The sequence below is a fragment of the Syngnathus acus genome, chromosome 9 (genome assembly GCF_901709675.1).
Source record: "Syngnathus acus chromosome 9, fSynAcu1.2, whole genome shotgun sequence".
NCBI classification, from domain to species: domain Eukaryota; kingdom Metazoa; phylum Chordata; class Actinopteri; order Syngnathiformes; family Syngnathidae; genus Syngnathus; species Syngnathus acus.
The window spans coordinates 16,488,515-16,632,693 of NC_051094.1; the positions used below are offsets into that span (position 1 = coordinate 16,488,515).

Below are 144,179 nucleotides of genomic sequence, written 5' to 3' on the forward strand. Positions count from 1 at the left end.
AAAAGAACGAAGATGGACTTTGCATTCTTTTTCAGATTGAACCAAAATCTACTAAGATGAATTTCCAGAGTCTTCGAATTGGACTTTGTCAAATTTTAAGCTTCGAGGAAGGCAGAAGAGACAGCCGCGGGGGCAGAAAGGAGAAGTCGCCAATTTTACTTTTTAGGCTAGGCTCCTCACGGCCAGACCTTTCCTCTTTTTTAAACAGAATTCGGATTTTGGAACAAAGGAGAGCCGATCACTCGACTTGTTCAACCAAATAGGATTTTAGACCTTTAGTCTCCTCTTTTGTTCTGTGTGGGTGAGTCTTGGTTTTTGTTTTTTCGACTTGTAAGTCTTTTTCTGGCTTATTCATTAAATCTCTTCTTAAGCCTTAATTCGGTTATCGATTATTTCGTATTAACTATGTCGAGCATGGTTTTATATGCGGTAATTACAACTTTAAATTGTCTTTATTTCCCTATCATAGTCATTCTTTAAATCCGTTCAATTCTTTTTAAAGTGAAGACAGCATTACTCCTTAACATCAGGAATTGTCAGATCTGGTTCGAAGTAGTTATCTTGAGTTCAGCTAGAGCGAGGGCGCTCTAGTAAATTAACGAATCCTTGAGGTCTTAACAAAGACATCTAAAAAATATCCGTAACGTAATACCAGCATCAAACAACCGAAGGGAGCCATCATTACGGCGCGGTCATATCGACGACTCGCCTCGAATAGAGTTACTCGGCTCGCGCGTCGGATGACTTAAAAAGGATTGGCGTCGTAAAGAAATTAGATTGATTCTAGTAGAATTAATTTAACTCGGGTGGTCAGCTACGGACGAGTCCCTTCACCCCCGGCTTATTGAACCCGTTACTGGGGAGCCGGTGCCACTATAATAAAGTGCGCGTTTGACATTTTGGCGCCCAACGAGTTGAGGGGGGTTGTGAGTTAAGATTTATTAATAGATGTTTGCTCGCAGCTCCAAAACGAACCTGTGTGGAGGTTTTTCAGTTCTTGCTTCCCAGGAACTGTCATAATTCCGCTCACTGATACAAACACATGTCAGAACGGCCTTGAGTGACATAAAAACAGTCTCTTTAAGGAATAGAGTTTCCTAGAAAAGAACCTTTAAAAGCACGGGAGGATTAGAACTGTTTTGTGTCATAGTAAACGGTGACCGCTACCCCTTAGCACGTTGCTTTAAGGATGAGTAAGGATGATCTCCTTCTTAACTTGTACTTGTGTGAAGTACTAAAAGTAACGTTAATGTTGTTCGCAAAGTGTTCGGCAGAACTTGCGAAAGCTAGAGGGGCCGGTACATGGGCACGTTTTTTGCGTGGCGGTACATTGTAACGCAGGAAGTGCATCCCGCCGTTGAGAGCATCAAATAGCGAGGCAGGAGTTCTCGAATTGGTGTTCTGAGTAGAGGCGACGCAAAAGGCGCCGTTGAGTAACTAAGGGCTGTATCGTTCCTATTCCGAGTGCACACGGGAAGGCTTCGAAAGGAGACAGCTCGAACCTACAACTATTTTTTGGAGGCGGCTTGTGAAGCGAAGCTGGCCTCCAGAGTTTGCTAAATACATAGTAGAGCCGGCATGGGAGCGGCGCCTCGCTGTGTAGTGTGTGCGCTTTTTGAGGAAGGAGTATTAGAGAATGAAGAAAAAAAGAAAAAAGCTAAAGAGGAAGAGCAGAGCAGGCCGTTTGGCCGGTGGGGGCTGAGTGTGCTCGGGGAGAAGATGACATTTGCGCTGCGTTGCTTGTGTGTTTGTATGTTGTCTGTCGGTGTTATGTGTTGTAAGACGAAATTGGCTATAATGGTGCACTGAAGAATTTGCTGGACTGTAGTTTGTCTGGTTTGCACCGCAAAATGGAAGAAAAAAAAAAAAAAGTGGGGGGATTAGTTGTTTACAGGAACTGGTCTAGCCCTAATAGAAATTTTTTTTTTTTTCCTTTTTTAAGACAGAGAGCATTCTGTCTGAAATTGGATGAAGCCAAATTATGAAATAAAGACATTTCAATCTTAAAGTCATGAGAACTAGTTGATTGAGGAAGTGAGTTATCGGAATCTTTGAGAGAGGAAAAAGAGGAAACAGCTGTCTCGAAAAAGGGAACTGTCGACAGCCTTGAGTAAGACCTCTGAGGCCGGCTGACTTAGAAGAAGCTGAACATTTTTGAAGTTTTTCTTTTTTTTCTTTCTTCAAACTTATAAACATTCTTGCTGTGAACAATCAGGAGATTATTGAAAAGTGACTGAAGAAGATTTGCCAGCAAAACATGTTGTGGAGGCAGTCCAATTGCCACAAAAAGAAAGCTATATGCATGTGTCCAGCACACAAACACACACACACAAGACTGATGAGATGTCAAAAGGAAGCGAGTTGCAGACAGGCCCGCAGAAGCAGACACTGCGAAAAGAGACGGAGCAAGAAAGGATGGAGACCTGAAAGCCCATTGGGGCTTCACCCCTAAGAGGAGTTACCGACGTTGGGGAAGAACGCCCGGTGACGCACAGGCAAGAGAAGTTGCTCCCACAATGCTGGAAAGACTGTTTGAGGTTGTGAACAGACACGCAGGGAGCGTGAGAGTCATAACCGACAGCCGTTATGGTGAAGAAGAAGCCCTCATAGACATTCTGACCATTTGGGAAGAATATGACTACGGGGGTGTGAAAGGAAGACCGGATGGGCCCTAGGAGGGGGCCTGCTGGAAGAATGAAGGTTCATCGATACGTCCAAGAAAGGATAATTATAGTTGTAGGAGTTGAGAAATGGGACAAGACCCCTCGCGGAAAGTGGTCCCATATGTGAGTCCGTGAAGAATGTGGTAACGACCGTACATGAAGCCATAGGGCACGGAGGAGCCGTGCCTCCACGGAAGGAGTTGGAGAAGCTGGAGCTCTGGATTTCCGAAAGTGCAATTCGTGCTGCCTTGCATGAACTGTGCAAGGTCGCAGAGGACAGCGAACAGACGGATTGACTTTCAAGCACTGTGCCATGGGGGCCAGTATGTCGCTGGACCCATGTGAGTTGACAGCACAAGAGGTGTGCTTGTGGACTCCTTGTCAAGACATAAAGGGCTGGAAGCTGTGAGAAGAGCCGACGCCGACAGGAATCGTGAGCGTGATCAAGACGCTAGAAGAATAAAATCCAGAGGGTGAGCAGTTGAAACCATTGCCAGCTGACCCGATTCGAACTAAGATGTAACCAAAAGACCCAGATTACAGCTGACAACTTAGCTGTCCCCGCCTTGGTGTGTTTGGCCGCATGCAAAGGTGCGGTTATCATACGAAGAAAACCGAACGGAAAAATGGCCGGTCGGGCCCTGGACCTGCTGAGAAGAGCCACACGGGGCTGTGTCCCTAGGCGATGTGACTCTTTTTATTGGAACAGGGACGACGAAACACCGTGTGAGCATTTGTGAGCATCGTTGTCAAGTGGAAGGAGTCTGAAGTGAAGACCCAGGCCTCCAGGAGGAAGACGACATCGGTGCTTCGGAGGCAACCCACATGACGTGGCGCCAACAGAACGGCGCCCGATGCGTCACATCACATTCACAGTGTGGCCGCTGCTTGACCGTGAGTCCGGTTCACCGGCTGCTGTCTGCTGACTTTTACACCACCCCGCGTACAGGACGCGGCTCGCCTCAAGAGTTGGAGCAGCCCAACAGAGCCCCGGTGGGACTTGTCCGGCCTGCACGTCGGGGCCGCTGTTTTGGACATTGGTCCCTAAATGGGTCCTTCGTTGAGTGTGGAGTACCCTGCGATGAGTGCTTGGAGCGTCCAGCTCCTGGCGGCATCCGTCAAGGTGAGAGTCCTGGCTCAGGCGGCGACATCCCCCCCATTTCACATGCTGGCTCCTCGCTGGGAACTCCGTCTGTGTCTGAAGACGACGTCGGGGCTCGCGATTGGCACGGAGATGAGGCGGACGATGAGGATGACGCCGTGAGTACTGCAACTGGGATTTCGACACCTCCGCTGCTGAGAGTCCTCTCGTTGGAAGCTCAGAGAGACGACGACGACCCTTCTGACCGCTTGTCCCGCCTGATCAACGCCCTTGCAGAGATCGCCAGACAGGGGGATGGGACAACGGCCTGCCCTACATCTACGACCGCTGAGGTTGTGAATATCTCCGATGATGAAATGACTGATTAGCTCATGAAGTGGGTTGGGGACGGGGTGATTTATTACCTGGTTCTCAATCCAGAGGGGCCGTGTCATGTAACATGGAGTGGGGGGGGGGAAACAAATGGTGCAAATTTAGACTGGTAAATTTAGTAGTTTTAACGCACCGGCCAACTTTGCTAATCTTACATTAGATTTGATTTGCAAATGTAAGTGGAGGATAAATTTGTTCGAAGAAGTTTCTCTTCTAGGAGGGGGAGAGTCAAGCACAATGGTACAGCAATGCCTAGTGTGTCCGGTTACCCAAGACTAAACTCAGCAATTATTGAGAGAAGAAAGCAAAAAACAAAAAGGGAAATACTGGAAGAATTTGAATCCCCGGCCCCAACTTCCTCCCCTTTTTTAAATTGTAAACGTCTTCTTAACAGGGCTCCAAAAAGCCTGTCTAGGAAGGCATGGGTGAGTGTCAAAGAGAATTCGATAGAATAAGTCCTGATTCTATAATGTTGAAGGAGTTGGTAAGGACAACTTCCTCCTTTTCAAATTGTAAACGTCTCCTTAACAGGGCTCCTCAAAGCCTGTCTAGGAAGGCATTTGTCAGGGAGTGTCAAAGTGTAATGTTGCAAAGTTTTGTAATAGCGACTTCCATTTTATTTTTGTGTTTTATTTTGGAAGCAAATGTGAGCGATAAACACCTGCCGGCCAGTCCCTCTGCCATGCGGAGGGATTGACCGTTCTATGTTTTAAACTTGTGCGTCTATGTGTTACAGACAAGTACGTGTTTTGAATGCACCCAGGTGCATTCTTAGTAGATTGAATCTGTCGAAATTGGCCTGGACGGTCGGAAGGGCGGTGGTGAGCTGTGGCTTTCCCACATCCCCGCCGTCCTTAAATGGCTTGCCCCTAATGTCAAGCAAGGAGAGCAGGCTGAGTGGAGCGCCTTACATGGGGTGGCTACTCTGACCTGATGACTTCAGTAACGCAACTCGAGACGTCCCATGGCCCACCGAGACCATGGGTTGCCCTCGTTTTGAGACAGAGTGATATCCTGTCGCACCATCTGGCCTCCGGTTCACATGGCTTAGGGCCACCTGGACGGTTCACGATGCTTCACGTCCCGCTGGCAGTGTGGCCGGTGTGTGGCTGTTAGCCTGGCTCATCGTCCTGTGTCCAAAGACTTCTACACCCGAGTAGAGGGACCCGATGCTGCTCCTGTCGTGGCTGTGTGACCCTCCCCTCGGCGCGGAGGACCTTGCCTTGGACATTGGTCCGGTGACGGCTTCTTCTTCAAGCCATCACTGAGGGGGACTTCAACGACGACGTCAACGACAACATCGACAACAATGGCAACGGCAGCAACGACGACATCAGCGTCCGTCACGGCGGCGTGTTCATTCAGGACTGCGTGAAGCGCTTGCTTCGGACCCTGGAGTGGCTTGCGGGATAGGGCTGTCTCAGCCCGCCCGACGAACTACTCCCTGATTCCTCTACTGGAGAAGTTGTGGACATATAATTTTTTGTTTTTCCGAGGACGAGATGCCAGAGAGGCTCCCAACTGTGGTGGGGGTTATGTTGCCTGTCCCAGAATTCGAGGAGGGGGTGTCGAGTGGCATGGTGGTACAGATGGTGTAAAATTAGGTATTGAATTTGGCCCAGGCACATTGGCTATCCCAAAACATGTCGTAGTTCAATATTTCACCAGGAGATGGTGTTAAAGCTTGACATAGGGGTGACCGGATGGAAATTAACAAATCTAATCAATTACATTGTTAGCAATTGGGAGGACACGACCTGTTCAAACACGTAGCAACGCACAATTTTGAAATAAGAGTTTGCTATGCCATAATTTTAAGATGTAACAGCTTGAGCAATATCCATATATGTGTTTAAGTTGGAGGAACCCATTATGGTGTTAAGTACTATTATGTGACAAGATATATGTGATTCATGTTGCAATGTTTTGTCCAACCTGTAATTAACATTGGTGTTCCATCCATACCTGAATGTATTAAGTTGAAGAGGAGACATTAAGGGCTATATACTAAATGCCAGAACGAGCAAAACAGGAAACACCTATTAAGGGTGATTGCTGCTTGAAGCAAGGTTGCCAAGACAACCGAGGGGCACCCACGTATTCCGGTGGGGTAATTCCGGTGAGGTAATTCTGATGAGGTAATGCCGGAACGAGCAAAACAGGAAACACCAATTAAGGGTGATTGCTGCTTGAAGCAAGGTTGCCAGGACAACCGAGGTACACCCACGTATTCCGGTGAGGTAATTCCGATGAGGTAATGCCGGAACGAGCAAAACAGGAAACACCTATTAAGGGTGATTGCTGCTTGAAGTAAGGTTGCCAGGACAACCGAGGTGCACCCACGTATTCCGGTGGGGTAATTCCGATGAGGTAATTCCGATGAGGTAATGCCAGAAGCATATAAATATGAGGCCCGGACACAGAACGGCGCGCTCCTCCTCCCCAGTCGGGGCGGCGCTTCTCCGAAAACACGGCGATGGCCGTGTCGCTGCCCGGACTAAAAGAACGAAGATGGACTTTGCATTCTTTTTCAGATTGAACCAAAATCTACTAAGATGAATTTCCAGAGTCTTCGAATTGGACTTTGTCAAATTTTAAGCTTCGAGGAAGGCAGAAGAGACAGCCGCGGGGGCAGAAAGGAGAAGTCGCCAATTTTACTTTTTAGGCTAGGCTCCTCACGGCCAGACCTTTCCTCTTTTTTTTAAACAGAATTCGGATTTTGGAACAAAGGAGAGCCGATCACTCGACTTGTTCAACCAAATAGGATTTTAGACCTTTAGTCTCCTCTTTTGTTCTGTGTGGGTGAGTCTTGTTTTTTGTTTTTTCGACTTGTAAGTCTTTTTCTGGCTTATTCATTAAATCTCTTCTTAAGCCTTAATTCGGTTATCGATTATTTCGTATTAACTATGTCGAGCATGGTTTTATATGCGGTAATTACAACTTTAAATTGTCTTTATTTCCCTATCATAGTCATTCTTTAAATCCGTTCAATTCTTTTTAAAGTGAAGACAGCTTTAATCCTTAACATCAGGAATTGTCAGATCTGGTTCGAAGTAGTTATCTTGAGTTCAGCTAGAGCGAGGGCGCTCTAGTAAATTAACGAATCCTTGAGGTCTTAACAAAGACATCTAAAAAATATCCGTAACGTAATACCAGCATCAAACAACCGAAGGGAGCCATCATTACGGCGCGGTCATATCGACGACTCGCCTCGAATAGAGTTACTCGGCTCGCGCGTCGGATGACTTAAAAAGGATTGGCGTCGTAAAGAAATTAGATTGATTCTGGTAGAATCAATTTAACTCGGGTGGTCAGCTACGGACGAGTCCCTTCACCCCCGGCTTATTGAACCCGTTACTGGGGAGCCGGTGCCACTATAATAAAGTGCGCGTTTGACACACTCGTCACCACTCGGAGTGTTTGTTTGCTGCTACTGAACGGACACGTGACTTACGCACCATATATCTAGCTAGAAATCACAATTTTGTATCAAAGTAATGAAAGCTTGGTAAACAAAACAAACTTGTCAAATTAGAAAAATGGTCTAGCTGAACAAGGCAGCTACAAAAAGAGTTTAGTTTGCTTAGCCCAACCTTTACAAGTCAGTCCAACCAGATGGGCCACCAGCAGGGCAAAAACAAAGTAATCTATTGCAAACATAAGGACAGCAGGTGGCTATAGAAAACATTGTATAAAATAAACAAAAATACAATAATTAAAGACATACAAAAATAATTCCAAAACTTAATTAATCATCATTAAAAACTACTAAAAACAATAAAAAGCTGTAGCTGTGCGTCGTAGACACCCCCACACTCAATACTGCTCACAAACCCCCACTCCTTGGCACCAGCTCGTTATAATTCCTACAGTAAATGTTAAAACCAAACATTGCCACTACACACAAACATGATAAGCACTATATAAAAACTCAGACAGACCATTTCAAACCTGCAACATGCTGTGTCCATAGCGTGAGCCCAGCATTCAACCTGGAACTCCACGTACACTGGTTATTCCATTTGATTTGATTTGTTTATTTCGGCAAGTACATAGTCAAAACACTTATTACAACTTCATTTCACATTTTGTTTTACATGACGTATCGAAAAGGGAAGTGGGTTGAAGTAATTCTGCTTATCAAGTCCCGTCCCAATTTCAACCAAGAATTTCACTGCCAGACACACAATCTACATTATTACAGTACTACCTATAATACCATCATAGCCAAGAAGAGGAAGAAAAAAAGAAACAGAATTTGATTTGAATACGGCAATGACTAGTTAACTGGAAGTTTGATAACAATTGATAGCAATTTGATTTGAATAGCAGCATTGACAGATTAATTGAGTTATAACATATTTTAACAGGTTGATTTGAATACAACAGTAACAATTTATCAATTCCAAAAGAGTTGGAGTCACAATCTCGCAGGCACCCCGGGCACTGTCCCCAGCAACAGGCGGCACTTGCACCGACCATTGTCGTCTCCCACGCTGGCCTCCTGTTGCTTGACCATTTTCTTATCGAGTTCAGACATCTCTCTCGGCAGTCTGAACTGAACCGTTATCCCATTTAACGCTGAACTATAATCAAAGGCTACAGCGACTCCTTTGGGTGCAACATGCTACTTTTATTTTCTAGTCCACAATTGGTCGCCAATTTTTTTCCCCCCCCACTATGGACCGCACTTCATGCGCACGAGTGTGTAATCGGGGAGAGCAATGTTATAACGCAAAATAAACACGTATCCACTGTTAATGTTGTTTTCAACAATATTAACGAATTATTTTTGAAGGCGTCAGTGACCCATTGGAAGGCCGCTCTCCGTGCGTGGTAATCACCTCTCTCGGCAACTCCACATTTTAAGTGCGTCTTTTGACATTTTTTTTTTTTTCCTTCTTGGGAATAGCCTTTGGTGTTAAATCCTCACTGAGCCCTTTTCTCATTACAAAGAAACTATCAGAATACATCTATTTCTTTTTATTATTATTATTATTATCTTATTATTCTTATTATTTTTATTGGCCATGTTTGAGCATGCCAAACAAGGAATTTGACATCGGTACATCTCAGCCTCTATCCAACATTTAGGTGACTAACAACACTCAGGACATGTGCGAAAATTGATAAATATTCTCAAACATCCCCTGATCTTAAACTCCCAGGAGGGCAAGGAAAAACTCAAAACTCCTACTAGGGGAAATGAGAAACCTTGAGAAGAGACCACAGATCGGAGGATCCCTCTTCCAGGATGACCAGGCTGCAATGGATGCAGAGTGGACACAGTACACATAATATAGACCAGGGGTCACCAACCTCTCATAAACCGAGAGCTACTTCCTGGGTACTGATTAAGGCAAAGGGCTACCAGTTTGACACACACTTCTGAAATAGCCAATTTGCTCAATTTGGCTTTCACTATGTGTTATTATTGTCATTTCCAATTCACATGTAAGTGTGATTTTAACAAGAATAGCAAAAATACAGTCAAACCTTGGTTTTTGACCACAATCCGTTCCAGAAGGCGGTTCGAGAAGCGGTCGAATTCCGAATCTATTTTTCCCATTACAAATAATGGAAAAAAATGTAAACTGTTTCAAGACAAAAAAAAACCGCCTTTTTTAAGCATTTTTTCATTTGCGCATATTTGTCCGATCGCGCAACTGCAGCGCACCGCCGAACGCACAACCGTAGCGCGTCGCCCACCGCGCAACTGCACCACGCTGGTCGCATTATGTGACAGAGCCGTCGCTGAAATTTAGAAAATATTTTTAAAGTCCTAATGTACTTTCCAAAATTTAAGTGGACCTAAGTGCGCAGAGAGCTTAATTTTGTCCGATCGCGCAACAGTAGCGCGTCGCCGACCGCGCAACTGCACCGCGCTGGTCGCATTATTGTGACAGAGCCGTCGCTAAAATTTAGAAAATATTTTAAAAGTCCTGATGTACTTTCCAAAATGTAAGTGGACCTCAGTGCGCAGGGAGCTTAATTTGGTCCGATCGCGCAACCGCAGCGCGCCGGGCGCTCACTGTCGCATTGCTTTAAGAGCGTCTTTGTGTTTTAGGATGGCTTTACTGCTCCCATTTGATTTCTTTGGAGGCATGATTAAGGGTTAATACAATCCTCAAAGTAACGAAAATACAATAACAACGGAGTCAGTCGGCATCTGGGCCGCGCGGTCGGGTTTTCTCGGGTCATCCGGGCTCATCTCGCGAGGTTCGACCTCCGAATTTAGTTCGACAACCGAAGCAAAACAATCTCGAATGTTTTGTTCGAATTCTGATTTGTTCGAGAACCAAGACGTTCGAAAACCAAGGTTTGACTGTAAAAGAAATAGATGCAGCTCACTGACAAGTGCCGCTATTTCAGCTAATTTTAGAACAGTCCTGCGGGCGACTCATGCGGTCCTCACGGGCGACCTGGTGCCCACGGGCACCGTGTTGGTGACCCCTGATATAGACAATTCAAAGATAAAGCGTCGAGAGCAGGATGTTTTGCGCAGCAATGTCTCTGAGACTCTAAGAGTGGTGTGAGTTCATCAGAGTGACAGCCTGGGGGAGGAAGCTGTCTCTGTCTGCTGGTTTTGGCGTACAGTGCTCTGTAATGCCGTCCGGAGGGGAGTAGTTCGGACAGACTGCAAACTGCGTGAGAAAGGGTCTGTAGAGATGTTACTTGCACGTTTCTGGTCCTGGACAGGTACAAGTCCTGGATAGATGGGAGGTTGGTTCCGATTATTTTTTCTGCAGTCTTGATTGTCCGTTGCAGTCTGTGTTTGTCTTGTTTGGTGGCCGATCCAAACCAGACAGTGATGGAGGTGCAGATGATAGACTGGATGATGGCAGTATAGAAGGTCTTCAGCAGCTCCTGTGGCAGGTTCAACTTCCTGAGCTGTCTCAGAAAGTACAGCCTCTGCTGGGCCTTCTTCCAGACAGAGTCTACAGGACTGTCTCAGAAAATTAGAATATTGTGATAAAGTTATTTATTTTCTGTAATGCAATTAAAAAAACAAAAATGTCATACATTCTGGATTCATTACAAATCAACTGAAATATTGCAAGCCTTTTATTATTTTAATATTGCTGATTATGACTTACAGCTTAAGAAAACTCCAAAATCCTATCTCAAAAAATTAGAATATTTCCTCAGACCAAGTAAAAAAAAAGATTTAAAACAGCAAAACAAAATCAAACATTTGAAAATGTCCATTAATGCACTCAGTAGTTGGTTGGGAATCCTTTTTCACGGATTACTGCAACCAATGCGGCATGGCATGGAGGCAATCAGCCTGTGGCATTGCTGAGGTGTTATGGATGCCCAGGATGCTTCAATAGCGGCCTTTAGCTCATTTGCATTGTTGGGTCTGGTGTCTTTCAGCTTCTTCTTCACAATACCCACAAATTCTCTAATGGGGTTCAGGTCAGGGGAATTGGCAGGCCAATCGAGGACAGTAATGCCATGGTCAGTACACCATTTACTGGTGGTTTTGGCACTGTGGGCAGGTGCCAGATCATGCTGGAAAATAAAATCATCATCTCCATAGAGCTTTTCAGCAGACGGAAGCATGTAGTGCTCTAAAATCTGCATTTACTCTGGACTTGATGAAACACCAACACCAGCAGCTGAAATGGCTCCCCAAACCATCGCTGACTGTGGGAACTTCACCCTGGATTTCAAGCAACTTGGATTTTGCTCCTCTCCAACCTTTCTCCAAACTCTGGCGCCTTGACTTCCAAATGAAATACAAAACTTGCTTTTGTCTGAAAAGAGGACTTTGGACCACTCTGCAACTGTCCAGTGCTTCTTTTCCATAGCCCAAGTCAGACGCTTCTTCCGTTGTCTTGAGTTCAGAAGTGGCTTGACCATGGGAATACGGCTATTGTAGGCCATTTCCCGGACACGTTTGTGAACATTGGCTTTTGATACCTGGACTCCAGTTTCAGTCCACTGTCTTTGAAGCTCCCCCAAATTCTGGAAGCGACTCTTCTTCACAAGGCTCTTGGTTGGTCTTCTTCTCTCTTGGTTGTGCAGCGTTTCCTGCCACATTTCCCCCTTCCAATTGCCTTTTTGTGGATGTGCTTTGAAACTGCACTCTGTGAACAGCTTGCTCTTTGAGAAATTTCTCTTTGTGTCTTACCCTCCTGATGGAGGAGGTCAATGATGGTCCTCTGGACAGCAGTCAGATCAGCAGTCTTCCCCATACTTGTCATTTAGTTTACTGAACCAAGCTGAGTGTTTTTCAAGGCTCAGGAAACCCTTGCAGGTGTTTCGAGTTAATCAGACCATTCAAGTGATTAATTGAATACCCTACTAGTATACTTTTTCATGATATTCTAATATTTTGAGATAGGATATTTTAGTTTTCTTAAACTGTATGCCATAATCAGCAATATTAAAATAATAAAAGGCTTGCAATATTTCAGTTGTTTGGTAATGAATCCAGAATGTATGACATTTTTGTTTTTTTAATTGTATTACAGAAAATAAAGAACTTTATAATTTTCTGAGACGGTCCTGTATGTGGCTGGTCCATTTCAGGTTCCGAGAGATTATGGATCCCAGGAACTTGAAGGTGTCTGTGGAGAGAATAGTATTACTGTGGATAGTGAGGGGTTAAAGTGGTGAAGGGTCTCGCCTGAAGTCCACTGTCATCTCCACGGTCTTGAGCGGGTTCAGCTCCAGGTGGTTTTGGCTGCACCAGTGGACCAGTTGCTCCACCTCCTGTCTGTACGCAGTCTCGTCACCGTCCCGGATCAGTCCGATGAGAGTGGCGTTGTCCGCATACTTCAGGAGCTTCACAGAAGAGTCGACTGAGGAGTAATTAGTGTAGAGCAGGGGTGTCAAACTCATTTTTGTCGCGGGCCGCATCGTAGTCATAGTTTCCTTCAGAGGGCCATTATGTCAACCCGAATAAATGTACGAACGCCTCATATCATAAACAGTATAAGCTGCAAAATAAAACTTGTTTTCAAATTAGACGAGTAAAAACTGTTCAAATATTTGAAAAAGATGATTTTTGAAAGTGAAGACAATTTGCAATTTTAGTAATGACATGAATTTGATGCACAATTTGTCCGCGGGCCACATAAAATGATGCGGCGGGCCGTATCTGGCCCCCGGGCCTTGAGTTTGACACCTGTGGTGTAGAGAGAGAAGAGCAGTGGGGAGAGGACGCACACCTGGGGGGCGCCAGTATTGGTGGTCCGGGTGTCAGATGTGATGGTCCCCGGCCTCACACGCTGTCTCTTGTTGGTCAGGAAGCTGGTGATCCACTGACAGGTGGAGGCAGGCACCGCGAGCTGGATGAGCTTCTGGTGGATGATGTCAGGAGCGATGGTGTTGAACGCCGAGCTGAAGTCCACAAACAGGATCCTGGCGTACGTCCCTGGGGTGTCCAGGTGGTGCAGGATGTAGTGCAGTCCCATGTTGACCGCATCGTCCACCGACCGGTTTGCCCGGTAGGCAAACTGCAGGGGGTCGAGCAGGGGGCCTGTGATGTCCTTCAGGTGGCTCAACACTAACCACTAGACTCGAGCAAACAATTCAAAATAAAAACCAGGAGAACTTTTCTAAGAGCCATCTGAATCATCAACCAGAAGTGCAATAACTGTTGATCTTGTGTTCAGTGTTTGTACCTCTGGGGAATGTCCTCCTACATAACGTGCAGTAATAACTTCCTACTCTCACCCATTAATCGTTCTTCTGCACATTTACGTCTTATTTTTGTATTTGCAATTCATTACATTAGCAGTAAAACTTTTTTATATAAAAGTGCCAAGGAGTTACGCTGCACTAAGAAAGAATGAAGGCTATTCAGATTATATTCTATAAATGAAGTTTATTAAAGCAACAGTGAAAAGAGGACAAAGGCTCATTCTTGAACATCTTTTATTTAGTAAAGAAAAAATCCTTTATGCTTTAACAGCAAATTTACGCATTGAGTAGAGGAGATCTTTCCTCTGCTGCTTTTTTGTCCGCAGACTCTCCTCGTGTTTGTTGAGGCGTCGACGCATAGCCCTGGTCTTCTTGGGCCTCAAATCTAGGGGCTTGTACTTCTTGCCCTAGTATCAATAACAGAAGACCGAATACATTAGGAAATGAAAAACAAAAACAAGCAGGCATAAATAAAAATGAAACAAAAAAGGGTATGTAATGTCCCCCCATCCTTGCCCCCAAGTACATTACAATTTGTATGAGTATAAGAAATGTCATACAGGTGAAGAAACATCAGTCATCATTAATTGCCTAAGAAGATTGTAATCAACACGCCCAATTAAAAGACTATTCGGCAGTGGGGAAATTACATCACTTCGATATTCTTACCTATACAGATAGGCATGGCTGATATATTCTAACGCAGGGGTCGAGAACCTATGGCTTGCGAGACAGATGTAGTGGATGTGGCTCGCAAGTAAATCTTTAAAACCATAACGTTAAAAGTTCGTAAGTAGAGGTACCACTGTGTTCGTGCATGTATCTGACTGACATCCCTGCAAAATGATGTAACCCACTAAGTGCACTCTATGAGGAATAGTATGCAAATTCTGACATATCAATGGACTTATTAAACCAAGATAAACTGTCAAACTGGTCATCGGCCCATGCTTCTATACACCACTAACATTATCGAAACAACCAATAGAGTAAAAACAGGCGCGGCACTGAGGGGGAAAAAAAACTATACTTATCAAGAAAGATACAAATTACATTAATTCAAACTAGACTAGAATATGGGTGATTACAGTGCATTTAGACGAGTGGTGTGTAGATTGACATCAATCCTGAAGACTTTTGGTGAGCAACAGTTGGAAATGAATCACTTCAACAATTATCTTTAACACGAGGGGCAATGAGAAACCTCAAGTCCAATGCAAACATGATGGTGCAAACGCTTATTCTCACCTTGTAGAATTTTCGCAGGTTTTCCTTTTGGGTCTGGTTGATGACCGTCAGGACTCTGGCGATCGATTTGCGTACAACGCGGCTGCAAAAGGTAAGTGTAGTGTAAAGCACTTATTTTCTGTTACACCCCCAGAAAGAAGAAAATATTTTACCACCCAACTCTCTTTTGTATTCATAGTATAATTTGTCTATGAAATCGTTTAAAGTACACCTCTGCATAAGATCGGATCCTTATTCACGTTACAGAAAATAAATGGTAAGTGGAAAATAAAATTTTTTCATGCTGCTAAATGCAGTCTCGTGTGGACGGAATGCCAAACAGTAAATGACTTGACATTGAAATGCGTTTGTGTGCATGGGGGACTACACACAAGTAGACTATCATCATCATCAGTCATTACGGTCGACACTGGCTCATTTAGAATATCTTCAAGGAACCTCCGGAGTCAAGTGGCTGATCTGATGGATGCGAAGAATTTTGCACGTCCCGCTTTTCATTTTTAACTCATTCATAATAAATAAAAGGTTAGGAAATGGGTGTTTGTGTCAATTCTTCCCTACCAATTTTATCTCTTACCTGAAGCCTAAAATGTGGCATAAGGTCAAAAACCTTTGGCGTTTTTGAAAAATATGATTAAATCGGTCATTGTTTCCTTACTCATACCAAAACCGGTTATATTGAATACATACTATGCAAGCATTCAAACCAGAACCACATCTAGCCATCTCACCGAGACTTATTTCGCAGAGTACTCACATCTTCGACAGCTTAGAAGCAGCTCCACCGGTTACTTTGGCCACACGGAGCTGTGACAACTCATTCTTTAGGTCATCCAACTGCTTGAGCAGCTCTTCTTTCTTTTTACCACGCAAATCTCTCGCCTTGATCTTAGCCTGTATGAAAGACGGGGAACGGGATAAAAGAAAACTGGTTTATGAGTGGGGGTATAAGGGAGCCTCGTCGAAAAAAATAATGCAGGCGGATAGTGCACCAAAGTGACACCTCAAGTCTCAGTCTTTTGGTAAGCAGTTGTGAATGCATCAGCAGTACATCAGCTCAACAAATATCATCAATGACGAGAGAGCTAAGGGAAGCCTGCAAAATACATTGCCTCGCTTCACGCGCCGTCTTCGGTGACAAGATCGCGTTAATCAAAGTATATAAGACTATAATACTAAAAACAGACCAAAAAAATCGATTGAATTACTAGTTATTCGCGAGAATCAAAACATCAATCACGGCAAATTTTACTTTTGTGCTAGCAAGGCCGTCATTACATTAGCACATAGCACAACTAGTTAGCAGCTAGTCAGTGCTATTGCGGTTTTTAAACTACTGTTTTACTCACTGCCGAGTGTGAATTACTTATCGAAACACAACCATAGAGCGCCCTATGGAGTTTACGCGTTTATATTTGACATCTGTTATGGAGGTAAAATGTGATTAACAATAAATATCACTAATTACAAGAGAGCCGTGCGACACTCACCATATTGCTACTCACAGCGCTGCCAGAAAGGCCGAACGTACCGCGTGTTCAGAAAATGGAGCTTCCGGAGAATATCTTCTTCGTTTCCTCTAAGGGTTCTGCGTGTATGTCATAGAAATAGCGCCACCCTATGAAACTAATAAACAATGATGGTGAGTGGTTGTAAATAATTTTACATAACACAACCATTTGCTGTACTTCCAAAGTAGACAGATGTGGTGAAAATGTGAATTTTACATATTGTATTCGTGTATTTTATATATAGCAGTGGTTGAAGTCTTAGGATTGGAATTGGGGCGTTAGATCACCAAATGATTCCCGAGCGCGGCACCGCTGCTGCTCACTGCTCCCCTCTCCCCCAGGGGATGGATCAAAATCACACGGGGATGGGTTAAATGCAGAGGACAAATTTCACCACACCCAGATGTGTGTGTGACGATCATTGGGACTTTAACTTTTTTTAACTTTAACTTTATTCGTACAAAAATGACTTCGCGAAAACCTGACAAAATTTAGAGGCAGTGGGAATTACACGTTTCTATCAATAAGCCAGCGTGCTGAGTGAGCTTTTATTTTTTTGGAGGAAGCGGGATGGGGGGTTGCCTGCCTGACAGATTTTTGGGGCTGAAAAGTAGGACATGTCCGCGGAAAAGAGGACGTCTGGTCAGTTGGTACCACCACTGGTCACCCTACCAACAAGTGAGTCAAAACACAAGAACTGCAGTCCTGCTGGGTGCAGTCCTGGTGCTAAAGTCCGCAACAACACAATAAATATTTAATAAAAATATTTTGTTTCATTTATTAATCACAATGAATCAAATGAAATAAAAATAAATAAATGAACCATTAAATAATTAAATGTGTCATTAATGAAAGTTTTGTTTATTAAATCAACCAATCAATCAAAGCGTGAATGGGTGAGTGTATGAATAATGCATCTACTGTGAGCGCTCTGAACTTCTATATATCGCGATTAAAATCCACTGTGATTATATTAATAATTCAAGATTGGCCCCCTTTAACCTTTCGCCACATTTCAGGCTTCAAACATAAAAATATGAATTGTATTTTTTTGTGAGGAATCAACAAGTGGGACACAACTGTGAAGTGGAATGAAATTCATTTGATATTTTAAACTTTTTTAACAAATAAAAACTGAAGAGTGGGGCATGCAATATTATTTGCCCCCCTTGCATTAATACTTTGTAACGCCACCTTTTGCTGCCATTACAGCTGTAAGTCGCTTGGGGTACGTCTCTGTCAGTTTTGTACATCAAGAGACTGAAATTCTTGCCCCATCTTCCTTGCAAAACAGCTTGAGCTAAAGAGTGTCAACAGCAGTCTTCAGCTCTTTCCACAGATTCCCGATTGGATTCTGGTCTGGACTTTGACTTGGCCAATCTAACATCTGGATATGCTTATTTGTGAACCATTCCATCGTAGATTTGGCTTTATGTTTTGGATCATTGTCTTGTTGGAAACTCTTCATCCAAGTCTCAGGGCTTTTGCAGACTCCAACAGGTGTCCAGCATGTTCCTGTATTTGGCTCCATCCAACTTCCCTGTCCCTGCTGAAGAAATGCAGGCCCAAACCATGATGCTGCCACCACCGTGTTTGACAGTGGAAATGGTATGTTCAGGGTGATGAGCTGTGTTGCCTTTATGCCAAACATATGGTTTTAGTTGTGGCCAAAAAGTTCAATTTTTGTTTCATCTGACCAGAGCACCTTCTTCGTTTGGTGTGTCTTCAAGTTGGCTTATCACGAACTTTAAGTGAGACTTTTTTTTTTATGGTTGTCTTTGAGTTGTCTTTCTTCTAGCCACTCTTCTGTAAAGGCCAGATTTGTGCAGTGTAATGTAGTAAAATTTGGATTCTATGCGTCTTTGTATGTTGCCTTAAGGTGGTAAACTAGCAGCAGTGAGACTACCATAGGCTATTTTTGCTGTACAGAGAGGCTTTAGTTTCAGTAATGTGTAAGTACTTAGAATATGGAAGGGCCATTTGTTCGTGACCAGGGAAGGGCCTTGTTCATGCCCTTTTAGGGGCATCGAAAGCAACCAGTAGACTGAGACTCGAACCGCAGCTGTTGTCTTACGAGGTATAAAAGATGTGGGGCCTCGCAGAGAAGGGGGAGGAGAAGGAAAAAGGAGGGGCTGCGAACATCTTTGCTTTTGGGGCCACTCGAAATTTTGAAGAGACATCACTCTGACATCGGTTGAATAAAATCTTTTCCCAATCAGCCGTGTGTCACTGGAGTGTTCCTTCTCTGGGCCAGCCATCGTCCACCGAGTGTTTTTTGAAGACCAGGGAAGCAACAAAGACCATTCACCACAGTACAAATGATTGTTGTCCTATGGACAGACTCTCCACCTCAGCTGAAGATCTCTCCAGTTCATGCAGCGTGATCATGGGCCTCTTGGCTGCATCGCTGATCAGTGGTCTGATACTCTTTCCATTTCAGTATGATCGCTTGCACAGTGCTCCTATAGGACCTATAGGATTTTAAAGCTTGGGAAATGTTTGTATCCAAACGTCTCCACAACAGTTGTACTAGGTTCATCTTGTTTTTTCTTTTTCAATTACTTCACTGGTTCATCAAACAATTTGTTTTTAGGTTCATTTACCTGACATGTTTCGGCGGATCCTTCCGCCTTCATCAGAGTCTGATGAACATATGGTTTTAGTTGTGGCCAAAAAGTTCAATTTTTGTTTCAGAGTCTGATGAAGGCGGAAGGATCCGCCGAAACATGTCAGGTAAATGAACCTAAAAACAAATTGTTTGATATAGAAGAACCAGTGAAGTCTCCACAACAGTATCTCAGACCTGCCTGGTGTGTTCCTTGGTCTTCATGATGCTCTCTGTGCTTTAAACAGAACCCTGAGACTTTCACAGAGCAGGTGCATTTATACAGAGACTTGATTACACACAAGTGGATTCTGTTTATCATCATCAGTCATTGAGTACAACATTGGATCATTTAGAGCAGGGGTCTGAAACTCCAGTCCTCGGGGGCCGCATTCCTACACGTTTTCCAAGTTTCCCTCGTTAAACACACCTGATTCAATTATCAGGCTCCTGCAGAACGTGAGGATGAACTGATCATTTGAATCAGGTGTGTTTAACGAGGGAAACTTGGAAAACATGTAGGAATGCGGCCCCCGAGGACTGGAGTTGGAGACCCCTGATTTAGAGATCCTCACTGAACTTCGGGAGTGAGTTTGCTGCACTGAAAGTATTACTTTTACCCTTTAAAAGGGGCCGAATAATATTGCACACTCCACTTTTCAGTTTTTTATTTGTTAAAAAAAAGTTTAAGATATCCAATAGATTTTATTCCACTTCACAATTGTGTTCCACTTGTTGATTCTTCACAAAAAATAAAATTTATATCCTTATTTGAGGCCTGAAATGTGGCAAAAGGTTGAAAAGTTCAAGGGTGCCAATACTTTCGCAAGGCACTGTGTATAGAGAGAGAACGAGAGAGAGCAAGAGAGAGAGCGAGACAGACGGCTCAGTGGCACACTGGTTAGCACGACTGCCTCACAGTTAGGAGGGTACCGGTTCGATTCCACCTCTGACCCTCCCTGTGTGGAGTTTGCATGTTCTCCTCGCACCCACGTGGATTTTTTCCGGGCACTCCGGTTTCCTCCCACATCTCAAAAACAGGCCAATTGAGCACTCCAAATTGCTCCTAGGTGTGAGTGCGAGTGCGAATGGTTGTTCGTCTCTGTGTGCCCTGCGATCGGCTGGCAACCAGTTCAGGGTGTCTCCTGCCCGATGACTGCTGGGATAGGCTCCAGCATGCCCGCGACACCCGTGGGGACAAGCGGTACTGAAAATGGCTGGATATATATATATATATATATATATATATATATATATATACACGTATACATACACACACATTGAATACTTTCCATACACACTGTGCCTGCAATGTGTGTGTGTGTGTACGCACGCACACATTGATTGGCTGGCAATTAATCCTTCTTGCACAAAGTTATATAAATGAAATAAAATGGTGGACGATCAAATGACTGACTTAACATTTTGGTGTGGAATCCCTTGACTCATAATTGTTCACAGAATAAGGGTATTTTCATTTAGAAGAGTGAAAAACAATTAAGAAAATGAGACTGTCAGCTTGCGTCGAAAAAAGAAACTGCGTCAGTTTCTTAAGGCAAAGTAGGTCCAGTAGGTGTCGTGTAAGTAAAAACAAATACGACAACTCCACTTCCAGTGTAAATGTTTCTTTAACAATGTCACTGGCTGCAACTTTCAAAGTGTCATTTTTAAAATCTACAGCTGAATAAAAAAAAAAAATCCATGCAGCCCTTCTCCCAAAAACAATAAAAACAATAGTCCTTTACCCCACAGAGCCAGGGACAGTGTGTCAGCAGGAAACTGGTTAAAGTTTTGGAGCTCACTTCCAACTAAATGTTTGGAGTGACACAAGGGGGGCTAATTTCCTCCTGATGGTGATCCTCGCGTTTCTGTCTCTTGATTAGTGCCTTCCTTGTAGTCTATCAGCTCCAGTGGGTCGAAGAGCCTGAGACTGAAGGCCGCATAATACCTTTTGGAGAGGGCTTAGAGCCAAACCAAGACATCTGGAAAGCAAATGGGATTTACACAAAACAAACTGAGATGAATACCAAATATATGGAACTGCATCCAGCATTTACTTTTATCTGAGCTTTGTTCAGGAATTTTCAAATGAAATAAGTTGCAGTTGAAAACGACAAATAATAATGTAATTTAAGTAGTTGATTTCCATCACTTCTTGGATGACAAATTACTACAATTGACCCGTTTCTTAAAGATAAAATGTGGAAAATTATTTTTGATACTGACTTTATATTCCAGAGTTTGCTTTAACATGTCTTCTTCCTCGTGAGTAAAGTTCAGCAGCACAGACACAGCTCGTATTAGCTGATATGCCTAAAAACAAAAATAAGATATACACATAATTCTTAAATTAAATTTGACAAACCATTTAGAACAAGGAATGGTGACTTACCTCAGCCTCTCTGGATGACATGAATTTGAGAACAACATGCTTCAAGTATTCAAAGTTAATTTCTCTTAAGTCATTAAGGTCTGAGGTATTGGTCACTGTGGTGTTTGCAGTAGGAAGGCTTGGACTAGACACTGGTGGCAGTTCTGCAAAAACCATTTCTTGTTTTATGACCACACTTTCTGCTATCTTATCTTTTGCTTCCTCTTCTGGCTCAGGTTTCAGCTTCTATAGTGTGCAAATAAAGAATACAGAAAAATATCTTCAACTCTCAACAGAAAACAGTGAAATACTACATGTTATGTACAATCTGTTTCTTTTTCTCCAGAGCAAATGAATTTGACACAAACTTAACAAGTAGGCCAGCCTTATAAGGAATGACTGCATTGTTTTGAGTGGCATCTCAATGACACCTCCACTACTGCCCTCACACAATACGGAGTCGGGACGATGATGCAAGATAAAGCACTTTTACTAGATGTAACATAAGTATCTATATTATTATTGCGTGGGCATGGAGGATAGCACCTCTGGATTGGCAGACCAGGGTGGTGGTCCTGCTTTTTAATAAGGGGGACCGGAGGGTGTGTTCCAACAACAGAGGAATCACACTCCTCAGCCTCCCTGGTCAGGTGTATTTAGGGGTGCTGGCAAGGAGGATCCGTCAGGAGGTCGAATCTCAAATTCAGGAGGAGCAATGTGGTTTTTGTCCTGGCCATGGAACAGTGGATCAACTTTACACCCTCAGCAGAGTCCTTGAGGATGCATGGGAGTTCGCCCAACCTGTCTATGTGTGCTTTGTGGACTTGGGGAAGGCATCCAACTGTGTCCCTTGGGAGGTTCTGTGGAGGGTGCTTCGAGAATATGGGGAATCACCAATGTCAGAGTTTGGTCCGCATGGCGGGCAGTAAGTCCGATTTGCTTCCAGTCAGTGTTGGACTTTGTAACCAATTCTTTTCATAACTTTTATGGACAGAATTTTTGGCACAGGTTTGGTGACCTCAGTGTTGCATCTATGCTTTTTACTGATGAATTATTCAACCGATAATCTCGAACTCTCACTGGAGCAGTTGGGATGAAAATCACCACCTCCAAATCTGAGACCATGGTCCTCAGATGGAAAAGGGTGGAATGTCCTCTCTGAGATCAGTGCAGGAGTTCAAGTATTCTGGGGTCTTGTTCACGAGCGAGGGCAGGATGGCGCGTGAGAGCGAGAGCGTCTGCTGTATTGCAGACTATGTACCGGTCTGTCGTGGTGAAGTTGAGACGAAAGGTAAAGTTTGCGATTTACCGGTCAATCTTTGTATATTGCCACCCTCAGTCAAGAGTGAGTGATGACCGAAAGAACAAGATCCCTGAAACAAGCGGCCAAAATGAGTTTCCTCCACAAGGTGTCCGGGCTCTCTCTTAGCGATAGGGTGAGAAGCTTGGTCATCCAGGAGGGACTAAATAGCCAAGTCACGCTCATGCAAGCTCAGCTTGTTTAAAATCGCTATAGGTTTGTATAATTGCGTTAGTCTATGTGCAGAATGTAAGACTTTAATAATTTGGACTTTTATTTAGGAGTTGTGCTTTGTTGGGGGTTTCAGTCAGAGGAAAAAAACATTAAACTTATGTTTCTTACCAGTTCTTTTTGCAACGTTCTTTTTAGTTCTGCCATTCGCTGCTGGAGTTGTTTGATAGTCTGAAAGACAACAACAAACTTTCTTGACATGGTGGTTTCAATTACTCTCCATTTACTAAATATCATCAGCATGTTATCTTTATCATATTTGTTTCCATAAGGATACACTTGACAAGAGAGGAACAAGTCAACAGCAATAACTACTGAACGTGTGTTCCTGTTTGAAATTTGAATAAGTAGCGACATAATGAAAAGAATAATATTGTACCCTGTTTTTATCACTGAGCTGCTGCTCGAGCTCTTTGTTAACCTTCTGAATGTGATCTAGATCATCCACTGTCACGCTGCCATTGTGGTCCTCCTCGCACACTGCAGGGCTGTGGAGCTGTTCTGTCAGGGTCTCTACCTCCACCTCTAAATAGGAGATCTGTAAACCAACCAACATACATGCACACCCTGTAAGCAGGAAACTGTAAGCAGTTCCTGTAAATAGTATCTGGAGTCTCTGGCAGTTTTAAGGTATGCATGAATGTGAATTGAGTATAATGAACCCAATAGATAGGTACGAACCCGAGTCTGATAAGCATCTTGCAGTTGGTTCTGGCTAAGAAGCTCTTCTCGCAGGTGAGCTAACTGTGAGTCTTTGTCCAGCTCAATCTGCTCCCGTTGGGCCCGGAGCTGCTCAAGTTTGTCCTGCAGCTGGACGAATGATGCCTGCTGACTCTGCACCTCTGTAACAGGTTTTTAAACAGTGTATTTCCTTGAGAGACAAAATGTATCATAGCATATCGTTATTATTAGTGGTGTAAGTTTAACGTGTTAACGCCATTGATCCAACCCCCTTATAATGCCATGATTTTTTTAAATCATGCGATTAAAGCTTATTTTGGCCTAATAAAATGTATACTCTTTTTACGTAGTTTCCGCAGAAAAACTACAACGCCTCACCGGATCTTGCGAGACCGGAAACAAAAATTCTGCAAGCCAAACTGGTGACTTGTCTTGGCTTGTTGTGGAGAGATTTCATCCCTTTTTAGAAATAAAAGCATCATGGCGAGTGGTCTGTTCATTCTTTCTTGAGAAATCAGTAACAGGGTTAATATGGTGAATCAAAGTCAAAATCTGTTTTATTGTCAATTTCTTCACATGTACCAGACATAGGAAGGAATCAAGATTACGTTCCTCACTATCCAAATAACATATCAGTAATGTAGCAGTAAGAGAGACAGGGCATGACCATTTTTTTGCTGCTAAGTTCAAAACAAACTTTAAAAATTGTTTGTTGCACTTCTTTACATTTCATATGCATGTTATATTTTTTTATATTGCCCACATTTTGAATTCTTAGAATAGACTGTTGAGAGGTCCTTTGTGTGACTTTTTATCTAATTAAATAAAAAATGTGTCTGCATAAGAAAATCAACTGTCATCTTCATGTTAAGGGCATCAAAATGAGCTATAATGATGGATCAGAAATAAATATATAGAATGTGTGATTAACCATGAGTTAACAATAAAAATGTGATTAAATGCAATGAAATATTGTAATTGTTTTACAGCACCTAAGTGTACATATACACACACACACACACACACGCACGCGCACACACACACGTGTGTGTGTGTGTGTGTGTATATATATATATATATATATATATATATATATATATATATATATATATATATATCCTTAGTTGAAGAAATTTAGCCATAGTTCAGTACATGGTGATGAAATCCCACACAAACCTATGCTTGTTTAATGTGAGCTCAATGCACATTATCCAAGGAAGGACGTAATTAGCAGAAAGGAGTAACTGATTTGAGTTCCACATAAAACATGCTTTTTTATTTGTTCATGACTGCCAGTGAGTGAGCTTAGAGCAGGAGTTATGACTGCCAGTGAGTGAGTTTAGAGCAGGAGTGTTTAGACAGGAATATTCAATGGGAAGAAGGGCACAGTCAGCAAAGTACAGGAGCATGAGATTTCCTCTTCATTTTATTTTTAACGACATAATTCCTAATCCTAATCCTGATCATTATTGGGTCGATAGTTATTGTGGTATGTACCTTCATGTAGCCTTTGGATGTCTTTTTCTTTCAACATCAGCTTCTCACTGACGGTTGACAACTCCTGTTGTGATCTCTTAAGCGAAGTAGTCGACACTTCAACCTGAACTCAAGCACATAACATTCTACACTTCATGTAACAAACACACAGTATACCCATGAAATTGGAATAGGAAAACATGATGCATGATGCCAACAGACCTGTGTTTGTAGTTCTTCTCTCTGTCGCCTGCTTTCCTCTAGAGCTTTGGCGATTTCAGTGCTAACTGTCTGCCTGCCTTCCAACTCCACCTGCAACAGAGTGCGAGCAGTTTTTTTAATTTAGATTACCAAATTAATTTTTTTAAACACATAACCATTATACAATAGGTATTCCAATCATTAGCAGCTATGACCTTGCATTGTTCCAACTCTTCTATTTGCTGTTTCAGCGTGACATTTGCCTGATCTCGTTGCCTCTCAAGGTCAGCCTAGAGCAAGAAAAGTGATGGGAAAGAATTAGCCTCTTGTTTTAATATGATGGCCCACATCATCCATAATAAGACGACAGCTCTGAGAATATTGGTTCATCCCTGGCATTGGAACTAAACCCTGCAAGGCAGAAGGACCATGATCTCAGTTTTGTAATCTCATAATGAAACCCTCTTGTCCAGATTCAATCTGATGCTATTGTGGTTGGTCAAGTCATGCCCAATCCCATATAAAACTCTGACTTGCGTGCTGTACAAAAACAAATTTTCAGCGACAAGGAGAACTGACGATCAATCTGCCTACTGATGCAATAATGAAATGTTTGCTTTTTACATTCTATTTCTCTCCAGTGAGGAATAAAGTATGTATCTCTAGGAAGTGACAGCTTCACTGAGATACATACTTTATTACGAACTTATTCTTTATCTTATCTTACTATCTTTTCAGTATTCGTCAAAGCAGCCTGAAGAGAAACTGATTGCTTCTCGTTTTGCTTTCTTATGTGTTGTACATAGTGTACACATGCTTTTTGATGACGTGATTGGCCCATAATGAATGTGAATATGAACAGTATGTTCCATCACCATACCTGCTGTTGAAATGGTTAAACAAGCAACCTTTGTCAGGTAAATTATGTGACATTTGAATTAAATAACAAAACTGACTTTGCAAGATAACACACATATAGACAACAACTAATGGAATCATAAAATAAATAAATGCAGAGTGCGTGACATCATATCCAATACAGATAATATGGTATACAATTCGCTTTTCTGGTTTTGTGCAAATTGGCAGCCCTGGTTTCACAGGTTCCAGTAAACGGCCAAGCATGAATTTAAAAAAATATTAACCCGTCAAAAAATGGAAAAATAAAGGCACACTCATCCAAAATCAACAGTTTTATCCAGAGGTGGGCAAATCATCACCATAGAAATCTGGTTCAAGATGGCTGCTAAAACTTGGTTTATGTTTGACATATTTACGCTCCCTGCGCAAATGAGATGTGCGGAATCTCAAATGTTTTGCAGCCTTTCATACTCTGCGCAGAATGCCACAGAGTGCAGTCGATATTCTCCCAGACGATAGAAGGCAGTAAAAAGTGTCTACTGTATATGAACAACACTTCACCCACTATAGAAGTACAAAACAACGAAATTTTATTTTATTTTTTATTCAATAAACTATTGTTAACAGTTTGGGGTGAACGGTCTATATACAGTTAACATAAATGAAAACAAAAAATTGGGCAGTAGGATACAGTATCTTCCGCAATGCTGTCTGCAAGGGAGATTCCGCATGGTTCGAAAATCTCAGCAGGTACGCGGAGAGGCGTGATTGTCGAAATGCCGTCATTTTTTTGTGTGGCTTCTACACATTGCGCCAGTGGAGCATAGTACTGTCAGACACTGGCAGTGGTAATGTACTTTCTTGCCGCTGTCGTGCCCTTTCAGTCGGTTTCGTGGCCGTATGTCCCTCACACACAGATTTATTAAATATATAAGACAGACTGCTGAGCATCAACAAATGCAGTAGTATGTTTTAGCAAAGACAAACAACTCTCATGTGAGTACACGTGCCAACTTGAGTTGGGAATTAATAAGTGCGTGGTCACTGGCGGTTTTAGCTCATTGCCTCGCTTCAACTCTTGTACACGTATTTGAACAGCAGATAAAAAAGTTTTTATTTATTTATTTATTCATTTATTTATTTATTTTAATGATGAAATAATTGATATTTTTTTGGACTGAAAATAAAATAAAAAAAATAAAGCACAAACCTTATAACTGAATTGGAACATGATGATATAATGTAATTTTTTTTTTCCTTTTCGGGACCGGTGCTTTAAAAACATCGTAGAGAAAAAGTTTGGTAAAAATCGACACGATCGAACAATGAAACTCCTCCTCACCCACCCCACGAGACGAATGGTTGCTCGTCCGCGAAAACCTTGGACTTTAATGAACCGGTGCCATGGTGGAAAAAAGGTTAAGGGTTAAGGTTAATGCAATAAAATTGGTGCTTTGGAGGAGGGTTTACATTTTCCAAACCTTAATAGTTAGAACTATTGAGAATTTTTAAAAGTTTACCATTGTGTCTTGCATTCTGCATATATCTGTTTGTAAAGCGGTGATAGTCTCCTCCAGTCTGTTTGTCTTCTCAAGACTCTGCTGCTGCAACAAACACATCTGCTGATCCAAAAAGGCTTTGTTTGCACTCCACTCTCCTTTCTGAAAAACAAAATGCAGCACTTGTAGTGTTGACAAAATTATTGATACACATCCTTAAAAAAAAAAAAGTTAAAGTCAAAGTCCCAATGATCGTCACACACACATCTGGGTGTGGTGAAATGTGTCCTCTGCATTTAACCCATCCCCGTGTGATTTTAATCCATCCCCTTGGGGAGAGGGGAGCAGTGAGCACTGCAGCAGCGGTGCCGCGCTCGGGAATCAGTTTGGCGATCTAACCCCCCAATTCCGACCCTTAATGCTGAGTGCCAAGCAGGGAGGCAAATGGGTCCCATTTTTATAGTCTTTGGTATGACCCGGCCGGGGTTTGAACCCACAACCTTCCAGTCTCAGGGCGGACACTCTACCACTAGGCCACTGAGCTGGTTCCTGTAACCGATTACAGCATAATACTAATTTGTCATGGTATTGATACTACGGTGCGCATCCTCACAGTATTTGCCGTGCGCACTCTGTCAGGCAATCCTCACTATAACCTCACTTGCAGTTTCATGTTCTCCTGTATGGCCAGTGAGGCAACGGCAGGAAGGCTAAACCAGCCAGTCTTGTTTGAACATGAAACTCCGCACTATTGAGTATTTTCCTGGGTATCGATATTATGTTTGAAATTTAAATACAACCCTGACCACTTGATAGATCGTTTTGTAAACTGAGTAAAAATAAGGCGGTGAATCTATCTTTTCTTTCTTTTTCCCTTGTCGCATATACTATGATAAAAAGCAAAGACTCAAGGCTACAATGCCGTAAAAAAGTATTTGCCTACTTCTCATGTTCTCATTTAAAAAGAAGAATCACTTCTCTCATGTACAGCATACAGTGTTCACATCTAACATTTTAAATTTTTTTTCGTATTCTCATTATAATTAAGAGGAGAGTTTATTTGCAACTTGTGTGACAAGTCTAACTGTGTGGGTGGTCAAAATCATGTTTTGTGTGTATAATTAACAGTTACAAAATTAAGCTCAGAATATGACAATGTCGACTTTGTAGAATTACAACTAACCAATTTTTCTGTCTGCTGTTCTTTCACTTCAATCTGCTGCTGTGCACTCTTAAGTCGATCACAACTTTCTTGGACCTGCTGCTCCAGGGTTGCTATCTGGAAAAAAACAGCACAATAATATTATAGAAGGCAACATTTTAACAACACAGAGTTTGCAGTTCAATAAAATTTATATTTCTAGGGGAGTCGGCTGAGTTGGAAGTTTTATTGTCTTCATTTTTTTTAAGGAAAGCTGATAACTCTCATGACTCATCTTCAGCACTTTAAATCCCACATTTCACCATGATTTTAAAACCCAAGTGTACAATACTTTTTTTTCACAACATATGGAAATCATAATTACAAAAGGAAGCTGTATGTTGACAACACATAGTTCAATAAAATTTAAAATTCTTAAGTGTGTTGGGTATTTTTTTCTGGATGTCCTTGCTCACTTGTGTGTCTGTTCTGTCTCGATAGGACCTTGAGGATTCATCTTTATGTCGGAGAAGTGTCTGCAGCTCTGTAATGCTGCATGTCATTTTGGATATCTGAGATCAGACAGACAAAAAACATTTAGTGAGCTGGAGAAGAGTTTGCGGTAAAACAATGCATTGTGGTCTATAATCAACAATTGAACATCGATGGTCACTACTTTGTCAAGTGCGCTGTGGTTAATTTTGAATGCCCTACATTTATGCTCCCTAGACATTCGGACACCTCTACAAAATGGCATAACCCCTTAATAGTGGACTATGCAGTAATTCCTTGTTTACCGCGGATAATTGGTTCCAAGACCACCCGCAATATGTGAAAATCCGCGAAGTAGTGTCACCCTCCCATTTTTAACATACATACATTTTTTGAGTATCAATAAGTGTATATTAAACCATATAAGTGCATATGTTATCAGAACATTAAATAATAGTTTCAAACGTAAATACTATATTAATACATAGTATAAATGACACACAAAATAATGTATAAATAATATAAATCAATATGATGCGTGTGTGTGTGTGCGTGTGTGAGACAAATGTAGCTGTAGCTAAAGTATGCATAATTAAATGTTTTTAGAACTCTTTTATTATTATAACAACTTTTTTTATAACAAGGTACAAGTGTACATACTGTCAATATGTTTTTAGAACTTTTATTATTATAACTTTTTTATAGCAAGGTACAACACTGTAAATATGTTTTTAGAACTCTTATTATTACAAACAACTTTTTTTTATAAAAAGGTACAAGTGTACATACTGCAATTGTGTGGGCACTCCCTGCCTTCTGCTGGCATGTGGGCAACGTTCATGCCATCATTTCTCAATTTAGAAGTTTTATTTTGAATTTTTGATGTTTTTTTTAATTTGGAAAAAAAAATTTGCGATGTACTGAAGCCGCGATGAATGAACCGCGACATAGCGAGGGATTACTGTTTAGGGAATAGAGTGCAAATTCGGACACAGCACATGTCTTGCAGCAGGAACACATGGAAAACCCGCAGGCGGGACTGTGGCCCTTGAGGTCTGGAGCAATATCTATATTAAGCGGAATGGTAAATTATATTTTCTATTATTTTCTCTCTTTCCTTCAATGCCAGTCTTTCCAAATGTGTCTTTACATGGAACTTTTCTATGGTAAGAAAAAGATTGGGAAATGCTCCTGTATGTGGAATGATGTTATTGATTAATCAACTTTGACTTCACTTTTATTACATTAAAAAAAATTCAGGACAACCGTGAATGTTGGGAAGTAGATCCGAAATATAATAAAACTTGCCAAACTAATGACAGGAGTATCTGGTTGTGGCTATCCAAGATGGGACAAACTGAAAGTACAGTAATCCCTCGTTTATCTCGGGATAATTGGTTCCAAGACCACCCACAATATGTGAAAATCTGCAAAGTAGTGTCACCCTCTCATTTTTGACAGACATACATTTTTTGTGTATCAAGAAATGTATATTAAACCATATAAGTGCATATGTTATCATTAGAACGTTACAAAATAGTTTCAAACATGTAAATACTATCTTAATAGTATTCCAGTGGTGCAAAATGGCAATTTGGTGCCCTAGACCAGGGGTCGGGAACCTATGGCTCGCGAGCCAGATATGGCTCTTTTGGTGACTGCGTATGGCTCGTGGACAAATCTGACATTTGTTTACACAATTTAAGTCATAAATAATTTTTGTTATATTATCAAAGTAAAAAATAGACCCACTGAAATCAAAATGTTAAATTAGCTTTCAAAATATAAAATATTATCACGTTTGCAATCCATCCCATCTGTTTTCTACCGCTGAAATCCACGGTTGCGTCCTATCAGCCAATCCCAGCTGCCCTTCGGTGTACAGAAGGGTGACGCCAGGTCGGACGAAAAAGCGTGATTTTTATTGGACAATCCGGTGCCTACGGGGTCGTGAGAGGTAAAATTCCATCCGCTTTATTTAAAATTTCAGCTAGCTAGCTGGTGTGTGCCAGGCAAGCAAGAAAGATGGCGAAGAGAAAAAAAGATGACGATTACCGAACATTTCTGAGTGAGTGGATCGTAGAATTCGCATTTGTAGAGAGAGGAGGCTCTGCTACGTGTCTCATATGCAATGACAAAATTGCATCAATGAAACGCTCCAATATCAAGCGATACAGGGCGCTTGCGTGGAGCACACACACATATGTTGAGCTCTTGTTTTGTGAAATAAAGAGTCGGTTACCAAACCCACGATTGCCTGGTACTTTGGTAACGCTACAATATAGATCTGTGTTATATAGTTATATACTAGATCTGACGACGAGGCTGACGACGAGGCTGACGACGAGGCTGACGTCAGCGGCGCACGTAGGTCCGGAGTCAACAGCTGGTTTTTTTGTTTTTTTATTGACACAGAAGATGAACATTCCGATGGATTTAATGATTTGGAGTGACACGGATGGTCCGTTAAAATTGTTGTTTATATTACATTTATTTGATATATTTAGTCTGACGTCAGCGGTGCACATAGTTCCGGCGTCAACAGCTGTGTGTGTTTTTTTTTTTTTTTTTTTTTGACACAGAGGATGAATATTCCGATGGATTTAATGATTTGGAGTGACACGGATGGTTCGTTAAAATTGTTGTTTATATTACATTTATTTGATATATCTAGTCTGACGTCACGTAGTTCCGGCGTCAACAGCTGTGTTTTTTTTTTGGTTTTTTTTTACACAGAGGATTAATATTCCGCTGGATTTAATGATTTGGAGTGACACGTATGGTTCGATAAAATTGTTTTTTATATTATTGTTATTTGATATACTTAGTCTGACGTCAGCGGGCCTGTGGAATAATTTGAACTGCAACTGACGACGAGGCCGAAGTCAGCGGCGCGCTGCACACGCGGCGTTGTTTACAGAAAGGACGACGAATTTGATCGATGGATTTAATGATTTGGAGTGACAGATGGTTCGATAAACGTGTTATTTATGTTATAGTTATTTGAATAACTGTTAATGTTACGTCAGGCCCGTTCTCAGCTCCTCATTTGTGTTTATGTCACGTTAGCATACCGTATCGTTTAAGCCTGTTGTTGCTGGTTCATGTCTGACATTGGTGTTGGATTTTGTCAAATAAATTTCGCCCAAAATGCGACTTAAACTCCAGTGCGACTTACATATGTTTTTTTTCCTCTTCATTGTGCATTTTATGGCTGATGCGACTTGTACTCCGGAGCGACTTTTAGTCCGAAAAATACGGTACATGCATTGTATTTAGCCTATCGTTTTTTTTTTTTTTTTTTTTTTTTTTTTTTTTTTTTTTAATGGTATGGCTCTCACGGTAAATTATTTTTTTTAAATGGGCATTTATGACTCTGTCCGCCAAAAAGGTTCCCGACCCTTGCCCTAGACCCTCAAATCTTGACTGGGCTTCCTCAATTCCTTGTGAAATATTTTGAGTCAATTCCTTCCAATATTTTGAGAAGTCCTTATAACATATTCTGTATTTTTCTGTAACAATGTATTGAATATACTTGCAAGAATATACAGTGGAGCCTCGGTTTTCGAACGTCCCGGTTCTCGAACAAATCAGTATTCGAACAAAAAATTCGAGATTCTTTTGCTTCGGATGTCGGACGGAATTTGGTTGTCGAACCTCGCGAGATGAGCCGAGAGGACCCGCTTGCCAACTGACTCCGTTCGTTATTACATTCTCGTTACTCTGAGGATTCCATCAACTCTAATCATTCCTCCAAAGGAAGCAAGTGGGAGCAGTAAAGCCATCCTAAAACACAAAGACGCTCCTAAAGCAATGCAACAGTGAGCGCCCGGCGCACTGCGGTTGTGCGATCGGACCAGATTAAGCTCCCTGCGCACTGAGGTCCACTTAAATTTTGGAAAGTACATCAGGACTTTAAAAATATTTTCAAAATTTTAGCGACCGCTCTGTCACAATAATGCGACCAGCGTGGTGCAGTTGCGCGGTCGGCGACTCGCGACAGTTGCGCGTTCGGCGGTGCGCTGCAGTTGCGCAATCGGACAAAAGTGCACAAATGAAAAAATGCTTAAAAAAGGCGGGTTTTTTTGCTTGGAACCGATCAAATTTTTTCCATTATTTGTAATGGGAAAACAGCTTTCTGGAACGGATTGTGGTCAAAAACCGAGGCTCCACTGTATTTGCATTGTATTAAAGAGACAGCAACAGTCGTGTGAACCAAGGATCATAGAATTTCATCAGCACCTGTGCCTCGAAGGAGCTGACTCTATCAGCATGAATGGTCCGAAATTCGAGTAGTTCTGTTCTGGTCTCTTCCAGTCTTTGCTCGAGACTGGACCTCTGCATAAGCAAAACCAGATATAATCAATGAGCTTACTCTGGCAGATTGCAAGCCTTCATTAATACAGTGAGGCTAATTTAGTTTGCTTTTTTAACTCACCTCCTGAAGAAGCTCAAGTAGATGGTCATCCTGGCTCAGGTTTCCTTGCAATTGCCTCTCTAAGGTGTTCACTTTCTTCTGAAGATGCCCCAACATGCGCTCCTTGTCCTCCTCTGTCACAGCAGCCTAATCAATTCAAGAAATCATGTTCAAATATACACTATATGAATTCCTACATTCAACCTATTAAAATAAATGCTGTTGCATAAAGAGCTAGATAATGCATCGATTACTTCAGTAAAGACTTAAAGTTGTTCGACAAGTAAATTTGTTTGTTCTTTTACCTTTTGTTGTTTTGACTTCAAGGTATTATATTCGGTCTGAAGATCCTGAAGGGACCTCTCTGAAAACGACAGCATACTCTGTGACTGAAAGATAAAAATGTCGAGTTTGAGTGGGCTATTCATAATAAATAACAGTTAAAACATGAAAAGACTTGAGAAATTCAGACTGACCCTCTGCATGTCTGCTGAGACCTGTTGGATAGCCAACTGTAGCTTCTGGTTTTGTCCCTCCAAATCACCAATTTTCTTTTCTGTCTCTTCTCTGAGCAGTAGCAGTTCCTCTCTGCATAAATCAAGTTTTGTTACAACATACTAAGGGTGTAACAAACAATGACGTTCAACCAAATTGGTTTTTAATTTTAAATATGCGTATGCATCAACTCAAACTGAATAATTCCACTTCAAAATATATCGATATGTATCGCATCGTGGTTCATTGGACAGAATTGAAACATTTCAAGTTCATTGTTACATGTTACATGAAAGAAAGAAAAAAAAACTCATTTAGAACCAAATCAAATTGTTCTACTTTGATGACTAAATCATGTCATATTGTAAATGGTATTTTATTGGATACCCCTGCAACATATATATCCAAACCAATGCGGATGATTCAAATAATCTTTTCAGAATCCATACATTGTTTGGTGTTCATATCAAATTCGAATTATTGATTTTTCTGTTATCACCCTGCTGTATATTTTTTTGTGCATAAACACTAAAGTGTAATGCAGTGACTTTACAAACAATTAATGAATTTGGGAATTTTTGCTAAGACTTACAAACAGTGCATTTGACTACAGGTGTTCAGACTTTTGATTAATGGCTTTACATTTATAAAATCTTGTTTTTGAATTATGATTTAGATTTTGAACTAAATGATTTAGTTATGGTCCAACTCTATATTTGAAAAGAGACTTCGCTCAAATCCAAACTTACAGAAACTGAGTGGGCATTGATCCTAAACTGGATGAGTGAAAAGCAATTGTGTGAACTACAACACTACTCCTTCCCTATGCTGAGCTCCTGACCATAAATAAACAAGTGAAGCATAAAATCAAAATGTGCCTTTTTACCGTTCTATTTCCAGCTCAGCTGTGCATTTGGAGCTCTCCTCAAGTTGATTTTGTAAAGCTTGAAGTTTCCCCTGAGATTCGGAAAGCCTCTGCTTCGTAGAATGAAGTTCAGCCTCCTGCTGCTGTAGGTCCCGTTCATGCTGACTGAGCTGTTCTTCCTTTCTCAGCAACTGGTAGACAACAGGCGATGACAAACAAGCAAGCTTAGATGTAAACCTACAATTATAGTCTGTGTTTGCAGTTCCGAAACAAGGCAAAAAAGCTTTTTGTCATTTATTTGTTAAAGTTATCATCATGACCGGACTACTGTACACTGAGCTGCCAGCCTATAGAAATTCACTTTCTGAAATTTTTTTCAGGATTTTCATATATTTCAAATTCTGTCAGGGACCTTACTGCTACTCTAGGAAAATAACTAAAATTTGCCTTAAATAGTAATTGGAGAAGATTTTTACATGGACTAGATTGTCACAAACATCAGACATGCAGCGGTGATACAACAATCGGGGCTTTAAGAAAGATGCCATCGCTGGACTCCCTGTTCAACACGCGATAGGCTCAATGTATTAATATCGATATCGTCGGCCGGACGATTTTGATGAATTCTAAGCAGATTCCGAGCTGCGCTGACGTGTATAGTGGATGTCATTGTATTTCATTCATATGTATTGCACGCACGCATGCACGCACGCACGCACGCACGCACGCACGCACGCACGCACGCACGCACGCACGCACGCACGCACGCACGCACGCACGCACGCACACCAACCATGTGTTTGACTTTAGCAATTTCTTGTTGCTGATATCCCTCCAGTTCATCCACATCATCCCTCTTCTGGAAGAGTGTCAAGCTTTGCTCCATCATCTCATCAAGTCTTGCTGATAAGGCAGTCTTCTCCTAAACAAACACATGCAGGTTGAGCCTTCTAATCTTGGAAATGATGATGTGAAGTAAAATAATGAATTACAGTGTTACCTCGCCAATTCGCGCTTCACCTTTTGCGAACGCGCTACTTTGCGGGTTTATAAGTGACGGTGTTTATACGCTGATTGCGCGGGGCTTGCCTCTGAGCAATGTGCGTCATTGCGGACAAGCCTACAAACGAGGCCGGACAACCATGTGCAACATGGACTGTTTATTTAGGGAATGCGAGAAGAGGAAAAGGGTGGCTGGAACGCTTGCAGAGCAGGTGCACGAGGCGACTGACGAGCTGGTCAGCGAGCTCGCGTTGTGCGTTGCGGTGGCATCTTGTTACACAGAGGATCAGGCAAACAGGGATCAGGTGGTCGGTGTGTATGTGTCAAGGCAGACAACCAGCCAGGCGTACCACTACACAGCGGATCAGGCAAACTGGAATCAGGTGGCAGGCGTGCGTGTGTCAAAGCAGACAAAACGCCAATGACTGACCGGCGACGAACGGTGTCTATATACACGCCTTAATCAGTGGGTAACACGGTACAGGTGGTGGCGATCAGCGCCGAATAGAACACGTAGTTCTGTATTGATGACGCACGCCCCCGAGGTCTAGCGCGGAGGGCGCGTTTGCTGGCCAGCAGGGCGAGACCGGAGACATGACACAGCCGTCCACCAAGGAAAAATGCACCACCGTGCGGAAAGAGTTGGGACAACGGCAATGAGCGCTTATAGCACGGGGCGTGCCTCTGAACAATGAAGTGAGGACAAGCATGTGGAGAAGGAGTTGGGACACGTGACAATATCACGTGTTTGTTCTTCTATTTACTGTAAAGGTACAATATATGCACAGAACAGTGTGGGAATGTTTTTTAAGGGAATGGGGAAGGTTTATGACGCGTATTGGGGAGGGTTAAAAAGCTTTAATATTGTGTACTTGGCAAGAATGAAGCAGGAGATTCATGCACAACCACCTCAGTGGCCTAGTGGTAGAGTGTCCGCCCTAAGACTAGAAGGTTGTGGGTTCAAACCCGGGCCGGGTCATACCAAAGACTATAAAAAGGGGACCCATTGCCTCCCTGCTTGGCACTCAGCATTAAGGGTTGGAATTGGGGGGTTAGATCACCAAATGATTCCCGAGCGCGGCACCGCTGCTGCTCACTGCTCCCCTCTCCCCCAGGGGATGGATCAAAATCACACAGGGATGGGTTAAAGTTAAAGTTAAGTTAAAGTCCCAATGATCGTCACACACACATCTGGGTGTGGTGAAATTTGTCCTCTGCATTTAACCCATCCCCGTGTGATTTAAATGCAGAGGACAAATTTCACCACACCCAGATGTGTGTGTGACGATCATTGGGACTTTAAGTTTTTTTAACTTTAACCGTGACTCACTTTGATTTCGCTATACGTAATTCTGAGGTTGGACACTTTGCGTTGCTTGGCAAGGTAAACCACTCTTCTAATTGACTTACAATACAACCATGCTCTAGCGGCCAACAAGAAACACTATGTGTTGCAAAGTTCAATACATTGGTATTTAAATTTCTAAATTATGCATATATTGTTTCTATTTTCGAATTTTGTTTTTTCACGGGTGGTTCTGGAACGCATCTCCCACAAAAAACGAGGGCTCACTGTATTCAAAAACAAGATGATCACAACACAACGCTTACCTTTTCCACTACAGCCAACTTCTCCATCCATTCCTGTCGGTAAAGTATAGACAACAACGATGTCAGACCACAATAATGTGACTAATTAGAGTTCCATGAAAATTTATTCACACCCTTCCCGATTTCAGACTTTTTTTTTCCAAATCCCATTTTAAGTGTTTCGGATCATCAAGACAATTTGAATACATAACAAAGCAATTAAATGTCCCCCTTCTTAAACCGGAGTTTTTGGAAAGCCAAGTAAGCTAAGAAGAGAGAGAGAGAGAGAGCGAGAGAGAGAGAGCGAGAGGTCAACTACATTTCCACCGTAGTGTACATGTACGTCAGATGTACATTTACCTGGTCCTTTTTGTCCAGGGCTAGAGTCATTCCCTCTGCCATTTTAGCTCTGCTCGCCTGGTGTAACTCATTCTGCTCTTGAAGTTTTTTTATGGAAGCTACGCAGAAAAGGTGAGATAAAGTAAAACAAAGAGCACATGTAAAACGAATGAACGACAGAGATATAACTTGAGTGCAAGCAGGAAGCAAATCTAAAACAGCAACAGCCAAACAGCAGAAACAGTTACCGTATTTGAAAAGTGAATGTATTAGTATTATGAAATCCAAAGCAAAGGCTGACAAATGCGTGCCTTGTCCACACTTAATGCTGGCCTGTGATATTGCTGACAGTAGTGTGGCAATGTCTTATACAACCATGACATCAGTATAATGTGGTGGGGGAGAGCAGCATGAGAAAAGCTATGGTGCCACTAAAATGTTTGGGGCAATTATTTTGATTTTGTGAGAAGACAATGCAGATAGTAGACTGATCCTGATCATGCAGAAATTGCTTTAATTGAGTTCCTTTCACACACGAGCGATTATAGACCAAATTATTACGGCAATGTGAATTGTCTGGAGCAACCCTAACTCCGACCTTATTTGATATTAGCAAAAGAAATACACCAGGATATCTGATATCATTCATCCTACACACACAAACAGAATAAGATATCCCATTAGCCCTCGTAAAAATATATTTTTGTTTGCAAATAATTTGCATTTAATATGAAAAAATGACTACCGTATTTTCCGCCCTAAAAGGCGCACCTAAAAACCAAAAATTTTCTCAAAAGCCGACAGTGCGCCTTATAGGCCAGTGCGCCTTATATATGGATCAATTGATGAATTTGTTGATCCATACTGGTTGTACACAGTGCTCTGCCAAAATGTTTCAGTACGTTTTAGTACGACTAGTAAATTACAAGGTCGCATCGCTTCCCAACATTACGGCAACTGTAGTCAGGGGGCGTCACCGAATAGCTGTTGTACCCGCGAGGCTATTTCATTTAAAAATAGGCTGCTCTGTTAATGTTTCGAGTAAATCTACGGATCGATATGGAAGGGAAACATAGGTAAGTAGTACCAATGCGTTAGATCGAACTTTAGTCAGTTCCGATCATTTTATAGGAGATCGTTTGAGAAACGCGATTGTTTACACTTTGCTGAGGCTCATGGGAGATTGCGAGCTGAGGCTCGTGAGACTTTGTGGATGGCTAATGCTATTGCGATAGCTGCTATACGTACCAGGCTATTTCATGTCAAAATAGGCTGCTCTGTTAATGTTTCGAGTAAATCTACGGATCGATATGGAAGGGAAAGATAGGTAAGTAGTACCAATGCGTTAGATCGAACTTTAGTCAGTTCCGATCATTTTATAGGAGATCGTTTGAGAAACGCGATTGTTTACAGAGGGCTCGTTGGTTATTGGCTAGTGGGTGCATACCGCAACCCTAGTCAACCTCAGTTTGATGCAGTATAGCTTCTATTTCATGCGCCTTATAATCCGGTGCGCCTTATATATGGACAAAGTTTTAAAATGGGCCGTTCATTGAAGGTGCGCCTTATAACCCGGTGCGCCTTTTAGGGCGGAAAATACGGTATTTTGTTTCAGAATCCATGGAATCTTTCAAAAAATTCAGACTGACTCAGATTCTTTTGGCATCGAACCTCAGCAGCAATAGCCTGTGAGATTTTGCTGATGTATCTCAACAACCAAAATACGTTGCTATTGCAATCCGGGGGTCATGGCAGTGTCAAGAATGTAGAATCAATGTGGATTTGGTCTATTTAAGGCTGGGGTCTTAAGCTTTTGATCAGCAGAAGAACAGTCTATTTCAGTTTGGTGTTTGCAATAAGTGGCTGACTCTAATCTTTTTTGGGTCCCACTACCCTTTCCTTCTTTTCACATTTTTAAGCTGTACAGAACACACAGAACCATATGATCCAACAATGCAAAATCCCAATTCTTGCAAAAATGTATCTTAAAAATTTGATCGAGTAAATTTTTAACTGAATCAATTGCAGCCAATTAATTTTACTTTTTCTTTGTTTTTTGTTTTTTTTACATTTATTGAATTGATGCGTTGTTTTTTCTAATAGATTGAATATCAGACTTTCAACTGACACCCCGTGGCATGGGAAAAAATGCTATGTTTGGAGCATTTAGCTCCGACTACATCTGAACGTATTTGTGAGTACGGTTGAACGTATTTGCCAATCAAAATGTTTTTACACCGCATTGATAGGCCAAGGCAATAAACTAAGAGCTATTTCTAATGTACAAATACATGCATCTATCTATCTATCTATCTATCTATCTATCTATCTATCTATCTATCTATCTATCTATCTATCTATCTATCTATCTATCTATCTATCTATCTATCTATCTATCTATCTATCTATCTATCGTATATAGTATATATATATATATGTAAATGTATATACGTATGTATGTATTTATGTATGTAAGTGCAATATATCTCACCATTGCTTACGAGAGAATCAAATTGTTGAAAAGGTCACTATTTTGCTCTGGTCTATATCTTGATGGATCTCATTTATTCATCATTACTTTTACAAATTGATTCAACTGCTCTTTTCCCACCATTTCATCGTTTTCATTATCACGTATACTTGTGTAGGTCCACTTTTTTTGTTTTGAAAATCACACTAATGAATAGATTCCAATTGAATTGTCCATTACAACAATAATAAAGGCTATAGTAGTGTTTCTATTTTAATACTGAGACTCAGTCGAGCAAATGGATTTTAAACCACACTTTGGACATTACTACGAGTTGCCTCACTCAGAAAAATACATTTGAGTTGTCGAAGGCACAAATGGACTGACATGTTCGCAGGCTGTCTACATTTTTAACAAGATGAGAACAGCCAACAAAGCACTTGAATTAGAAGCAAACTTGCTAACTTGTCTCTAAAGGAACCGGCAAAAGAGAACAAAGCCCTGCAGACTGTATGCTTACACACTGGCTCATGATCACACATTAATGCAGCACTCAGAGGGCTTGCTCACCTTTAAATCTTAACACAATGTGGCACACAAAAAAGCAATGATTAAATCAAAGCATGCAAAGCACCGCTTGCCCATAGCCATTTTTTCCCCCAGAATATTAACTTAAAACAAATTGCCACAATAAAAAGATCTGGGGTTTCCAGATTCTTCAACACGACCACAGAAAGCAACTACAAACTAGCATTTGATAGTAATACATCAAATGTAAGAACTAATTTTGAAGAAAAGGGATGAAGCCGTGAATTGGTTAATACAGCTGATCAACAGATAAAGAAAAGTAGCTCACTGGTTGGGAGGGAGCGAAAGGAGAGGTACGTACAATCCTGATGGTTTTCTAATGCAATTTCAAGCTTCTCCTTGGTCTTCTGCATTATTCGCAGCTGCTCAGCGTAGTCTAGTGTCGTTGGGACACAGGGAGATGAAATGGAATATCAATGGCGCGCGCGCAAACAGGAACAGCATGATGGAGAGGAGAAGGGAACAAAAGGAGAAAACAAAAGGGAAAATGTGATTGACAAATAATGAAAAATAAACCTACCAATTATTTTCTTATATGAGAAAATTATTATTGTATCTTCTTCAATCTTCTTTTTGAGTCAGCAGGTTTATTATAATGACAATGACGATTAATACAATAGAACAGTATTAAAATTGCGGCACCCACGTTTCAACTCGGTCATATCCTACCACGTCTGCGTTACTGTACATCACCAGCAGAGCATTTGAACCTTGGGGGTCTTGTCTACTGTATGTCTTTCAAACTGACTATGTTTATCAGAATGACTGAGACCTGGCTAGATTCTTGAGCAAGTTCAAATTGGTCTCCTCATGGGATTTGCTTTTATTCTGTTCGCTTTTTACTAGGGGTGTAACGGTTTTGAACCGAACCGGAAAACCACAGTTCAAAGTACTTTGGTTCAACTACATGTCATCCTGAACCGTGGTTTGGCCGGGCACGTCATAATTGCGAGGAGCACTTGAATGCAGCATAACATCGCACGCACGAGTTGATGGATAAATCTGAACTATAACTAATAAATAAAACATTAACTATTGTTACTTCGGGCGGCTCGTTGGGGCACTGGGTAGCACTGGGTAGCACGTCCGCCTCGCAGTTAGGAGGGTACGGGTTCGATTCCACCTCTGGCTCTCCCTGTGTGGAGTTTGCATGTTCTCCCCGTGTCGGCGTGGGTTTTCTCCGGGCACTCCGGTTTCCTCCCACATCCCAAAAACACGCTTGGTAGGCCGATTGAGCACTCCAAATTGTCCCTAGGTGTGAGTGCGAGGGGATGGTTGTTCGTCTCTGTGTGCCCTGCGATTGGCTGGCAACCAGTTCAGGGTGTCCCCCGCCTACTGCCCGATGACGGCTGGGATAGGCTCCAGCACGCCCGCAACCCCTGTGGGGACGAAGCGGTACAGAATATGGATGGATGGATATTGTTACTTCGTACTCGTTCATTCCCGGGAGGCAGAGCATGCTCCTCTCACGACCTGCAGCTTGTATTTATTCTTCAGTTTGCATTTTATAAGTTTAATTTATTAAGTGTAACAAGTGTTTAGAAGAACGGAAACCATTTTGGGATAGTAGCTTGTAACTGAAAAACTTTCATGTAGTTATTAGACAATGTTCCATCGTGCTTGTTTGCTGCTTGTTTGCAGGCTTCTGACAGCGTATTTATTCTTCATTTTACATTTTAAAAGTTAAATTTAGCAAGTGTAACAAATATTTAGAAGGAAGAGAACTGTTTGGGGGCCGGAGTGGGCTCGTAACATCGTAATAGAGGGGTAATTCCTTGGAAAAAAAAAAAAAGGAAAAATATATAAAATAATAATATCAACCTCTACTCCATAGATTTCACTTATCACGGGCATTTTTTGGAATATAACACCCCCCCCCCCCGATAATTGAGGGAACACTAATTACCTATCGCGAAACCTCAGAGACAAGAATGATCAATTATGCCATCTGCTGAAGACACACAAAGACACGAGAACACACATACAGCAAACATGCATCACTTTTCAAACACTATTTCTTCTTGTCCAACATCTGCTGTTGGCTATGTAAAGATGCAAAATGGTTTTCAGACAAATAATCGATGAACTAACAGGACAAAACAAGAATATGCTGTGGCAGGAGGGGTATGAGTTGACTGCTTTTGTAGAAGTACACATTTCACAGTAAACCTTTTTTGGTATCTATGGCATACTCTACTGTACAGAAATGTGGGTCATTAGAAGCAATTGAGATTTGTTCATTTGCACATCCTTTTTTTAAGCCATGGAAAGCTGAATTTCATATTAAAACTGACATTAGAGGTGTTCTTAGTTCAAATACAAAGTCATCCACCATGAACCTTATATCTCAAAAAAGAAATCATGCTGGCACAAAACTAAGCAAGCAGGTTTTCTTCCATCCATTTTTTAATACTGCTAGGTGAATGGATGTTTCAGGTCTTTTGCGCATAAGACACCCAGGCGACCTGCCTAACAAATTTTCTTGAACTGGACTTTTGAACTCTTGTTGAATTTCCCTGATTTTGGGTATTGTCGTATTTACAAGCTTCTCCTTTAACCTTCATTTCAAGACCTGCCTCCTCATGTAAACATTGACTGAATGTCCCACCTGATAGCTTTCCTTCTAGTTTTCGGATCTGATGATTCCTCCTTAGGAGTTGAGCAGGCAGGTCATCCCTGGAGCTGCTCCCGTCAGATGCCTGTGGACAGAGAGACAATAAGCTATTGTATATGAATGTGAGCAGTAGTTCTAAAGAATTCAAAGACCACTCCAATGCCTACTTGTTCCACATTCAGACTTACAATTTCTAAAATAGCAAACAACCTTTAATTTAAATAAATGTTATCAACACATGCGTGGTTCAATATAGCGCCATGTATCACTTGGCATCAACGCTTGGACAACTCAAAATAATTTATGTCGGTTCAGTTCCGTGTGTACTGCAGGGTGCAGTCTTACAAATATGGCTTCCACTGCCGGAGAAAACGATAACTATGATAATGCTAGGTAGTAGCATTAGCACAGAGAACTGTCATCATAAACATATTTACCTGGAACAATATAGCCCATTCAAAGCAACATTTCAAGACGTTAACATAAAAAATACAATATATACACAAACAGATAAGTAGTAGAAAGAGTTTTTTTTTTTTTATCAGTGTTCAAAGTAACATTACGTAATGAAGAGCTTAATGTTACATTTCTGGACTCAGGTTACATTATCCTGATGGATGGCAAACACTGAATGGTAGTGTCCAGCCCTTTAAGTCATCATTGTTGTTTAGAAATGTCACGCCCACCATGTGACTTGTTACTATTTCACAAGTGTTATTATAACAAAAATATGAATAAAAAAAGGGCTACTTTGGAAAACGTACTTTTTAATTGATTGTAGACAAATGTCTGGGGCTTTTGGGGTCCCGCCCACACTCTTCAATGGTAAAATTATACACAAAAGTAAATATTTGAGAGCTTTTTCTGAAAATGTGGCTGTGAGCAAGACATCGTGATTTTTTTTTCAGATTAAGACACAAACAATGGGACTACTTTTCCCCCTGTTATTTGAATTATAGTATTACAAGTTGGACCTGATCTGCAAGGACTCACTGAGTGAGGGCGAAGGAAGCAGCAAATCCGCTAGTTGCCCATGTCAGCCAAAACAGCCAAACTAGCTAGCATGTGCAAAGCGCAATAAAAAATAAACTCCAACGGGCACAGTCATTACTGGTCGCAAATAGTTTTTCTTAGCCCAAAGATATTTTGAGCATGTTCAAATAAATTCAGGTGGAAAAGCCATCTGTATTTTATCCAGCTCAGAGGGCCGCAAATTGCCACTTGGTGTCAATTTAAATGGACATCACAATGCCTCAGCGTTCAAGTAACAACCATCACGGCTGATCTGTTTTCTGAGTTTGGTCATGTGACATTGGCAAGCTGAGCTCTTTGATGTCCTTTTCAATTGACTGCAGAATGGCCACATCCTGAGAAAGTGGTGGACTAACATACTATTGTCAACATTTTTTTTTCTTGATTTCCTCTTCAACAACAACATTATGAACCAATGAACCATTAAAAAGACAACAACTTACAAAGTCATCTCCTGAGTCTGCCCCCACTGAAGTGATGGATTCCTTGCTGATGGTACGGGGTAATCGAACGCCACTCCGTGGGGCTGTGGCTGCCTCTTCTGCAAGCTTTTTCTTCAGCTTGGCAAACATGTCTATATGAGCGGCGAATTCCTTAACAGAAGCTCCTAGAGAGTATGGAACACCATACAGAGCAGGGAATTCATTGCTTCTTTGCGTAACAAACACCTGAACATCTGCAGGTGCCCTTAAATGAAGAAGACCTTCGTATTTTCATTTTGCAAAATCTGGGGAGGAAAAGAGAAACAGATGTTTCTCTCAAATGTCAAATCTGACAACACTTTCCACAAAACATACATCTTTTTGCCAAGTATAACAGGAAGGTCAACTAATCAGACTGCAATAAGTGAAGCAATTTTGAATGACCAGCACCATGCAAACATAACGGTACATATTTTAATCTATTCCATAATACATTGAAAAGATTAAATGGGCACTGTGGCTTCTGAACCATGCCTGTGTTAACATTGTGTAACATTTTATAAAGTAAATCTGACTAATTAATCATCTTTAACACGCTATACAATGAACTGAAACAGATATCTGAGTTCTGAATGACGGCAACAAGGATCTTCTGAAATAACTTTAGAAAAAGGTCTGAAGAATGTGTTGATTTTGTTTCAGTAAGCACATCTCATTACTGCCTGTTTTATGTGATGTGTTCTGATGTATTGTTATTTGATGTTATATAAAGCACTTCGATACGGTCACAGCTGTTGTGAAAGCGAACATAAATAAAGATGGATTGTATTATAGCATGAGTTTCTGTTCAGATTTACACAGGTGACAGCTTTGGCTTTGTTGTTGGGATTTTGTTGGTCATTCTCAGAAACGAATACGTCGGATGTGTACAATGTGGCAAGATTGTTAAAGTGTTCGACAAAAAGCTATCCGCCTCTCGCAAACACGGTCATACGCTAGTCATAACAATGAAAGTTAACGTTGCAACCATCAGGTGAGCTTAGCAATTGTTAGCTTGTTAGCTCTTTCGAGTGGACTTTCTCTTACCATAACAATTCCAAATTTACTTCGTGAGTCTTCTACTCGTGTCTACTGCTGTTGCCTTGTCCGTTACGCGGAAAAATGTCTTTACGGCCGTCTCCAAGTCGTTGCTTTTTCCTCTGTCAAGCTAGCCAACCCAGGACGGTGAGCTACACGTAATCGCCCAACACAGATGACCGATGACATCACGACTGCGCCTCCAGTTTTTGAAGAGGGGCGTGGAAAAGAACAAGGATGCCGCGCCTTCTATCGGTGAGAAAGGTAAGCGCGGCATTCGCTGACTCTTGTATTCATTCGGCTTTCTACTTAGAAGTTGCAGCGACATGGCGGAAAAATGTACAATACAGTATTTAATACAAGTCGAAATTAAAAAGTATTGTTATTTAAATGGATTCAAGATAAAATACAACAGCACAGAAATAAGGGAGTTCCTCTTCTTCGGCCCTCAGCATCCCATTAGTCCCAATCAGGTAAGTAAACAAGAATAAAATGTCCTATGGCAGCAATGAGCCCGCTTAACAAGGTAATACGGAAGAGGTTTAGACGACACGCTTACATTTTATGAACAATGAAAAAAGGTTATGCAACTTTATCGATGCTACTGCTTTGGGTTGCATCTTTACAATATCTGCTAATGGGAATTTATAGCACTGAAGGAGCATGGGTTGCAAATTACATTACTATGCACAACAGTGTACATGGCGTTAAATTTGTTTTGCTACCAGATATTCTGAAACTCTTTGATTCTCTGGATTGATGTTTAATATTGTTAATTTAAACAATATATTCTTATTGCATGTGGTGTACGGAGGCGACTGGTCATTTATTTTCAAAGAAAAGCCACGCTTTGGGCTCATATGCCACCGGCCCATTGCACACCTGCATCGTATGTGTCTTCACACACTGGTTTGACGGTGTTATGACTAGGGACGTAATCAGAAATTTTGAGGAGGGTGAGCCTGAAAAAATTTAGGGGGGCAACTTGCCAGAGGAAAAAAATCAATATAATATCAAATAATGCCGAGCAGAAACATCCATCCATCCATCCTAAGTCTGCGCGCCTATCAGAGAGACAGGCCAGGCCACTCAGGCCAGGAGCATGTGAAGAGGAAAAGACGATTGGTTTATAGCAATTAACACCCGCCCCCACAGTCCGTGTCAACCACACAGAGCGCGTGTGGAGGAAGGGCTGTGTTACGTATGTATGTCAGGTGCCGGCTGCTGTGGTGTGTAGCTAGCTAGCGGTGCAAGCGAGGATAATGGACTTCGAACGTGATAAAAAGAAGAGGAAAGGCGGTGCGGAGACGGACAAAAAAAGAAAGGAGGAAGAGGCGGCCAAATGCAGAAAAGTTACGGATTTATTCAGCCCCCCCCCCCCCCCCCCACACACACACACACGGTGCCATTAAAAACTGTGTGCCCGCGCGTGTATGCATGCCAGTTTGCATGTGTTCTGTGCATATGTGCCGCTGACCTGTTGGAATTTCACACCTCGTAAAACAAAGCTACAGAATCATCTCCGTGACTATCAGTTCCGCTACGCTCGCTGGCTGGCTGGATCGCTCCTCAGCACCCTTGGAAGAGCGCGTTCCCGCGGAGCCCCTTTGTACGTGTGCACGTCTTTGCCCGACGGAACGCGATATTACTTGGGCCACCTTTGTCCAGACTTTGGACACCACTTTGATTTCATTCGGGATGGGAAAGAGGGGAAGCGAGCAAAAAAAAGAGCCACAACCTTTGGGGTCACTTCAGCCTACGTTTCAAAGTGACGCCAAGTCATGTGTCAAAGTATTTGATTTTTTTCTTTTTGACTCGACATCAGTCAAAGTGGAATAACCGGTCTAAATTTAGAACCCAATTCGGCCCGCCAGTCAAAAAGTTTGCCCACCCCTGTGCTACCCAGTGCTCCACCGAGCCGCCCCCAAGCAGAAACAATCATAAGATAATTATCTATGACCTATTTAAGTAAAATATTGCACCCTGCTGTCTTCAAGTATACATTGACACAGTGGACTGAGTTGTACTAAAATTGCATTAATGTAGCGGTAGTTCAAGGATCAGGACTGCACTTAATTAGTGATGGGTCCGGCAACACCGATGCGTCGGCGCATGTGTCGAGCTCATAGAATTATGGAGCAGCCCCAAGTCAGATACTGGGACAATCAAAAGACCCACTACACTGCACTCCAGCCTCATCTGTGCCGTGTGAGTGGGTGTTTTCAACGGCGGGAGAAATTGTGTCCAAAAAGCGCAACTGGCTCAATTTCAAAATATTGGAAAAACTCTTTGTTTTAAATAAAAAATTGTAAAAAAACTAATCCCAGTGCACAAGGATCCTCTTTCACAACACGTTCACTTAGATTTTCATGTTATGTTACATGTTCACATTATTGATTGACTGTAACTAAAAAATAAAATACATTTTCAAGTTAAATGAATACGTGAAAGAATACAATGTAAAATATAATTACTTAAATTAATTAATGTATATACTAGGTCATCAAATCAGTGTCAGTCGAGTCTGTCAACTAGGTTGCCTGTAGTATTTTTAAATTCCAGCGGGTGTCAGCAGTGAGCGACACATTATCGACAGTGTCAATACAGTTTGGCAATGTGTCGAAACGATACACGACGCCTCATGGACCCATCACTCCTGATTGTACGATGGCTGACAGGAGCAAGCGCGCTGCAAACGACAAAACGCAGCAAACGGCAGGAATGCCACTGTAAAATTGTCACGTGCAAATCACTACAACGGGACTTAGTTCTCAGACCAGTAAGTTTTTATTGTAAAGTAAAACAGAGATCTGCAAATATGAACATTTTACAACAGTCAGTGGACTTCAGCAAGCAAATTCTCTTACTTAGCTGTGAAATATCTGTGATTTAAGCCCCAAATGAGAACTGAATGTCTGAAAGGAGTTACCAATCTGTGAGGCAGTTTTAGAGTATCACTGCTTCATTGGAAAACAAAATCAATTATATTAAAACAGCAGCTCATGCAGCAATATTTAAATTTCATGTGAATGTACATCTTTCAATAGTTGCTTGTTGTTTTTCTCATTGCAGAAATATCAACAGTCCAAACTGCTGTTTAAGCAGTCAGATCATGATATTTGTCAATTCAGATAGAGAATGGGATCGAGAGAGCAAGAGGCATAAAAACATTGAGAATTAGGTTACAGAAGGACTGCGATAAATATTGACAGAGATACAATTGACTGATCATAGTTTCCATCCATAAGCCAAAATCTTTTTTAATGGAATGGATAGTGTAAAATGTGTAGAACAGACCTATATTGATCAAATGTTCTGGTAGCTTTTTGCAAACATCCAGGTTGAGGTGAAGGGCTTAAGATTCAAGCTGCAGATACATGGCTTCAAATGTACAGGGGGGAATAAACAATAGTTGGCACTGTAAATACTTTAAATTTACACTACAAAAGTCATACAGACTCACAAGTGCTGTTGCCACTCTCCTTGGTGTCTGCACTGAAAAAACAACAACAACAAATAATGTTTTGGATTTCATCATCTTACAGGAAATAAGGTGTTGTTGTCCGAGGTGGAATGACCCTTTCAGAATCAGGCACTGCTCTGAAGAGCTTTGGCTCTCTTGTGTTAGCATCTTTGAAGACCATAATGGAGGCTATGTTGCCACAACGATAGCAGTAGTTGGGAGCCGACCACACCGTGACCAGCTTCTCATCAAACATAAACTTGTAACCCTCATGGACCAGTTGATGTGCCCGGCAAATCAGCTTCAGATTGTTGATGTGGACAAACTGCAGGGTTTGGGCAAGACACAGAAATGAAGAAGTATTAGGGGCGAAAAAGAACACATTATCAGACAAGAACAGCTCTCTGGCTAAAATCCCAATAATTTAAAAGTTGCTAGTGCTGCATGATGTTGGAAAAACATGCAATATGGTTGTTGAATATTATTATATATTGTTGATATTTAACATGTGCCTAAAGAAATGACACTGACTATGTAATGAAAGAATTTTTTCATGCTGAAAAATAAGCAATCTCAATGTATTCCTAGCTAATTATTTGGAATTAACCTTTATAATATTCAAGTATTGAATGGCGATGCACATTCAAGTTTGCGTCTAACTAGTCAAGTTCAGATAAAGGCATAAAATTCGATAAACGTGTCTGCGATATGCATATTGCATGAGTCAATATCACGTTTTGAAATGTTTTTGATATACTGCGACCTAAAAGCTGCTATTAATAATGTAGAGATAAGGAAATTCCAGTATAACTACAATTGTTCTTAAAATAATCATAATAGGAAGGCAGTGGAATAGAAAAAAGCATGTCGAGCTCAAAGTGAAGAGGCTATATGTGTGAAGTGGGGAAATTCTCCCCTTGATTACGTGGGTTTTTGCTGGGTCATTCCGCGTCCTCCTTCACATTGTAAAAAACTTACATATGCGACAGCATAGTACTACTATCTTGCGAATGTCAGGTAACTCAATTTTCAAAGGAATTTAGACCTTGGTTGTGGTTGGGCCTTTCCAAAACTTTTAATTTTCTTCGGGTTGTACATTTAGTTTTGCAGTTTTGTTTACCGTTTTTTTCCGTGTATAATACGCAAAATTTAACTAATTTATTGTCCTAAAATCTGGGGTGCGCATTATACATGGGTACAAATTTTTTTACATTTTTTTTTTTTTTTTTTTTTTTTTTTTTTTTTTTTTTTAAGAAAATCATGGTACAACAAAACCAACAACAGGACTGACCGACAAAGACGTGGAACAAAAAGACAGGGTGACATTACCAAAGACAGGAACAGAAACCAAACAGACATCATGACAGTAACACATGCAATGATCCGACGGTGAGCGAGGGGCAGACAGGACTTAAATACAAAACACGTTACAAGAACAATAGTGTGTTTGTACTGTGCTCTGGTCATTTCGTCAAAGAAGGGATAATAGTCCTCTTCTCTTCTTGACTGACAATGAATGTGATAGTTTAATACATACAATCAGCAAATAACAAAATGCGTATTACAGGTAATATTTTATTTCACAACACTTTGCCTTGTTCCTTTCGTCTCTGCTGTTCACTTCAAACACGCTCCATACGAACGCAATGCTCTCGTATCAGACGCTTGCTCGATCACCTGCTCGTTTGCTGTCACAATGTACCCTACACAAATCCGAAACATTTGTTGCGGCTCCGAGTCACGACGAGGGGCAAATTTTGGTTTCCAAGGGTGTTTTTATTCCTCTTCAACGTCTCTCCCATACAGAGCCGCCTTTTTCATATGTCCGCACGTCACTTTCCTCTCTTTTCATCTGATCGCGGTGGTGCCTTTACGGGCAGTCGGAGAAATCAACGCCAACAAAAAAAAATACATCCAGCCTAGTTAAGACCATACCAAAGACTATAAAAATGGGACCCATTGCCTCCCTGCGTGTGTGACGATCATTGGGACTTAAAAAAAAAAAAAAAAAAAAAGAAGAAAAAAAAAAAGAAAAAAATTGGGTGCGTATTATACATGGGTACAGGCTTTTTTCCAGCATCAACATGCCATTTTTAGGGTGCGTATTATACATGGGGGCGCATTATACACGGAAAAAAACGGTAATAGTTTTAATATTTGCAAGTTCTGCTGATTTTTAGATTTTTTTCAGGGTACCACTTTAGTACCAGTATGGAGGGTCTAGTGTGACGTCAAATCAAGCGCAGCGCGTTCGCTTCTCTCCCAGGGGGGGGGGGGCTAGTGTGACGTCAAATCAAACGCTGCGCGTTCGCTTCTCTTCCGAGGGGGGGAGGGGGGGGCTAATCGGACGTCAAGCGCTTTGTGTGGCGGGCTCCATCTAGTGTGGAAACTGAGAAGTGCTCAAGCTGTTGTGCGGGCCACATTCAATTATGTTTTCAGAATTTGCTGCGGGCCAATAAAAACTGGACCGCGGGCCGCAGTTGGCCCGCGGGCCGTAGTTTGGACACCCCTAACATAGAGGTTTTGTAACAGCAACATATCTTTCAGGGGCATCCTTGTATATTTCAGTAATGCCAAGCCATATTTTGCTTGTGTAAAAACACCTTGGCACTGTAGTACTGGACTGGTCTGCCAATATTCCAGAACAGTCTCCCATTGATAATGTGCTGCATATTATGAAGCTCAAAATACAACAACGGAGACCTCCGAACTGTTGAGCATGGGAATGGGAAAGACTTGCACCATCAAATCCTCAACATTTACTGTCTTCATTTCCCAAATGCTTATTGAGTGTTGTTAAAAAGAAAGGAGATGCAACACAGTGGTAAACATGCCTCTGTTCCAGCTTTTTGGGGACACGTTGCAAGCATCAAATTCAAAATGCATAGAGGTTTGCAAATAAATAAATAAATAAATAAAAACAATTTTTAAAAAGTTATATTTGTATTGTATTCAATTGGGTACAGGCTAGGTTGCTAAGAATAGGGAAATCTTTGTATTCTGCTTTTGTTTATGCTTTCATCTTTTAGAAGAATTGGGACTTGTAGTTTCAGGTTATGGACACTGATGCAAGCTTTTGCTACCCATAGCTATTGTTTGAATTCACCAACAGATTTCTTCTATTTTAATTAAATCATACTAGTTATGCAGTATTATATTTCAAGTTTGGAATTTGCAGAAAATAAACACCCGGGAGACAAACTAAGAATAACCCATTTTAGGGAGGAGAAATGTCCCCTCCATACTCATACAGTATATCCAGTTAGTAGACATGAAAATTAACTTCCCTGCAAATATCAGTCAGTGTTTGATGCAACCTACCTCATTTGTGACTTTTGCACCAAAGAGCCAACCTGCTCCTCTAGGGCTGATGGCCCAAGTGTCTACATCTTCAGGGTCAGACCAAACCAAATCACAAAAGGCTCCTTTGTGAGGGATTTCCTGGTTCCGCTCAATGGTCCGAATTTGGTCTAAGGTTTTAATGTCAGGAGAGAGGCCTCCGTGCACACACAGGATCTGTTCATCCATTAGCTAGCAAAAAGAGGAAAAATGGGAAAAAAATCATACTGAATGCAGCGATAGTTTAAACACAACTGTGTAGCTCTTACTAAGGAGGTGTAAGCTACAAAGTACTTTGGCTTGACAAGTTGCCGGGCTTTTTGTCAGTCTGGAAAGTTATGAAAATGTACTTTTAATTAAGGGAAGCCTATAAAACCGTTTTTGCTCATGTCTTCACTAAAACAATATTGTCTGGTTCTGATAAACCCGTTGATATTGCAAAAAATCATGCCAAAATGTTTGAGACCTTCCTGCTTTCTGCACCAAGTTTTGAAACTGAATTCATTAATTCCAAATTGATCTCTTCACTGGGCAGTAAGAAGCCCAAGTCCTCCATAATTAACTTGGAATCAACTCAAAACAAATACAGTGGATCCCTCTTATTTGCAAATGATAGGGACTAGGCCGGTCTGCGATTTGTAAAATATAGATGTGTAGCAGAGAAAATTGAAATACATACAGAAAAATATTTTAAACCTCACAGAATTCTTCACCTGTGGACCCAGTTTACATAAGCGTCAAATTCTGGAACTGACAGACAACTATTGTGAAAAGGGGAGTTTTGAATGGACATATTTTTTGACTGTTAAATCCAACATTCATTAAAGAAGTCAACTCCAACATTTTCTTTACAATAACATGTTGTATGTGGCTCCACTATTCTCAACATGACATTCTGATTATATTGCGTTTGTGGAATATGAGTTAAGCAGCAAAATTCACCTGTTTTTATCCATCTCAGGGGGCAGCTATTTTGCCACTTGCTGTCAACTGAAAATGACATCACAGTTGCCAGGTCTCAGGTGACAACCAATCACGGCTCAACTTCAGAAAACTGGTGAGCAGTAATTGGTTGTGACGTGAGACCTGGCAACTGTGATATTATTTTCAGTCGACAATAAGTGGCAAAATCATTGCCCTCTATGATCGTTAAAAAACGGATAGATTTTGCCTGTTTAATTCATATTCCACAAACAAAACATTAATCAAAACATTGTGTTTCGACTATTTGGGTTGCACAGAACATTACGAAGATAATTTTTGGACTGACTTCCTCTTTAAATCAGAGTCAAGTCTAGGTATTACATAATATTGAACTAATACTTACAGCTGCCACTGTTAACATATCAAACACTTTGGTGCAATACCGCCAGGCATTAGCGTTTCCATATTTGGTCTGGCACTCATCTGTGGAAAAAACAAAAAATTAAACTGATTACTGTTCAGAAGGCAAAATAATTTTAAAGTTAAAAGTTAAAGTCCCAATGATCGTCACACACACATCTGGGTGTGGTGAAATTTGTCCTCTGCATTTAACCCATCCCCGTGTGATTTTGATCCATCCCCTGGGGGAGAGGGGAGCAGTGAGCAGCAGCGGTGCCGCGCTCGGGAATCATTTGGTGATCTAACCCCCCAATTCCAACCCATGATGCTGAGTGGCAAGCAGGGAGGCAGTGGGTCCCATTTTTATAGTCTTTGGTATGACCCGGCCGGGGTTTGAACCCACAACCTTCCAGTCTCAGGGCGGACACTCTACTACTAGGCCACTGAGCTGACATTTTATTGTATTTATCACATCTGGTTAAAAACTGGTAAATATTTTTCTCTCATCTCACCATAAAAGCCATAAACTTGCGTAATCTGTCTGCTCTCGTGATTTCCACGTAGAAGTGTGATGCGGTCTGGCCATTTGGCTTTCAGCACCAGCAAGTAGGTAAAAGTCTCCAAACTGTAGTATCCTCGGTCAACAAAGTCTCCCTAAAGATCATAGAATCTTATTATCAACAAGTCAATGGTGACATCCTTGAGAAAAAGAAAAATGTTATATTTATATAAAATATATACGAACCATAAATATGTAATTTGTATCTGGAACTTGGCCACCAGTTCGAAAGAGTTCACAAAGATCATAAAACTGGCAAAAGGGGGGGAGGGGGGTGGGGAGGGGCAATATTAGATAAAATATTGTACACCACATATATCATCAAGCTACACGCGCGCGCACACGCACGCTCTACATTTTTTGCACGAGCTTTTAATGTCTGGAAATGTCACCTGTCCGTGTATGTCCCCGCATACTGTTACTGGAGTAGAAACAGGTTGGACGTTAGACTCCTCCAGCAGAAGATCACACACATAGTCACATAATCGCTGTGTAGGAGAAAAAAAACAGAAGTGCTGTACAGGTGGTAAGGGTTCAGACAGACATCATATTGGTTTAAGCAACTACTAAAGTGTTATGTACGCATTCGTAGGGCTTCCACAAATTGTTTTGCTCGTCGAGTAATCACCAACGGTAATTGCGATTAGTCGACTAATCGTATCATATGTAAATTGCGGAAAATCGCAGCAACAAGCAGCTGATCTTGTATATTCCCATTCGTAGCTTACAGTTTATTTAAGGTATATACAAATTAATAATGAAGATAATTATGGTGATGTTACACCTAACTTGTTTTAAACTTTGTAGCAGTATTCCCAACTGGTTTACTGGTAAGATGGATCATCTGAAAACGAAGGCAATACTAAGGCCTTAATTTATTTATTTTTTTGCTGTGAATATTTAGTGCATTTTAAAATGAGACCAAAATCTAGACTATGCTGAGTTCCACTAATACTATGGAAAATTATGAGTGAAATTAGGGAACTGCTTTGTGCTAAAGAAAACTAAAATAAACACTTGTATTGGTTTTTACATTAGTTTTTATCTAACCTTTATTCAAAACATTTTGTATTGCTTTGCAAATATGCATAATTTGATCTACACATTCAAATCGAAGCACTGTAAATTAGAACAGTAAATTGTAACGACCTAGGTGAGCCAAGAGTTTTCTTGTTAAGTGTTACTGTTAAGAGCTTGTGACAAATATGTGATGTGTTACTTTAAGTTCTTTGATGTCCGAATTATGAAATGCACTACTCTGTGCACGGTTGCGAGTGACTGCTCCATTGAGTGTAGCGTTCAATCAGACACACATGGTAGCCTGTGTGTTAACTACAGCTAGCTTCCAGACACGGCTATCCCTATATCAGAAATTAAATCAGTCATCAGCGACAACGTGCCTCCTTTGTAGATGGTCGTTTGTCACCGTCGTGCTGCCATAAAAGAGAGGATTACATCGTATTTTAGGTGAAATGCAGCAAGACCTTTTGACTCTGTTGCTAACAGGTTAGCCATGTCAATCATAATCACCCAAAATGGTTTTGTTTAGATCACAGATGACCCGGATTACCAGTACTTTGCATGTGCATCACTGAGAAAGCATACAGCCAGCGGAAGAAGTGGGAGACGAGGCATTTTCGAGAGAAACATACAACGCCAAATAAATGTGTAAATAAACGTCTTGGCTATTCAAATTAATTGCTGTGATTAGTCGACTACTAGTCTTACCTGTAAGGGCATCTTATTATCAAGAGTGAAACATATTGAATATGGATACTTCAGAGACAGTTTAAGAATACATAAACTGAGCGTTATAACAGTAAAGTTATTACCAAGTCGATTTCTGCAAATGTGAGGATAAGCTATTCAAAAGACGGATTCTTATTCCTTCAGACAGAGATGGTTTGAAATGAAAACACATTTTAAAACTCATTCAATGAAAACCATTTTCAGATCCTCTTTTACCCTTCCACGAGAAAAATGTAAAGGACACAATCAAAACTGGGATTGAACATCTGGATTCTTTAAAAACATAAATGTATATCTTTGGCGTTGAATGTGTTTCGAATGCGTGTGAAATTCCTAGATCATTGTGACAGCTCTTTTCTGTAAGCCTGTTTTGATGCATATCCCTCAACACCGGTGACATTAACTCAGAGGATTTCACTGTCAACACATAACACTGATAAATATCTAATACTGGCATATACTATACAATAGTAAAGGCATAATGGTAGAGAAACATTTGTTCACCGCAGCATCTTGCTTCTGTCTGACTAAATGAGAATAGGAAGATATTTTAATGAGCACGTCAGTTAGAGAAATCAAATTCCGAGTATTATATTATTTGGGGCGAATATTAGTGTAATGTACATCACACGATAGCCCTTAATGTAAAACCATGGCTTTCCTGACATGGACTTTTAGTCATTTGACTTGCCACTGACAGTGCATGTCTCCTCGTCATTGAAAACCACTTGTGTGTTACCCATAAACACATCAGCAATGCTGTTCACACAGCAATTGAAACGATAAACGTTCCGTCTTCTGACTCAAAATGGCAGTCACCACAATCAAGTCATTACATCGGGGTCTAATCATTTTATCTGTTAATAAAAGACATCTTCATTTGCTCCATTCACTTCCTGGCCGCACAGACGTATCGAGTGTGCTAAACGCTACTAGCTAGCTTAAGCTAGCCTTAGTTATTAACACATTTTAACCACAATTTAAGTAAAGTATTAAAAGCACACTACTTTTTCTTGCCGAATGTATTCAAATTATGTCTGGTTTACCTTTAGGTCATTTTCTGGAAGGTATTTGCACTGTTTTGCGATCTCCGCATATTTATCCAGATCAAGCGGCGCCATTGTAACTAGCTATTTGTCTTGCGCAACTTCCTGCAAATGTTGGGGGTCTGGCCATCTGTGTTTTACGAATTGCTATACTGCCATCTCCCGTCCGTATGCTTCAATGCAGCTACTGAGATCATTTTGGCGTAGTGGCATACTTTGACCGCATGGATGAACTCTTGTAATGTACTGCGATCCAAGAAGAAAAAAAATCGAGTTCTAGCGTCAGGGCAAATAGGCGTCTGGTTTTGTGCAGTCAAATGTACGCTGAGTTAATTTGACAAATATATTCTATTTTCATGGACTACGTCTTGTGTTTTAATATTCTGCTTTCAAAATGTATTTGCTAATTGGACGAATTGAAAATCATGATGGGTTTAAAAGGATGGACGTTTCGTCCATTGTTCATTTGGATTTAAAATTTAAGCATCAAATGTAAAAGTTACTAGTTTGAAAGGTTCACTCATTCATTATCAATGTGTAGTGGGACATTTGATTTTTTAAATAAAGGTATTTTAAATATAATATAAGTATTTTAAATAAATAAATGAATAAATAAATAAATATTCTTGTTTTTTCTTTGCTGATCTTTGCGCTCTCGAAATGATTGGTATAAAGCCCGTCCAATCAGCTAACGGGAGGGTGGTCTTTCATTGGTCTTCTCGAGTTTCTATTGGCTGATGTAAATGAGCATCGCGTGTTGAGCCAGGTTAGGTTGCAGAGCAATGACTTGTGGTTCATGAAGCGACAAACAGCACTGTACGCGCCGAGAGACATCAATGGTGGAGTACGCATCCATTCAGGGAAAGGTCTGAGAGAGACCGTTACTGGGGCTTACATGGAGAGCTGAAACTGAATATGGGATTAACGTCCTTAATGATGTACATATCGTCGGTTGTGGTATTTATTTTGTATGTATATATCGATTTTTCTGAAGCTGCACCTCGCATCAGTCTATACGATGCGTCGCCAATCTCCAGGAAGCCAGACACAGCCTCCGACACCTGGAAGACCCTCCATACAGATATGCCTCGTCGTTTACCAGAGAGCAGATTCTCTTTAGCACCGTCTTCTGCTATTGGCATAGCTAGCTATATCCCCCAAAATACAATTCTTTCTGCACCAAATGAGCCGACTACCGCCGATTTCGACTCCGAGATCATTTCAAGCGCAAAGGAAGACATCCCGGCGCTGATTTCCAGGTTAAGCGCCCCCCGCAAAAGATCCACTGATGCACACACATCACTCTTTGCCCGGGAGAAAATGCTACAGACAATGATGTCCATGGTTTCTCAGCGGACAGACAACGATGCGTGGTCGGCAGATAGGATCGCCACATCTGTTACCTCAGTGGAGAACAGTCAAGGTGAGTGTCGTCGAATGCAGTACTAGCGAAAGTGGATCATTTTGAAAGGTTTTGCTTTCACGTGATTAAAAACCTAAAGCAAAGAGGCGTGTAGAAAACCAGTCACTGCTATGCAGCGTATCTGCGAGAAGAGGAACGATCGCACTGTGCTTTTGACGCAGAGACCAAATAATGCACATTATAACAATGGGCAGACCCCATCAGATATGCATGATGCACCCCGTCAAAGAATCCTAATGTATCGTGAACTGCAATGTATTCCTGTTAAAAACGGTATCCTTGATACGTGAACATTAACGTGGCCTACATGAGGCCTCTGAATAAAAGATGTGTGCCACATATTACAGCGTATAGGATGAGGGTGGGAATGTGTGTGTGTGTGTGTGTGGGGGGGGCTAAGGTTGATCCTGTTGTTCAGTGAGGGTATCCCGTCTGTCAAGCCACACAGCATCCACACACACCCATGGCATTATTGCATTCAGCTCAGCAGGATTTATGTTTAAGGGAAATTTCGTTCAAATCTGTTTGTCATGGATGTGGGACATGTAGAATCCAAGGACACCCAAACAAAAATGGCCAGGCAGCTTAAGCTATGAATGGGGAATGACAATGGCCCCTATCCAAGCACTGTGCAAGTTTTGATTAAGTCCTAGCCAGAAGCACAGTTGTGATAATAAATCTTTTGATGACTGTGAGGCAGATGGTTTAGTTGTTTTTACCACTCAAATTGCTTATACCAGCTCACCAGGCTAATTCTGCCAAAGCAATTTTAAAGAAAAACTTGGCCATTTTTTTCTCTCCAAATATTTGATTCAATATTCTGTGTTTACAGAAAAAAAGCACAATTGTTACCTTGTTACCTCCTTCTGAAGTGAACAACTCCAGAAATATATGTAGCCTATTTCTTTCCATGTTCTGACTGATTTTGGCTCCTCACATCATCTATTAAAATCTATTTGCTGTGAGACTCATTAATCCCTAGCAACATTAAAATTTGGATACATCTTCACATCTTCCGTAAAAGACAACATCACTGATTATGACGACACCTGGTAGCCATTCTTGCAATTTTCCCAGAGATGTTCCCTCAAAACACCATTCATCCATCAATTCTTGTTGTTGCTATTATTACTATGTAATTCTTAATTACTTTCATTGTTATGATCGTTATTTGTCTCTTTATTATTTTCGTGCCTCTCTGGTCTTGTGTCTATATTTGTTCATTAAGGAAAAGGAGCTTGTTAAGGATATCCAAATGTTTAACTGTATATTTTTCAGACGTCACTTATGTTTTGCTAAATGTTACATTTCTTCTCAATTTTCTAGCATTTGCATAAAATAGTGACAAAAGGACAAACACTTGAGAATTAATTGTTATTTGGGGCTGGTTCTGCAGACGCTTTTTTTTTTTTTAATTCAAATCCAGACTTCAAAAGTGAGAATTGTCGTGCGACATATTTCCAAGCCTTTGTGCTCAGTTATACTTTCGGTTCAGTAACGCCAATAAGCTTTATCATGCTTTTTTTTCTCCCTTACCATCCGTTTGACCTGGTGGTCAAAATTAAACTTGCACTTTAATGTGACATAACCCTTAAAGCTTTAGCTTGGTGCATTCTTGAGCTCTTATCATTGTTTCATTTTAAAGGTAGATAATATCACATCAACAAAGGCATCAACCTCGATCACATGGAAGGGCCTCGCAGACACATATAAGCTTTTTTCCCTTCCAACATTTTTGCAGTTTGATGCCTAGGGAAAACAGGACAAATAAAATTGGTTTTCACGGTAGCAGCAGACAAGAAAATACCGAGTGAGGCTCAAGAGGAATTTTGAGTCTTGTTCTAAACGGTCCGCCCCTGTTTGAATAACAGTCATGCTGCCACAACACGTCACAGCAGTCAAACAGATAAACGAGACAGGGGAGAGGTGAGCCCACCCCCCTTTTCTCTTTCCACTGCACACAGGTCCAGCCCAATAGACATCAGACGCAGTGTGTGTAGCTAAACACCACATCTAGTGAAAGCCCAGTTTTTAAGAATGATAAACAGTGTGTGTGTGTGTGTGTGTGTGTGTGCGTGTTTGTGTGTGTGTTTGAGGTGGGATATGCATTAACTGGATTTCACACATTCTTTGGCATCATCAGGGCTGACAGTTCTTGTGCCTCTTACTGTAGCAAAGAGCCTGGGAGTAGAGGCTCTCCAGGCTTGCATAACCACAGGCCATTTTGTTTTACTTACATAAAAGTACAAATAACACGAGAAGAGCTACAACATTTGAATTGGATTCTAAAGCATCCAAATGAAATTGTACATTTAATTTGATCTAATTGCTTTAGGTATGTTTTGTTTTTTGTTTTGAGTACACAAATAGCTCAGCTGTACAAAGTACGTGTGAGATAGTGTTGGTCTGCAGTCGCCACTTTGCACTGAATTTGAGATCAGATAAATAATAGATAACCACAGACTGCTTGTCAAGGTCATCTGCATGTCAACATATCCTAGATTCTTTCGTGAAGCACACCGTCTTGAATTGTGCCAAATATGTCCAGCGAAAAGTCGCAAAAGTCTATGTATAATTGCCACCCATTGAAATGCATTGGAATTGTGCATCTAATTTTTAACACCCCTTCGATTAAATTCATATCTGTTCTTATCCAAACAGCTCAGGCTCCATGTTATTATTTAAGTGACTTCACTGAGAGTAGAATCGGAAGATAAAACTCTACACTGTACTAGTCTGACTGAGCAAATGCTGCTGCTCGCCTCCTAATTGGAGCTCATAAAAGGAAGTACACAACCCCAATTCTCGCCTCCCTTCACTGGCTCCCGGTTAATTTTGAGGTACATCTATTTGTTTCCAAATCAAATAAATCATTAAATGGCCTCGCCCTAGTTTAGCTCTCAGAGCTGCTCCACCCCTACGCTTCAGGTCTGAAGACCAGACGCTCCTGGAAGTGCAGAGACTGAGCGGAGCCTTGGAGAGGATCGTGCCTTTTCTGCCCTTCCCTCTTTTATGTTAGACAAGCCCCCGGCCCCTGCCAGTTTTTAAAACTCATTGGAAGACCCATTTTTATTCTTTAGCCTTTGACTTACTTTGTTGTTATTGTTCTATTGTTGTATAACTATTTTATATGTACAGTATATTACTACTACGACTGTATATTAATTTGTTATAATCTACAACTTTTACTGTCTTTCCAGTTACATCATTGTTATATGTGAAGTGCTTTGTTTCAGCTGCAGTTGTTGTTCAATGTGCAATATAAATGAGGTTGAATTGTATTGTAGTACTGTATTGGCCCGAATATAAGACGACCCTGATTATAAGACGACCCCCTCTTTTTCAAGACTCAAGTTTGAAAAAAGAGGTTTTGAACACCAAATTTAATTTTTATACAGAAAATAATTACAGTACATCTGAAACAAATGATTATAACAATCTATTCGAGAAAAAAAGCATGTTATTTTGTCTCATTCAAATCATGCAAAAACTGTCTATCACATCTTAATATCTGAACATTTAAATATGTAAACTAAAGTGCAATCACATTTGTAAATGAATGGCTTCTGGTTTTTGAACTGTAGATAAACCAATCTACTGTGATAAAACAACAATATTGCAATAACTGCTAACCATCAAAGTGAAGTCTAACTGTAACTGTAGTCTTGAAACAAATCTGAATAAGGAAAAACATTGCAATAAAATAATGCAAACTGCTACCGCTATTGTTGGGGAGCCTGAGGACTGTATAGGGCAGGGGTGTTAAACTCATTTTTTTCGCGGGCCGCATTGTAGTCATAGCTTCTTTCAGAGTCAACCCAAATGAATGTGAGCACCTCATATTATATACAGTAAAAGCTACAAAACAAACTGACAAATAACTCGTTTTCAAATGAGATGAGTAAAAATTGGTCAAATATCTAAAAAAAGATATTAATAAAATTGAAGACAATTTTCAATTCTAGTAATGACACGAATTTGATGCACAATTTGTCTTCGCGGGCCACATAAAATAATGTGGCGGGCCGTATCTGGCCCCCGGGCCTTGAGGTTGACATCTGTGGTATAGGGGGTTGGCTCGGATGGTTATGCGCTTTTCGCCCCCGGGTGTCGGTCAAAACACAGGAGGGAAGACGTGGTTCACTTTTGATTGCTTTACTGAATTATTGGCAAAAATGTAACATGCACTGTGGCTCATAGGGGCATACAGGCAAACTGGCAAAAGGGTATAAGCACACGTTTGGTCATAAGGATCTGAGAGCAGGTGTGTCTAGTGTACATGGGTGAGTCTTTGGGTGTGTGAATGTGATTCTTGTGTGTGTGATTATTGTGTGAAGGGTGTGTGGTGTGTGTGTGTGGTGTGTGGTTCTGCAACAGACAGAAATACAGCACGTAAGTCAACGCTCAACTTCTGACGTCACACAACACGAGTCGACGGCACACATTACATAACTAACTGCGCGTAACGGTTCCGCTATACTAAATAACTATAATTGAAATACTCTCGGCAACACACCAAACATAAGTCATCGAGACAACAAAATACATTTGCTGGCGACCGTTAGTTGCCGTGCCGCTGCGTAACGGCAACTCGTACGATGCGAGGAAAACTTAAAGGAGCGCGCCGAAGCTATCAATCAAACGACGCACACACGAAACAAACCACAATCAGACAAACGGCACAACAGTAGACAGTAGTGACAATGAAATGTATACACTCACTTTGTGTCAAAGACGCACACGATCACAGCAACACACTCAGTCGATACGATCCATCCATCCATCCATCCATCCATCCATCCATCCATCCATCCATCCATCCATCCATCCATCCATCCATCCATCCATTTTCTTCCGCTTATCCAGGGTCGGGTCGCGGGGGCAGCAGCTTTAAGAGGGGCTCCCAGACTTCTCGCTCCCCAGCCACTTCATCCAGCTCATCCCGGGGGATCCCAAGGTGTTCCCAGGCCAGCCGAGAGACATAGTCTCTACAGCGCGTCCTGGGTCGTCCACGGGGTCTCCTACCGGTGGGACATGCCCGGAACAGGAGTCCAGGCGTCCAGGAGGCATCCTGATGAGATGCCTGAGCCACCTCATCTGGCTCCTCTCAACGTGGAGAAGCAGCGGCTCTACTCCGAGTCTCTCCCGGATGACCGAGCTTCTCACCTTATCTCTAAGGGAGAGCCCGGACACCCTGCGGAGGAAACTCATTTCGGCCGCTTGTATCCGGGATCTCGTTCTTTCGGTCACGACCCATAGCTCGTGACCATAGGTGAGGGTAGGGGCATAGATCGACTGGTAAATTGAGAGCTTTGCCTTTTGGCTCAGCTCTCTCTTTACCACGACGGACCGGTACAGAGTCCGCATTACTGCCGACACTGCACCGATCCGTCTATCGATCTCGCGCTCCATCCTGCCCTCACTCGTGAACAAGACCCCAAGATACTTGAACTCCTCCACTTGGGGCAGGATCTCATCCCCGATCCGGAGAGGGCATTCCACCCTTTTCCGACCGAGGACCATGGACTCGGATTTGGAGGTGCTGACCCTCATCTCGACTGCTTCACACTCGGCTGCAAACCGCTCCAGTGAGAGCTGGAGATCACGGCTTGAAGAAGCCATCAGCACCACGTCGTCTGCAAAAAGCAGAGACGCGATGCTGAGGTCTCCAAACCAGACACCCTCAACGCCTCGGCTGCGCCTAGAAATTCTGTCCATAAAAATTATGAACAGAATCGGTGACAAAGGGCAGCCTTGGCGGAGTCCAACCCTCACTGGGAACGAATCCAACTTACTGCCGGAAATGCGGACCAAACTCTGGCATCGGTGATACAGGGACCGAACCGCCCTTATCAGTTGTCTCGGCACCCTGTACTCCCGAAGCACCCTCCACAGAACTTCCCGAGGGACACGGTCGAACGCCTTCTCCAAGTCCACAAAACACATGTGGACTGGTTGAGCGAACTCCCATGCCCCCTCAAGGATCCTGCCGAGGGTGTAGAGCTGGTCCACGGTTCCACGGCCAGGACGAAAGCCACACTGCTCCTCCTGAATCCGAGGTTTGACCTCCCGACGGACCCTCCTCTCCAGCACCCCTGAATAGACCTTACCAGGGAGGCTGAGGAGTGTGATTCCTCTGTAATTGGAACACACCCTCCGGTCCGCCTTCTAAAGAGGGGAACCACCACCCCAGTCTGCCAATCCAGAGGCACTGTCCCCGATGTCCACGCAATGTTGTAGAGGAGTGTCAGCCATGACAGCCCCACAACATCCAGAGCCTTTAAGACCTCCGGGCGGCTCTCATCCACCCCTGGGGCCCTGCCACCGAGGAGTTTTTTTAACTACCTCAGTGACTTCGACCCCAGAGATTGGAGAGTCCGCCTCAGAGTCTCCAGGCCCTGCTCCCACAATGGAAGACGTGTAGGTGGAATTGAGGAGGTCTTCAAAGTATTCTCCCCACCGACTCACGACGCCCCGAGTCGAGGTCAGCAGCACGCCATCTCCACTGTAAACAGTGTTGACGGTGCACTGCTTCCCCCTCCTGAGACGGCGGATGGTGGACCAGAATTTCCTCGAAGCCGTCTGGAAGTCATTCTCCACGGCCTGGCCAAACTCCTCCCACGCCCGGGTTTTAGCCTCAGCAACCGCCGAAGCCGCGTTCCGCTTGGCCATCCTGTCAGCTGCCTCCGGGGTCCCGCAGGCCAAAACGGCCCGATAGGACTCCTTCTTCAGCTTGACGGCATCCCTTACCGCCGGTGTCCACCAGCGGGTTTGGGGATTGCCACCACGACAGGCACCAACGACCTTATGGCCACAGCTCCGGTCGGCTGCCTCAACAATGGAGGCGCGGAACATGGTCCACTCGGACTCGATGTCCCCTAACTCCTCCGGGATGTGGAAAAAGCTCTGCCGGAGGTGGGAGTTGAAGCTCTTCCTGACAGGGGATTCTGCCAGACGTTCCCAGCAGACCCTCACAGTACATTTGGGCCTGCCAGGTCGGACCGGCATCTTCCCCCACCATCGGAGCCAACCCACCACCAAGTGGTGATCAGTTGACAGCTCCGCCCCTCTCTTCACCCGAGTGTCCAAAACATGCGGCTGATGACATGACTACAAAGTCGATCATCGAACTGCGGCCTAGGGTGTCCTAATGCCAAGTGTACACATGGACACCCTTATGCTTGAACATGGTGTTCATTATTGACAATCAGTGTCGAGCACAGAATTCCAATAATAGAACACCTCTCGGGTTCAGATCGGGGGTTCGTTCCTCCCAATGACATCCTTCCAGGTCTCACTGTCATTGCCCGCGTGAGCATTGACGTCACCCAGTAGAACGATGGAGTCCCCAGAAGGAGCGCTCTCCAGCACTTCTTCTAGGGACTCCAAGAAAGGTGGGTACTCTGAGCTGCCGTTTGGTGCATAGACACAAACAACAGTCAGGACCCGTCCCCCCACCCGAAGGCGGAGGGAGGCTACCCTCTCGTTCACCGGGGTGAACGCCAATGTGCAGGCGCCCAGCTGGGGGGCAATAAGTATACCCATACCTGCTCGACGCCTCTTACCGTGGGCAACTCCAGAGTGGAAGAGAGTCCAGCCCCTCTCGAGAGGGCTTGTGCCGGAACCCAATTTGTGTGTGGAGGCAAGTCCGACTATGTCTAGTCTGAACCTATCTGCCTCGCACACCAGCTCAGGCTCCTTTCCAGCCAGAGAGGTGACATTCCATGTCCCAAGAGCCAGCTTCTGCAGCCGGGGATGGGACCGCCAAGGTCCCTGCCTTTGGCCGCCGCCCAGCTCACAATGCACGAGACCCCTTTGGCCCCTCCCACAGGTTGTGAGCCCATGGAAAGGGGGACCCACGTTTCCTTTCCGGGCTGTGCCCGGTCGGGTCCCATGGGCGAAGGCCTTCAGACGCTCGCCTTCGAGCCCGACCTCCAGGCCTGGCTCCAGAGGGGGGACCCGGTGACCTGCGTCCGGGCGAGGGAAATCTGAGTCCATATATCTTTTTCATCATAAGGGGCTTTTTTAGCCGTGCTTTGTCTGGCCCCTCACCTAGGACCCTTTTGCCATGGGTGACCCTACCAGGGGGATGAAGCCCCAGACAACATGGCTCCTAGGATCATTGGGACACGCAAACCCCTCCACCACGGTAAGGTGACGACTCACGGAGTCGATACTGGCAACTTTTAATTTACCGCTGCGCACAAGCTCCAACAACCGCGATAAGCTAAGGTAACTCACGTGAGACTTAAGGCGCAGTGACGTAACGGTCCAAAAATGTATAATGTCTAGACCCCGAATGTAAGATGACCCCCACTTTTTCAGTCTTATTTCAATGCAAAAGACACCGTCTTATATTTGGGCCAATACGATAAATGTATTTACTTTCACCACTATCCATCACCAAATAATGGGAGTAAATTTCATGGAGTCATGCAAACACACTTTCATCTATTTGTCTCACCCGTTGTCATGCCTGTTTTTGTTCCCCCAGAGGGATTCTGTAATTGCAGCACCGGAGGAGAGGGGATTTTGTATCCAGATGAGTGTAACCAAAGCACTGGTCAGTGCTCATGTCTGGACGGCTACAGTGGTCTACAGTGTGACGACTGTGAGGAGGGGTACTTTACCAATGGCACTAGCGGCTGCCTCCCGTGCACCTGTGACTCATTTGGTGCAGTGAGCCACCTGTGTGACAGGTACTGTACTCATCTGTTTTAATGCTTTATGCAATACACGTTACATTTCTTTTTATTACAAAAGTCTCATTTTTTTTATATACCGTAATTTTCGGACTATAAGTCGCGGTTTTTTTTTCATAGTTTGGGTGGGGGGGCGACTTATACTCAGGAGCGACTTATATACATATATATGGTTTTTTTTCACTTTTTTGGGCATTTTATGGCTGGTGCGACTTATACTCCGGTGCGACTTATAGTCCGAAAATTACGGGACTCATTTACATTACAAAAGCCCTGCCCAAAAGAAGGCTTTTGGTGTCGACCAGGTCAAATGTGTGTGGATGAGTGATCATATGAAAAAAAAGTCCAGTGCACAGATTCTATCTCGCTCTTGTTCTCTCTCAAAAAGAAAAATGGTTTCTTCCGCTTTTTGCTTGTTTTGGTTATGAATGTGGAGATTAGAGGGGTGGATCTATTCTATTAGGATATCACTGAGAGCACTACAACTTCTCATACATTCAACATTCTCGAATGCTCTTATAGGGTAATACCTTATTGTTGCCGTTTAATAAGAAATGGCGAGTGGAGCTGCTCCTCGCGCGACATGAGTTTACATTGATGAAGCGTCATCGCACATTCTTTGCTCCTCCTAGCACACGTCGCATTTTGATGACGCATGCGCCGTGTGACTTTTTGTGGCTGGGGTGGCCGTTTTTCCCCTGCGTAATTGAGCCTTGTTTACAGTGTCTTTAGCGGGATTATATTTTGAAGTTTAAGCAGAAAAAATCTGGCACCCTTGAACGAAAATGAACTGCTCTTCAAAACCATTCATTGGCCCCAGAATGAGCGTGTTCACAAAAACGTTCACAAAGCAAAAATGCGCTACATTCTGTTTTCGTTTGTCCAAAATACAATGAACGGGTTCATGACCAACGTTGCACTACAATAAACCTTTCAGTGTACCGTAATTTTCGGACTATAAGTCGCTCCGGAGTATAAATCGCCTCAGCCATAAAATGCCCAAAAAAGTGAAAAAAACCATATATAAGTCGCTCCGGAGTATAAGTCGCATTTTGGGGGGCAATTTATTCGACAAAATCCAACACCAAGAACAGTCATGAACGAGCAACAACAGGCTAAACCAGGGGTCTCCAAAGTTTTTGCAAGGAGGGCCAGATTTATTAACGTGAAGGGGCCCCTTCATATTTGTTTTCGCTTCGCTTCCGGGGGGGAGGGGGGGGGTGCTAATGGGACGTCAAACGCTGCGCGTTCGCTTCTCTTCTCGGGAGGCGGTGCTAATGGGACGTCAAACGCTGCGTGTTCGCTTCTCTTCCGGGGGGGGGGGTGTTGGTAATGGGACGTCAAACGCTGCGCGTTCGCGTCTCTTCCGGGGGGGGTGCTAAGGGGACGTCAAACGCTGCGCGTTCGCTTCTCTTCCGGGGGGGGGGTGCTAATGGGACCTCATACGCTTTGTGTGGCGGGCTCCATCTAGTGTGGAAACTGAGAAGCTCAAGCTTCTTGTGCGGGCCATATTCAATTATGTTTTCAGAATTTGCTGCGGGCCAATAAAAACTGGCCCGCGGGCCGCAGTTGGCCCGCGGGCCGTAGTTTGGAGACCCCTGGGCTAAACGATAGGTATGCTAACGTGACATAAACACAAACTAAGAGCTGAGAACGGCCCTGACGTAAAATTCAGAGTTATTCAAAAAACTATTGCATAAATAACACGTTAATAAAACCATCTGTGTCACTCCAATTCATTAAATCCATCAATCGTCCTTTGTCAACAATGCGTGCGCGCTGCTGACGGCTCTTGCACTTCAAAATATTCCACAGGCCCATATAACGATATATAAATTATATATCAAATAACTATTATATAAGCAATAATGTTATCAAACCATCTGTGCACTCTAAATCATTAAATCCATCGATCAAATTACTCGTCCTTTGTCAACAACGCCGCGCGTGCGCCCTGACGTCAGCCTCGTCGTTATTCCACAGATCTACTATATAACTATATTGTAGCGTTAACAAAGTTCAAGGAAAGACGTGGGTTTGGTAAACGGCTCTTTATTTAAGAAAACAAACTTACAGGCGTGTGGCGGCGTGGACTTCCAGCCACGGAAGTGGAAGAGAGCTCCATAGCATAGGACCGGGCGTGCGTAAAAGCCATGACCGAGCCCCATCCACCGTCCCCGGACAGTCACCCGGCCGAGCGCCGGCCCTCGACTTCCATCCACGGAGGTGAAAGACAGCTCGGTAGAGTAGGACCGGGCGTGCGTAAAAGCATTGTCCGAGCCCCATCCACCGTCCCTGGACAGCCACCCGGCCGAGCGCCGGCCCCCGACTTCAATCCACGGAAGTGAAAGAGAGCTCCGTCGAGTCAATCTTTGTCCTTTATGTAAACAACCGCCGCGCCACGCCGCGTCGCGCTGCTGACGCGACGTCGCGCTGCTGACGTCACTTGAAATTCAAATTACAGTAATCCCTTGCTACATTGCGGTTCGTTTATCGCAGTTTCACTTTTTTTTTTTTTTTTTGAAAATTTTTGAAAAAAATCACATATAAGTCGCCCCCCCACCCAAACTATGGAAAAAAACGCGACTTATAGTCCGAAAATTACGGTATATAATTTGTGTAACAATGTAAATGTGCTGTCCACTCAAAGTAAGTCAACACAAAGTCGTTAATGTCTTAAGATCTGACAACAAAACTGAGGAAACACCTAAATAAAAATTGAGCCTTAAGTTTTAATTGTTCTCTGTGGCTGCCAATATTTTCCAGCACTGGTTTGTGTGTGCCATAGATCCAGGGGTGAGTTTTGTGTATAGGATTCATTTGTGCATAGAACACAAACATTTCTATGTTTTTATTGATGAATGAGGCCCATTGAGAGGTTGACCCCATGGTTATCACCTTCTCTCGCAATGTGATATGCACTCATATTTTCTCGAGATATCCTCTGGATATGACACTTTGGACTCAACTTCTTCAGTCAACCAAGGCGAGGTTTGTTCTCAGCAAAACCTCTCCTGTTAATCTGTTCTGTGGTCTTGGCCACAGTGCTGCAGATTAATTTCATGCTGTTGGCAATCTTCTTATAGCCTACCCTAGTAATGGGCCATGTAAATGATGGAGGACACCCCATTTTTTTTTATTAGTGTTTTATAAGTGAGAGCCACATGAGAACTAGATTCAAAGATTCAAGATTCAAAGCGTTTATTGTCATATGTACAAAAGGAAAGCACTTTTCTTTGTACAATGAAATTCTTTCGCTGTCCGTTAAAGTGCCAGACAAGGTAAAGAAGATTAAAAGAAGGTTAAAAGTAAAAAAAAACACAAAATATAAAAACCACAATATATACACAGTATATACAACTACGAAGGTGAGGGATGTGCAATATAGGGTAGTGGAAAAATGGCATTGTGCAACAGTTGTGAGAGTTATAGTGAATGTATTGTTAAACAGGGGAGAATGCAGTGCAAAACAAAGTGAGTGTAAACAGTGTACAGTATAAAGTGCAGATCAGTGACTGAGGTAGTAATCTGGTCAGCTGTTTATGACAAACATTCTGAAAATGGACAAAATTGGTGCGCGTGTAAAATACGTACCGTATTTTTCGGACTATAACTCGCTCCGGAATATACGTCGCACCAGCCATAAAATGCACAATAAAGTGAAAAAAAAACATATATAAGTCGCACCGGAGTATAAATCGTATTTTGGGGGAAATTTATTCGACAAAATCCAACACCAAGAACAGACATGAACGAGCAACAACAGGCTAAACGATATGGTATGCTAACGTGACATAAACACAAACGAAGAGCTGAGAATGGGCCTGACGTAACATGAACAGTTATCCAAATAACTATAACATAAATAACACCTTTATCAAACCATCTGTGTCACTCCAAATCGTTAAATCCATCGATCGTCCTTTATGTCGCGTATGCGCCGCGCCGCCGGACTCGTCGTCAGTTGCAGTTCAAATTATTCCACAGGCCCATATAACGATATATAAATTATATATCAAAAACTATTAACTATTATGCAAACAATATTATCAAACCATCTGTGTCACTGCAAATCATTAAATCGTCCTTTATGGAATCAACGCTGGTGTGCGCCGCGCCGCTGACGTCGGAGCAGTTCAAATTATTCCACAGGCCCATATAACGATATATAAAGTATATATCAAATTCCCATTATATAAACAACAATATTATCAAACCATCGGTGTCACTGCAAATCTTTAAATCCATCGATCGTCCTTTATGGAATCAACGCCGCGTGTGCGCCGCGCCGCTGACGTCGGAGCAGTTCAAATTATTCCACAGGCCCATATAATTATAAACAACAATTTTATCAAAAAATCTGTCACTCCAAGTCATTAAATCCCGTGATCGAATCCTTTGTCCTTTATGTAAACAACCGCCGCGTGTGCGCCGCGCTGCTGACGTCAGTTGCAGTTCAAATTACAGTAATCCTTTGCTACATTGCAGTTCGTTTATCACGGTTTCTCTTCATCGCGGATTTTTGAATTTTGTAGATTTGTGAATAATTTCACATATAAGTCGCTTCTCAGTATAAGTCGCCCCCCCCCACCCAAACTATAAAAAAAAACCGCGATTTATAGTCCGAAAAATACGGTAGATGCTTGCAAGGGTGACTTAGTCATGTGATACAACTGAAGCTCGATTTTACACGTTTTGATTCTATGCGACTTTCTGTCTAACGCAGTTTGGTCATGGATCCCAATTTTTTCGGCGTAAATACATTTTCAACTTCTGTATTTTTCGCACCATAAGGCGCACTTACTTTTCTCAAAAACAAATGCTGCGCCTTTTAATAAGTTGCGCCTTTTGTGTGGACCGAATTCCAAAATCTGTATATGTTGTTGTGTCCGCCACACAGGAACGTAATATGTAGACATAATATGTAGACCCGATGAACCAATCAGAGGACGTTACATTTTACGTAGATCGAGGCGGTAAACTAATCAGAGGACTTCACGTCACACGTAGAGTACGTACCTCCGGCGCCACTGATAAATAAATACTATCGTTTGTGCAAAGAAAACAGCATCAGGACCCTCTAAAATGACATAGACAAAGAGACATGCGTACGAGGCCCAGTTAGATGTTTCTGGAAAGCCAGGATCATTGCAGAAGAGCAACGAGACAATGACGAGAGGGAACTTGGCATGTTTAGTGGCGAACTTGCCCAACTGTTTCATTCGGATACAGAAGATGATGACTTGGATGGATTTGCGTATGAATATCGATTAGCAATGAAGTGAGTACAGTAGAGTACATGGTTAAATAGTAGAATAAAGTACAACTGAATTGAGTGAGTACAGTAGAGTACATGGTTAAATAGTAGAAGAGTACAACCGAACTCGCTGCCTTGCTCCTGTGACGTTTTTCGTTTACCATAAGTCATGGCATACATGCGCCCTATAATGCGGTGCGCCCCATGTGTGGATTAAATACAGAATAGCCCCTGCAATTGAGTCTGTGCCTTTTAACTCGAAGCGCCTTATGGTGCGGAAAATATGGTAGAATTTTAAATGGGCGATAGGCTATAGAGACCGTTCAAAGCTAAATGACGAGTGCGAAACCTTGGCTCTAGTGATTTAATTCCCATGACTAATTTAAAGGCATTTGATAAGAAGTCTGTTTGACCTTTATGACTGCTTTATTACAGTGTTACGGAAAGCTAGGATTGTTTTTGATTCGGAAAGGGGGAAGTTCGCAGAAGCAACTCATGTACACAGTCACTAGTCAAAGAGCACGGACATAGTCGTAGAATAAGTGGCTGCTTTAATCTCTCTTCCATCCAATTCACATAACATCAAAATGCATTCGCAAATGGACTCCTTCGGCTGCCCGACATCATGCTTGACGTAAATTAATGTGACAAAGGACCCCTTCGGCTGACTAAAAACATGCCTTTCTGGAAAAGAAAGAAAAAAAACCCCAAGACTTTCTATATGACGTGGTTTTGGGGTTAACCCGATTCCCAAATTCTGGAACCCAAAGTCCACTTATCAAGCTTCAGCTGTATTACAAATTATAATTATACAGTGGAACCCAGCTACTCACGGGAGATAGGTACTGGGCAGGCCTGCAAATGACAAAAAATTGTCTATAATTGACGGCCATTAAAATGAAAGAGAGGAAAGAGAATTTTGTTCGGGGGTGGGGGGGCACTGTAGGTTAATAAGCAAAAACTCAATTGGAAAGCAAAGTGGCGAGAGATCACTGTACCTCACTTGATGCTTGTTTAAATAACAAACAGCGTCAAACCTGGCAAAACTGCTAGCTTTAATAAATAGACTGGCAGTCTTGGAAATGGATATTCATGGTTTCCCTTAAAAATGTACCGGTAATCAGTCATGAACAGTAACAGTGATCAAAGTTTGTAACCAGTGGCAGTTTATTTTAACAATCTGTGATTTTCAGGATTGAGGAATACCTCTGTGCATAAGGTCAGTTCTCTAAGTCTATACTAAGTTTTCACTGCCACCATATTGCATTGAGCGGTGAGCAGCCTAAGAAGCCTCACATTACTTAATGAGAGAAATGTCGAAAGCAACAGCAGGCTAGGGGTTTGGAAAGCTGGCTAATCTGTACTCAAACTGATTAGCTCTAAGAGGGGTCCTCGCTAGGCTATTGGGGTTAGCAGGGGCCAGGCTCAGACAGTCTAAGACATTTTATTCAGTGTGGTATTATCAGCAAAGAATGCACTGTAACTTCACGGGCATCACAATTAGAAGTGGATGCAAAATTCTTCAAAATCATACCTCTCTTACCATTCTTTTGTGGCATTCTGTGGAAAATCAAGGTCAATTATATTATATTACTATATTAATTATATTACTGGATCAATACTGCACCCACTTCAGTGTGCTTTTACTAGTGCTTACACTTTGTTGTTTTACTGGAGTGTGTCATTTTAGATCTCTTATTCAATTCAAAAGTCACACAAGCAATCAGCAGTTTTCTGAGGCTGAGCCATGATTGGCAACTGTGATGTCACTTTCAATTGACAGCAAGTGGCAAAATGGCACCCCCCTGAAACTGATAAAAATGGGTGAATTTTGTTGTTTATCTCATGTTCCACAAATGCGATATTATTCAGAATGCTGTGTTTAGTCTAGTGGGGTCACATACAACATATTATTGTCAAGAAATTTTTTGGCTGGACTTTCCCTTTAAATGAAGACTAACACTATTTTGTCTAAAATTGGACAACGGAACATCTGGACACATAGAGACGAATTTATCCTCTTAATATGTGACTGCTGACAGCTTAGGGGGGGGCCTGTGACATTATGTTGCAATGTTTTGGTGTAAACATATTTTAGGCAAAGCAAGTTGGCTAGGTGCTGTAATGTATAAATTTTTGTTACAGCAAACAGCAGTTTCTTGCCTCAGGTTCTTATTCAATCATTACGGTGTCATTTGTAGATACCACAAATTTAGAAAAAAATCCTTCTTAAGAGTTTAGTTGTCATGTGTTTCACACTGGTGGTATTTTGAAACCCAAAAAGATGACATGGCTTTGGCCCTGCAAAACTGAACTTGGGTAAATATCCAATCATATAACGGAAATACTGGGACCAACGTTTTGGTCGTGATTATTTGTAAATGGGGGCAGTGTTTACCGTGTCTGCTGCGCATAGAAGTTTCATCGTCAACGTGGGTGGGCGTGTGTGTCAAAGTCAAAGTCAAAGTCAGCTTTATTGTCAATCCCTTCATATGTCAAGACACACAAAGAAACCGAAATTCCGTTTCCTCCATCCCACGGTGACGAGACATACAAGTAGGCGACACAAAACAAAAACAAGAAGGCACAAACCATAAATAAGAAATAATAAATAATAAATAAAATAAAGTGAGCGATGAATAAATAACAGACCAACAACCCATTAAATAAGAGGTGCAAAACCGAGCCAGTGTGCATACAGCAGACAGCAAGAACAGGACGCTACGCTGAAAGGGGGAGCGAGTTCAGGATCCTAACAGCCTGGAGTACGAAGCTGTTGGAAAGTCTGGTGGTACGGGAGCGCAGGCTCCTGTACTGCCTCCCAGAGGGCAGAAGTTCAAACAAAGAGTGAGCGGGGTGACTCACATCACTCACAATCTTGGTCGCCTTGCGGGTGAGATGGGAGGTGTAAATGTCCTTCAAGGAGGGGAGAGAAGCACCAATAGTCTTACTAGCCGTTTTGTGTGTGTGTGGGGGGGTTGTTTAGTGCCTGAAGTGAACCAATGCGCGGTTAGAAAATATTTTCCGAATTGATTGATGGCCACCATGCTTATGGGTGTTTCAATTATTTCATTGATTAGTCACACAATTTTTGCTAAACCAGTTGACTGTCATCAATGTAAATTCTTCCTCGATTGGATTACAAGCTTTTCAAATCCAGGTGACATCTGTAATTGGATACTTGTTCAGTTACTTACAGGTCTTAACCTAATGAGATTTCCTCTTGTCAGGCCCTAATGTGGCATTCGGTCTGCTTGCTCGTACACAATTCATGTGATGGAAAATGGACTCATACACCGTTAGCCACTCTGTGGGTTAGGTAATGCATCCAAACCACTTCTGTCTGTCATAACAATTGCATCGGTACTTTATTTGGGTCACCCCCTGTGAGTATTGTCTGGGAGGCATTTTTGGACAATACTGCATACAGACTGGGAGTCTGGAATGAAATATTGATTGTGGGTGGAGATGTTTTCGCTCCTGTGTTTTGTCAGCAAGTGTATGCATCACTGCAGTCGGTGCATCTATGCGTCTTTTTGCCCAGTGGAAAGAATGAAGTGCTGTGAATACTTTTCGAATGCCCTGCAGATAAAAGGGAATACATCTGTAGTCGTAGATGTTTTAGATCAGGTTATGTATTGAAACAAATTTTACAATTAAAACGCTCCCTTTAACAAGTTTCTGTCTTAAAAGGATGGGAACAAGGAACAGCAGGCTAATTCCAAACACCTGAATTTTGTGAACGAGCTGCAGTAAACTGCATAGTTAGAGCCTCGCAGTCAGTGTCTTCATACTGTATGTGCAAGGAATGAGGAACAGGTAATGGGTTAGCAAATCAATTGCTAATAATTTCTTATAGTCGACAAATCATTTAAATACTACCGTATTATAGTCGCGTTTTTTTTTCATAGTTTGGCCGGGGATGCGACTTATAATCAGGAGCGACTTATATGTGAAATTATTAACACGTTATTACTTGATCATTAACACATTACTTACTATAGTATAGTTGATCACTTCACATGTTAGTTTCACTTTAAACCGCATGAGGGCGCACTAGGCCTGTGGAATAATTGGAGCCGCAACTGACAAGGAGTCTGACCTCAGCGCCGCATGTACTTCCGGACGGAATCAGCAGCGACGTTGTTTGTGACACGGGACGAAGATTTAAATGGATTTAATGATTTGTTGTGACACGGATGGTTCGATAAAATTGTCATTTATGTTATAGTTATTTGATATATAGTTCACATCAGTGACATGCGGTGAGGTTCATGACTGGGGAGGCACTGACGTCCGTCCCCCCCCCGCCAAAATGCGACTTTTACTCCGGTGCGACTTACGTATATGTTTTTTTTCTTCTTTATTATGCATTTTATGGCTGGTGTGACTTGTACTCCGGAGCGACCTATAGTCTGGAAAATACGGTACTTTTTAATTTAGTATTGTCCAAATCCTCTGAATTTCATCTTCTCAACTGTAACTATTCTCTCATTTCATTAGACCTGCATGAAAGCAGACAGATCATCTTTGACTGATCATCAAAATAAGTGGTTAGCTTTTAGGTTTGCTTTTACATCGGAAAACAAATCAACAAATTTGCCCATTATCTGACGTGTTACTGACCAAACAATAACTGAATTGTTATTTATATTTTTGAATTTGCTCCACTGTCAATGTGAAACAATGTCCTGTTTTTGATTGACGGGATAGAAACAAAATCATGTTTTTTTTATTCAATTCATCAAATCACCGACAGATTAATAGATTATGAAAACAAATTGCACGCCTTGTTTTTTCCTAAATGTAAACTGACAGTGGTTTTACCTAATTCAGTTTTACTGTAGTCTGGGAAACTTTGAGTAACAGTCGCTTGAAAAAAAATTGCTGTACTGATTTATGCTGGACATGTTGCCTTTCAAGTGAGCCAATGCATACCTAGTCATACAGATAGAGGTGCCCATCCCACCTTCTGATATAAAGTACAATGATGGATGGAGTAGCTATCAACAGTAGTGAATTTAAGTAGAGAGTTAAAATGAATTAAACAAAGCAAGTCCAGCTGTTTCATTGTGGCGAAAAGGATCATGCAGAGCTGCCAAATGTTATGGATTGTCAGTATTTTGTTACAGAAGTTACTGAAAAAATTCACGTATAAGTCGCTCCTCAGTATAAGTCGCCCCCCCACCCAAACTATGAAAAAAAACGCGACTTATAGTCCGAAAATTACGGCACTTTGTTTCAGACTGCAGTGACGTGTGACATTATAAGGATGATGCAATTGTGGTTATAAATTATGGTTATGGTTTATTGTGGTGAAAGTAGTATGTTGTGCATTTGAGCAGTAGGCGTAATTCTTATACATAACAGTACATAACATGGAAATTTAAACAAAACGTTATAAAAGTTCATTTCTATCGGTTGCCAGCAAAGGGCACATCTATATATAATGTTGTCATCATTCAAAATTGAGGAAAAAAAAGATTGCTTTGACTAGATGTTTCCCAGATGATTTGGGGCAATGGATCATTTCCTATATTGTTACAATATAATTATAATTTTTGGTTGGATGTATTTTATTTGTGCATGTATCAGTGTGACTTTTAAGCAAATTATTTTGTTTGTGTTTTTTTGCTCTTAAAAATTATACATGATGGCCACAGTGCATACACCCAACTGACTTTGTGATGTACTTAACTTTTTTTTTTGTTTTGTTTACATCCTCACCTGAGCTAGCCGTAATTTGTTGAGTTGCGTGATCAGAGATGCCTAACCAAGTGGCTAACACACACAAAATCGACCTGTCTGTCTTTATGTATGGGAGGGCCAGATGGCAAAATTCTAGTTATTTAAATAAAAAAAAATTGCCATAAGATGAAAAGCAGCTGACTTTCCAGTGTGTATTTCATGCCATCTTTTTATCATTAGCCATTTGGACGTGACCAGCCTGGACAGGCACGTCTACTGCTTTTTTCACTCACAGTTTCAGAGGAGTCATGGTAAAATATTTCTCCTTCTCTTTGCCGTCGATGATACAAATCGGTGGCGCCACCATATATAGAAAGTAGGGGTGTAACGATTCATCGATACACATCGATTAATCGATATAATGCTCTACGATTTATTGGCATCGATGCTAAACGTAAACATCGATTTATATCGCCGTGTTTGACCTCGGACATTAGACGCGACTTTATTTTGAAATCCAGTTTATTGTTGCTTGCTTCCTCTTTCCGGGAGCAGTACGCGGCGTGTTGTGTTGTGAGCAGAGCAGGCACGTGAAAGGGGAGCCGACAACTACGCGGCTCCTGGGCTGGTGCTATGGCTAGTGTCCAAGAAGACAAGGAAATTCGTTCCCCTTTGGGCTTCAAGTCATTCGTTTGGAAGCACTTTGGATTCCAAAGAAAAGATGGCTCAACGGACAATTAAAATTATTGTAAATAAATAGTTCAGTAATGCACTTTAAAGTTAATGGTATTACAAAAAAAGAAAGAATATTCATTTTGCTTTACTTATATGAGAAAAAATATAGGAATTTGATAAAGTTCAGTGTTAAAATAAGCACTTTGTATACTGCAATACTCTTGTAATTTCCTAAATAAAGAGTTTGCAGTACCTTGTTGATTTTGCGTATGAATTGTTATAAATCAGGATATTGTTCTATATTTTTTATTTAAAAAAATAAAAATATCGATCGTGGAGCACTATATCGTGATGTATCGTGAATGAATCACAGCAGGCTTTAAGATATCGGCAAATATCGTATCGTGGTTCTTTGTATCGATATGATATCGTATCGTGACAAAACCCGCGATTTACACCCCTAATAGAAAGCAAAAAAAGACAAATAAAATGCAAAATACACTTGTGGGGATAACCCTGACCTCACTGCTCTTGTGCTTAATATACTCTTTTAGATTAGACTTCACACCCAGTGATACAACTACACTTGCTAAGTGTACAGTACCTTCTGTTCAGTCTGAGTCATTCCCAAGGTAATCAAACAAAATATTTCCTCACCATGGAAAAAGAAAGCTTGTAACAGAACACTGATCCAGTACTGACTAACAAGCATGGCAAGTGACGCAATCCACGGCATGCTCAGTCATGTACAGACCTTCCACTTTTATGATCCAAACACTATCTCACTGTAACCTGGGCATCATGCTCCATAAACAAATCTCGCATCGTAGTCATGGAGATGTTGTTATGAATGATAGACAAGAGTGCGCTACGCTTCCATTCATCTTCGAACGCAGCTAGCACTGGCAAGTACACACACTGTCACTCCGTTTTTGGTGCATTCTGAATATCCAAATTGCAAAATTGAACAACAAACGGTCACACTTGAACTAGTGTGGACTCGGAGTAAATTTACTTTAAAAAGAAGATATTTATATTTTGTTCAACTATTCATTTAGAGGGAAAATCTCAGCTGCAATTGTTATTGAAGCAGCATTTGAAAAATGAGCCTGGAATATAAGTCACTTCCGTGTTTATATTCACATTTGCACCTTGCTGTTTTTGCTATACCAAAAAGAAGTGTCATTTCACATCCACTACAGTAGGTGGCAATAGCGCCCTCATATGTCAGAGTGTTTTTTTTTTTCCACTAAGCATGCGCACACACAGCACAGAACTGATCAAGGATGCATTTGAAAATACAATCCAAGCGTGCTTTCGACACCCAAGTCCGAGTCAGAGCGGCATGCTGGACAAATGGAATGTGTAGAATCAAGACATCAGTGTTGTGGGCTGATGGGGATTTAAATGACCTCATTCATCATTTGTATACCATGGATACAACACAAGTTTGTACGATATCACCTTTTGGGAAGTGAACAAACTCTCAAAGGACACCATGTAAAATTATTTAACAGTGAAGAAAAGGGGAAGAGAGATAATGATGCAAACTTTCACTATTAAAAAAACCCTTAAAGGACACCATGTAAAAATATTTAACAGTGAAGAAAAGGTGGAGAGATAATGATGCAAACGTTCACTATCAAAAAATGTTGTTTTTTTTAACTTTTTTTGTATTTCAGGCAAATTTATGCGCTTTTAATCTTTTTTGTGACAGACTAAAAAACAATGTAAATAGTTATTCATTGTTATACGTTGAGGTACAGTACATTTCTTTTTTTTTCATTATGTTAATATGATTGCTATATTATGCAGACAAACGTATAACAGTTTCATAAATAATATTTATAATCATGGCAGAAAGTTGAGGAGGGGCTGGATTTTTTTTCTGGTAGATTTTGCCATGTAAAGCCATTTGTTTGGAAGTATCCATTGTGTGAACATGTGTTCTTATCACATAAGCTGTTAATACAGGTCAGCAAAAGTATCATGTGCTTCATGTGCAGGAATGCCCCCACCCCCTCCCCCCAAACACAGCTTTAAGCTCTTTGACACTCCCATTGATAAGCTGTTTCCATCACAAGGTTTGTAAAAGGGGAAGTGGGATCTAAGTCATAAATAATGAATTGTATATACAGAGATTGTGCTTGTGACCATGTAAGTGCTGCAGAAGCTTGCATTGATCCGCCATGCTAATACTGATCTGAGAATGACTAAAGCACAACGACTTACAGCATATTGGAAGTGTTTGAAGCGACACCATTAATGTCAGATATATGTGCCACTTTTTAGCTTCCACTCTATTGACATTGTTATAACAGCTCTGTGATAACGCTGTCCAAAGCTCGTCACATCAACTGTTCTAAGACCTCCTCCAACATAAGTTACTCTAACAAGCTTACATTTTATTTATTTAATGTTTTTAAAATTATTAATATAGTCACTGCAGCATAAAAACGTACATATTTTGTCATGCATGTGACTTTCATACATACTGTTCTTTAATTCATTTATTTCTCTGTTCCTTCAGTTTTGAAACATCTGCTGTGTGTATGTGTGCGTGCGTGTATGTGTGTGAGTTCTTCCAGTCTTGTGTTTAGAATTGCCCACGCCCCACTAAGCATCACCGCCAGCCTCTTCATTTGCATTAAGTGCAGTTATTTAACAAAGTCCAATTTGTATGAAGACACATAGTCGCAGAAATTGCTTCCAGTCACTTGTGATTTACTTCTATTGTTTTGAAGCCATTGTGTGTATGTAGTAATTGTTTTTGAGTGTATTGTCTGGATTGGAGAGTTGATCAGGCTTGACTTGGCATTGTGCTTGTTCTTGTCATAGATTACTTACGCTGATGTGTCATTGAGTCATTTCATTTTATTTCTAATTAGAGTCTCCTTCATCTCTTAGAATTCACGACCCACAAAGCAATGAAAAGATCCGATTCTATGAAAGAGACAGAAATTCAAATGTTGGGGGGGTGATTTTTAGAGCTGTTGGATTAGTTATTAGTTATTAATTATAATAATGATTTTAAAGTGTATTTCTGGATCTATTTAATGGTAACTCAAATGAGACATTGATTGGTTTTACTTTATTAACTTCCAAACACTGGAAATTCTTTAGTAATTTAGTTGTTTTAAATACCAAGCATAGCAAAGCTGCTTCTACAATAGTTACACTAAATTTGTTACTGCACACGTAGATTAGAAATGATTGGGGTTTTTTTTCATTCAAATCTGTGCTCTCAACTCTCAGCTCTCAAGTTACGTGCATGTCCCAACATGAATCCCAGTAATTCCAGTTCTATAGTGCTACACCCTTGGCGTAGGGAGAAACAAAATGTAAATTTAAAATAAATGCAGTTGCATTATTTTACCGTAATTTCCGGACTATAAACTGCACCGGACTATAAGCCGCACCAGCTAAAATCCGGGGATATTTTAGTTTTTTTCTTATATAAGCCGCACCGGACTATAAGCCGCACGTGCACACGAGTTTTTTACAAAGAAAGACAGTACACAGAAAGCCTTTTTAAAGTTTTAATAACATACTTTAACACGTCTTTCTAAACATTGCCTGTGACGCAGCAGTAGTACCGCAGCAACACGGAAGTCTGCACGCGAATTATTAACAAAGAAAGACTGGACACAGAAAGCTTTTTTAAAGTTTTAATAACATACCTTAACATTTCTTTCCAAACACTGCCTGTGACGCGGCAGTAATACCGCAGCAACACGGAAGTAACACAGCACTAATAGGGTTTGATTAAATAAAAAAATACCGGTAAATGTCACTGAGACGCGGCGGTAACACAGCAGCAACACGGTAGCACAGCACTAACAGGGCTGATTAAAAAAGCATACAAGTAAAAGTAAAAAAAAAGAGCTTCATCGTCTTCATCTTCCTCCTGTGCATTGAAACCATCGAAGTCTTCCGATTGCGTTTGTTATCCTTTGCCACACACTTTCTCAGTATCTCTTTCGTCGTCGGTTTTATGCATTTCTTCTAGCATTTTCCATGATGAGGGTCTGTTCATGCTAATTTTATTCATGCACGAAGCGCTAAATTACATTAAACTAGCGAGCGACACGTATAGCTCCAGAGTAGACGGGACCACGAAATAAAGAAAAGGGTGACGCAACACAATGTCATCAACATCGACTGCCTTCAGCTTAAAAGTGGCATCATATGCATTTCTTTTGTCCCCCATAATGACGGTTTGTGTATAAAAGCTTCCTTTCAGTAATGTCCGTCTTGATCTCGTTCTGTCTCTTCTTTGTGTGAATTATACGGCACTATTTGCCTGGCGGATGGACATGCGATCAACACACCACTGACCATGTCATATATCCCTCCGCCCAGCAAAGCGGTGCCTCACAACAGCGGTCCACAGCCTTTTTACGAGTGTATAAAAGTGATCAAGTCATCACAAAAATCACGGAAATAATCATATATAAGCCCCCCATAATGATGGTTTGTGTATAAAAGCTTCCTTTCAGTATTGTCCGTCTTGATCTCGTTCTGTCTGATCTTTGTGTAAATTTTACGGCACTATTTGCCTGGCGGATGGACGTGCGATCAACACACCACTTTTCTCCCCAGTGACCGTGTCATACATCCCTCCGCCCAGCAAAGCGGTGCCACACAACAGCGGTCCACAGCCTTTTTACGAGTGTATAAAAGTGATCAAGTCATCACAAAAATCACGGAAAAAATCCTATATAAGCCGCACCGGACTATAAGCCGCAGGGTTCAAAATTTGAGAAAAAAGTCGCGGCTTATAGTCCGAAATTTACGGTATATACTGTTGTACTATTACCGGTACTTTGCTTTTCATACCTTGTACTGTGTTCAGAAACTATATCTTCCCTATTGCCCTTTCAGCTCAGGAATATGTGCGTGCAAGGCAGGAGTGTATGGACCCAAGTGTGACGAATGCCACCCAGGTTTCTTCCACTTCAGCAGCACCGGATGCCAGCCCTGTCAGTGTCACAATCACACCAACTACTGCCATCCACAGTCAGGTGAGTCTGCTGATAAGGAAAATCGCAATTTCATCTTGAACAGTGATTCTTATCTGGTGTATTGGAACCCAAAAGTGCGTTGCAGACCCATTTTGGGTGGGTCCCAGACAGCCAGAACAAAAATTACACAAGTTCTACTTTTGATTTTTATGCTACACTACAGAGGCATACCAAGAATATACTGTAATTAGGTAAACGACATGAAGAGTGGCCACCTCTTGCTTTGGGCACTAGTTTACTACGTAAACAAATCCAGTGCAGCTCAGCCTCTGGTAAGTAATACGACAAATTCGTTATAAACTGCTTTTGAAAATACAATGTCGGCGGCCATTTTTAAACAAAACATGTTCTTTATTGTTCTTAACCTATAACAACCTATGAAAACACGACTCGTTCCGAGAGGCTTAATGTAAGCAGAATTGTTCATGCGTCATTATACAGTCGATTGAAATTGCTAAGGGTTGATTTGATTTCCCCTGAAGTCCACGTATGGGGTACCACCTCTGCCGCCTAAGATAGATTGGTCCGCAGTCTGTGAGCAGCAGTTGCAACAAGCTGTATGGTGAGGAACCTCTCCTCAGTGATGACAAACCTTTCGTCATGGTCATTTCGTCCTAAGTCATAACATAATTGTCCGCCCTATCGTCTGTCCACGTTCTATTTAAAAGGTTCCTCCGTCAAGCACTTTCATCCGTCCTTCAGTCGTCATTAGGCCCCCCAAAATAAAAAGCTCATCACCATTGCTATCATCTATAAAATATTCCAGTCACTTTTTTGTTATATAGTGAGTACATTTGTGTGTTTCTGTGAGACAATGCAGCCAAAATGAACATTAACATCATAAATAATTAAGTGCCACCCACCACTTGGGAATCATACCCAGGCTTTGGGTTTTGATAGCACAAACCAAACCAGTGAACCAAACGACCTTGCAGAACATTCAATAAGATCAATAGCCTAATAGTGCTGCAAGCTACAGTCATTCACACCAATAAGGCTACAGAATTCACTAGAAGCTGTGTGCTTCATGATGGTCCCGTAGTTTGCAGGACTTAAGGGATAACAGGAATAAATCAGCTGCGGTTGCTCTCGTCCATTGTTGCCAAGGACAAAAAAAAAGTGGGTCTTTTTCCCCTTATTTAAATGAATATGTCCCCACCTCTTCTCTTGTACATGTTGCAGGAATGACACTTGCACAAGCAAGTGAACATCGGCCATCGTTCATTTCGCATCCTGGGTGAATGTAGCATAATAAACACACGCGAGACGGGCTGGGTGTGTTTCTGTCAGTCGTCAATTAAATGTGCATCCGTCAGTGACGGAGTGAGAGGTCTCTCAGTATTCGACCCGGGTAAGGCGATTACACGGACCGGCGAAAAAAACCACCGTCGTCCTTCCTATTCTTGAACTTTCTTGTCCCGCGTCCTTCTTCCGCAAAATGGATGTCCGTCAGTCAACTGTTCCAGTCCCAACAGACTGCAAATTCCAATGATTATTTTGTCCAGTATTTTTCTCCCGATGTACTATCTACTGCACTGGTGTCAAGCTCAAGGCCCGGGGGCCAGATACGGCCCGCCACATCATTTTATGTGGCCCGCGAAGACAAATTGTGCATCAAATTCGTGTGTCATTACTAGGATTGCAAATTGTCTTCACTTTTAATAATATCTGTTAATAACTCGTCTGATTTGAAAGCGAGTTATTTGTCAGTTTGTTTTGTAGCTTTTACTCTATATAATATGAGGTGCTCATACATTTATTTGGGTTGACAGTCATAATGGCCCTCCGAAAGAAGCTATGACTACAATGCGGCCCGCGAAAAAAATGAGTTTGACACCCCTGATCTACTGTATATGCTGTGTGTGTAACAATTAATAAAATACAACAATACATTTTCATTTACATAGCGCTTTCACAACAGCTATAGCGTAGTATGTCATTTGGCAGTGGCACAAATTCACCCCTCTCTTTGCAAATTGTTATCAGTTATTTCAATAAAACACTAATACTGTGGAGAAAGAGAGAACAGAAAGAACACCAACACAGTTCACTTTGGTTTGCCAGTGCTAATCAACTGATTGACAGCACCTGTTTTTTATTGTTAAACAAAAACAATAAAAACAATACTTCCTGTGTAGCATACGTCAAAATAAAAGCCCCAATGTATAGCGCACATATACTAACAGCCCCACTTGCTCTCATATTGGTCTAAGAGTTTTCTACAAAAAAACAGAAATGGCACTCCCCAAAGAAACAGAAAAAATATAATATATAATAATATAATAATGAAAACATACATCATTAAGACTGCTGGGTTAAAAATTGACCAGACCCAGGAAGTTGGGGTAATTTCACCCAATTTTGGGTTGTTCTGCAAAAAGACAACCCACTTTGTTGGGTTGTGATGTACAATAAAATGACAACTGTCTAATTTTTTAACTAAAATTGGGTTGGTTTTAACCCAGCATTTTTGAGGAGGTAATAAAACAAATGCGGCAAGAATGTAAAGGTCTACTTTATATCAAAGTCTGATGTAAAAAAAAAAAAAAAAAAAAAAAGCTCTCGTGCAATAAAAACGTTTTTTTATTTTTTAAATAATTTCCTTAGCCCCGGCACAAGCAATCCTCTACCTTCTTTCACTTGTGGTTGGGGCATACCTCTAACTCAGAGCATAAATAGTTTTTCACACTTTATCAAATTGATACAGTCTTAACCAAGCCTTGAGCTGACGAAGGCTGCTCTGAAATGAGAGGTGAAACGACTTGTAAGACAACCAGAACAGTCCAGTCAAGATCAATTCGATGCTTTGAGGACGAAAAGACCTGGATGAATGAGAATATTCACACGCACAGTGTTATTTTTGTGTACCGTTGGGGGGGTCTTTTTTGGTAAAGACTAGTGCTAGCTTTTTACTCTGTACGACTATGAATGGAAAGAGCTCTTCCACTACAAAGTTGCACACAGCAATTCTCATCCAAGCCATCTACCGTTTTGTAGAATCTATTGACAATCCTTTACATTATATTCACTTATTTTTCCTGTCTTTTCAACCGCTTTTGTTTTTGCTGTGTGAAGGGAGCTGGAAGTTAACACGGTATTAGTTTGCTGATCACCGGTGAGATCTTAAGTGCTTATGCATTTGATCCATTCACATTCGCTAGACCTACATTTTAGCTACATTCATTTCAGCATTCACGGCACTAGCTTTGTTTAGGTCGTGATGGGGACAACTGTGCTTTTAACAAAAGCAGCTGATTACTGTAGTATCCAGCCCCTTTGCACGTTCACCCGCATACACATCACACACACACATCACACACACACACACACACCCACCCACAAACACACGCACACGCACACATACACACACGGATCTTCCTCATTCCCCTTAAGTAACTGGAGTCTCTACAAATATGCAGCATTCGATTAGCGAGCAGGAACGGGATTGGACAGAGCAGTCTTACAAAGAAGTCTCACAGATCGTAAAACCATCAGTTTGTTTTATGCGAGTCTGGAGTGTATTTAACAAGAAAATAAAAACCCATTGAAACCAAGGTCTCATTTTTAAGGGTGGTTTGTGCAAGAAGGCGGAGCACAAATGGTACTGGAGACAAGAGAGTATAGTTTAAGTTGATCCTCTTGAGGAGGACTGTGCCTCACCTCCCAGAAGCCAGGCTTTTAGTCACATAGAGTTGCTTGAAGGACGAAAGGGGAAGCCTTACTGATGGTTGTAATAGTGGGGGGGGGGGGTGAGGGGGAGTTTTAGAAGCCATATGTCTTGCTGCTATTTTGCATGAACAGATGGACTACTAAGTTCTCACTCGGGCTCAGTGTTCAGGGCTGTGGATTAACTATGGTTTTACTGTTCTCTCTGAGCACTGATGCTCTTTTCACAGGGAAATTGTACACTCAAACAAGAACACTATGTGCAAAATCGCATTTTACTGTATCCAAACTGCAGAACGCGTACATGAACTGGATCATTTATTTAGGGTTGGAGCAACCTGGTCTTTGTCATCGTATTGTCATATCCACAAATCTAATGATAACCTATCCATAATTCTTTAACTGAATAAACACTGCTATGTCATGTTTGTTCTTTCTCATTCCGCTGTATACAGAGTTCTAGTTCATTCCAAATGTGTTTAATGAATTTCAGTCAGTGGCGGATGCTGGTCTTTCAAGAAGGGGAAGCTCAATTTCGGCCTACATCATAAAATTTGTCGGTTTATTTACCTGCTGATCGGTAGGGACAGAAACTGTGATAGGAGTCAGAAAGAGTGATAGAAGTCAGTCTCCAAACACAAGCAGCTACAAAAGAACCCACCAGAAAGAGAAGCTCAATTTGTCGCTAGCCGTTTCTAACAAAGAAAATGTCGCTAAGAAGATTAGGAAAGTCTCCGGTTCAACTCTAAACAGAATGAAAATTAATAAATGCTTCCACGGATGTTTACACAAAAAGATTGCTAATTCGCTCATTTCGCTGTCAATCAAAAAGGGATTCAGCCTCAGACAGATTATCTGGGTGTCCGATGGGTGGGACAAAGCTCAGCATTTATCCAATGACTCGTCTCATTTCGCTGCACTTTTTGCTTCCCTATTGAACTCGGTGGACACCCAGCATCTACACTGTTTAAAGCACTGTTCAAATCACTGTGAAGCTGCGGAAATGAGTGAGAGGAAAGCCACATCGTTACCAGTGATAAGAAGCTGATTCTGAACAAAGGTTGAGCGCATTGTAGCGCATATTTAGTCAATGACATGTACACACAACAGTATATATTTGATCACTTATTTTATTACATTTTAGGGGGAAGCTGAGCTTCCCTTGCCGTCTTAGAGTAATCGCCTCTGATTTCAGTATAGAGCGCTGTGTTGGCCAGTCAATAAAGATGCAACAAACTCAATACCTTGTTTTCTGATCTGGGATACAGTCATGCTGGAACAGATGTCACATTTAAAGAAATTCTAAAATCCACACCACCTATTGTATGATTTGGATAAATGTATGTACCTGTAGCCTTTAGGTGTAGGTTTTATATATCAATTGTAGGGCCTGATCTATATGTAGTTTTTGAGTCTGAGGCCAATGCCAATTTTTGGCAGGAAAAAACACTGATTACGTATTATCCAGCAAAATAGTGTTGAAAGCTAGCTGCAAAATTTATATGACCATACTAGATAATTCGGAGATATTTGGGGACATGCAGATGAAGTTTAATCAGATTTGTTCACTTTGGGAGAACATTTATTCACTGAGTTAAAAATTGTGTCACCTAACCTTGACGCAGGGGATCCGTCCACCAGGGTAAGTCAGCCGTCTGCTGCCAGCAATGGTTTGGGAATCTCTGTTAGCCAAACAAACAACAGCCAGAAGGTGGTGCATTACGGAAATTGCTTTTATGGCACGTCGTTTCCTATGCTTATCTCACATTAAAATGCTACTCTTTACTCTTACTTGTCCGTAAACAGCCACACACAGCTTCGCACAAGTAATTCAGTCACAGGGGAAAAGTCTTTTGCCAGCTTTTTGAAGCCTTTGAAACGGGGCTCACCAACTCCGGTCCTCAAGGCCGCCTATCCAGCCCGTTTTAGGTGCAGCCCTACTACAACACACCTGATTTAATGATCACCTGACCAGCAAGCGCTATAAAAGCCTGATAGCAATTCTTATGATTTGAATCAGGTGTGTTGCAGTGAGGATGCATCTGGCAAGTCGGGTCTCCAACTATCAAGTGATGGCCAACTTAAAATAATAGTGTTATCTGTAATAACTCATAAAAACCTTTGTGGTTCAAACAGGTCATAATGAGAACATGACATTAAACACTGACACCTCTTGCGTTTGGCGAAACAAGTTGCATTAAAATTAGGGCTGCTCATTATTATAATTATAATCACAATTTTGGGTCCAGACAATCTCAAAATTCATATAATCGACGACAAACGATTATTTGGTGTTTCCGTTCTGAGACGTGCATGCGCAACTCAACCGCAACGCCCCCGCATGTGTGGAGAGTGGAGATCCAGGCCATATTTAACAGGCAATGTTGTACCTTAACGCATTCAATGAATGGAATCTTTATGAACTCACTAAAATATTTTGGACGAACATTAACTCAACATAGCGCATTTTTGCTCTGTGGACGTTTTTGTGAACACGCTCATTTTGGGGCCAATGGAATGGTTTTGAACAGCAGTTTACTTTTATTCAAGGATGCCAGTTTTTCTCTTCTTAGACTTCAAAATAAAACCCCGCAAAACACATTTAGATAAACCAAATCAAATTTTTGTTTTGCACATTGAATACTTAATTTGTACATGCTTCATTTCCAACCTGAGTTTTGGCCCCTACAGCAGATTGTTTGTGTTCTGTGTGTGTGTTCTGGACCACAGACATGTTTTTGTTTCAACTCATTAAAGAAAAACAGAATTCAAGCAATTTTCTCTTGTATTTAAGATAGGTATTTAAGGTGATAGCACCTGGATATTAGTGTGAATGGAATGCGTGAAAATGAGAAAATGCCAGAGGGTAAGTGCTCGAAGCAACCTTTTATTTATTGGGGGAAGAAAAGAACCATAAACTTTTCATTTTTGGAACCATAAACTTAGTTCATGAAATTTCAATTATGAACTGAACAAGTTCCTTTTAAAATTTGTGAATTGAACTTTGAAATAGTTTGTGGCGAAAATGAAGTTTTCTAACACTGTTAACAGGAGAGTCTTATTTAAACATGTTCAATAAATACTGTTCCAAACATGTTCAATAAATGCTTTTCCAATTTTAAAAACTTAATCGTGTAAATAATCATGATTTCAATATTGAACAGAATAAACGTGAATATGATTTTTACCCATAATCAAGCAGCTATAAATTCAAATACAAACACACGTCTGACCACAATATACATAAATTGCTGTTTATGTATAATGTACAGTATAGTAATTTTTTGTCATGCTATTATTTTTTTCTTTTATGTATAATAGGTCCTTTTCGTATCTTCCACCTTCCCATGTTTAAAAAAGTACAACTAGGATAAAACAGATTTTCTAAACTTTATTTCCTCAGGTGTATGTGTGAACTGTGTGGGTAACACCCAGGGGAACAATTGCGAGGAGTGCAAGCCAGATCATTACCGCAGCCGTAGCACTGCCCTGACTGAAGACTGTGTCCCATGCCCTTGCTCCAATTCTTCCTCCACTGGCACCTGTCACACCGGTGAGTCCCTGACTACACACACATGCACGCACGCACATATGCTTACACACACACACACATGCACGCACACACACACGCACACACACACGCACTCACCTGCACTCACAACGCGAGGAACCGTATTGGGTGTCTAAATTTTAATGGATAGAACACCCTTCACAAAATGCTTGAACATTGTAATTGTCATTCAGTAAAGGCAAAACTAATAACCTCCATGCATGTCAATGGCTGCCTTATGAAGGTTGAATCACTTGGTCAAAGTAATATGTGACCCGCTGTAGCAAAAGCATAAGCAAATAAATGAACAATGGGACCCACATTTTCAAAATTAGGTTTTGGCACCAAAAAGGGAACCATCTCAGCTTTCCAATAATATACAGGGGGTTCTCGATTTACGACATCGATCCGTTCCTATGCGGCAATGTAAACTGAATTTGGGTGTTAGTTGAAACAGTAATAACAGAAAACAGTACAATAATAAAAAAAGAGAAACAATTCTTTACCTTTAGTCCTGTGGTTGGCTTCCACACTGGAAAGGGGCGTTGCAAGAGAGAGATGACAGTCCAACATGGTGTATACCATGTGAGTGGGTAATGTCGTCTTCCTCGGTCCACAGGCTCTCTCGCATTGTATTCTTCCACCGCGCGCGCCAACTCGTTCCCGTGCGCGTTACGAATCTTAAGACGCCTTTACGACGCAAAACCGCTTAGGTGGAAAAAAGGCTTTAAATACCGTAATTTTCGGACTATAAGTCGCGTTTTTTTTCATAGTTTGGGTGGGGGGGCGACTTATACTCAGGAGCGACTTATATATGTTTTTTTTCACAAATTTTTACTTGATCATTAACACATCACTTACTTACAAGTATAGTTGACCACTTCACATGTTATTTTTAGTATAGTTGATCACTTCACATGCTTTGATATCTTTATCTTGAACATATTAAAAACATGAAAAATAGAGAGAAAAAATCAAATAAAGTAATTAACACTTTAAAGCGCCATATCCTCTGGACATGTCCTCTGTCACCAGGATGACAAAGGACGAGAAATTTGATCGATGGATTTAATGATTTGGAGTGACACAAATGGTTTGATAATATTGTTGTTTATGTGATAGTTATTTAAAATATAGTTTATATATCGTTGTATGGGCCTGTGGAATAATTTGAACTGCGGCGCGGCACACGGCATTGTTGACAAAGGACGATCGATGGATTTAATGAATTGGAGTGACAGATGGTTTTATAAACGTGTTATTTATGTAATCGTTTTTTTTAAATAACTGAATGTTACGTCAGGCCCGTTCTCAGCTCCTCGTTTGTGTTTGTCACGTTAGCATACAGTATCGTTTAGCCTGTTGTTGCTCGTTCATGTCTGTTCATGGTGTTGAATTTTGTCGAATAAATTGCCCCCCAAAATGGGACTTATACTCCGGAGCGACTTATATATGGTTTTTTTCACATTTTTGGGCATTTTATGGCTGGTGCGATTTATACTCCGGTGCGACTTATAGTCCGAAAATTACGGTATATGAGATGAAAAACAAAAAAAATATATAAATAATATATAATATAAAAAATAATATATGAGACGTGTGTCGTAAACATGTAAACCGAGGACACAAACCGAGGACCTACGAGATATTGCAGTTTTAAGTTGGATAGTCTGAGCGTCTTGGATATACCGTATTTTCCGCACCATAAGGTGCACTTAAAAGCCTTTCATTTTCTCAAAAACCAAAGGTGCCCCTTTTAATAAGGTGCGCCTTTTGTGTGGACCAAATTCCAAAATCTGTAAATGTTGTCATGTGGCTGCTGCTACAGAGACGTAATATGTAGAAGTAATATGAAGACCCAATGAACCAATCAGAAGACATTTCGTTTTAAATTAAATGTGTAGACCGGGGCGGTAAACCAATCAGAGAACTGTACGTAATACACTGTGATTGATAAATAGATACTATCAGTCTGTGCAAAACAAACAGCATTAGGACCCTCTAATATGGCATCAACAAAGAGACATTCAAGATTTGTGGAAAGCCGGGATCATTGCCAACGTGACGACGACGAGACAATGACGAGAGGGAACTTGTCATGTTTAATGGCAAATTTGCCCGACTGTTTAATTCGGATACAGAAGATGAGGACGTTGATGGATTTGCGTATGAATATCGATTAACAATAATGTGAGTACAGTAGACTACATGGTTAAATAGTAGAATAACGTACAATTGAACTGTCTCACTGTCTCATTCTTGTTATGTATTTTTGTTTACTGTAAGTCACGGCATGCATGTGCCTCATAATGCAGCGTTCTCTATGTGCGGATTAAGTACAGAAAAGCCCCGCAATTGAGTTTGTGCGTTTTAACACAAAGCACCTTATGGTGCGGAAAACACGATGTTAAAAATATTATAGTGTTCAACTTTCGAACCACTGTCTCTCACAAGGGTCGCTGGTGTGCTGGAGTTTATCCCAACTGTCTTTGGATGGTAGGCATTTCAAAGAAAGTTTCAGTATTTTTTACAGTTAAACATAGAACGTGAAAATAGCCCAAAAATAAATGATCATTTGACTCGTCATGATTTCAGTGATTACCAAAATAATCTGGATTAAAACATTTTTTTACAACCGGGCAACCCTACTAGTATTGATGTCCTGTCTGGAATCAAGTCTACTATATACTTCTATGTATAATCTATTTTACTAAATGTCTCTTTTGAAAAGCATTTTATCCATCCATCCGTTATCTGTACCGCTTTTCCCCACGGGGGTCGCGGGCGTGCTGCAGCCTATCCCAGCTGTCATCGGGCAGTAGGCAGGGGACACCCTGAACTGGTTGCTAGCCAATCTCAGGGCACACAGAAACGTACAACCATCCGCACTCACACTTATTGGCAATTTGGCATGCTCAATTGGGATGTGGGAGGAAACCGGAGGACCCGGAGAAAACCCACGCAGGCACGGGGAGAACATGCAAACTCCACACAGGGAGGGCCGGAGGTGGAGTCGAACCCGCACCCTCCAAACTGCGAGGTGGATGTGCTAAGCAGTGCGCCATTGTGCCGCCCAAAAGCATTTTATGTGAGGATACATTTTAAAAAAGTAAAATGATTCACATAAAAAGATTATAAATTATATAATAATAGTGTATATAATGTACTCTTCCTGCTCTCTCTATCTGCTCTCTATGTACCATCAACCAAAGGGCAGATAACCATGCAAGATGTTTTATATCTCGTAAGATATACAAACTGATACATTGATTGACTTTAGACTATATAATTGAACAACAGACATGGGAAAACTACAGCTCGCAGTGCTTTTTAATCCGGGCCGCCGAACAAAAAAATACATTCCTTCATTGCAACGGTCACGTTTCTCCATTCGATAGCACTGACAATTCGTGATCATGTAGCAAAACATGCACCAATAGACATACTTACCAACTTCCCCAATTCTGGTGGGAGACTTCAGAATTTCAACCCTTTTTTCACGCTTAACTCCCAATCAATAATTTCTCCCCCTAATCTCCAGATTTTACAATGACCTAAACAGTTTACATTGTGGGGAATGTGATGACATCTTCTCTTTGCCGAGGATGAAAACTGCTCACTTGGACCACTTATCCGAAGACACGGCCTCATCAATATTTTGAAGCAGATGTAACGCCTCCTTTCCTGTGTTTTTTTAATAGACCAAGGTGACCTGCAGATTTTTGGAGAAAATCAATGCAGTCTCTGGTTTCTATAGAAAACGCAGCATTGTCCCAATGGTGCAAAAGATTCACACAGAAATTAATGGGATCACTGTAATTGAAGGAATAATGATTTGTAAATATTTTTCGTATTTTTTAATCCACTTTATTCCTATGCCCCATGAGCCTTTGCATGAATTAGGTGCACAAATGTCTGGCATGCTGAGAGATTGGTGTTAAAGTGACAATATCTCAATTTACAACAAGCAGGTTCATCCACTTATTTAGAAATCATAAACCTTTCATGGCTGGTAGTGTCTCTAATCGATTTAGGGAGACAGGTTTGTGTTTCATTTCAGTGAACAAATTATTTGCTTATTTGCCAAATTAGGAAGACAGGTTTGTGTTTAATTTTAGTGAACATATTATTTGCTTACTATTTCACCCGAAAGACAACCTTTTCTTGATCATATTTAGCCCTGGCCAAGACCAGTTCTCCTCATTGCTGAAGTCCAGTCTTGGGGTTGGATGCGCTGTTGAGCACTGCCATTTAGTGGCAAAAACTGTTATTACAACTTTCAACTGCTCAGCTACACTAAACATTTTTTAAAAAAAAATAAGTGAATGCCCCACCGAGTGTGGCCATAGCCCGCTAGTTGCCATTTACCATTTTGATCATATTGGTTTTGGATTTGTTGGTGACATTTCTTTATTTGCAAATACAAGTCCATTCAGAAGACCTTTGTTATTGATAATACGAAGAGCAGATGGATTTAAAGAGTGATTCCGAGCTCTAGTATTGAGACACCACAATCCGTGTTATTGACACTGTCCTTACACTGGCCTAAATGTTATTTTGTATCTCAAATGATCACATTACTATGTATGTTGTAAAGCGTGCTGTGCCTGATAAATTGCTGGAGGTTCAAAGGCAGCGAACCTGCTGGGTTATATAACCCAGAAACATGAGCAGCACTGCACTGGACTTTATCTATGGTCTTCCTTTTTAACCTGTTAAGTGAACAGATCACATGTAAATAAATAAATAAACACGGGAAACATTAAAAATGAAAGCCAGTCCACAGCAGTAGGTGCAGATGCAATCACACGAGTGATTTAATGTCTGACCTAGATTCTGATCTGGAACAATGCGCCACTTCACCTCCCTGGGTGTCACAGTAAAGATCTCAATTTACAACAAACAGGTTCATCCACATATTTTGAAATCGTTTATTCTACACTGCACTGAAACTATACTGTTTGTGCTAAATTGTCATTGCCATGGCAGCCCAAGTTTTGAGGTAGCTTTAGCTCCTAGCTCTGGTGTTAAGTCTCAAATCACCCACAGCCACCACACTGATAACATTGTCGAAGGATACAAAACCATACCTCTCTGATCATGTCTTTCTTCATACAGTGATACTGCCTGAAAGCATAATGCACCCCCCGACCCATCCCCCAGTCTGTTACTGCCTGAGTGGCTCTGAAATGGTCCAACTATGCTCATGCTGTCCCAGCTCAGCTCAGCCTCGTTCATGTCCCTTCCCCTCCCTTACACATTGCATCACCTCAAGTGTGGTCCCGGTAGGCGGACACATACTAACATAGCAGCCGGCACGTATCTTCCTGCATGACTGTTGCAGAAGACTCGCAGAACATGGTTGGTTGCAGAAGATTGGCCCAAGTAAGACAAAATGTGAAAATACCGAGGTTAAGCTAGAAAAAAAATCAACACAATAATAAAAAAAAAAAAAAAGACTTTGTTTATTAATTTAAAGGGCGAGTAAAGCGAGGCAACATTATAAAATGTCAGTGCTACAATTCCCCCCCGACAAAAACCTCAGAAGAAATATAACGGTATTTTGGAACAGAAGGGTAGTACACTTACTGATGCCCACTTTTTGGGAGAAGTTTGCTTCATTTGACCCATCAGCCTGACTACATCACAGAAGGAAGAGATCACAATTTCCCCATTGGAAATCACTGTAAAGACTCGCTTAAGATGTACCAAAACAGCTATCAATTGGAAACAAAATGTACAAGGACTAGGGGTGTAAATCGCGGGTTTTGTCACGATACGATATCATATCGATACAAAGAACCACGATACGATATTTGCCGATATCTTAAAGCCTATTCATTCACGATACATCACGATATAGTGCTCTATGGTCGGTATTATTATTTTTTTTAAATAAAAAATATAGAACAATATCCTGATTTATAACAATTCATACGCAAAATCAACAAGGTACTGCAAACTCTTTATTTAGGAAATTACAAGAGTATTGTAGTATACAAAGTGCTTATTTTAACACTGAACTTTGATGTCGTGTTTTTTCTTTAAATGTGCGGCGAGATTTGTGGTCCCTGAATATTTGATCACCGCATGGCAGGATTTACAAACTGCACGTGTCTTGTCCGTTGAGCCATCTTTTCTTTGGAATCCAAAGTGCTTCCAAACGAATGACGAAGCCTAAAGGGGAGCAAATTTCCTCGTCTTTTTGGACACTAGCCATAGCACCAGCCCAGGAGCCGCGTACTAGTTGTCGACTCCCCTTTCACGTGCCTGCTCTGCTCACAACACAACATGCCGCACACTGCTCCCGGAAAGAGGAAGCAAGCAACAATGAACTGGATTTCAAAATAAAGTCGCGTCTAATGTCCGAGGTCAAACACGGCGATATAAATCGATGTTTACGTTTAGCATCGATGCCAATAAATCGTAGAGCATTATATCGATTAATCGATGTGTATCAATGAATCGTTACACCCCTAACAAGGACATCTCTACTTAAGACTACTTCAACATATCACAAGTATTAGCCTCTTCGTGACTGATTTTAGAGAAATGAGCAGCCTTTCCTTATACCAGTCACCAACATACACAAACACGATGCGTTCCGAGAGGCTTTATGTAAGCTGAATTTTTCATGTTGTTATATACATATTCAGTTGCATTTCCCCTGAAGTCCACATATGGGATACCACCTCCACCCCCTCTCCAAAAAGGAGGTGCTTTAAACATCGACACTTAACTGAGGGATCAGCTTCCTCGCTGGAAGTCAGGTGCTGGCATTCCTTCCAATAAGACAACCTCCCGGCGTTGTGACGCGGTCTGGGGCGAGCATCCTGGGTGAGCCGGGACCCGGCTGACACTTTCGTGTTTAAACCATGTTTAAAGTCATTTCAAACACCTCCCTGTACAATGACTTCCAATGGGAAACTTGTGATTGCTTCCTTCCGTAACATCATCAACCAAGACATGGAGGGGAGGGGTGTGTAGCACTATTCCTCACTAAAAGTGGGCGTTTTGAAAGGCATTCGTTGTTTCATTATTTCTTCATACAGAATGGATAAAATAGAAAAGGCTTTTTTTCATTTTCCTGATTAAAGAAATACATAAACTAGGCTAGTGAAAAATGAACCAGCCCCACTTTACCCTCCCTTTAAATTCTATAAATTCAATAAGATACATAATAAAAAAAAAAATACAGCAACATTTAATGTCAATGAGCTGCTAGTCACTCTTTATTGGGTGCAATATTTGAGTCAAACACACTGCACAAAACATTTTGTGGTACAGTGTTTACACTTTTATTCCTCTTTGCGCCCCTAAGTGCACACCACTTTCACCTTAAATGAAGACCACCGGAAATACCTTTAGTTGTAAATATATAGTATGTACTATGTATGTGGAAACGAGAAGTGGACACAGTTATGAATGACCGTGCAGGTTGCGCTGACAGTATCGGGTTAATGTACCACACAATAGAGCGGTTAAGGTCAGAACCAAAGCAGGAATAGCCTTTCATCTTTCTCTTCACTTGAGAACTTTGGACTAAAAAAATGTGCTCTTCTGTAGACCCACTGTGACGCAATTAAAACCATAGTGTTATTCCCAAATAACTTGAATGTGTCTCCAACTAAAACCAAACATTTTGAGAAGAACTGCTGTGTGCAGAAGAGTTTTCTCACAAAGACGCTAGAAGCTTGAAGACTGAATAGTGGAGTGGGTTTTCCCAACAAATACTCACTCATTAGACCATACTGTGAACTATGTTTATGGTGAAAACTGGTGTGAATAACTTGTATCTCTGCAACTACATTCAAACCCTACAATTGACTAAATTGTAGGTATCAGGACTTGACAGCTACAGTCAATGACCCCAGAATGCTGCTTACTAAAAGCATTTAGGTGCAGTATAAAACTAGGGCAGACAAAGCCTGGAGCACAAAGGTCACTCAATCCCAATCTGTGCAACTTTGCTTGTTGACAAATAAAATCATAATGTCTAGAACCACAAATCTGATGCAATATTTTTAACTTCAAGAACCAGGATGAATGCAAATGTATATTTCAGGATGATGCATTAAGCATGTGAAAGTGTGTTGAGATGTGACCACAACAATGTGCAGATATTTACAACCATAGATTTGGAGCCCTTAATTAAGTTCTACTGCAAAAGAATGTCAGTTTGCTGTGGCAGGGAGTGCTCTGCGTTACAACTAGATCTAGACTCTACCTCGTGCAACACATTCAGAGCTTTAAATTATCAATGAAGCATTACTGCTGTAGCAAAGAAAATCTACTCTCTGTGAGAGATTTATTCCTCAGTTTCCCACCACAAACAGAAATACCATCTCTACAATATGGTTCTTTAATCTGTATACTAAATTGCTAAGATTACAAAATCGTCGACAATTAATTCGAATCGTCGACAAGTCGTTTGTTTGTTTGTTTGTTTATTTATTTAGGCAAGTTTACTTAGAGCCCAATTCATACACGAGGCAATGAAAGCGCTTTACAGTTGCAAAAAAGATACAAGAGTCAGATAAAATCAATAACAAAATCAATAAATAAATACATTTAAAGCAAAGAGACAGAAAATATCATTAGTGATTAATAAATTATTTGGAACTTCTATAATATTGTATGTGTGTGTGGACCCGAGCATCCATGCCCTGGCCCCATACAATGACATCCGGGCAGAGCGGGTGTGACATCACTAAAGCAGACAAGAGATGAACGAAACAAATGTACTCAGCAATAACTATATTTCATTTATCATGCTCATCCCCCAAAAATATTGTATTTTGATGTCATATTTTTTCGGGTCTTAAAGAAAAGTCATGTGGTGTCCACTATGCATAGTTGGGCGGCGTCCTGGAGCCCTCTGTTGACGAGCCACCTCTGCAGGCACACAAGCGTTTTTGTGTGAAGTAGTGTCTATCGATTCATCCATCTCAACACCACCTATCCTCATTCATCTATTTTTAAATCAGGGATAAGAGAGAAGTTGCATTTTAACTTATTTTCTTGCTTATCAATGATAGCTGCACACTGTGTCATCTATGGGTTTGCCTGTGTCACATGTACGAAGTCAAATATTGTCGTGAGCCACTTAGTGGTTCAGTCCTAAGTGATTTCATAAAAGCTGAAAGAAATGACAAAGTCGGATACACATTACCTTTCACCGTGTGGGCCTGTCTGCACTGGTTCTGCATCAGCAAAGATGATACCTTTCAATATTTCATGGTCTTATGTCGAAGACGTGAATTTTGTGACTTCACAGCATTCTTTTTTGTTTGATCATCAGCCCTCTGATAGGTACTGCTGTTTGTTCTTGTTCAGATCCCAGTGGCTCCCCAGTGTGTGACCAGTGCCTTCACCCGTACTCTGGCCTACAATGTGACCGGTGCAGTGCTGGCTTCTACAAAGCACCTGATGCTTGCATGCCGTGTGACTGTAGTGGAAATGCAGATCCTCAGGGTCCCACCCAGCTTTGTGACCCCGACACTGGCCACTGCCTCAGTTGCATTAACAACACTGTTGGGCCCCAGTGCCAGCTCTGTGCTCCTGGATTTGCAGGGGACGCCAGGGCTCACAACTGCAGCCGTCTAAGTAAGTATTTAACATCAATTTAAGGCAGAAGTCAGGTCCAAAATGTTATATTTGTCATCACTACGCTAAGCATGATATTTTGACTGCGTTTGTGGAAGTTGAATTCAGCACACAAAAATGTTTGTCCATCCCCGGCGGCTTGCCATTTTGCCTCTTACTGCCACTTTCTGTCGACTTAAAATAACGTGACCGTAAAGGCTCAGGTTGCAAACGTTACCGGTTTTCTGGGTTTGGTCATGTGACATATGCAAACTAAGCCGCAAATACAGTATTAATCAGACTGTGTTTAGACAAGTGGGGGCGGGGCGCACAGAACGTATTATTGTAAAGCACCTTTTTGAGTTGACTTCAGCTTTAAGTTGTTGCGATCTTATCATATGCTCTATTAGTATTTCTTCATTTGTTTTGAGATTCACAAAATAATGACAATAGGTTTTGTCTTAATAAATTATTCTGTACACGACTTGTTGTCCAGACCGCAAAATACGGACTAATGAAAGCTTGCTTATTTTCAATCAATTGGAAAAACAAATTCATAGCCATACCAGAAGCACTGAAGGCACATAAAATTCCTATAAAAATAGTGAGGCAAAACATAAAAGTTTGCTATGTTTTGTGCCATATCAACTGGGACAAAACTAGACTGTGAACCAGTGTCGTCAATAGTTTTTTTATAAACGTGGAGGTCAAGCCCCCAGCAGACAGATACACAAGACATGAGCAAACGTAGCACGCAAGCATAAATTCACAAACAGCTAACAAAAACCGTGAAGCTGCTTTCAAATGTTTTTGGGTAGATTTAACAAAGATGCACTACTATGTAAAAGTTTTAGGTCACTGTTGTATTTGTAGTGGTCCTTCATCTGCTTTTTCAGACATTCCACAAACACAGTATGTTCACAGCATTATTATGATTACTGTTGATCTTTATTGTTATTACTTAATTTAATATTTAAGAAATGCATTCTTAATCATCTATGCCAGCAACATAGTGACAGGTAGAAAAATGAAATATTCTTCCATTTGGTGGAAGAAGGTAATCTACCCTGCTGTCATTCATACAAAAGGCAAATACTGTATATCAGCGTTGTGTACAAAACAGTTTCAGCCAAACCAGGGAGCTGCTTAGAAAGGACCCATTGTCTGAAAAGGGAAAGTTGGACTATGTTTGCAGATTTTGAGGACAAGTTAATTTGCGTTTTGGCAGTTATGTGCTCCAGTACGTTGGTAAGGCACCAGGAATGGTTTAAGGTTTAATGGTACTTGATCATTTAGTGCTTTATAAGGCCACAGACAGATTTTAACTTCACTTGAAAATTTTATAGGAGGCCTTTGTCGTTAGACTAGCCCAGGGACATGACAATGATTTTTTTTTTAAACAAAGATATATTTAAAAGTCTGCATTTACTTGTTAAATTTTGATGCATGAGTTATTTGGTATGTTTTGTTTGAATTAGATTTTTTTACATGTGGCTAAGTACAGAGAGTTGAGTGGATTTCTGGAAGGTAGAGTTGAACACGATCTCTTTTAGTAGAAACTAACATGGCATTTGGAATTTAGTTTATCAGCCTCCAGCTAAGAATGATGGGGAGGATAAGAATGGGGCTATCACAAACAAATATTTTTAAAATTCTATCCATTATCTCATCGATTACTTGAGGAAACGCCCCCAGTCGCGCGCACACAAACTGCCCATTTGAATTATTTTTTTTAAGGGATATGTTAAAATGTTTGACAGAGATAAGCATCCATCCACAAATTACAATTAAACTTGCCAAGGGTGATGTATACGAGTAACACCATCTTCATGCGCAGTATTCAAAAACTGACAAACTGAACGGAAAGATCGTCTGTAATGCCTTTAAGCGTTCTCAATAATTGGCAAAAGGTCTTGTTTGTGAAGACTTTTTACTTTGATAGTTTGGCGTTTTGGCCACTAGGTGTCAGCTTTTACCAACAATGCAACACTTGGACTCATGACAGTGACATACTCCATTATAAGAACAATTGTGTACTATACTGTTTAATTAACAGGTCATTACTGTTGAATGAAGGTGTAATTGTTGAATGGATTTATCACTCTCCTCTCCACAGTGCCTCAGCACATTCCCACACCAGCAGGTCACACCACAACAGAGGCCCCCGCTTTCAGTCCAGCTTCATCCTCTAGCAGCAGTCCAAGAGGCATCCCCACCTCCACATCCAGCGGCAACTGGAGCACGACACTGGGCACAGCCGCCACCACTCAGGCCCTGTTGACTAGTTTGAGCAGCCCCACCGACAACACCACGGCAGTTCTGACTGACGTCTCCTGGACGCAGTTCAACATCATTATCCTGGCCGTCATCATCCTGGTGGTGGTAGTGCTCTTGGGCTTTGTTGGAGGCGTGTACACTTACAGAGAATACCAGAACCGGAAACTCAACGCGCCTTTCTGGACCATCGAACTCAAAGAGGACAACATCAGCTTCAGCAGCTATCACGACAGCATTCCCAATGCCGACGTGTCAGGCCTCCTGGAGGATGAGGCCAACGAGGTGGCACCCAATGGTCAGCTAGCACTCACCACGCAGGGCAACTGCTACAAGGCTTAGCACCCCTCCACGCATCCCAGGACTGGACTCCTTCCATTTACAAATCACACAAAGCTGCTGCAAAGTACCAAATCCAAAGCCCCCTCATGTATGACTGACTGCTGTCTGCGGCACTTCACAGCTCCTCAAACTGACAATGACATCATGCCACATGTGAGAGAATACATTTCCCCTTTTTTGATAGGGTTTTTATGGGGAATGAGTGAACCGTGAGAAGTGTCCAAAGAAAAGTGTTTTATTGATGTAGTGTATTCAGAGGACAGTGTGCTGAGTTGTTTAGCAATTGGAGCATGTATGCCGAAATAATGATCGGAACACCAGTTCGAGGACTTAATGAGCCAAGCATTTTCACCTTTTGTAAAATGAACGTTTGACTGTTTGAGTTGATCACGCTTACTCTTAAACTGAGACAATGATTGTTATTTAATTTTTATTCTTTCATGTATTATTTATTTGGTTGACATTTCATTTTTGAGAGAAACACTGCAATGTATGATGTGTTTGTACACTGTGTTTTATCTTGTGTGCTGTTGAATGGCAGGTTTAATTGACCAATTTTGTTTTCATGTATAGTTTTCCAGAGAGGGTACAATGAAGGCTGCTGGGATATGCATCACTTGTTGATAGCTTTTTTTCTGAAAGCATGCCAGTACACCTGATGTATCCGAGATGACTGTTTTTTGTTTTGTGTTGTTTTTTCCCCCCAGAAGCATCAACAACCTTTCATGAAAACACATAACTACAGGCAAGTGACCTAAAATCCTAAGGGAAATTTTCACCAGCCACAGTCTCGTCTGCTCTTTTGCTGGTTGGCAGCAACTATTTGAGAAAGTGTTCACATCGATGTGGAGATGGGGTTGGTGATCAATTGTTATCAGTGAAACACAAATAATATTTGAATATAAATTTGGTTATAATAAACATTCCTGAACCTGCAGGCAATCACGAATCAAATTTGCACCGGTGTGAAAGATCCATCTTGGTCTCTGTTGCTTCGACTTCCATTGTTTGTCTGTACAAATTTTTACCGCTGAGAATAATGAGTAATGCTAATTGTGAGACTTAATTCCTCAGGTACTGTCTCTTTTCCCTAATAAGATCTTTGTAAATGTGTACAGTGAATGAATGTGAATAATTGTACAGGTAGAATATTGTGTGTGCAGTGTCACTCAGCGGGCTCATTCACCGGGGCACCATGTTGCAAGTCAGCCCACAGCTTTTTATATAATTTCTTTTTCTTATTGTCACTGTCATATATGCAGATGGAGGACTCGAATGCACGGCCAACTCGTAATAAAAGTTGAAATGTGAATAATACCCCGAAGTCAGAACTCCAACTTGTAAATAAAAAGGATCTAACTGTCTTTGTGTTTCATCATATGATCTTCTAATCGTTTTTCCTTTATTATGTGGCCCATCGTCACTGTTGAGCTGCATTTAGTCGTGACTGTATGCAGAAATTAGAACAAAACAAATCATTTAGTGCTAGTTAGCAGCTACGACACAACATGGGTGGATGTAAAAAAAAAAAACACCCTGGGTTCTACCGTTGACCAGGGTACAGCGAGGGATTCTGGTAGTTACAGTTTAATGGGCTGACTAATGTTGAAATTTATAATGCATAAATTAAACATCTCCTCCAATGCATTTAATGGGTATCAGTTATTTGTGTATTTTAGCTATTTGCAGGCTAGCCTGGTCCTTATTCCTCACAAAAAGCTGGGATCAAGTGTAAATATTTTATTTAAAGAATAATACTTTTCTTTCAGTTGAAGACGAATGCATTGCGTGGTACAATGCATTTAATGAAGTATAGAAGTTTGTTCAATTATTATTTGTTACTAAAAAATGGTAAAAGAAAATCTTGCAAAATCTCAATGTTATTACTCATGACAAACATTTTGGTAATGATTTTAGTGAGCGTCATGGGAGTTGACGGACATGATTTGCTTTCACTGGCCACAAAATGATGTGGCAGGTGGGATCTGCTATGGTTAGAACAGGGTATATACAAAGATTCTTAAGTGGAATTTAATACCTTTTTAATACCGTCGTGATATTTTTTAAGACCGTATTCACAATATTAATATACGTAGCTGAGATGAGCGACGCATCAGAACTATCAAATCTGAGCAATGGGACCAAAGTCAAAGCCATTCCTGGGGGAAATCAGTGACCTTAAACAGTTGCTTGAGGCCCTTATTACGGATGTTTTTGATAAAAAAAAAAAAAAAAAGAGGATATCTTGAAGTTGTTCGGGGAGATGCGATAAGTGCATTTTTCACCTGGAGGGGAGGATGGCAGACCTCGAGCAGTACACGAGGATGAACAACGTGATCGTTACGGGATTCACATTATTAAAAATTGTATTTTTCGCTGATGATACAAATATGATTTGCCCAGGGAAAAAGTTAGAAGAACTTTTAAATTTGATAAATAGTGAAATAACGAAAAAAAAAAGACATGGTTTGATTCTAATAAATTAACACTTAATTAGAATAAAACCAAACTCGTGATTTTTGGTAAACGTCGCAAACTAACTGATATTCAAATACAAATAGATGGAGCCATAATTGAAAGAAGACAAAAAATTGAATTTCTTGGTGTACTTATAGATCAGGGGTCGGGAACCTATGGCTCGCGAGCCAGATATGGCTCTTTTGGTGACTGCGTATGGCTCACGGACAAATCTGACATCTGTGAAGTCATAAATAATTTCGTTATATTATCAAAGTAAAAAATAGACCCACTGAAATCAAAATGTTAAATTAGCTTTCAAAATATAAAATATGATCACGTTTGCAATCCATCCCATCTGTTTTCTACCGCTGAAATCCACGGTTGCGTCCTATCAGCCAATCCCAGCTGCCCTTCGGTGTACAGAAGAGAAGAGTGACGCCAGGTCGGATGAAAAAAAAGGTGCTATGGGGTCATGAGAGGTAAAAATTTCATCCGCTTTATTTAAAATTTCAGCTAGCTAGCTGGTGTGTGCCAGGCAAGCAAGAAAGATGGCGAAGACAAAAAAAAAGACGATTACCGAATATTTCTGAGTGAGTGGACCGTAGAATTTGCATTTGTAGAGAGAGGAGGCTCTGCTACGTGCCTCATATGCAATGACAAAATTGCATCAATGAAACGCTCCAATATCAAGCGCCACTTTGAGACACGACATGCTACATTTGTGACCAAATACCCAGCTGGGGACAGCAGAAAGAAAGCGTGTGAAGACCTCCAGAGGAAGGTCCAAGCTCTTCAACAGCAACTCCGTGTATGGACCAGACAAGGTGACTTTAATTCAGCTAGTTTTGCTGGCGCATTAACACTTGTGAGGAACGGAAAGCCATTCACGGATGGCGAGTATTTCAAAACATTTATGCTTGATGTGGCTAATGAACTTTTTGACGACTTCACGGATAAAGAAAAGATACTCAAACGGATAAACGGACTCAGCTGTACGTCTGGAGTGGCTAGCGTGTTATCGGGCGGACCGGGCCATTGTACGAGGGGGAAAATCTCGTGGTGGTGGAATATGAGTCTACATCCGTGACGAGTGGTGCCGGGACTCTGTGGTGGTATGCAAGCACTGCTCGCCACTGGCGGAGTTTGTGATCATTAAGTGCCGTCCTTTTTACCTGCCAAGGGAATTTACCGCGATTCTGCTGGTCGCGGTTTACATCCCGCCTTCCAACATCGAAGGCGACAGGGTGAACTGTACCAGGCTGTCAGTGAACAACAGACGGCGCACCCTGACGGTTTCACCATCTTCGCTGGGGATTTTAATCATGCTAACCTGAAGTCTGTTTTTCCGAGGCTTCACCAGCATGTTGATTTTCCTACGCGTGGCGACAGCTTCCTGGACCTGGTCTACTCTTCGCATAAAGGAGCTTTCAAAGCCGCCCCCCTCCCCCATCTTGGACTTTCTGACCATATCACTGTTATGCTTTTGCCCGCAGACAGACAAAAGGTGAGAACATCCAGACCAGTTCGCAAGCGGGTACGGGTGTGGCCTGAGGGTGCCTCTGATGCGCTTCGTGACTGCTTTGGCTCTACTGACTGGGACGTGTTTAGGAGGGCTGCCACTTGCGACGGTCGGGCGGACATTGAGGAGTATACTGACTCTGTTTCCTCCTACATCAGGAAGTGCATTGATGATGTGACACACTCAATATCCGTCGTCACTCGGGCTAACCGGAAGCCATGGCTGACAGGGGCTGTCTTCAGGCTGCTGAGGGCCAGGGACAAAGCCTTTAGAGCGGGGGATGAGGCTGGCTTGAGGACTGCGAGAGCCGACCTGTCCCGGGGCATCAAAGAAGCGAAGAGGGTGTTCTCGTGCAAAATTACCGCCCACTTCAAGGACAGCAGGGACGCACGGAGCCTTTGGCAGGGCATTCAGACCATCACGGACTACAAGCCCGCGCCGCAGAGCTGTGAAGGCGACGTCCGTCTGCTCAATGACCTCAACCGCTTCTTTGCTCGCTTCGACGCTCAGAACAGCACTTGCCCGCTGAAGGCCACTCCCCCTTCCCACGAGCTGCCCCTGTGCCTCTCCGCCGACAGCGTGAGGAGGGCGCTTGCCGCTATCAACATCCGTAAGGCGGCGGGCCCGGACAACATCCCGGGTCGAGCGCTGAAGGACTGCGCTGGTAAGCTGACGGGTGTCTTCACGGACATCTTTAACACTTCCCTGCAGCAGGCCATCGTCCCGTCGTGTTTCAAAGCTGCCACCATCGTACCTGTGCCGAAGAAACCTGCTCCGTCCTGCTTCAATGACTACCGCCCCGTGGCACTTACGCCCATCATCATGAAGTGCTTTGAGCGGCTTGTCATGGAGCACATCCGATCCGTTCTCCCCCCCACCATTGACCCCTTCCAGTTTGCGTACCGAGCCAAACGGTCCTCTGAGGATGCCATCTGCTCTGCCCTCCACTCGGCCCTCACCCACCTGGAGGGGAGGGACTCGTATGTGAGGTTGCTGTTTGTGGACTTCAGTTCTGCCTTCAACACCATTGTTCCACAACGTCTCATCAGCAAACTTGACGAGCTGGGCCTCAGTACCTGCCTCTGCAACTGGCTACTGGACTTCCTCTGTCAGAGGCCACAGGTGGTACGTGTTGGCGACAAAATCTCTGCCAGCATCACGCTGAGCACAGGGGCCCCCCAAGGCTGCGTGCTCAGTCCGCTGCTCTTCACCCTCCTGACGCATGACTGCACTGCCACCTACAGCGACAACCGCATAGTGAAGTTTGCTGACGACACGACTCTGGTGGGTCTCATCACCAAGGGAGACGAGACTCAATACAGGCTGGAGGTTGACCTTCTGACCACGTGGTGCAGGGACAACAACCTCCTGCTGAACGTCGACAAGACCAAGGAGATTGTTGTTGACTTCCGGAAGGGTCACGCCCAACACCTGCCGCTGACCATCGACGGTGCTGTGGTGGAGAGAGTGAGCAGCGCCAGGTTCCTGGGGATGCACATCAGTGAGGATCTCTCCTGGTCCACCAACACCGCATCACTGGCGAAGAAGGCCCAACGCCGCCTGTACTTCCTTCGGAAACTCAGGCGAGCGGGCGCTCCTCCGGCCGTCATGACTACATGTTACCGCGGCACCATTGAGAGCGTCCTCTCCAGCTGTATTGCTGTTTGGGGTGGCAGCTGCACTGACTACGACTTGAAGGCCCTGCAGCGCATAGTGAAAACGGCTGGTAAGACTATTGGTGCTTCTCTCCCCTCCTTGAAGGACATTTACACCTCCCATCTCACCCGCAAGGCGACCAAGATTGTGAGTGATGTGAGGCACCCCGCTCACTCTTTGTTTGATCTTCTGCCCTCTGGGAGGCGGTACAGGAGCCTGCGCTCCCGCACCACCAGACTCTCCAACAGCTTCGTACTCCAGGCTGTTAGGATCCTGAACTCGCTCCCCCTTTCTGCGTAGCGTCCTGTTCTTTGCGCTATGCTTACTGTCTGCTGTATGCGCACTGGCTCAGTTTTGCTCCTCTTATTTATTGGGTTATTGGTTTATTATTTATTCATCGCTCATTTTATTTATTTATTATTTTTTATTTATTGTTTATTGTTTGTGCCTTCTTGTTTTTATTTTGTGTCGTCTACTTGTATGTCTCGTCACCGTGGGATAGAGGAAACGGAATTTCGGTTTCTTTGTGTGTCTTGACATATGAAGGGATTGACAATAAAGCTGACTTTGACTTTGACTTAAAAGACATGCCTCTGTCAGCAAGAACTGTTCACGATCCGGCCATTATGACTGATGAGAGCCTCAACGCCTGCATGAAGCTCAACCTCAACCGGACTACAAAGCCATCAGCAAACTGATGCAGCCCCAGAAGTCTCATTAATGGTGAGGGTTTTTTTTCTAGGCTTCAATATTAAAACGTTATTAAAAAGAATACATTAGTACACTCAAAAAATCATTGGTCTTAATTAAAATACATGCATTGTATTTAGCCTATCTTTTTTTTTTTTTTTTTTTTTTTTATAATGGTATGGCTCTCACGGTAAATTATTTTTTTTAAATGGGCATTCATGGCTCTGTCTGCCAAAAAGGTTCCCGACCCCTGTTATAGATGAACATATACACTGCTCAAAAAAATTTTAAGGAACACTTTGAAAACACATCAGATTTCAATGGTGAAAAAAAAAAAAGTTGGATATCTATACAGATATGGACAGTTTAATGTCTCAGGAACAAATGCCACATTTGCCACATCTTTTGATGGAAATAAAAGTTTTCAGCCTACAGAGGGCTCAGTATATAGACACCCCAAAAATCAAAGTGAAAAAATGATGTGGCAGGCTCGTCCATTTTGCCTAAATTCAATTTCTGCAACTCAAAATTCTTTTCAATATCTTGTGTGGCCCCCACGAACTTGTATGCATGCTTGACAACGTCACGGCATGCTCCTAATGAGACGGCGGATGGTGTCTTGTGGGATGTCCTCCCAGATCTGTCCAAGGACATCAGGAAGCTCCTGTAAAGTCTGAGGAGCAACCTGGCGGCGTCTGATGGACCGAAACATTATGTCCCAGAGGTGTTCTATCGGGTTTAGATCAGGTGATCGTGAGGGCCATTCAATTGTGTCAATTCCTTCATCCTCCAGATACTGTCTGCATACTCTTGCCACATGAGGCCGGGCGTTGTTGTGGATCAGGAGGACCCTACTGCACCAGCGTAGGGTCTGACCATGGGTGCAAGGATTTCATCCCGATAGCTAATGGCAGTCAGACTGCCGTTCTCTAGCCTGTAGAGGTCTATTCGTCCCTCCATGGCAGAGATGGGACCAAGTCACACATGTGCAAGTCTCAAGTAAGTCTCAAGTCTTAACCTTCAAGTCTCAAGTAAGTCCCAAGTCATTTTTTTCTTGGGCAAGTCAAGTCAAGTCAAGTCTTTAAATAGGTCAAGTCAAGTCCAAGTCAAGTCCTTAAATAGGTCAAGTCAAGTCCAAATCAAGTTAACTGTTTTTTTTTATTAACTTGCTCCATATTAAGTCATATTTACTTAATTCAGTTTCATCGTCATATTCATTGCATTAAACCTATATATACACACCTATTTAGATAAATGAAAAGCACTTACTTGGCAGAATGGCTCTTCAGATGACGGACAAAGTTTGAAGTTGTCGTCTGGCTGTCCGAAATGCTTTTGTTGCATATCTCGCACTGTGCTGTCCGCCTTTTGCCGTCATAGTAATTGCGATAGCCGAAGGTGATGACTCGCGGTACCGCTCCCACTGACATGTTTGTGCATGTCTGATATAAAGGGCCGTGATTCTCCAATAAACACGTTCGGTAGGTAGAGAGGGCACGACTGATTGATTGACAGGGTAGTGATCCAATCATGACAACGCCATTCTCAGCCTGCGCTCTTACCGTGTTATCGATATTATTTTTTTAAATGCATTATTAATTTTATATTCAAACTGAAAACATAAACTAAATAACACTGAAGTCATTCAAGTCATCGTGTCTCAAGTCAAGTCAAGTCCCGAGTCTTTAACTTCCAAGTCCAAGTCGAGTCTCAAGTTTTTTCAAGTCACAAGTCATCAAAACAGCGACTCGAGTCGACTCGAGTCCAAGTCACAGTGACTCGAGTCCCCATCTCTGCTCCATGGAAATGCCTCCCCAGACCATCACTGACCCACCACTGAACCGGTCATGCTGAATGATGTTGCAGGCAGCATAGCGCTCTCCTTGGCTTCTCCAGACCCTTTCACGTCTATCACAGGTGCTCAGGGTAAACCTGCTCTCATCTGTGAAAAGCACAGGGCGCCAGTGGCGGACTTGCCAATTCTGCTGTTCTATGGCAAATGTCAATCGAGCTCGACGGTGCTGAGCAATGAGCACAGGGCACACTACAGGACGTCGTGCCCTGAGGCCACCCACGTGAAGTCTGTTTCTGACTGTTTGGGCAGAGACATTCACACCAGTAGCCTGCTGGAGGTTGTTCTGTAGGCCTCGGGCAGTGCGCAACCTGTTCCTCCTTGCACAAAGTTGCAGATATCGGTCCTGCTAATGGAATGAGGACCGTCTACGGTCCTGTCCAGCTCTCCTAGAGTAACTGCCTGTCTTCTGGAATCTCCTCCATGCTCTGGAGATTGCACTGGGAGACATCAAATCTTGCAACAGCACGCATGGATGTGCCATCCTGGAGGAGTTGGACAATCTGCGCAACTTCAGGAGGGTTAAGAAATCGCCTCATGCTCCCAGTCGTGATAATGACTCTAGCTAAAGCCAACACTTGTGGAAAAACAGTTAAAAAAGATCAAGAGGGAGGAACTTGAAATGGCCTCCACCTGCAAAACCATTCACAAATCACTGCATATATTATATTGTTCTTTGGTATCACCATATCTGAGCTATTGCTCAGAGACATGGGGAAACAACTATAAAAGTTCAATATTACAAATCACTCACACAAGGCCATTAGAATTATAAATATAACTGATTATCTTGAACACACACATTTTTTTTTAAATCACAGATACTCAAGTTCAAGGATCTTGTACAGTAGATCATTAAACTGCTCAAATTATGTTCAAAGTGCAGCAAAACTGCTTGCCTAAAAACATTCAAAAGCATTTTCACCAACAACACATTGGTTACAAACTCAGGGATAATGAGGGTAAATTTACTGTACCCAAATACAGGTTCACAATGAAAAGCTTTTGTATCTCAATTGCAAGTGTTCATTAAACTCTGGAATAATCTGAGTCCAGACCTGAAACAATGTTCAAGCATGATGACGTTTAAACCAAAATTTTAAAAACTGACACTACGATACCAGAATTTCAGTCGTCGGTACCGATACCTGTAATTTTCCACGACTCTCGATACTAATTTGGTACCACGGTAAAAAACAACAAAACATCAGAATCCACTTTTAAAATCGCAAATTTATTTAAAACTGCTAAAACCGTATAGTAAACTTTATACATATAATTACATTATAAAAAAAGAGCAGCACTGGCATGGAGCCTTCAAGTCACACATCTATGAAAACAAGCAAGACTGATCATAAACAACAATATTCAACTATATACATGGAAAAAAGCAGCAGTGGCATGGAGCCTCTCAAGCCTCAAACCGCTCAAGCATTTTTTGCACATTGGCTTGTTCGAATCTACCGTATTGGCCCGAATATAAGACGACCCTGATTATAAGACGACCCCCCTCTTTTTCAAAACTCAAGTTTGAAAAAAAGACTTTTTGAACACCAAATTTAATTTTTATACAGAAAATAATTACAGTACATCTGAAACAAATGATTATAATATATTCGAGAGAAAAAGCAAGTTATTTTGCCTCATTCAAATCATGCAAAAACTGTCTATCACATCTTAATAGCTGAACATTTAAATATGTAAACTAAAATGATATGTCCAGCAAGCTGTATACATGATCTGTGCGTGTGTGTGTGTGTGAATAAATGTAACTAACTAACTAATTAACTAACTAAGTGCAATCACATTTGTAAACGACTGGCTTCTGGTTTTTGAAATGTAAATAAACCAATCTACTGTGATAAAACAAAATTGCAATAACTGCATTAACCATCAAAGTGAAGTCTAACTGTAACTGTAGTCTTGAAACAAATCTGAATAAGGAAAAACATTGCCATAAAATAATGCAAACTGCTATCGCTATTGTTGGGGAGCCTGAGGACTGGGTTGGCTCGGATGGTTATGCTCTTCGCCCCCGGGTGTCGGTCAAAACACAGGAGGGAAGAGGTGGTTCACTTTTGATTGCTTTACTGAATTATTGGCAAAAAAGTAACAGGCACTGTGGCTCATAGGGGCAAACAGGCAAACTGTCAAAAGGGTATTGTGTGAAGCGTGTGTGGTTTGTGGGGTGTGTGTGTGCGTGTGTGTGTGGTTCTACAACAGACAGAAATACAGCACGTCAACGCTCAACTTCTGAAGTCACACAACACTCGTAGACGGCACACATTACATAACTAACTGCGCGTAACGGTTCCGCTAGACCAGTTAGTCCGGCCCGCGGGCCAAATCCGGCCCCCGATCAGATTTCATATGACCCGCAGCTTCGGTCTTATAATGTATTATTTATGGACCGCTTGCACTGTCAAACTGAATAGAATAAAAAAAAAGAAACTTGAACCTGTAATCCCTCCTATTACCAAAGGGTGGCAGCAGCACCCATCGCCGCTCATTTCTGCCATGGCGACTGCAAAGAAAACGAGGACAGTTGACATTGAGGGCCGTCGCTTTCAAGAGAAATGGGAATTACAATACTTCCTCGCTGAAAATCAAGGCAATTGTGTTTGTCTAATTTCTAAAGAGACGGTTGCCTTGTTTAAGGATTTCAACCTAAAGAGACACTAGTAGACTAAACATGCTGACACATACGACAAGCTAACAGGGAGTAACCGCGCTGATAAAGTGAAGCAGCTCCAAGCTGAAATGGCATCACAACAACGATTCTTCACGCGGGGCTGTGAGTCAAAATTAAATAAAAATTAAATATTACTTAATATTAAATATTACGAAGTGGCCATGTGAATACTGTTGATGTTCTAAACCTGTAGACATGACACAAACTATTACTTTCTGAAAGATATTGTAAATGACAAGAGCAAAACTCACTTGTTTTAAGTTTTAATAATAACAGACAAATTTGCATGACTTATAACTCCTGTTTAAAATGTTCATGAGGCAAAACTAATTTTAAACTCATGTAAATGTAAGGTATTTCAAACAGTTTGTTCAATGTTATCTGACTCTTCAGATATGAATGAAAGGCAGAATTTGTGTTTTTAGAGTTGTCCACATCTGCCTGAATGGCTTATATTTGGTTATTTTGTCATTTGAAAAATAAAGACAATTGTGACAATGAAATTTGTTTTATAACTGTGTGTATTTGCATGAAATTTTTGTCGTTAAAAAATGTCTGAAAAAACTATTGGCCCCCGGGCCCCTTCACTTTATTAAATCTGGCCCTCCTTGCAAAAGGTTTGGACACCCCTGCGCTATACTAAATAACCATAAATGAAATACTCTCGGAACACACCAAACATAAGTCATCGATCGAGACAACAAAATACATTTGTGTGAGTTGCGCCTGCGCGCATAGCAGGGTCATTACGGGAGCCTGGGGGAAGTTCATGTTGGTTGCACTGCCTGTGGGAAGGGAGTCGGGGAATGGACGTTTTCGATGCCAATAAAAAGGAGCGTGTTGTAGTTTGCCTCTATAAACGTTTTATTTACATGGTGTCAGAAGTAAACGTGGACCATGGCAAAGTTCAACCCACCGAGCAACTTTTCCTTTGACAAACCGGGAGAATGGCCGGATTGGAAGCAGCGTTTTGTAAGATTCAGAACTGCGACCAAATTGGACAAGGAAGATGGCGCTGTGCAGATTAGCAGCCTGATCTATGCAATGGGAAGCGAGGCGGAGAATATCTACCGTTCATTTGTGTTTGCAGAAGATGAAGATGAGGATTTTTCAATTGTTCTAGCAAAGTTCGACGATTACTTTGTCCCGTGGCGGAATGTAATACATGAACGCACATGCTTCCATCAGCGTGTACAAGGAGTGGGTGAGAAAGCTGAGACTTTTATTTGGGCTTTATTCGAACTTGCTGTGCATTGTGATTTCGGCATAACAAAGGATGAGAATGTCCGTGACCGGATCGTAGTAGCAATCCTCGATAAGGAAGTCTCCCGTAAATTGCAGTTGACCAGGGACTTGACACTAGCGCTGACCATAGAGACGGTCAGGCAGGCGGAAGAAGTCGCTTCACATGTCAGCATGCTGGGGGAGGCAGCGGGGACAATACGCGAGGTCACCCAGAAGCGCAATCAGAACAAAGGCTGCCATTTTAAGAAAAAGGGAGGAAATAGAGGACAATGTGGACAGTGTGGGATAGCATGGCATAGCAAAGAAGAGAACTGCCCAGCTAAAAAGTAGACATGTAACTCCTGCAACAAGGTTGGACACTGGGCCAAGGTTTGTAGGAACAAGAAAACAGTGAGTGAGGTCAGAGAACAAATGGAGGAGCCACAGCAGAAGCTGGCGTCGGATCCCTATTTCATGGGGGCAGTGAGTAAGTCGGGTGGGTCACCAGATCAGTGGGCCGTTAAGGTAATGATGGGTTCCACACCAGTCAACTTCAAAATTGACACTGGCGCGGATGTGAGTATCATTTGCGAGGAGACCTACCACTCACTCATCCCTTTTCGACCGCTGGAGCCTGCGGATATGCCATTGGACAGTCCAGGTGGCGAGCTACAGTGCCTAGGCAAAATCCAGAGCACTGTAACCTACAAGGGTAACACACACTCACGGCGTACGTTGTCCGCGGCCTTACTGTAAACAACCAATGTCAGTGACTATGAAACTAGTGTGAAGAGTGGAGGAAACTGTGGGCAACAAGGGCCACAGTGGACATGTGGAAGCATATGGGGAGCATGGGACATTAAAGACTGAACCAGTGAAAATAACGCTGAGAGAGGATGCTCAGCCATATGCTGTTTATACAGCGCGACGTGTACCCCTCCCTATGCTACCAAAGGTCAAAGAGGAGCTTCGGAGGATGGAAGAAAACGGCATCATAGAGAGGGTGACACATGGTGCCCCACCATCGCGCGATGCCCATGGTGCCGGTCCTGAAAAGCTCAGGCAAAGCCCGCATCTGTGTGGATCTCAAGAGGCTAAACGAGGCTGTTAAAAGAGAACAGTACATCCCGCCCACCACCGACAAGATCACAGCAAAGCTAAGCGGGGCGACAGTGTTCTCTTCCCTGGACACTGCGAGCGGATTTTTCCAAATTCCTTTGCACCCAGATAGTTGTAAGCTCACCACCTTCATCACGCCCTTTGGCAGGTTTAATTGTAAGCGACTGCCATTTGGTATTACAAGCGCACCAGAAATCTTCCAGAGGAAGATGATGGAGACTTTGGATGGACTAGAAGGCGTCGAGATTTTCATGGACGACATTTTAGTCTATAGGGCCACAGAAAAGGAGCATGACAGTCGCCTGGAGAAGGTGATGCGGTGCATAGAGACAGCGGGCCTGAAGCTGAATCGGGATAAGTGCTCCATTAGGCAGGGTCAGCTGCGGTTTCTCGGACACATTATCGACCGATCCGGGATCCGCCCTGATCCAGAGACAGTGGAGGCTATCCGGCAGCTCACCCCACCCACTGATGTGCATGAGTTGAGAAGAGTGCTGCAAATGGTAAATTACCTCGGTAGGTATGTCCCAGACCTCTCAACAGTAAGAGCACCCCTGTATGATCTCCTAAAACACAAGAATGCATGGACTTGGGGACACGCTCAACAAACGGCTTTTGAATGGATCAAACAGCTTTTGACAACAGCACTGGTAGTCGCTTTCTACGACGTGAGCAAGCCCACAGCCGTGTCTGCTGACGCAAGCAGTTACGGATTAGGAGGCGTGCTACTTCAACTTCATGGCGAGCAGTGGAAACCTGTGGAGTACTGTTCAAGGCGCCTCACCAAAGCAGAAATGCGCTACGCCCAGATAGAAAAAGAGGGACTGGCTGGCGTGTGGGCGTGCGAGAAGTTTGACCAGTACCTCAGCGGACTGGGTCACTTTAAGCTAATAACTGACCACAAGCCCCTTGTGCCCCTTATAAACACTCGCAGCCTCGACAATGTTCCCCTCCGGTGCCAATGTCTCCTCATGAGGCTCATGCGATTCAACGCAGTGGCGGAATACGCCCCGGGTAAGGCAATGTTTGTAGCAGACACCCTTTCACGCAGCCCACTGCCGAGCTCACAAAGAGACATTGAGAAACAAGGTGAGGTGGCTTGCTATGTGGCTAGCGTAGTGGGGGGAATCCCAGCATCCCCCAGCAAGATGGACGAGATCAGAGCAGCGACAGCAGCCGACACTGAGCTGCTGACAGTCATCAGACTCGTCAAGAACGGTTGGCCTGAGCACTGGGCTGCCGTGACGATTGAGGCGAGGGAGTACGCCCCCCTGAAAGGAGAACTGTCAGAGCATAATGGACTCGTCCTCAGAGGAAACAGGATCGTCATGCCAAGACAGCTGAGGAAGGAGATCTTTGGCAAAATACATCAAGGACACCAGTGTATAATAAAGTGTAGGGAGAGAGCGAAGTCATCAGTGTGGTGGCCTGGTCTCACGACTGAGCTAAAAGAGCTGGTGGCGTCGTGCGAGGGGTGCTGTGAGCATAGAAGAACCCAGCAAAAAGAACCTCTCCTGTCCACACCGCTACCAGATCGACCCTGGATGAAGTTCGCAATGGACCTCTGTGAGTACCAGCACCACAACTACCTGGTAGTATCAGACTACTGTTCTAGGTTCATTGAGATTCTCCACCTGACCGCAACTACCACAGCACAAGTTACCCAAAAGCTGCAGCCCATTCTGGCGAGATTAGGCATCCCCGACGAGGCCGTAATTGATAATGGACACCAATTCTCGAGCGCAGAGTTCAAGGAGTGGGCGAGGCGTCTGGACATAAAACATTCCACATCCAGCCCGCATCGCCCACAAGTTAATGGACACGCAGAGAGAGCCTTACAGACGGCATGGAAAATCCTTAAACAGGACGAGCCTTGGCTGGCTCTACTGAGCTACAGATCTACTCCGTGCTCGTCTACAGTCCAGCTGAGCTTATAATGGGGAGGAGACTCCGAAACACCCTTCCCACTCTCGAGAAGAACCTCAACCCAAGGTGGCCCAGCAAAGCAGCTGTTCAACAAAAGGACAAAGAGGAGAAAGGAAAACAGGCTTTCTATTTCAATCGCCGTCATGGGGCTAGAACTCTACCAGCCCTGCGACCAGGGGACACCGCTCTCTCTAGGTTAGACCACGAAAAGACTTGGACTTCTCCCGCCGTGATCACCAGCACTACCCCGAGGTCCTTCGTCATCAGGACACCGCAGGGAGCGGAGCGGAGGCGAAACCGCCACCACCTCCAGCCAGGGCCGGCTACCCAGCTCACCTCAGCAGCACCTGGTGAATGCTCACGGACAGACCCACACTCTGACACAGCCACCATGTTAGAGACTGTTCCTGTCAGTCAGAGTGTGGCTACACCGGCAACACCACCATCTGGTCAAACAGTGACACGATCAGGACGACTGAGTAAGCCAGTCAATAGACTTGATCTGTAGGTCGTCCGGATAAGATTTACTGTATGGTTACGTGAAAAAAGAGAAATATTTGTGATTGCTGAAATGGTTGATTGTATAATGGATGCCGATGTTTATATTGTTTATTGTTCACAGATTTGGTACTAAAATAATTGAAATGTGATTTATTATAGGACTGTAATAGTTGAAGCAGTACAGTTACTTAGAGACCAGAATGTCTCATATCTGAGTTTATTTTATAGTCCTATTGCACTTTCAGTTGAAGTATTCTTGAGATGTTATAGGAACAACATGCTAAAAGGGGGAGATGTCATATACGGTAGTATATAGAATGTGGGTTGCGCCTGTGCGCATAGCAGGGTCATTACGGGAGCCTGGGGGAAGTTCATGTTAGCTGCATTGCCTGTGGGAAGGGAGTCGGGGAGTGGACGTTTTGATGCCAATAAAAAGGAGCGTGTTGCTCAAAGGTAGTTTGCCTCTATAAACGTTTTATTTACAAACAGTAGGCTAAATCGTTAAAATACTCAATAATCCATGAAAACTAATTTACAGACTAATTACCGTCTTTTTTCCATGTATACTACGCCCCCATGTATAATACGCACCCTAAAAATGGCATGTCGATGCTGGAAAAAAGCCTGTACCCATGTATAATACGCACCCAAATTTTGACTCTTAAGTCCGTAAACGTAAAATTATTGCAGAAAAAAGATCATCTTTGGAACAACCGGATGTTATTCTGCCGGTCAGTATCACTGCGCATGCGCTAGCAAACTCAATAGCGGAGAAATGTTTCGGATTTGTGTAGGGTACATTGTGACAGCAAACGAGCAGGTGATCGAGCAAGCGCCTGATACGAGAGCATTGTGTTCGTATGGAGCGTGTTTGAAGTGAACAGCAGAGAGGAAAGGAACAAGGCAAAGTGTTGTGAAATAAAATATTACCTGTAATACGCATTTAGGTAGAGAACTGGAGTCTCGCTCTTTATATAGCTGACGTGTCTTGCGCATCCGTTCTGCGCATCTGTCATGGCGGCCTCCGTATGATATCCGGTTTGCGATGGAGATTAAAAAACAAACAATATTTGACAATAACACACCATCAAGGATTGGACCATCGCATCAAACGATGTGTCGTCAATTATGAATTTTACTGACTAAGTGTGTTGGGCAGGATGGCTGAATGCGATGCGCGATTGACGTGTCTTGCGCATCCGTTCTGCGCAGACTGTCATGGCGGCCTCCGTATGATATCCGGTTTGCGATGGAGATTAAAAAACAAACAATATTTGACAATAACGCACCATCAAGGATTGGACCATCGCATCAAACGATGTGTCGTCAATTATGAATTTTACTGACTAAGTGTGTTGGGCAGGATGGCTGAATGCGATGCGCGATTGACGTGTCTTGCGCATCCGTTCTGCGCATACTGTCATGGCGGCCTCCGTATGATATCCGGTTTGCGATGGAGATTAAAAAACAAACAATATTTGACAATAACACACCATCAAGGATTGGACCATCGCATCAAACGATGTGTCGTCAATTATGAATTTTACTGACTAAGTGTGTTGGGCAGGATGGCTGAATGCGATGCGCGATTGACGTGTCTTGCACATCCGTTCTGCGCATACTGTCATGGCGGCCTCCGTATGATATCCGGTTTGCGATGGAGATTAAAAAACAATATTTGACAATAACACACCATCAAGGATTGGACCATCGCATCAAACGATGTGTCGTCAATTATGAATTTTACTGACTAAGTGTGTTGGGCAGGATGGCTGAATGCGATGCGCGATTGACGTGTCTTGCGCATCCGTTCTGCGCAGACTGTCATGGCGGCCTCCGTATGATATCCGGTTTGCGATGGAGATTAAAAAACAAACAATATTTGACAATAACGCACCATCAAGGATTGGACCATCGCATCAAACGATGTGTCGTCAATTATGAATTTTACTAAGTGTGTTGGGCAGGATGGCTGAATGCGATGCGCGATTGACAACAAACAAGAAGAAAGGTGATTTCAAGTTTTATTTCGAGGGAGATTTTCTTCAAAAATTGTTGTACCCATGTATAATGCGCACCCCAGATTTTAGGACAATAAATTAGTTAAATTTTGCGCATTATACATGGGAAAAGACGGTAGGCATTTTTCCTCCCTGTGTAATGCTAGTTACTGACTAGTTAGTGTACCGAGGTGTTAGGTGTGATTGGGGATTAGGTGTATTAAATTAGGAACTTTCACTCTCATACTGGTCACACCTCATGGCAAAGAACTCTCTGAGGATCTAAAAAAAAGAATTATTGCTCTACATAAAGGTGACCTAGGCTATAGGAAGATTGCCAACACCCTGAAACTGAGCTGTAGCACGGTGGCTAAGACCATACAGCGAGACAAGAGGACAAGTTCCATTCAAAATAGGCCTCGCCATGGTCGACCAAAGAAGTTGAGTGCGCGCGCTCAGCGTCATATTCAGAGGTTGGCTTTGGAAAACAGGCGTATGAGTGCTGCCAGCATTGCTGTAGAGGTTGAAGGGGTGGGGGGGGGGTCAGTCTGTCAGTGCTCAGACCATACGCCGCACACTGCATTCAATTGGTCTGCATGGCTGTCGTCCCAGGAAAAAGCCTCTTCTAAAAAAGATGGACAAGGAAGCTCGCAAAAGGTTTGCTGAAGACAAGCAGACTAATGATATGGGTTACTGGAACCATGTCCTGTGGTCTGATGAGACCAAGATAAACATATTTGGTTCAGATGCTGTCCAGCGTGTGTGGCGGCAACCAGGTGAAGAGTACAAAGACAAGTGTGTCTTGCCTACAGTCAAGCATGGTGGTGGGAGCGTCATGGTCTGGGGCTGTATGAGTGCTGCTGGCACTGGGGAGCTACAGTTCATTGAGGGAACATATACTGTGGAATACTGAAGCAGAGCATGATCCCCTCCCTCCGTAAACCGGGCCGCGGAGCAGTATTCCAACACGATAACGACCCCAAACAAACCTCCAAGACGACCACTGCCTTCCTAAAGAAGCTGACGGTGAAGGTGATGGACTGGCCAAGCATGTCCCCAGACCTAAACATCTGTGGGGCATCCTCAAACGGAAGGTGGAGGAGCGCAAGGTCGCCAACATTCACCAGCTCCGTGATGTCATCATGAAAGAGTGGAAGAGGATTCCAGCGGCGACCTGTGAAGCTCTGGTGAACTCCATGCCTAAAAGGGTTATGGCGGTGCTGGAAAATAATGGTGGCCACACAAAATATTGACATTTGGGTCCAATATTGACATTTTCAGTTGGCGTGTACTCACTTTTGTTGCCAGCATTTTAGACATTCATTGTTGTATTTTGTGTTACCGTTTTTTTCCATGTATAATGCACAAAATTTAACTAATTTATTGTCCTAAAATCCGGGGTGCGCATTATACATGGGTACAATTTTCTTTTAATTTTTTTTTTTTTTTTTTTGAAGAAAATCATGGTACAACAATTTTTGAAGAAAATCTTGTCACGGATGGTGTGTGGAAAGGAAGAGGGCGACCAAGTGCAGCTTGAACCAGGGTTCATTGGAGGAACTCAAAACACAGACTTGGTAAACTAACATAACTCTCTAACAAAACCAACAACAGGACTGACCGACAAAGACGTGGAACAAAAAGACAGGGGGACATTACCAAAGACAGGAACAGAAACCTGTGTTATTGTCAAATATTGTTTGTTTTTTAATCTCCATCGCGGACTGGACGTCATACGGAGGCAGTATCACTGCGCATGCGCACTATGGATCCGATGCGAATAGTCCTCTTCTCTTCTTGACTGACAATGAATGTGATAGTTTAATACAGTGTTTCCCAACCTTTTTTCATTCACGGCACACCTTTTCATTGGAAAAAATCTCGAGGTACACCACCAACAAAAATCTGTTAAGTGTTACACCAGCTTCTATATTAAAATCAGTTATATTACAACAAAAGACGTAAAGTTCTATTTCTATATATGTATGGAGAGTCGACTAATTGAAGAAAAATAAATACTAAATATTCTTTAAATTGTATTTCTTTTGTAAATAAAAGTGACAGTTTTTGAAAAAAGGTTTTAGACAGCATAAGGAATAAATTATTGAAAGTGATTGTGATCAAAATCCAAAAGAATCAATATGACTTTGTTTACTGTTTTAGACTAGCTCTATAAATATTGCGACATTAAGAACAAAGTCACTTTTAAAGACGCTCTGCTGTTCTGACAGCGGCTGAGTGGCTATCACAGTCGAGGTGTCTCGACTTGACTGTATTTTATGTTGGTGAAAAATGAACAATCCAGGTTCTCCCATTGAACTACCTGCTCTGATTTCCATCGGACCGAAAACGCACCACAGCCGTCATAGTGTCACTGTTAGTAAAAGCACACAGCAACACACACATAAACTGAGTATGTGCCGATGGCACAACATGAAACCTCAAGATTCTCCGATTTGCCCCGCATGCACAATTAGCAAGTGGCTGACCAGGCCTTGTGCTAACTGACCAGTGGTTTGGCCAACCTGTTTACAATGTGCTCCGTAATTAATGTTGGACAATTTCCCACGGCACAGCTGAACATCTCTCACGGCACACCGGTGTGCCGCGGCACACTGGTTGGGAAACACTGGTTTAATACATACAATCAGCAAATAACAAAATACGTATTACAGGTAATATTTTATTTCACAACACTTTGCCTTGTTCCTTTCGTCTCTGCTGTTCACTTCAAACACGCTCCATACGAACGCAATGCTCTCGTATCAGACGCTTGCTCGATCACCTGCTCGTTTGCTGTCACAATGTACCCTACACAAATCCGAAACATTTGTTGCGGCTCCGAGTCACGACGAGGGGCAAGTTTTGGTTTCCAAGGGTGTTTTTATTCCTCTTCAACTTCTCTCCCATACAGAGCTGCCTTTTTCACATGTCCGCACGTCACTTTCCTCTCTTTTCATTTTAACCTAACTGATCGCGGTGGTGCCTTTATGGGCAGTCGGAGAAATCAACGCCAACAAAAAAAATACATCCAGCCTAGTTAAGACCATACCAAATACTATAAAAATGGGACCCATTGCCTCCCTGCTTGGCACTCAGCATTAAGGGTTGGAATTGGGGGGTTAGATCACCAAATGATTCCCGAGCGCGGCGCCGCTGCTGCTCACTGCTCCCCTCTCCCCCAGGGGATGGATCAAAATCACACGGGGATGGGTCAAATGCAGAGGACAAATTTCACCACACCCAGATGCGTGTGTGACGATCATTGGGACTTAAAAAAAAAAAAAAAAAAAAGTCAAAATTTGGGTGCGTATTATACATGGGTACAGGCTTTTTTCCAGCATTGACATGCCATTTTTAGGGTGCGTATTATACATGGGGGCGCATTATACATGGAAAAAAACGGTACTTTGAAGTAACAATAAATTTACTTTGCTATCCAAGCTCTACAGTGACTACTTAACATTGGATCAAAGTGTCATTTCTTCAGTGTTGTCCCATGACAAGATATAATTAAAACATTGCAGAAATTTCGTTAAACGTGTGACAATGACAAATAAAGATCTATCTATCTATCTATCTATCTAAATGAGAGGGGTGTACTCACTTTTGTGAGCTACTGTATAGTATGTATAGTTGCCAACTTTCCCGATTCATGTGGGAGATTCCCAATTTCAACTCTATCTCCCGCTTGGTTCCCAATCAGTCATTTCTCTCACTAATCTCCCAGTTTTATGGTGAAGTATACAATTTACATTGTAGGGAATATGACGCAACACTGCTCCTCTTGGCTGAGGGAGGAGACTGCTCACTCAAACTCACTGTCAGCCAAGTCATTGATTTATTGTCCATTTTTTTTAATTGATTTTTTTGTTCTTTTTAACTGTAAACATTTTGAGTGTAATTTTGTATGATAAGGTTCTCATAAAAAGTTTATTTGAATTTGGTAAATATAAGGCAGAAAAACTTGGTAAACTGGCAAGGACATCTTGGGCTGATGCACCGATGGAAAAAAAAGCCCCTATTTTTCAGAGAGCCTCTCCACAAGGCTTAATTGTTGGACCCCGCAATAATTCAAACAAGGAACAATTAGCCAAGACGATGACATTTTGTAGAAACCTGAACATAAAACGGCAATTAAAAAAGATATATTTTCTGCATTTATTGATTACCGTATTTTTCAGACTAAAAGTCGCTCCGGAATATAGGTCGCATTAGCCATAAAATGCACAATAACATATACGTATATATAAAAAACATATATAAGTCGCTCCAGAGTATAAGTCGCATTTTGGGGGACATTTATTCGACAAAATCCAACACCAAGAACAGACATGAACGAGCAACAACAGGCTAAACGGTAGGTAAGCTAACGTGACATAAACACAAACGAAGAGCTGAGAACGGGCCTGACGTAACATTCAGAATTATTCCAATAACTATTACATAAATAACACGTTTATAAAACCATCTGTGTCACTCCAGTTCATTAAATCCATCGATCGTCCTCAGATGACTCTCCTGTGAAGCTCCTGAAGTATGCAGACGACACCACTCTCATCGGACTGATCCAGGACGGTGATGAGACTGCGTACAGACAGGAGGTGGAACGGCTGGTCCACTGGTGCAACCAAAACCATCTGGAGCTGAACCCGCTCAAGACCGTGGAGATGACAGTGGATTTCAGGCGAGACCCTTCACCACTTTTACCCCTCACTATCCGCAGTAATACTATTCTCTCCACAGACACCTTCAAGTTCCTGGGAACCACAATCTCTCGGGACCTGAAATGGACCGGCCACATAGACTCTGTCCGGAAGAAGGCCCAGCAGAGGCTGTACTTCCTGAGACAGCTCAAGAAGTTCAACCTGCCGCGAGAGCTTCTGAAGACCTTCTACACTGCCATCATCCAGTCTGTCCTCTGCACCTCCATCACTGTCTGGTTTGGATCAGCCTCCAAACAAGACAAGCACAGACTGCAACGGACAATCAGGACTGCAGAAAAGATCATTGGAATCAACCTCCCATCTATCCAAGACTTGTACCTGTCCAGGACCAGGAAACGTGCAAGGAACATCTCTACAGACCCTTCTCACCCAGGTTGCAGTCTGTTTGAACTACTCCCCTCCGGACGGCGTTATAGAGCTCGGTACGCCAAAACCAGCAGACACCGAGACAGCTTCTTCCCCCAGGCTGTTGCTCTGATGAACTCACACCACTCATAGAGTCTCAGAGGCATTACTGTGCAATAACATCCTGCTCTTCACACCTTTTGAATTTGTCTACACTGTTTTTGCCATTATTCACATGTCCTGAGTGTTGTTAGTCACCTATATGTTGAACAGAGGGTGTGTTTTACCGAAGTCAAATTCCTTGTTTGGCACGCTCAAACATGGCGAATAAAAACTCTTGAATCTTGATGTCAACAATGGGTGCGTGGCGCTTGCACTTTCAAATATTCCACAGGCCCATATAACGATATATAAATTATATATCAAATAACTATTATATAAGCAATAATATTATCAAACCATCTGTGTCACTCCAAATCATTAAATCCATCGATCAAATTCCTCGTCCTTTGTCAACGCCGCGCGTGCGCCCTGACGTCAGCCTCGTCGTTATTCCACAGATCTAGTATATAACTATATTGTAGCGTTAACAAAGTACAAGGAAAGACGTGGGTTTGGTAAACGGCTCTTTATTTAACAAAATAAGAGTTCAACGAGCCAACAACTACTGAACTGTAACAATAAAACCATATACAAGTTGCTAAACGAAATAAAATATATCAAATAACTATAAGAAAATAGTTCACCGCAACACAGCCCCAAGCACCGGCGTTGACTTCCATCCCCGGAGGTGGCACTTCTAGCCACGGAGGTGGAAAAGAGCTCCATAGAATAGGACCGGGCGTGCGTAAAAGCCATGTCCGAGCCCCATCCACCGTCCCCGGACAGCCACTCGGCCGAGCACCGGCCCCCGACTTCCATCCACGGAGGTGAAAGAGAGCTCCGTAGAGTAGGACTGGGCGTGCGTAAAAGCCATATCGGAGCCCCATCCACCGTCCTCGGACAGCCACCCGGCCGAGTGCCGGCCCCCGACTTCTATCCACTGAAGTGAAAGAGAGCTCCATATAGTAGGACCGGGCGAGCATAAAAGCCATAATAGTTTTTCAAACCTTCTGTATCACTCCAAATCATTAAATCCTTCAAACTATTAGTCCTCCGTGTCACTTACAAACAGAGCCGCTAATGATGCCGGTAGTACGTGGGGCCCTTCGTCATCCCGTGATCGAATCTTTGTCCTTTATGTAAACAACCGCCGCGCCGCGCTGCTGCCGTCACTTGAAATTCAAATTACAGTAATCCCTTGCTACATCGCGGTTCGTTTATCGCGGTTTCACTTTTTTTTTTTTTGTTGAAAATTTTTGAAAGAATTCACATATAAGTCGCTTGTCAGTATAAGTCGCCCCCCCACCCAAACTATGGAAAAAAACGCGACTTATAGTCCGAAAATTACGGTAGTAATAAAATGATAATGCGACAAAATGTGAATATTTACTCCACAAGTGAATTTCTTGTGTGCTCTTAAATTTTCATCCAGTGCTTTGAGTTAGGGTCTGCCATGCTCCGAGTAGAAAATGTTCGTCTGGAGCCTTGGATGTGCTCATAAATTTTGGTGATGATGTATTGCAGTTTTTGGCTATGGTTTTTTTTCTTTTAAGATGTTTTGACTGTCCATTGAAAAGCGACTCAGTACTCCTCTGAGCCCTCCGTGTCCATGGCATCGACATCCAGAGACACCACCGACATTGCCTCGTCCTCGGAGTCGGGCGGTCCAAACGCCCCAGACCTATCTTCGGGTGGCACCAGCTCAGCTGTCCGGCCGGGGGACATATAGATGCGAGAGGCAACTGAGGCCTCGGGTCGACAGGTGGGTTGAGCGACTGCCCCGGAACGTTGCTAGACCCTCTTGGGCGGCCTCTCCGCCAGGCTGGCTGATCTGGAAGGAGGCGATGGAAGTCGGCTGTCAAACCCAGGTCCGTGATCCATCGGGCAGGTATCCACGATCGCGCCAACACGTCATGTCGCTCCCAGTCTACAAAGTACTGGAGGCCCCTGCCCCGCCGATGGAACCGAAGGCAGGTGAGGGACTGTGTAGACAGGACCCCCATCGATTATCCGGGGAGGAGCCGGAGTGGGGGCATGGAACAACATGCATTTGTGGACTGGCTTGACCCGCAAGACATGGAAAGTGGGGTGGACCTTCATGGAGCTGAGAAGACGGAGTCGGACAATTGACGGACTGATTACCTTGACAACTGGGAATGGCCTGATAAACTTGGGAGCCAACTTAAGGGACTCCACCTTGAGTGGCATATCCCTTGTTGACAGCCACACTTGCTGTCCGACCCAGTACGACAACCGCTCTGAGGAGACTGGCGCAGGCTCTGGCCCAGGCCCGGTGACACTGCTGAATGCAGGCGGAAGCTGACGGGGCAGGAGACGCTCTTCTCCAAATAGCAGTGGCTGGTACCCGAACACGCAGTTGAAAGGCGACAGACCTGTGGCAGGGAATTGTGGGCGGATTCCACCCAAGGAAGCTGTCGGACCCACAGGCGAGGATTGCCAGCCACCATGCACCGAAGGGCCTTACCCACCTCCTTTCCAGCCTTTCCGCTTGTGCGTTGGACTGAGGGTGGAACCCGAACGTGAGGCTGGCCGAGCCTCCCAGGAGGCGGCAGAACTCCTCCAGAACTCCTCCAGAAGGCTGAGGCGAATTGTGGGCCCTTGTCGGACACGATATCCCATGGCAGCCTGTGATAACAAAACACCACTTCCAACAGTATTTGGGTGGTCTGTTTGGCAGACTGTAACCTGGGCAGGGGGACAAAATAAGCCATTTTGCTGAACCGATCCACCAACCCTAGGACCCGTGTTCCCCTCCGACAGTGGCAGATCGGTAAAAAAGCAGGAACATCATGCGCACTATTCCAGGGCGGCAGGCAAGACGAGAATCATGTCCCCATTCCAGCACCCGAGCCTGTAGTGAAGCGCGGACGAAGAGCCAACCCTGGGAACAGTTGCTAGGGCCGGGCTCATCCCGAGCGACCTCCCTTACTTGCCCCTCGATATCCCAGGTGAGCGCTGCCACCACCACCGATTTCGGAGGATGGTCCTCACCTCCTGAGCCATGCGAGATAGAGCCTTAGCGTTCCGGGATCCCGGCCTGTAGGACAGGGTAAAGTTAAATTGCATAAAGAACAGCGACCATCGAGCCTGGCGGCAGTTCAGCCGTTTGGCTGTGCGGAGACATTTTAAATTCTTGTAGTCGGTCTCAAACAGGAACGGAACTGCAGACCCCTCAGCTACTCCTCCAGGGTCAGCTTGACGGTAAGCAATTCGTCATAATTTCGCTCGGTGGGGGTCATGCAGTGGGAGTAGAAGGTGCACGAATGAAGCCTTTCGTAGTGGGCCATCGCCCGTTGGGACAATACTGCCGCTATTCCCACATTCGAAGCGGAAAATGCATGATCTGCTTCAAGAGTCCTTGTGAAGGACACAGCGATGCTAATGAGAGAGGTGAGTGGACCAGCGAGAGAACTGTAATTGTGGATGAATCGGCGGTAAAAACTGGCAAACTCAAGGAATTGCTGGAGCTTCTTCCGGGTGTTGGGAGTGGGCCAGGAGGAGACAGCCTTCACTTTGGCGGGGTCCATAAGGCCGCGTCCCTGGTCCCTGATGTAGCCCGGAAAAGACACAGATCGGGCATGGAATTCGCACTTCTCCACTTTATGATCAAGCGAGCTTTACTTCAGGTGGACTGACCGGACGTGTTCTGTGTGCTCTGGCAGAATTCTGGAAAAGATCAGAATAGCATCCAAATAGACGAACAAAAACGTTCAGCATGTTGCAGAGAATGTCATTAACGAAGGCCTGGAAGACTGTGGGTGCAATGGTAAGTCCGAAGGGAATCATGAGAAACTTGTAGTGCTCACTGGGTGTGTGGAAGGCGGTCTTTCACTCGTTGCCTTCACGGATGCAAACGAGGCGTTTCTTAAATCCAATTTAGTAAGTATGGTGGCCCCTTGCAGAAGTTCAAAAGCGGATGCTAGGAGAGGGACTGGGTACCGGTTTTTAACCGTGATGTCGTTCAGTCCCTGGTGATGGTGCCCAATGGCCGACCGTCCAGCGCACGGGCAGAGGCGACCAATCTTCCATTTTTGGGCGAGCTCAGAGTCCATTATGTTTGCTTCTTACTGGACACACTGCCGCTCGATGACCCTTACCCCATAGTATAGGCACAACCCCTCTTGGAGGAGTCTCAAACGCTCCTCTGACGGAGGCGAGGCACGTCCCATCTCCATGGGCTCTGCCGGGTTGGTAGGCGGGGTCACTGATGGGCGTCCTTCCGACCACAGACAACCCCCGCCTGGCTCACTCGGATCTCCGGATCAAAACATGTCGGTCAATGTGGACGGCCAGGTCGATCGCCTTGTCCAGGGTCGGCGAGCTTGACCTGTCAAATGGGGTGATTGCGTAGCCGACCTTGGCCCCCTGGGTTTCCAAAGTCCTCAGCTGGAGGGAAAACTGGATTCGGAAACGGGTCGGACTTGCCTGGAATCCCCAATGAATCGTTCTGGGGCTCCGACTCGTGGTTCCGGGGCGTCTGGTGCCGAAATACGGACCGTAACTGGAGGAGTCACCGAAGCTGGGCTGGAATGAGAGGCGGGGTCATGGCTGGGGTACCGATGGCCCGATGGCGGACCAGCTGCGTCAGGTCCTTAACCTTCTCATAGGAGTTCCTCCAGTCTGGTCTCTGTGCGGACCACTCGCTCCATAGCGAGAGATTTGTGTGCTGGTTGTTGGTTGGTCAGTTCGTACTGTGACGGATCAGACAGGACAACCAAATGCGTCACAGTACTTTCGTTTATTGTATTGGAGGGAAAGGGGAAGTGGTTCACTGGTGCTGGAGCGGAGCAGAGTGGATGCGTCAACGAAGCTGGCAATGGCGAAGCAGGCTCGTGGTCGGGGACAGGCAGAAGGTTGTACCTGGCCAGAGAACGAAGCAAACACAAAGCAGGTAGGGTGTAGGCAAAACCCGTGGTCGAATGACAGGCAAAGGGTCAGGCCAGGCACAGGTCATATACAGGTCGGGCAACAGGTAAACCGGCTAGGTCCGTAACAGGAGTCAGTTTGGGGAAGGCAGGCAACAGACAGGAAGGGATAGCAATGTGGGACGAACTGACAGAGAGGGCTGGGTGTGCGGGCTAACGAGCAGGGAGCAGGTTTGGAAATGGCTGCAGGTGCGGGAAATCATTGTTAATGCTGCCTGACGGGACGGGAGGGGCAGGAGAGATGCGCTGTCCAGGGGACTGGTCATGCAGACGCATGACACATTACAAATGTACACACAGGAATACATACTGTAGTTCTACATATAATATATTGCAGTATCTCAATGGGAACTTCTATTTTGAAAGTCGTTGAAATTGAAGTTTGACTTGGGTAAAATGGATTGTGGTCAAACAGATATCACTGTACTAATGACACATTACAGCTCATCAAAACTTTATGTATGTAAATTGTATGTCAATAAGTATGTAAATTAGATCAAATAGTGTAATGCTAGTGAACAGAGTTAGAGTAACTGTAAGAATTCATTGAGGTTATTGGAGTATGCTCATGGCTTCAGTAGTACCCATTCATAAATTTGTGTGTCAGTGTGTCCCTCAGCTGAGAAGCTCCAGGTATGTGACAGGCACTTTTCCTTTTTGGCACCCCTTTTCACCAACCAGCCAATCAGAGTCCATTCCTGGGACTGCGTAAACTGTAATTATCTGCAAACCAAAACGCATAGATAAGTCATGTAAAGGTTAGTATATGTGCAAATTAAAAACAACAAAACTGGTGGCAATTAAGCTTTCAATTACGTAGAGAGCCAGATCATCCTTTTGATTTTAAAATAAAGCAAGATGGATTTCCAGCAATGCTCCAAATAGTCAAACCTCACCTCATCTGCTTTGAGGCAAAGCTCACTGGAGTCAGCAGCATCATAATCATAAAGGACTTTGGCCGTACGAGTCCCTGCGGCAGGTGCTTGAACTTCTTCAATCTTCAGTGTATCAGTCTCCACAGTACTGCTGAAGCCTTCTGATGTCAAGTCTGCAGAAGCCATGGAGGCGGTGGAATTCAGTGGAAAAGCATCTGGACGTCTGGGGAAGAGCAGGGAAAATATGGCCTGAATGTGCAGTACATTTGAAAAGATATACTGTAACCAGATGGCACGGTCACTTATGCATTTAACACACCACACACCAAGTCAAAAGAAAAGTCATCAATGATTTCTTTAATCTGTAAAGCAATTTGAGTTACAATTTCTGTATGAAAACCACAGGCTAATGCACAACAATACCAAACTGGGTCGTGTAAGGAAACATAAAAAATGCTCCAGCCGAAAATGCAGGTGAAAGTTCATTTGGTATTTCTATACAGTTAGGGCCAGTTGCATGTCACCAGTTCTGACTGATCTCTGATTTTTGAGTAAGCAGTCATCAGGGGTTAACTGGTAATTTAGACAAACAAAATCAAACATTTGAAAATGTCCATTAATGCACTCAGTACTTGGTTGGGAATCCTTTTGCACAGATTACGGCATCAATGCGGCGTGGCATGGAGGCAATCAGCCTGTGGCATTGCTGAGGTGTTATGGATGCCCAGGATGCTTCAATAGCGGCCTTTAGCTCATTTGCATTGTTGGGTCTGGTGTCTTTCAGCTTCGTCTTCACAATACCCCCCAAATTCTCTATGGGGTTCAGGTCAGGGGAATTGGCAGGCCAATTGAGGACAGTAATGCCATGGTCAGTACACCATTTACTGGTGGTTTTGGCACTGTGGGCAGGTGCCAGATCATGCTGGAAAATGAAATCATCATCTCCATAGAGCTTTTCAGCAGACGGAAGCATGTCGTGCTCTAAAATCTCTTGGTACACAACTGCGTTTACTCTGGACTTAATGAAACACAGTGGACCAACACCAGCAGCTGACATGGCTCCCCAAACCATCGCTGACTGTGGGAACTTCACCCTGGATTTCAAGCAACTTGGATTTTGCTCCTCTCCAGCCTTTCTCCAGACTCTGGCGCCTTGACTTCCAAATGAAATACAAAACTTGCTTTCGTCTGAAAAGAGGACTTTGGACCACTCTGCAACTGTCCAGTGCTTCTTTTCCATAGCCCGTCAGATGCTTCTTCCATTGTCTTGAGTTCAGAAGTGGCTTGACCATGGGAATACGGCTATTGTAGCCCATTTCCCGGACAAGTCTGTGAACAGTGGCTTTTGATACCTGGACTCCAGCTTCAGTCCACTGTCTTTGAAGCTCCCCCAAATTCTGGAAGCGACTGTTCTTCACAAGGCTGCGGACATCTCTCTTGGTTGTGCAGCGTTTCCTGCCACATTTCCCCCTTCTAACAGACTTTTTGTTGATGTGCTTTGAAACTGCACTCTGTGAACAGCTTGCCCTTTGAGAAATTTCTTTTTGTGTCTTACCCTCCTGATGGAGGGTGTCAAGGATGGTCCTCTGGACAGCAGTCAGATCAGCAGTCTTCCCCATACTTGTCATTTAGTTTACTGAACCAAGCTGAGTGTTTTTCAAGGCTCAGGAAACCCTTCTAGGTGTTTCGAGTTAATTAGACGATTCAAGTGATTAGTTGAATACCCTACTAGTACCGTATTTTCCGGACTATAAGGCGCACCTAAAAACCTCAAATTTTCTCAAAAGCTGACAGTGCGCCTTATAGTCCGGTGCGCCTTATACATGGACCAAATAGAGAATGATGGATGGATGGAACTTTACCTTTTTAAGTTTACTGATCTATTTGACTGTTTTGTTTTGTACTTATTAAAGTAAGCTTTACATGTTTATTTTGTGTGTTGTGTGATATTAACATTATTGATATATTGTTATTGTTTTCACCATTTCAAGTTATTATATTGTGATTGCATTAATGGTGCGCCTTATAGTCCGGTGCGCCTTATATATGGACAAAGTTTTAAAATGGGCCATTCATTGAAGGTGCGCCTTATAGTCCGGTGCGCCTTATAGTCCGGAAAATACGGTATATACCTTTTCATGATATTCTAATATTTTGAGATAGGATATTTGAGTTTTCTTAAGCTGTATGCCATAATCAGCAATATTAAAATAATAAAAAGCTTGCAATATTTCAGTTGATTTGTAATGACTCCAGAATGTATGACATTTTTGTTTTTTTAATTGTATTACAGAAAATAAAGAACTTTATTACAATATTCTAATTTCCTGAGACAGTCCTGTAAGTCTATCCTCATCTCCTCCATCAACTTGTTGTACGCTGAAACCACTGCCATGGAGAGGTACAGACTGCAGCTGCTGTAAGATCCCATCCATTCAGGGCCTCTACACCTCCAGGACCCAAGGGTCATCTCAAATCTTACCCTACTCACCCTGGACACAGCCTGTTCCACCTCTCAAGAAGGAGCCTCCGGTTCATTTTGACAAGAAGCTCCCAGCCACATAAATTGCACTCTTCCCCCCAGTTATCAGAGTCATGAACACTAAACAAACAGCTACTGTATAACTTAAAACTTCATCCCAACACCCGTTGCACATTGTTAAGCTATTGAACACAGTGAATTTTCTTTTTGTCTTAGTTTAGTACACTTGTTTGTGTGTCAATACATATTTTTTCAATGCCAATATATAGTTTATAACTCTATGTGTAGATTAATAGCAGTGTTTTGGCTTCTGTTTTTTTTGGTGTGTGTGCAGGAAGTGTGATTGACTATACTCGTGCATTATAATATGAAGTGAGTTCCATATCCACCCACACAATCTGTCAGCAGGCTCTCACCTTCCAAGTTCTTTCTGTACTTCTTGCATGTGGACGTGACACTGCTTATAATAAGTTGCTTGGGCCTCAACAAACTCATGCAGGCAGCGGAGGTGATTCATCTGAAGTGAAATTACAACAACAGTTATACGTACAAACGTGTTCACCCCATTGTTGTTGTCGTTTCAACTCATTAATTCCATCACAAAATTACGACAGCAATACAAAGTAATTTAGTCATACCCATAGGCCCGTCACGATGCAGGAAAATTATAATATAGACTTATCGCTCGAGAAAAAATAGGCACTACAGTATTTTGGGTGTTGATAAATAAGCATGTGTGTGGGTACTTTTAAAATATATTTTTTAAGATTATTATGATTATAATCCATTCAATTTATGATTCCGTGGGATTGTCCCATGCTGGTGTCATATTTATTAATGAAATAGTCTACATCAGTGGTCCCCAACCACCGGGCCGCGGACCGGTACCGGTCCGTGGGTCACTTTGTACCGGGCCGCCAAGCCACACAGAAAAAAATAAAATAATTGTTTTAATCGACGATCAATTAATTCAGGTCAAGACGCTCGTCCCGGTCACGTGACATGTTTCCCCAGTCGAGCCCGCAAAGCTAGCAAAAATGAGTAAGTATTTATTTTGAAAAATATAAAAAAATTGGCGATTCTCTCCCAATTACATCCGTCGGTTCAGGTCAAGACGCTCGTCTCGGTCACGTGACATGTCACCTCAGTTGAGCCCGCGAAGCAAGCAAAAATGAGCAAGAAACAGAGATGTTTGGAAAGCTTCTTCGGAAAGGGAAAAAAGCCCAATGAGGAGACGGAAGAAGAAGAGGCTACGACTTCTAAGAAAAGGAAAGCTGCATTTAAAAGACTATGACGCACCAAGCCCACTCTGCATAATATGTGGCGACAGGCTAGCTAACGAGGCAATGAAGCCCTCAAAACTGCTTCGGCACATGGAGACCAAGCATCCTGCATTAAAAGACAAACCTTAACCACTTCGGGTGTCATTGTCTCCGATTACGCCTAGATGGGACCGGCTCGTTTCTGAGAAACAAGCTCAGTGCTCCCACTAATTCAATGTAATGGTGAGTTTTATTTTAATGTCGTTTATACTTGTTTTTATGCCAGTCGTATCATTTTATTTCATCGTATTCATATATTTATTATAAATGTATTATTTATTTATATAAATGTATTATTTAGTTATATAAATCTATTATTTATTTATATAAAGGCCGGTCCGCGAAAATATTTCTGACACGTAACTGGTCCGTGGCGCAAAAAAGGTTGGGGATCAGTGGTCTACATGACATCCACCACTTACATTAGGGGGGCACCTGTTACGGATCGGAGTGGAAATGGAGCAGGGCGACCAAGTGCAGCTTGGACCAAGGTTTATTGGCGGAGCTCAAAATACAGACTCGGTAAACTGACATAACTCACTAACAAAACCAATAACAGGACTGACCGAAAGAGACGTGAAACAAAAAGACAGGGTGACATTACCAATGACGGCAACAAGACAACAAGACAACAATGATCCGACAGGGAGTGACACACAGACAGGACTTAAATACGAGACAGGTAACAAGAGGCAGGTGAGAATGATCACACTAATCATGGGCACACAGGAGGGGAGGGGCGAGCACACAGACACACGGACAGAAACTATAGACATGATCGAGGACGAGTCGTGACAGCACCAATTTGACTGCCTGCGCCTCGATCAATTACACTAAAATCGCGTTGGGCCGCCTATGCCTCAAATGAGACCTGCTTTTGCTTGTCTAAAATCTAGTCAAACTAAACCATCGCCACTGCATGAAGATGACGATGCACCCACTTTTACGCCAAGCGCAGACTACTTTCCGTCACCAAATTATCAAATATGTCGGGGGCGAGGCTGCTTCATGCACGCCCAGATGAGCAAAACACTACCCCAAACACGCTAGACTTGCGCTAGGGTAAAAAAAGAAGTCGCATTCATTTTTACACCAAGCACACGGGCGACCGTCTACCAAAATAGGGCCCTGAAGCCCTTCTCACACCACACTGAGCAGCGTGCAGCACCCAGTCATCAACCCATTCATTGTGTATGAGGTGAGGGGCAGGGGCCATAGAACGTTGCGATGCTGGGCGGCGTGACAAAAGGACAAGGTGCTCTTATTGATACGTTCTAATCAATATTGGCATCACCGTGACGCCAAACAAAAACCTCCAATAGGTGAGGGGCAGGCGGAGTGATCTACTGTAATTTTTGCAGACACAACAATTATTAAAATGTTGCTCCCTTTCCCCATCAAGACCTTAATGTAGGAGCTCCAGAGGTACAATTTTACATCGAGTGAGAAGGATTGTGCCCAGTGCAGTGCGTTAATAAATAATAATTAATGATTTGCAGCTGTGATGTTGGCCTTCATTTGTCTCCAGAATCCCACCTCGCTCCCGACGAAAGGACATAGTGCAATCATCTCAGTGTCATATGTTTGGTGCAACCAATTGGGGTTACATATTACACAGAGCTCTGCTTTGAGTCATCCGCCTTAGCACTGTCTGAGCCTGCACATCTCACCTGAACACACACAGTGGACACCTCCCGTTATACCTCTTTCCTCTTCTATCTTCCTTTCTGTTAGCTAGGTCAGTGATCCCCAACCTTTTTTGCGCCACGGACCGGTTACGTGTCAGAAATATTTTCGCGGACCGGCCTTTATATAAATAAATAATAGATTTATATAACTAAATAATACATTTATATAAATAAATAATACATGTATAATAAATATATGAATACGATGAAATAAAATGATACGACTGGCATAAAAACAAGTATAAACGACATTAAAATAAAACTCACCATTGCATTGAATTAGTGGGAGCACTGAGCTTGTTTCTCAGAAACGAGCCGGTCCCACCTAGGCGTAATCGGAGACAATGACACCCGAAGTGGTTAAGGTTTGTCTTTTAATGCAGGATGCTTGGTCTCCATGTGCCGAAGCAGTTTTGAGGGCTTCATTGCCTCGTTAGCTAGCCTGTCGCCACATATTATGCAGAGTGGGCTTGGCGCGTCAGTCTTTTAAATGCAGCTTTCCTTTTCTTAGAAGTCGTAGCCTCTTCTTCTTCCGTCTCCTCATTGGGCTTTTTTCCCTTTCCGAAGAAGCTTTCCAAACATCTCTGTTTCTTGCTCATTTCTGCTTGCTTCGCGGGCTCAACTGAGGTGACATGTCACGTGACCGAGACGAGCGTCTTGACCTGAACCGACGGATGTAATTGGGAGAGAATCGCCCATTTTTTTATATTTTTCAAAATAAATACTGACTCATTTTTGCTAGCTTTGCGGGCTCGACTGGGGAAACATGTCACGTGACCGGGACGAGCGTCTTGACCTGAATTAATTGATCGGCGATTAAAACAATTTTTTTTTTTTCCTGTGTGGCTTGGCGGCCCGGTACCAAGTGACCCACGGACCGGTACCGGTCCGCGGCCCGGTACCGGTCCGCGGCCCGGTGGTTGGGGACCACTGAGCTAGGTTGTTTAAATTAGTTTGTGTCAGTTATAAAAATACTGTATCTTGTGTGATTTGTTTATTCCTGTTTTTAGTACTAATAGGAAATAAATTATTGTCATAATACAGAACTTTGTGCAACTTTGTGTGTATTCGAGTCAAAGTTTCAATCGCTGAAAAGGTAACAAGACCTCACAAATTTGTATTCAATGTAGCGCCTTCAGAAACAAATTTAATCAACGAGGTTTGCCACCTTCTGTCTGTATATCGATTGGATAGAGAAAGGCGTGGCGCCCCCTTTCGGCAGCCGTAGTTGTTGCGGGCATCAAACTTTCAACCACTTAAAATTCTCAATAAATTACTATATATGATTGTCGTTAATACGTATGGAGTGAAAAGAGCTGCGGATGACCTACATGCGTACTGCTGATACTCTCCAAAAGAAGCCGTGTAACCTCTGCCTGTCGGTCAAACTCCGTTTGGGCAACCCTGAGTTCATGTTCAGCCTGAAATGAGAAAAAGAACATAGATGACACTGACTTTTTAAAAATGTAAGACTTTAACCATAGGTTGAGAATAAGACTAAAAGTGATTGTATTTCATCTTGTAAAACTCTTGGTAAGATTAAACCAACCAACACAGTCACATCTGAAGACATTAGTGGTTTGCGATGAAGTCCATCCATCCATCCATCCATCCATCCATCCATCCATCCATCCATCCATCCATCCATCCATCCATCCATCCATCCATCCATCCATCCATCCATCCATCCATCCATCCATCCATCCATCCATCCATCCATCCGTTATCTGTACCGCTTTTCCCCACGGGGGTCGCGGGCGTGCTGGAGCCTATCCCAGCGGTCATCGGGCAGTAGGCGGGGGACACCCTGAACCGGTTGCTAGCCAATTGCAGGGCACACAGAGACGAACACCTCGGGGTAATTTGGAGTGCTCAATTGGCCTACCAAGCATGTTTTTTGGGATGGGGGAGGAAACCGGAGTGCCAGGAGAAAACCCACGCGGGCACGGGGAGAACATGCAAACTCCACACAGGGAGGGTCGGAGGTGGAATCGAACCCGCACCCTCCTAACTGTGAGGCGGACATGCTAACCAGTGCGCCACCTGATGAAGTCCTTGATTAAAAATCCCTGATTAAGAAAAATGTAACTTAAAAGTAACTTAATCTTTTGTAACTCATTATTCTATACAGACAGTAATATTGTAGAGTCTTTATTTTTAAATGGAAGTAACTAGTAATATCCATCCATCCATCCATCCATTTTCTGTACCGCTTTTGTCCCCACGGGGGTCGCGGGCGTGCTGGAGCCTATCCCAGCCGTCATATAACTAGTAATATGTAATTTTCTTAATTAACTTGTCCAACACAGATCACAGAGGGATTCTTTTTCTAATCATGTCAATATCATTATCCAAACAGGTGCAGGCCCAAAAAAAATGAATATTGGGGCAAAGTCCATTTATTTCACAATTTGTTTGAAAAAGTTAAACTTGCATTTGTTCATGACAAAGTGAATCATGACAGAAATACACAAAACCTAAAAAAGCCAGTATTTCATATGAATTATTGCAGAACACACAAAACACCCGACTTACTTTTTCAACTTCCTCACTCCAAAGCTGAAAAAGCACATGAAAAATAGAAATTTAGAAATCAATCCATGTAAGTAACGTAACAAAAAACATTATCCATATATATGTTTACTTTAGGGGGGGGGGGGGCAAATAGTCTGGGTAGCTTCTTTGGGGCGCAAATAGTTTTTGTAGTGTAACTTTCACTTCCTTTTATATTTTGATTAAAAAAAAAAGACCAAGAAGGTTATTTTTTATTTTGTAATATATTTTTAAATGCTTTTTCATCTTTTCTGGGAACTAGAACTTCCTTGAAAAAGAAACAGATACTATTGGGAAAGAGATGACAAATAAATATCTAAAATAATGTGGTTTTATGGTGTGCAGACCTCTTAACAGGATGAAGTTGTGTACAGCCTAGACCAGTGGTTCTTAACCTTGTTGGAGGTACCAAACCCCACCAGTTTCATAAGCGCATTCACCTAACCCAGAGGTGTCAAACTCAAGGCCCGGGGGCCAGATACGGCCCGCCACATCATTTTATGTGGCCCGCGAAGACAAATTGTGCATCAAATTCGTGTGTCATTACAAGAATTGCAAATTGTCTTCACTTTTAATAATATCTTTTTTTTTTTATATTTGGCGAGTTTTTACTCGTATGATTTGAAAACAAGTTATTTGTCAGTTTGTTTTGTAGCTTTTACTGTATATAATATGAGGTGCTCATACACTTATTTGGGTTGACAGTCATAATGGCCCTCCGAAAGAAGCTATGACTACAATGCAGCCCGCGAAAAAAATGAGTTCGACACCCCTCACCTAACCCCTCTTTAGTGAAAAATAAAATTCTTTTTTTTCAAACTCAAGACATCAATGGGGTTTTTTTTTTTTTTTTTACTGGTGCACAAAATGAGCTGTGCATGAACATCACCTTGTTCAAAGTACAAAACCAACACAATGCATGAACTCAAAACAAATTACATAGCTGCAAATCAGTGTGACTTCTGCTGTTGCCTTCGCGAGACTAGTTCAGATATGCGTCATCATGAATTTGCACGATAAATCAGGTGTGTTCGGACCTCCGCAGTGGAGCCTCTGCCGAACCCCTGAGACCGACTCACCGAACCCCTAGGGTTCAATCGAACCCAGGTTAAGAACCACGGGCCTCGACGATTCACATTCAAACTCATGCTGAAGAGTCAGTATACTCCAGTCAGGTAATGTTATTAAAGAATATGTTTTTGGTACAGTAGTTTTTGGTACAGTAGTGAATTTCCAGTTGGTTTTAGTAATGTAAAACCTTACAGCAGAAGCACTGGCAGAGAGCACATAGTTGCGTGGTCTGGTCTCCTGAAAATCTGGAACCACCTTTAGATGACAAAGAAACATTTCATTTTTGCATATATTTTGTAAATGTTCAGTACAAATGCTGTGGTTTTCATTCACATGTTTCACAAACTGGAAACATCCAATAAAGTTCCAGATAACTAGGCTCATTTTGGAAATACAGCTATGATGCATTGAACTAAACAATTTTTACCTTATCTGGACAGCAACATAGCAGTGGTTTGAAATGCAAAAGCCAAAGTGCATGCATTAAAATAATTTTAAGGTGATGGGGATTTTTTTCTAACAGGGCTCCTGTTAACTTCACGTCAGAAGTAGTTCTTTTGGATAATCTTTGCTTTGCTTTGACTTATTCCATGCTCTTGATGATAGTTTATCAAAATATAATGGAAGCAAATGAGGCAGAAAGGAAAATGGTGAGTTCGCTGTATTGTTATGAGTGTTTTAAATACTCACCTCACTCTCGCACTGCCAAGGTTATGAATACACAGCAAGTAAAATATAGAAATATTCATTTATACTCATATTCATTAATTATGAAGTACAGTGGAGCCTCGGTTTTCGAACGTCCCGGTTCTCGAACAAATCGGTATTCGAACAAAAAATTCGAGATTTTTTTGCTTTGGATGTCAGACGAAATTCGGTTCGCGAAATGAGCCGAGAGGACCCGCTTGCCAACTGACTCCGTTTGTTATTACATTCTCGTTACTCTGAGGATTGCATCAACCCTTATCATGCCTCAAAAGGAAGCAAGTGGAAGCAGTAAAGCCATCCTAAAACATTAAGACGCTCCTAAAGCAATGCGACAGTGAGCGCCCGGCTCGCTGCGGTTGCGTGATCGGACCAAATTAAGCTCTCTGCGCACTGATCTCCATTTAAATTTTGGAAAGTCCATTAGGACTTTAAAAATATTTTCTAAATTTTAGCGACCGCTCTGTCACAATAATGCGACCAGCGCGGTGCAGTTGCGCGGTCGGTGACGCGCTACGGTTGCGCGTTCGGCGGTGCGCTGCAGTAGCACGATCGGACAATTTGTTTTGCTTGGAACGGATTAAATTTTCTTCCATTATTTGTAATGGGAAAACATGATTCGGAATTCGAACGATTCACTATTTGAACAGCCTTCTGGAATGGATTGTGGTCGAAAACCGAGGCTCCACTGTATTAAAAATGAATGATTATAGAGATGGGAGTTTGGTTAACTCACAGCAGCCTTTGCTTCAGCAGCTTTGGCCTTCTTGAAACGAGCTTTGGCAGCATCCAAATCAAGACGAAGATTCTCCAATAGACGTCGTTCTTTCTGTGCAGTAACATGGTCAGTTGAAATGAAGATCTCGTTAATAAATACATATTCATATATATATATATATATATATACACACACACACCTATATCTATCTATCTATCTATCTATCTATACACACACATATAATTTTATACATAGTATAAACCGTATTGGCCCGAATATAAGACGACCCTGATTATAAGACGACCCCCTCTATTTCAAGACTCAAGTTTGAAAAAAGACTTTTTGAACACCAAAAAGTACCGTTTTTTTCCGTGTATAATACGCAAAATTTAACTAATTTATTGTCCTAAAATCTGGGGTGCGCATTATACATGGGTACAATTTTTTAAATTTTTTTTTTTTTTTTTTTTTTTTTTTTTTTTTTTTAAGAAAATCATGGTACTGGTACGAGTATTGATTTATGTATTGTTCTCTTCTTGTCATGTTGTGAAAGAATGTGGGTTGAATAAATACCGAAAGAACAATAGTGTGTTTGTACTGTGCTCTGGTAATTTCGTCAAAGAAGGGATAATAGTCCTCTTCTTGACTGACAATGAATGTGATAGTTTAATACAATCAGCAAATAACAAAATGCGTATTATAGGTAATATTTTATTTCACAACACTTTGCCTTGTTCCTTTCGTCTCTGCTGTTCACTTCAAACACGCTCCATACGAACGCAATGCTCTCGTATCAGACGCTTGCTCGATCACCTGCTCGTTTGCTGTCACAATGTACCCTACACAAATCCGAAACATTAGTTGCGGCTCCGAGTCACGACGAGGGGCAAGTTTTGGTTTCCAAGGGTGTTTTTATTCCTCTTCAACGTCTCTCCCATACAGAGCCGCCTTTTTCACATGTCCGCACGTCACTTTCCTCTCTTTTCATCTGATCGCGGTGGTGCCTTTAGGGGCAGTCGGAG

The 144,179-nt window shown here is 42.4% G+C and overlaps 6 protein-coding genes across 16 annotated transcripts in view; 1 reads left to right on the forward strand and 5 right to left on the reverse strand.

Annotated features, from left to right (window-relative positions):
• Nucleotides 1-14,008: 14,008 nt before the first annotated feature.
• rpl35 (ribosomal protein L35) lies at nucleotides 14,009-16,648 on the reverse strand. The gene is made up of 4 exons (XM_037259574.1): nucleotides 16,530-16,648; nucleotides 15,797-15,933; nucleotides 15,040-15,121; nucleotides 14,009-14,198 (listed from the first exon to the last, which is right to left on the reverse strand). The coding sequence occupies exons 1-4, from the start codon at nucleotides 16,530-16,532 to the stop codon at nucleotides 14,049-14,051; spliced, it is 372 nt and encodes a 123-aa protein (XP_037115469.1). The 5' UTR covers nucleotides 16,533-16,648; the 3' UTR covers nucleotides 14,009-14,048.
• A 3,936-nt stretch (nucleotides 16,649-20,584) lies between these two features.
• golga1 (golgin A1) lies at nucleotides 20,585-46,520 on the reverse strand. 5 transcript variants are annotated; one of them, XM_037259467.1, is made up of 24 exons: nucleotides 46,329-46,519; nucleotides 45,264-45,547; nucleotides 43,783-43,873; nucleotides 41,476-41,550; nucleotides 38,138-38,235; nucleotides 37,799-37,831; nucleotides 35,979-36,107; nucleotides 35,207-35,376; nucleotides 34,302-34,413; nucleotides 34,131-34,214; nucleotides 33,847-33,972; nucleotides 33,651-33,746; nucleotides 29,393-29,488; nucleotides 28,959-29,054; nucleotides 27,797-27,937; nucleotides 25,631-25,705; nucleotides 25,437-25,526; nucleotides 25,236-25,338; nucleotides 23,739-23,899; nucleotides 23,437-23,595; nucleotides 23,169-23,228; nucleotides 21,548-21,772; nucleotides 21,382-21,468; nucleotides 20,585-21,137 (listed from the first exon to the last, which is right to left on the reverse strand). In XM_037259467.1, exons 2-24 carry the CDS (start codon nucleotides 45,390-45,392, stop codon nucleotides 21,057-21,059), a joined length of 2,517 nt encoding a protein of 838 aa, XP_037115362.1. In that variant the 5' UTR covers nucleotides 45,393-45,547; nucleotides 46,329-46,519; the 3' UTR covers nucleotides 20,585-21,056. The 5 variants fall into 5 exon arrangements, with proteins under 5 accessions (XP_037115362.1, XP_037115360.1, XP_037115363.1 ...); XM_037259465.1 differs by having other exon boundaries at nucleotides 41,443-41,550; XM_037259468.1 differs by lacking the exon at nucleotides 25,631-25,705 and having other exon boundaries at nucleotides 41,443-41,550; nucleotides 46,329-46,520.
• Nucleotides 46,521-49,083: 2,563 nt separating this feature from the next.
• Nucleotides 49,084-57,925, reverse strand: ppp6c (protein phosphatase 6, catalytic subunit). The gene is made up of 7 exons (XM_037259545.1): nucleotides 57,799-57,925; nucleotides 55,396-55,491; nucleotides 55,190-55,255; nucleotides 54,957-55,098; nucleotides 54,449-54,528; nucleotides 53,104-53,313; nucleotides 49,084-50,107 (listed from the first exon to the last, which is right to left on the reverse strand). The coding sequence occupies exons 1-7, from the start codon at nucleotides 57,871-57,873 to the stop codon at nucleotides 49,859-49,861; spliced, it is 918 nt and encodes a 305-aa protein (XP_037115440.1). The 5' UTR covers nucleotides 57,874-57,925; the 3' UTR covers nucleotides 49,084-49,858.
• A 652-nt stretch (nucleotides 57,926-58,577) lies between these two features.
• si:ch211-158d24.2 (multiple epidermal growth factor-like domains protein 9) lies at nucleotides 58,578-105,364 on the forward strand. The gene is made up of 6 exons (XM_037259476.1): nucleotides 58,578-59,221; nucleotides 67,716-67,920; nucleotides 84,428-84,567; nucleotides 91,637-91,786; nucleotides 101,120-101,389; nucleotides 103,485-105,364. Exons 1-6 carry the CDS (start codon nucleotides 58,714-58,716, stop codon nucleotides 103,982-103,984), a joined length of 1,773 nt encoding a protein of 590 aa, XP_037115371.1. The 5' UTR covers nucleotides 58,578-58,713; the 3' UTR covers nucleotides 103,985-105,364.
• A 22,879-nt stretch (nucleotides 105,365-128,243) lies between these two features.
• LOC119127541 lies at nucleotides 128,244-129,591 on the reverse strand. Its single transcript, XM_037259559.1, has 2 exons — nucleotides 129,287-129,591; nucleotides 128,244-129,190 (listed from the first exon to the last, which is right to left on the reverse strand). The coding sequence occupies exons 1-2, from the start codon at nucleotides 129,435-129,437 to the stop codon at nucleotides 128,709-128,711; spliced, it is 633 nt and encodes a 210-aa protein (XP_037115454.1). The 5' UTR covers nucleotides 129,438-129,591; the 3' UTR covers nucleotides 128,244-128,708.
• Nucleotides 129,592-131,537: 1,946 nt separating this feature from the next.
• sh3glb2a (SH3-domain GRB2-like endophilin B2a) overlaps nucleotides 131,538-144,179 on the reverse strand; it is a 23,603-nt gene continuing 10,961 nt past the window's right edge. Inside the window, exons 6-14 of one of the 7 annotated variants that reach the window (XM_037259535.1) lie at nucleotides 143,176-143,268; nucleotides 142,425-142,436; nucleotides 141,927-141,989; nucleotides 140,646-140,669; nucleotides 139,442-139,531; nucleotides 135,517-135,617; nucleotides 132,640-132,841; nucleotides 132,328-132,466; nucleotides 131,538-131,678 (exon numbers count right to left, since the gene is read on the reverse strand). In XM_037259535.1, coding sequence (XP_037115430.1) covers nucleotides 132,359-132,466; nucleotides 132,640-132,841; nucleotides 135,517-135,617; nucleotides 139,442-139,531; nucleotides 140,646-140,669; nucleotides 141,927-141,989; nucleotides 142,425-142,436; nucleotides 143,176-143,268 — 693 coding nt within the window. In that variant the 3' untranslated portion in view covers nucleotides 131,538-131,678; nucleotides 132,328-132,358. Of the gene's footprint in view, nucleotides 132,467-132,639; nucleotides 132,842-135,516; nucleotides 135,618-139,441; nucleotides 139,532-140,645; nucleotides 140,670-141,926; nucleotides 141,990-142,424; nucleotides 142,437-143,175; nucleotides 143,269-144,179 lie in introns of all 7 variants that reach the window. The other 6 variants (XM_037259537.1, XM_037259536.1, XM_037259539.1 and 3 more) reach the window with 6 other exon arrangements.

Bases quoted from the DNA above. Each gene is read 5' to 3' on its own strand.
- rpl35 (XM_037259574.1), bottom strand. The intron at 15,122-15,796 runs GTGAGTACTCTG...TACCTTTTGCAG, and splicing joins GCTTCTAAGCTGTCGAAGAT to CCGCGTTGTACGCAAATCGA. The intron at 14,199-15,039 runs GTGAGAATAAGC...TATTGATACTAG, and splicing joins ACCTGCGAAAATTCTACAAG to GGCAAGAAGTACAAGCCCCT.
- golga1 (XM_037259465.1), bottom strand. From the start codon at position 45,392: ATGTTTGCCAAGCTGAAGAAAAAGCTTGCAGAAGAGGCAGCCACAGCC. The intron at 29,489-33,650 runs GTGCTGATGAAA...GTCTGATCTCAG, and splicing joins TCAGCTCCTTCGAGGCACAG to ATATCCAAAATGACATGCAG. The intron at 29,055-29,392 runs GTGAGCAAGGAC...GTTTTTTTCCAG, and splicing joins GAGACAGAACAGACACACAA to ATAGCAACCCTGGAGCAGCA.
- ppp6c (XM_037259545.1), bottom strand. From the start codon at position 57,873: ATGGCGCCGCTTGATCTGGATAAATATGCGGAGATCGCAAAACAGTGC. The intron at 55,492-57,798 runs GTAAACCAGACA...TCTCCTACACAG, and splicing joins TTCCAGAAAATGACCTAAAG to CGATTATGTGACTATGTGTG. The intron at 55,099-55,189 runs GTTCGTATATAT...TATGATCTTTAG, and splicing joins ATACAAATTACATATTTATG to GGAGACTTTGTTGACCGAGG.
- si:ch211-158d24.2 (XM_037259476.1), top strand. From the start codon at position 58,714: ATGGGATTAACGTCCTTAATGATGTACATATCGTCGGTTGTGGTATTT. The intron at 59,222-67,715 runs GTGAGTGTCGTC...TTGTTCCCCCAG, and splicing joins CTCAGTGGAGAACAGTCAAG to AGGGATTCTGTAATTGCAGC. The intron at 91,787-101,119 runs GTGAGTCCCTGA...GTTCTTGTTCAG, and splicing joins CACTGGCACCTGTCACACCG to ATCCCAGTGGCTCCCCAGTG.
- LOC119127541 (XM_037259559.1), bottom strand. From the start codon at position 129,437: ATGGGATATCGTGTCCGACAAGGGCCCACAATTCGCCTCAGCCTTCTG. The intron at 129,191-129,286 runs GTGGGTAAGGCC...TCCCTGCCACAG, and splicing joins GCGGAAAGGCTGGAAAGGAG to GTCTGTCGCCTTTCAACTGC.